The sequence below is a fragment of the Salvelinus fontinalis genome, chromosome 5 (genome assembly GCF_029448725.1).
Source record: "Salvelinus fontinalis isolate EN_2023a chromosome 5, ASM2944872v1, whole genome shotgun sequence".
Classification (NCBI taxonomy): domain Eukaryota; kingdom Metazoa; phylum Chordata; class Actinopteri; order Salmoniformes; family Salmonidae; genus Salvelinus; species Salvelinus fontinalis.
In genome coordinates, this window is record NC_074669.1 from 9,897,803 (window position 1) to 10,008,952 (window position 111,150).

The 111,150-nt window shown below is 42.9% G+C and overlaps 5 protein-coding genes across 9 annotated transcripts; 3 read left to right on the top strand and 2 right to left on the bottom strand.

Moving 5' to 3' along the window:
* Positions 1 to 8,130: 8,130 nt before the first annotated feature.
* On the top strand, positions 8,131 to 37,747 carry LOC129855066 (D(4) dopamine receptor-like). 2 transcript variants are annotated; one of them, XM_055922351.1, is made up of 4 exons: positions 8,131 to 8,403; positions 11,807 to 11,919; positions 12,566 to 13,248; positions 37,039 to 37,747. In XM_055922351.1, exons 1-4 carry the CDS (start codon positions 8,131 to 8,133, stop codon positions 37,248 to 37,250), a joined length of 1,281 nt encoding a protein of 426 aa, XP_055778326.1. In that variant the 3' UTR covers positions 37,251 to 37,747. The 2 variants fall into 2 exon arrangements, with proteins under 2 accessions (XP_055778326.1, XP_055778327.1); XM_055922352.1 differs by lacking the exon at positions 37,039 to 37,747 and adding an exon at positions 16,218 to 16,346.
* Positions 37,748 to 44,630: 6,883 nt separating this feature from the next.
* deaf1 (DEAF1 transcription factor) lies at positions 44,631 to 74,313 on the bottom strand. 2 transcript variants are annotated; one of them, XM_055922367.1, is made up of 13 exons: positions 73,873 to 74,313; positions 72,860 to 72,948; positions 68,517 to 68,643; positions 67,698 to 67,844; positions 67,161 to 67,300; positions 65,405 to 65,470; positions 65,116 to 65,160; positions 63,645 to 63,768; positions 61,613 to 61,750; positions 46,742 to 47,016; positions 46,472 to 46,570; positions 45,748 to 45,837; positions 44,631 to 45,396 (listed from the first exon to the last, which is right to left on the bottom strand). In XM_055922367.1, exons 1-13 carry the CDS (start codon positions 74,078 to 74,080, stop codon positions 45,292 to 45,294), a joined length of 1,653 nt encoding a protein of 550 aa, XP_055778342.1. In that variant the 5' UTR covers positions 74,081 to 74,313; the 3' UTR covers positions 44,631 to 45,291. The 2 variants fall into 2 exon arrangements, with proteins under 2 accessions (XP_055778342.1, XP_055778343.1); XM_055922368.1 differs by having other exon boundaries at positions 61,622 to 61,750; positions 73,873 to 74,312.
* On the top strand, positions 73,189 to 89,133 carry ticam1 (TIR domain containing adaptor molecule 1). Of its 3 annotated transcripts, none has more exons than XM_055922365.1 (2): positions 73,189 to 73,375; positions 86,534 to 89,133. In XM_055922365.1, the coding sequence occupies exon 2, from the start codon at positions 86,680 to 86,682 to the stop codon at positions 88,657 to 88,659; it is 1,980 nt and encodes a 659-aa protein (XP_055778340.1). In that variant the 5' UTR covers positions 73,189 to 73,375; positions 86,534 to 86,679; the 3' UTR covers positions 88,660 to 89,133. The 3 variants fall into 3 exon arrangements, with proteins under 3 accessions (XP_055778340.1, XP_055778341.1, XP_055778339.1); XM_055922366.1 differs by lacking the exon at positions 73,189 to 73,375 and adding an exon at positions 84,643 to 84,665; XM_055922364.1 differs by lacking the exon at positions 73,189 to 73,375 and adding an exon at positions 85,597 to 86,051.
* Positions 82,094 to 84,609, bottom strand: bet1l (Bet1 golgi vesicular membrane trafficking protein-like). Its single transcript, XM_055922369.1, has 4 exons — positions 84,507 to 84,609; positions 84,145 to 84,230; positions 83,925 to 83,981; positions 82,094 to 83,790 (listed from the first exon to the last, which is right to left on the bottom strand). Exons 1-4 carry the CDS (start codon positions 84,523 to 84,525, stop codon positions 83,623 to 83,625), a joined length of 330 nt encoding a protein of 109 aa, XP_055778344.1. The 5' UTR covers positions 84,526 to 84,609; the 3' UTR covers positions 82,094 to 83,622.
* A 1,466-nt stretch (positions 89,134 to 90,599) lies between the features above and the next one.
* LOC129855073 (uncharacterized) lies at positions 90,600 to 101,068 on the top strand. The gene is made up of 4 exons (XM_055922363.1): positions 90,600 to 93,245; positions 93,570 to 93,622; positions 93,753 to 93,841; positions 96,317 to 101,068. Exons 1-4 carry the CDS (start codon positions 92,206 to 92,208, stop codon positions 99,212 to 99,214), a joined length of 4,080 nt encoding a protein of 1,359 aa, XP_055778338.1. The 5' UTR covers positions 90,600 to 92,205; the 3' UTR covers positions 99,215 to 101,068.
* The last annotated feature ends 10,082 nt before the right edge of the window (positions 101,069 to 111,150 follow it).

Consider the following 111,150-nt stretch of genomic DNA (forward strand, 5'->3'; position numbering starts at 1 on the left):
CAGCTGATAGGCCATTAGACACTTTCTATTCCTCAACAGCTTGAAAGGCACCAATCTGTCAGTGGTGTGGGGCAACAGTGGGTGATAAGGAGGGACTCTGCCTGCCCTTAGGAATTTACATAATGCAAGTAAGAGGAGACATTTTAATCTCAGTGCCAACTGTACGTTGCTTGTGTATGAGTGCAGTGGCAGATATAAACGTAATGAGTGCAGTGATAGATAAAAACCTAAACAGTATGAAGTAGAAACTGACACGGGTGCATTTTTACTAGCCATGTGGAATACAAATTCCAAAAACACAAACCACTTGATACAGAAATTTGGCTCAGTATATGGACACTTTCAAAGTATTCTTGGCAGAAGGAAAATGGAAACTGACATGAGCAAAATATAACTCCTAAATCCCACGATGATCAAAATTGGAATCAATATCAAATTTGAGGCTAAAAGCACTGATCTGCAGAGCAAGGTTGACCTCTGTCATTTTTAAAGACCAAAGAGTAAGCTCAGGTGTTACACTGTAGAACTGTGAGGTGGTCAAACAGTATCCATCAAGATCATCTGTTAATAAATGAAAGATTACTATATGACTGAAGTAATAACCGCCTTCAATCTGATTCAGAACCTTTTTTACCCGGAATATTTATGAATATAGTATATAATTTCATAAAAAATAAATGAACTACAATATTGTTGCTTTTCAAAGAATCTATCCATAATGTCTGTGTGAATATCATATTATGATATCATAATATGATACAGTGTATGAACTGAACTCTAAGGGAACACACATGTAATATAGACTCTGTTACTGTCCTGTATGTTAGGTTATTGCACATTGTAAGATGCACCCCAATGGGCACCACAGAATGCTGATTAGATAATGTTAAAAACATTCAGCATTATTGAGGTCATTAGTAAGGTACACCTACAAGTTTCCACAGGCTACGAGGGCAGAGGGTATAACCCCTGAGGAGTCTAACAACATAATCATCAAATCATCATGTCTCACATGTGAACGAGCATCAGGTGCATCCAAAGTGCACCTGATGCTCATTCAGTCATTTGGGCCCGTATCCGATGCACCCATATGTTTTTATACTTTTAAAGACATTCGCCCATCTAGATTAAGCTTGAAATTGAGGATTATTGGATGACAGCAAAGTGAAAATAATAAAACAAGGCGCATGACTGAGCATTCATTGTTAAAGAAGTGTGTTTTGGGTGTGAAACTAAAGAAAAAAGGAAGGTTAATAGCACTCACACCATTTATGCCAAATATCATACTATTATTTTCACACCAGTTCTGAGCATGGAGAAAATTGGTTTTGATTTAAGAGAGCAAAACAATGTCAAATATTTCCTCTGGGTGAGGGATAATGAAATTGATACCATTTAAAGGGAATTTTGTCACGCCCTGACCATAGAGAGACTTTTTATTCTCTATTTTGGTTAGGTCGGGGTGTGACTAGGGTGGGTGATCTAGTGCATTTATTTCTATGTTGGCCTGGTATGGTTCCCAATCAGAGGCAGCTGTTTTTCATTGTCTGATTGGGGATCATATTTATGCAGCCATTTCCCCACTGGTTTTTGTGGGATCTTGTTTTCGTGTTGATGCCTGTGAGCTCTACAGAACGTCACGTTTCGTTGCTCTTTATTGTTTTTGTGAGTTTCAACTAATAAACATGTGGAACTCTACGTACGCTGCGTCTTGGTCCGAGTATGATTACCACGACGATCGTGAGAAATGTAATGAGATTGAAACTAGTATTGATGTCATTCCTAATGTCAAAACAACTTTCTTGTGGAAATTGAAATCTATTTGATCAGTAGACTATAGATCATGAATATCATAGTGCACTTGCTATTGATTTTAATCAATAATGTTGCATATTAGGCTATGGTCTAGTCAATATAATTAATCAAGGTTCTTGAAAAAGATCATTTGAGGTCATAAGGTATTCACATTAATGTGATGGTTGCATGATCCCTTTCAGATCTATGTTTTAGGTTCCGTAAAACTTTGAATTCCTTGACAGTATTCTGCATGCTAATTCACCAGGAGAGCAGGGTGTGATTATGGAACTGTATTGAAACATGTCAGCAACATCAGTCAGTTGCTATAATACATCTAATCCCATATTCATATTATTTATTTGATCATTTTTGTCACTTCAATCCCTCATAATCCAGGAGCTTGGCACCTGAATTGTAATAGGTAAGTGGTACCCCACTGTAATGTCTAAGATGCCAGCGTGTCATGCTCTTTGTCAATATGACCAGCAGGCCATTGGGCTCATGGACCAGACGGTCTCTGTGGTTATACTAACTAACCAAGTGAAAGCATGTAGCAGGGACTGGATCATCATGCACATTGGTCGGCTATTATCCAGACAGATTTCTATATTTGACATTTTGCAGGATGAAATCTCTGGAGATGCACAATCTCGTTTTCAACAGTGTCCAAATAAGACAAACGAAACAAACCAACAATACTTAATAACAATCATATTATGGCAACTACTGCATAATAATAATAATAATAATAATAACAACAATGAAATAATAATAACAATACAAAACAAGAAACATACAGCATGAAAAGTTTTGTACAATTAACAAAAACTACTACTACAACTACTAAAACGACTAATAATCGAAGTACCTATAATATATACATACTTACATATAGTATTTACAAATATATTCACATGGTGATGTTTCTAAAAACACAAACAGTTTGTTCTTAACATTTTAAAAAGTGCTTTCTTAAATTCACTGTGTGATGTTAATGCCCTGATTTCTATAGGTAAATGATTCCAGTCAGGTCTTTGTATCTTAAAGATCTTACTCCAACCTCATGATGTACCCTTTGAATGTACACTGCTCAAAAAAATAAAGGGAACATGAACTTGCTCATTAAAGTTTTTTAGCAAGCGTCTATGACAAATCAGGACAGGTCGTTTCATTGATCAGCCATTATGAACACAGGCTGTAAAACAGTGATCACTAAGGTCATTACAGAAAACACCAGACTGATATCTGTCAGGATTATTTGTGAGAATAACATCAAGAAGAGTAGAATTTTCTGGGTGTTTGGAGTCATACCTTGTGGGATTTGTAATAATCTGAGAAAGATTTAGGGACTCCCATTGCTTTAGGACTTGGTCAGGTGGTTTAAGCATGTCCCAGTTTAGGTCACCAAGCAGGACAAATTCATACTTAGTGTAAGGGGCCAGGAGAGAGCTACGGTCATTTAGGGTACAGGCCGGTGCTGATGGTGGACGATAACACCCAGCAACAGTCAACAAAGAGCTTTTTGAAAGTTTAATGCTTAAAACCTGCACATCAAATTGTTTGGGGACAGACTTGGTGGAGACAATCGAGCACTGAAGGTGATCCTTGGTAAAGATTGCCAGTCCACCACCTTTGGAAGATCTGTCTTGCCAAACAAGGTTATAACCAGAAAGGTTAACAGCAGTGTTCAAAACATTCTTCCTTAATCACGTCTCAGTAATGACCAACACATCTGGATTGGAGCTGTGAACCTACACTTTCAATTTATCCATTTTAGGTAATAAGCTTCTAGTGTTAATGTGCAGAAAACCCAGGCTTTTACGAGAGCAGAAATCAGTGAAGCAGATATCAGAGCACAAGTCTGAATTGGGGCTATCAACAGTAGATGGGCCAGGGTGTTGTCGTGGAATTATTCTAATCAAAGGAGAGACTTTTAGATTTCTTCAAAACAATTGAACTTGATAAATTACTGCAGTAATGTTAAACTTTCATTGAGTCTCCAATATGGGATATATATCTTATGGAATATGAGATGAAACTATCCCAGTCATTTTGTATTGTCCATCCAATCATAGGATTAGGATCAGAGAATGAACCTAGTGTGTTGTATTGGGGTTGTGCCGAAGATCATTATGGGGGGGTTCTATGTGTTGAGAAGCTTGGTGAGTTGGTGGCATTATTAAATAGAGATTGAAAAGGTGATATTTGAACATTTTTGGGATATTATTCAATTCAAATTAATTTCTTCAAATTACAGGAGACGAAGGAGGTAGATTATAAATAGTTTTCTTGGTTTTAGAACATCATTTTTGTGTCCAGTTAGTACAATTTATTTAAATTTGTCTTGCTAACTTCAGTAGCAAGTACCAGTAGCTAGCTCGAGTGTGCAGTTTTCGCCGCCAACACTACCGCAAATTTTGTTGACTTTTTGTTGAAGAATCCCTTTCATTCTCCAGGGTACGCAAAAAATGTGCGAATTAAAAGCGAGGGTCGACCTCTGACCTCTGCCTGAGATCAGTTTCATGAAGAAGGATGAGAAGGTGAGGATGTTCATTACCAACTGGTATCAAAAGTATAGCTGGTTTGTCACAATGATGCCGCAGGAGAGACGAAGCAGGTACGGGGAGTAACATTTAATAAATAACGGACATGGAACGAGACATAAACAGCTTAGCAAACAGAAAAACAATCAATGCAGAAGCGGGGAACAGAGCTGGGGAACTGACACATATAGGGGAGAAAATGAACAGGTGATAAGAGAGTCCAGGTGAGTCCAATAACGCTGATGCGCGTGACGAGGAAAGGCAGGTGTACGTGATGGATGGCAGGAGTGAGTGATGCAAGGCATTCTGGCGCCCTCAAGCGCCAGGGGGGGGGAAGAGCGGGAGCAGACGTGACAGTACCCCCCCTCTAGGGGCGCAACCCGGCGTCCCACCTGGGCGAACCGCAGAGACATGGGCGCTGGGCAAGCCGGTTGAGGCGTGGAAGCCCGATGAACCGGCAGGAGCGTGAGAGCCTGGCGAGCTGGCTGAGGCATGGGAGCCTGACGATCCGGCTGAGTCAAGACGCCTGTCGATCCCGCTGAGGAAACCCGATGATCCGGTGAAGTGTGACGTGGGATGGGCACCATCCGAGCCAACCGGGGCAAGGAAACCTCTCGAGCCTGCTAGGGCGTGGAAGCCCGACGAGCAGGCTAGGCACCCCCGGTTCCATCGGTGGTGACCCAGAGCCGATGCCACTAAACCAACCAGAACGCCAGTACTCCCTGATGCCACGTGTGATGGCTTCTGCATTCTGTCACAATGATGACGCTGGAGAGACGAAGCAGTTACGGGGAGTAACATTTAATAAATAACGGACATGGAACGAGACATAAACAGCGTTACCAAACAGAAAACAATCAATGCAGAAGCGGGGAACAGAGCTGGGGAACAGACACATATAGGGGAGAAAATGAACAGGTGATAAGAGAGTCCAGGTGAGTCCAATAACGCTGATGCGCGTGACGAGGAAAGGCAGGTGTACGTGATGGATGGCAGGAGTGAGTGATGCAAGGCATTCTGGCGCCCTCAAGCGCCAGGGGGGGGGGGGTTGGGGGGGGGGGGGGCTGGCACAGACGTGACATGGTTAACTGGGAGCCTTTCATCAATATCAACTGGTATCAAAAGTATAGCTGGTTAACAGGGAGTCTTTCATCAATACCAACTGGTATCAAAAGTATAGCTGGTTAACAGGGAGCCTTTCATCAATACCACCTGGTATCAAAGGTATAGCTGGTTAACAGGGAGTCTTTCATCAATACCAACTGGTATCAAAAGTATAGCTGGTTAACAGGGAGTCTTTCATCAATACCAACTGGTATCAAAAGTATAGCTGGTTAACAGGGAGTCTTTCATCAATACCAACTGGTATCAAAAGTATAGCTGGTTAACAGGGAGTCTTTCATCAAGCTGCCTGTATTGCTGGCCTTCCCTGCTTTTTAGAAAGTCTGAGCCTTTGGTGAAAGAGAGGTACAGTGACCTGAAGAACATTGATCGTACAGCTAAACGGCAAAACAAAAGCAGGGAGCATATAAATGCCCACATCAGATTCAAGCTTCTGGGAAGAAGCTGCATCGATCATGACGAAGGTCTGCCTATTCAAACTGCGCAACACAATGAGAAGTAAGAAGGCATAAGTATCAAATACTTATGTCATGCAATAAAATGCAAATGAATTACTTAAAAATCATACAATGTGATTTTCTGGATTTTTGTTTTAGATTCCGTCTCTCACAGTTGAAGTGTACCTATGATAAAAAATTACAGACCTCTATATGCTTTGTAAGTAGGAAAACCTGCAAAATCGGCAGTGTATCAAATACTTGTTCTCCCCACTGTATTTGAAACAGTATGTTAAACTTTCATTGAGTCTCCAATATGGGATATATATCTTATGGAATTTGAGATGAAACTATCCCAGTAATTACCTGTATTGGCAATCTATTTGAATTAACTCATCAATTAAAATCATGACCATTCAAACACATTATCATAATTGACAATAGGTAATGATCATTAAAAAAATCCAATCATGGCTTTATTAATCAGAATATGATTTGAATCAGAGCTGTGCCTTTATGAAGTGCTGAGATGTTTCTTTGCTGCAAGACTGTATTTCTGACGTTTTCCAAACGCAATCATGGTTGCATGGACTCATAGTTGCAATCATAGTTGTATGGACTTGTGTGTCAACATTTTGATTGTATGATTTAAATTGCCCTTTTTTTCTTTTAAAAAGTGACTGCCGAAGTGAATGTGTTTTAATTAAAAGTAAACTCTTCATGACCACATATAGAGAAGGGGTAGCTGCATCTCAATATGGCGAAGGGAGTGTGGGCAAGGGGTTGTGTTGAAAGTAAAGTAGTGGGCGTGTGGAAAGGAGTGGGTGTGTCGAAAGCCCTCTGCTATAGGTTTCTTACCACGCAACTACCATACATTGAGCTACCATACTGCAACTGCCATACATTGAGCTACCATACTGCAACTACCATACATTGAGCTACCATACTGCAACTGCCATACATTGAGCTACCATACTGCAACTGCCATACATTGAGCTACCATACTGCAACTGCCATACATTGAGCTACCATACTGCAACTGCCATACATTGAGCTACCATACTGCAACTGCCATACATTGAGCTACCATACTGCAACTGCCATACATTGAGCTACCATACTGCAACTGCCATACATTGAGCTACCATACTGCAACTGCCATACATTGAGCTACCATACTGCAACTGCCATACATTGAGCTACCATACTGCAACTGCCATACATTGAGCTACCATACTGCAACTGCCATACATTGAGCTACCATACTGCAACTGCCATACATTGAGCTACCATACTGCAACTGCCATACATTGAGCTACCATACTGCAACTGCCACACATTGAGCTACCATACTGCAACTGCCATACATTGAGCTACCATACTGCAACTGCCATACATTGAGCTACCATACTGCAACTACCTAGCTAGTAATGGCTGGAATGGAGCGAATGGAATGTATTTGATACCATTACATTTATTCCGCTCCAGTCATTACCAATTAAGAAGCCACAACCTAATGTGGCCCAAACATAGATGTTCAGATGGGTATGATGCCTCTGCAAAAAAACACTCACTGTGACTGACAAGTAGTCGAACAAATGCATGCACATAACTCTTAAATTGTGTCTTGGACTTGGGTTCAAGGACAGAGCATGAAAACAGCCAGAACAGGTATAAGCGGCTTTAAGCACCTGGATTTGGAATGACGGACTTGATAAGCCTCATCAGTTTAACTGAAAATAACTAGGCTGCGGAGAGACAGAGCAGAGTGCATAGCTTTTGATAGTGCGGTGCCAAAGTGACTCGATTTTAAATAATAAACAACGGGATTAAATCTAACGCTTCAGGGTGGACTGGCAGTTTGATTAATTTCGGTGATATCTACCTGTTATTGTCAACTGGAACCCCGCATAAAGAGAGCGCGCGAAAGCTTCTTGTTGGAAAGCATAGGCTAATGCCGCTCTGTGGCTCTGTCCAGCGCGCACAGGACTGAAAAGACAGACGCGCATGATTCAGGACAACAAGGCGTCTCAACAGTTTTCGGGAATGAAAACTTCAACATGGAAAAATAAACCCATCCTGCATACCTGTTTGAAACGATGCCTACATGAAAATCCCTTTCACGACTGCCGCTTCCGCTCGGACCGGCCGTCACAGAGCGGCTTCTTCTTTTTCTATTGGAAGAGGGGGAGAGAGGATCCTTTTCCGTGCGAGAGCGGCTGTCCGCAGAAATGCCAGGCAACCTCACTGTCTCAAACAACACCGTGCTAGTTCTGGGTGCTGAGATTAACACCGCACAAACCCGGGACACTGACTATAACTTCCCTGCTCTGATACTCGGAATATTGCTAATTGTGGTCATCATTTGTGGAAATCTGCTTGTGTGCCTTAGCGTGTACAGGGAAAAAGCTTTGAAAACTACAACCAACTACTTCATAGTCAGTCTGGCTGTGGCTGACTTGATGTTGGCAGTTTTGGTTTTGCCACTGTTTATATATGTGGAGGTGAGTAAAATATATTTTACTATATTTTACTATCTTTATGATACCTTGATGAGGATGATGATTGTTAATATTGATAGTATTAATTAATCATGAATTAAAACATAATTATCAAAATATGATATTCATAAGGGTCAATTAATTAGGCTTAGAAGCCATTTCAAATAAGAGCACATAATGTAACATTGTAATATTGTAATATGCCATTTGTCACTCCAAACCATAGACTATGACAGAACAGACCACATGTTTAATCAATAAAAAAATTGTCATTTCACATTGATATTATGCATAGTTAATAGTATGAAATATTTACACAATTGGTTATTGTCTAGTGGGGAAAGGTTTATTACATGTGTTGTAGCTGATGCAAGGATGCACACTGCACAGAATAGATGACGTGCTTACTGTATTAACACAGTTAACTCATTAATACAATGGTTTGCAAAGGAATGTGAACCTAGATTGCTGTTGTCCAACCTTCTCTATATGGTTCGTTGACTACATTAAGTATTTGAGCCAGCTAAATTATCATTACACAACATGGCTTCACTAGATCTATTTATGCTGCATGGTTTGTAATAGTGAATGTTCAACTTTACCAATAATGATAAAAGAATACTGTAACTACACTGAAAAAATATATAAACGCAACATGTAAAGCGTTGGTTCCATGTTTCATGAACTGAAATACGTGAAATATACCAGAAATGTTCCATATGCACACAAAGTTTATTTCTCTCAAATGTTCTCACACATTTTTTTACATCACTGTTAGTGAGCATTTCTCATTTGCCAAGATAATTCATCCAAATGACAGGTGTGGCATAGCAAGAAGATGATTAAACAGCATGATCATTACATAGGTGCACTTTGCATTGGGGACAATAAAAGGCCACTAAAATGTGAAGTTTGGTCAAAACAACACAAAGCCACAGATGTCTCATGTTTTGAGTGTGCAACAGGAATGTCCACCAGAGCTTTTGCCAGAGAATTGAATGATCATTTCTCTACCATAAGCTGCCTCTACTTCAACCGGCCTCACAACCACAGACCACGTGGAACCACGCCAGCCCAGGACCTCCATATCTGGCTTCTTCGCCTGCGGGATTGCCTGAGACCAGTCACCTGGACAGCTGATGAAAAAGTGGGTTTGCACAACCAAAGAATTTCTGGACAAACTGTCAGAAACCATCTCAGGGAAGTTCATCTGTGTGCTTGTTGTCCTCACCATGGTCTTGACCTGACTGCAGTTCGGCGTCGTAACCAACTTCAGTGTGCAAATGCTCACCTTCGATGGCCACTGGCACGCTGGAGAAGTGTGCTCTTCACAGATGAATCCCGGTTTCAACTGTACCCGGGCAGATGGCAGACAGCGTAGCGTATATGGCTTCGTGTGGGCGAGCAGTTTGCTGATGTCAACATTGTAAACAGTGTACCCCATGTTGGCGGTGGGGTTATGGTATGGGGAGGCATAAGCTAGGGACAATGAACACACTTGCATTTTATCAATGGCAATTTGAATGCACAGAGATACCGTGACGAGGTCCTGAGGCCCATTGCCGTGCCATTCATCCGCTACCATCATCTCATGTTTCAGCATGATAATGCACGGCCCCATGTCGCAAGGATCTGTACACAATTCCTGGCATGCATACTCACCAGACATGTCACCTATTGAGCATGTTTGGGATACTCTGAATCAACGTGTACCAGTTCCCGCCAATATCCTACAACTTCGCACAGCAATTGAAGAGGACTGGAACAACATTCCACAGGCCACAATTAACAGCCTGATCAACTCTATGCAAAGGAGATGTGTCGCGCTGCATGAGGGAAATGGTGGTCACACCAGATAGTGACTGGTTTTCTGATCCATGCCCCTACTTTTTTTTAAAGATGTCTGTGACCATCTGATGAATATCTGTATTCCCAGTCATGTGAAATCCATAGATTAGGGCCTAATGAATTTATTTCAATTGACTGATTTCCTTATATGAACTGTAACTGTTACGTTTATATTTTTGATCGGTGTAAGTATTTCAGAAATAATCAGATAACACTGACATCCACTGTCTCTAAAAAAATCATACACTGTATGAGGATTGGAATCTAACTTCAACCATGTAGCTATAGGCATAAACTCTATTTGACCCCTCGGGCAGACGCGTGGGTTGCCTCGCCCCTGATAGTGCCAGAACCCCCTGAAATGAGTCACTGCACAGATGCATCCCCATTCCTTTTGCCACAGCACATGCCTCACTCGGAGCACTACACACACATTTTCCCAGCGGCAGTCATCACTGGGCCGGGAAACTGAAGCTGACTAGCACCTCCCCTATGCCCCTCTCCTCCTCCCCTAAGCCAGACAGCCACTAGTAGCCCAGAGACCCAGCAGAGGAACAATGGTTTGTCACTGACAGAACATTCCATTCCCAAGGCCACTGTCCCAAGCGCCACACTGGACACCGTTATGGCGCCTTCAGAGGGGACAGGACAGCTTGATTTAGCATCCGACTGGCCAATCTGATGAAATGATTTAGTGGCCCATCTCCCTCCCGTCCTTGGGGTGATCGCTGATCTGACATGACTCAGTGGAAGTGGTGGAATCCAACCAAGTTGGAACAGTGATTAGGCTACTTCAAGGCTGGGGAGAAGGAAGGAAGAAGGAAAGTGTTTAGCCTATAGTGTTGAAACCGAGACTCATGTATCACATCAAATGGCAGACTGTGGCAGTGAACACATTCCGTCAACCTGGCAGCCATATATGGGTCATTTTGATCAGAGAGAGAGAAGACATTAAGAAAAAGCCAATTAAAAGGTCATTTATTGCTCAGGTGATAGAAGGCCATTAAAATCCTTTCAATTTTGATGAGGACAAAACGTGCCATAACCCGGCACTGCGTACCACACCTGCATTTCCCAATCAGCCAGAGGGCCCGGGCTGGAGAGTGGTGTGTTTTACTCTGCTCGGCTGTATGACAGAGCTGCAGCAATGCTAATGAGGAAATTAAGATTTCTCACACAGCCATTCTGGTGGGTGCAGAACACTAGCCTGGCGGAATACCTTGTGGAAGTGATCAGAGGCCAGGGAGGGGCAAGGAGTTGTCAGAAGACCGTGGCTCTCTAAATTAATTTAATTATCAGCTGTATTGAAGGAGACTGTACCGGTGCCTCCCCTCTGACCTTTTTCAATGCGTTTTGAGAAGGAGGCAAGAACAGAGGATGTGGGGAATCGGGGAAAGATGAATGGAGAAAGAGACTGATGTTGACTCCTCAGCCAAACTGAGGAGCAGCATCCAGGCCTGTAGGAAGTTCCAGGCTGCTGCCTCCTTGCCTCCGTTGGCTCCCGCTGGCTGATGCTGCTCTCTGACCATGTGGGTTTTGTTGCTCTGATCTGTTTCAGTTCCAGGATGGTCTATGGTCACTGAACATGCACATCTGCGATGGCCTGATGACCATGGACGTGATGTTGTGTACAGCCTCCATATTCAACCTCTGTGCCATCAGCATCGACAGGTGATCAGCCTTTAACTCTCTGTTAACATTCTGTCCGATTTCTCAGGTGGTGGTCGAAGCTCTGACGTCAAGTATCACTTTATGACAGAAACAGCATTGCATTACAAGCATGAGTCAATTCATCTTATTAGGAAGAATGACCATACCTACAGCAATGACCTGTCGTCTCTCTTCCCCCTTCTCCCTAAAAGCACTCACTCTTAACAGAAAGCACAAATGAGGCAGACAGAAAAAAAAAACGAAAACAGAAGCCTCAGGATAAAATATGTTTCCATGTTGATCAACTGCCAGAATTGGCATGGAATCATTAGCTAGTTGACCTGATATGATTATCCTTATCTTTGCTCACTGTTGCAAAGTCTCTCACTGACATGAAGATGTATAGGGCCTGTTGAAGTATTTGTTGCCTCCATGTTGCCTATAGCCAAGCAAACATCATTAGCTTTCCGACAAATGGAAATCTGAAATAAATGAGAATCCAACGCGTACACCAACACACATTTACTGCATTTCTGTCAAATGTGATGTACTAGAATGACAGATCTAAGTTAATCATTCATTTATTTATTTGTAAAAATTGATCTTCTACACAGAGTATAGATACAGCTCCTCTCAATCTCTTCTCTGGTTGATGTGATTCATTCAGGTTCATCGCTGTCTCCATCCCATTCAACTACAACCGTAAGCACGTGGACCAGAGACAGATCTTCCTGCTCTCCGCCACGTGGATCCTGGCCTTGGCGGTGGCCTCGCCCGTCATGTTCGGCATCCAAAACGTCCCCCAGCGGGACCCAACAGAGTGTAAGCTAGAAGATGACAACTACGTGGTGTATTCCTCTGTCTGCTCCTTCTTCATCCCCTGCCCCATCATGCTCCTCCTCTACTGCGGGATGTTCCGGGGCTTGAGGAGGTGGGAGGAGGCGCGCAAGGCCAAGCTGAGGAGCAGCATCCAGGCCTGTAGGAAGTTCCAGGAGGCTGCTGCCTCCTTGCCCCCACTGGCCTCCCTGCCTCCTCCTCTGCCCCCTGTTATCAAGCGGGATGAGCTGACAGACATGAAGCGGGAGCTAAAGGATATTAACCTGGAGGAGCTGGACCCTTACCCCCTAGAGTCTCCAGACGGCCCCTATAACAACTCTTCACCAGACACTCCAGACTTTCCCTATAACTCCTCAACAACTCCAGAGTACAAGGATGGTCCTGTGCCCACTGTGATGGCCTACTGTAACATTAAGCATAACCTCCACCTCACACCAGACTCTCACAAGAAGAAGAGGGCCAAGATTAATTGCCGGGAGAGGAAGGCCATGAAAGTGCTTCCTGTCGTTGTGGGTAAGTGGTATTCTTTTTGTTCTCTTATCTGTTTGGTTGCACTTTGCGGAGCCTCTATTGTGGTAACAGTATTGGCCAGGGCACTGATGCAACTGTTCATGTAACTGTGTAACTGTTGCAGTGTCAATGCTACAGAAAGAAAGTGCCTGTCTTTGTTAAAAAGCCAGCACTCACAGAAAACACTCCCTCGACCCAAACCCAAGTTCAGAGTCAGGCAGTTCTCTTGAATTTCCATTAACGCTGCGTATTAAAAAAGCTAAATAGACATTTCTGATTTGAATGCAAAATGTAGGTCTCTATTTTAATAAACCTAATGCAATGTAAAATCTTGGCACTGACGGTAGCGTTATAGGTTCCGGGGGTGTGTCAGAAATATTTTTGCTATTTTCACAACTGTAATTATTGTCGCAGTAGCTGGTGGTGGTGTGAAAGGGCTGGGTTTTGATGAATAAACAAGTAGATGTGTCGTGACTTGGCCCCTCACTGGCCAATCAGAACGTACTCCATGGCTAGATGTGGTTGCTTCAAGTTGTGTATTTGAGGTCTTTTATGTATTGCATTGTCATCAACTCCAATTTGAATGTTAGTCCGTTATACCCTAATTCGTTAAATAGCCTGTCCCATATTTGCTAAATATGTTGAACATGTTTTCAGTCCACATTGTTCAAATTGCATTGCTTTAATATGGAACTACATTGTTAAACATAGGCTATAGCAGTCTGGACATGAAAATGCCAAACATAGTCAATAAGGAAGATTAAATTCACTAGGCTATTGATAAGGCCTTAAAAAACAGTGTATAATTCTAATCAAATTCTACTAAAAACAAAACAACAGCTTGTTTTAAATAGTCTATGTCTAAATACAGGTCCAGCCACAATAATTGCTCACCGTGGGCGTATAATACAGACAAGGCAACTTAAGACTATGGAGAGTTTTCCACACATACCATACACTGTACACATTTTTCATAGGAGCTGGATAAAGATCCAATATAAAGAGAAGGGGAGAATTTTCACTCACCATTATACTCGCAAATGTAATGTTTTATAAACATCATGGTACCATCTTACAAATCATATTTGCACTTCTCCAGAAATAGCGGACGGAATTGCATTGCATTTAAACAAAGTACGTTCTCACCATAAACCCATGGCCGGGGAATCTTTCTACATAATCATTTTGGCTGTTAATCAACTTAAACGAAAAACAAATCACTGTTTTATGAGATTCTCTGGTACAAAAGGCACATCTCTCCTTCCATGGGCACTGTACATCATGGATGGATAGGCTGCGCTTCCACTCTCAAAATCCATGCCATCATCAACTGCGTTGCTCAAATGCATGTAAAGCCTGACAATATTCCAGAAATGCATGGCTATGACATCTAGTCTACAGGGTAGCCAAAGTGGTTCCTAATTCAGCTTATTAAATTACTCTTTACGTAGTGATCAATGGAGATATTTTTTGGTGCCACCAAGCCAAAACATTAGCAGCGATATAATTATAATTATAAACTGTGTTGTTCGAGATGCGGAGTGCCTGGACACAGTTTTGAGGAGTGTGCAATTGGCAAGCTGGCTGCAGGAATGTCCACCAGAGCTGTTGGCAGAGAATTGAATGTTCATTTCTCTACCATAAGCCACCTCCGTTGTTTTAGAGAATTTGGCAGTACGTCCAACCAGCCTTACAACCACGTGTAACCACGCCAGCCCAGGACCTCCACATCCGGCTTCTTCACCTGCGAGATCTTCTGAGACCAGCCACCCGGACAGCTGATGAAACTGAGGAAGATTTCTGTCTGTAATAAAGCCCTTTTGTAGGGAAAACTCATTCTGATTGGCTGGGCTTGGATCCCCAGTGGGTGCACCCATGGCTGCACTCCTTCCCAGTCATGTGAAATCCATAGATAAGGGCTTAATTTATTTATTTCAATTGACTGATCTCCTTATATGAACTGTAACTCAGTAAAATCGTTGATCCAGATATGCTTTTTGAAAATAAGGACGATTTGATGCATTTCTGAATTTTGGATTTCCTACGGATATTGACTCATTAGATATCCTGAGATAGAAAATAAAATGTCCACATAGGCCTGATGACAAATACTGACAGTAGGGATACATAGTATAGTTTCTCAGCACATACCGTACAAGCCATATGCTCTTGACTGAGGTCCATATCAGGATCTTGATATGCTAAATAAGGACAATTTCTGATGCTTATTTGAGTACATGCTCAATAATTTGACAAATATTAAATCCATATCATTCTTTCAGACACTATACTTTTTCTATTCCCTCTAGATAAAGGCACAAGCAAACCGCAAGCTAAAGCACTGTAACTGGTAGCCTAGCAACAAGAATCATGTATTTTCTGCTGTGGAGTTCCAAGTATAATTTTTTTATTTGGGCGGCACAAATGACTGTGTAAATGGTGTGTGGTCGAACTGACAACTGGAGAAACAAAGAAGTGAGAAGTTGTTCAGAAAATACCTCCAAGAAGTTATTATCTAATTTGAGATGTTTTATTTATCTTAGCAACTGTAGTTCTATCCTTGAGCTGTTCTTGTCTATTAATGTTCTGTATTATGTCATGTTTCATATTTTGTGTGGACACCAGGAAGAGTAGTTGCTGCTTTTGCAACAGCTAATTGGGATCCTAATAAAATACCAAATACCAAACTAGAATTTGGCTTGATATGGGGGTACAAGCTAACTGGTAGCCTAGTTAGCTAACAAATAATAAAAACCTTTTCACCCCCTATCAAGCCTCAAGGTGAAAGCTAATGTTTTAAAACATTTAGGCGTATTTTGTATTACCGGTTAATATAAGATAGCTAGCTTGTTCCATTTAGTTTTGTCATCATGAATGAAGGAGGTAGAGTAGCTACCTTGTGGTATGGTTATGTGAAACACATTTTTTTGCAATATTGACTCAATTTTGATGAATGATTTATGCATTTACAGTTTGGAGTGGATCATAGACCAGCACGACCACCATGTTGGGTATAGACTGCAAGGGACCGCCACTGATGACGCAATTTGCACCCATCACATCCATCGTCCATAAGAAACAGGGCAGGCAGGAGTATTGAGAGTGTGCAACTTTTATTTTCTATTAAATAAAATAAATGTTTGGTAAAGATTGGCTTACGTTTGCATTTTCACAGAAAACCTGTTGTGATTGGAGCTCTAGATTTGCTATGCTGCATTTTTTTTAAACAGAAATAGCAGAGATATTCTTTGGAAATAGCAGCTTAAATATGATAATGTTTCCTTTCCGTGCCTTGTATAGCTTACTACTGAATATGGTGTAAATGTATCCTCAGATATATCACCTTCAAGTGAAGAAGCATGATGATTTTCAGTGCCTGAACAGGTAAAATAATTTGGCCACTGGACCACTGGAGTCGGATTTAGCCCATTTTCGATCAAACATACGAGGATGAATATTACATATCATGTAACGAAATCTACTGAAATAGTTTTTTCGTTTTTTAAATACGGATACATTAATTATCAGGTAATGACAACAGATATGTTAAAAAAATAAATATATGTGGATTCGTTTATGCCTAACTATAAAGGCTTAGATACAGTGCAGTGCATTCGATACAGTGCATTCGGAAACTCCTTGACTTTTTCCACATTGTTACGTTACAGCCTTATGAAATTGTTTTTTTCCTCATCAATCTAAACACATTACCCCATTATAACAAAGCAAAAACTGTTTTTTAATTTTTTTTCCAAAGTTATTACAAATAAAAAAAACTGAAATATAACATTTACATAAATATTCAGACCCTTTACTCAGTACTTTGTTGAAGCAACTTTGTCAGCGATTACAGCCTCGAGTCTTCTTGGGTATGACGCTACAAGCTTGGCACACCTGTATTTGGGGAGTTTCTCCCAATCTTCTCTGAAGATACTTCTCTGTCAGGTTTTCAGATCTCTCCAGAGATGTTCGATCGGGTTCAAGTCCGGCCTCTGGCTGGGTCACTCAAGGACATTGAGACTTGTCTCGAAGCCACTCCTGCATTGTCTTGGCTGTGTGCTTAGGGTTGTTGTCGTGTCTGGAGCAGGTTTTTGTCAAGGATCTCATTGTACTTTGTTCCGTTCATCGTTCCCTCGACCCAGACCCTGCCGCTGAAAAACCTCCCCACAGCATGATGCTGCCACCACCATGGTTCACCATAGGGATGGTCCCAGGTTTCTTCCAGACGTGACACTTGGCATTCAGGCCAAAGAGTTCAATCTTGTTTTCATCAGACTAGAGAATCTTGTTTCTAATGGTCTGAAAGTCCTTTAGGTGCCTTTTGGCAAACTCCAAGTGGGTGGTCGTGCCTTTTACTGACGAGTGCTTCCATCTGGCAACTTTACTATAAAAACCTGATTGGTGGAGTGCTGCAGAGATGGTCATTCAGGAAGGTTCTCCCATCTCCACAGAGAAACTCTGGAGCTCTGTCAGAGTGACCATCGGGTTCTTGGCCACCTCCTACCCCAATTGCTCAGTTTGGCTGGGCGGCCAGCTCTAGGAAGAGAGTTGGGTGTTCCAAACTTCTTCCATTTAAGAATGATGGAGACCACTGTGTTCAAGGGGACCTTCAATGTTGCATAAATGTCTTTGGTACCCTTCCCCAGATCTGTGCCTCGACACAATCCTGTCTCAGAGCTCTAAAGACAATTACTTCGACCACATGCTTTGGTTTTTGCTCTGACATGCACTGTTAACGGTGGGACCTTATATAGACAGGTGTGTGCCTTTCAAAATCATGTCCAATCAATTGAATTTACCACAGGTGGACTCAAAATCAAGTTGTAGAAACATCTCAGCGATGATCAATGGAAACAAGATGCACCTGAGCTCTATTTTGAGTCTCATAGCAAAGGGTCTGAATACTTATGTAAATAAGGTATTTCTGATTTAGAAAGGTTATACATTTCCAAAAATGTCTAAATCACTATTTTCGAATTGTCATTATGGGGTACTATGTGAAAAATGTATGAGGAATCATTTTTATTTAATCCATTTTAGAATACGGCTGTAACGTAACAAAATGTGGGAAAAGTTAAGGGGTCAGAATACTTTCCGAACGTACTGTATGTCAGCAAGTTGATACATACCCTTTCAGGAGTTAGAATATTCTACAACAGTGGTTACCAACCAGTTGATCCTGATCGACTGGTCGATCTTCAAGGCATTCCTAGTCAATCACCAAACATTTATGTAAAAAAACAACGATATAGCCTTGCGATCCTTTTTTGTTGTTGTTGGCGGTAGGTGCATTTCATTCAGCAGCCCTAGCGCCGGGAAGGCAGTGTTCCCATTTTTAACCCTTTCATGTGTCTGAAGGTAGAACTCCGCCTACCCAGCAGGCCCAAAGTGCAAATCAAGTGCACCTATAGGCCTACCGCTGGCCAATCAGATAGCTCAGATCACCATGTCGGCACAGTTTCCTCGAGCCATAGACTCTAAAAATAAACCTTGAATACACAGTAAAGTTGATACTGTGAGATTTAAAAACATTTAAAACCATGACTAGAGAGAGACTCAACAAATATAGCCAAGAGCTGCTGTTTTTATGAGTAACTTCACGTTTAAGTTGTTATTCAGCACGGTCAACACTTTGTTCAACACTCACACTACAACCAGCACTGCAGCTGTATTGAATGAGTATAGCAAAGTTGTCCGATAAGCTTGCGTTATTGAATATTTCACTTTCTTTGGTCATAGGAGTAACAACATGAATAGGTGCTTGAGGCATACATAATGCAGTGTGTCTTGAGTTCCTGGCCCCTTTTCTCAGTGGAGGGAGAGCGGAGGGATGGTGAGTCAGGTGAGAGGCAGCCTCACAGCTGCTGCCTCCCCTCAGACTGATGCAGGCCATCAGTCCAATAAAAATAAAATCAAAATAACATTATTATGCTCACTTAGCTGTCCCTCACAAGTAATAACAAATTATATATTACCAGTGTAATAATATACCTACATTCTTTAAATATAATTTCAAAATTATTTCAGAAGAACAACATTGGCAGGGCAATTCAAGCATAGCCAATATGCATGGTAATAACATGGCATTGTTGAATACTATTTTCTGATTGGTTTGAACAGCATTCTTGAGTGTGCATTATTTCAGTTTAATGCATGGTATATTTTCACAGTATAATTCAATGGCTATGGTTAATTCTTACATGTTTTATGTTTGAGCTGCTTTTGAAAGCAAAAATCAAATTGAAAACATTATTGGCATGGTTGAATTTGATATTCATAATAGCAAGCTAGGTTTTGTTTGCTAAACTAGCAAGTCAGTTTGTATGGTTACCAAGGCAACTACTGTCGCAATCTAGTAAACCTGCTAGCTGCTTCAGTGGATGTTGAACACATTTCTAGCGGCAAATGTGTTAAATTATAGCCATGGTATAAAAGGGATAATCAACTTGTGGCTCTATGCGTTCTCTGGAAAATAATGCAACCCCGTGGAAGGTTAGTTCACTATACATCACGTGTCAAGGCATATGAACTAATTATAGAGCAAACGCAATTATCACAACACATAGGTTGTAATATGGCGTTTTGTTTCCTGTATTGGCTTGCCCTGTGATTTTACCCACGCACCGCTACTGATCTTGACTCAGAAAAGGTTTGTGGCCACTGTTCTACAAATATGTAAGCGGGTGCACGCTCAGATCCCAGATATCTCCCTGGACTCATACAATAGCAGGGAGATTTCTGAGGTCCGGATTGGATGCATGTAGAAACTGTCCATTTATGGAGAATATTCTAGTTCCGTATATGAAATTCATGACATGCGTTTCTGGAGCATGTCTACTACTTATATCTAATCAAATGTCAGATATCCGGAAATATATACAGTGGATAAAGATATCCCCTGATATTGACCCTTTTCGCCTAGTATTCACCATATTAAAACGAGAGTTCAGTTCACGTAACAGTTGACTTTAAGACTTTAATAACTACGGCTGAGTATGGTTCTGCACAGTCAGATTGGATAGTTTGATTAATATAATAATTTGGTTAAAACGTTTACATGCTTTGCATTAAGAACGAATCCCATAATAATCCTGTTTACATGGACACATCTGAAATCAGGCTACCTGATGGCACTCTGATAAATGCAGAAAATCACCAATGTAAATAAACGTTCTACCACAGCGAACATGTTATTTTTGGGAAGCATATTTGATTCTGAGTTTGGACATATAAAGTTTGTATGTGAAAACTACTTCTACGATGCAGACATTGTTGTTCCCAACTCACTTTACTCGCGCTAAAGCAGGAGGCTCGCTCGGCTGGTGCTAGCACATGCAGATAAAATACACCGCTGGAACTCCGATTAAGGTGTTTACATATCGTAATAATTTGAAAGATTGCTCAGAAAATCAAGTGTTTTAATCGGTGTATGTTTACTTCGATTTTGACCTTACGCCGATTAAGATAAACAGAGTAAGGTGTTAACATGACTATTGCATAATCTGCCCACTGCCATAATCCGTTTAATATCGAATTATTAGCGTGCATGTAAATGTACTGAATGACTGATTATTTTGGGAGGTTATTGGGTTAAAATCTTCCAAGAAGTCACAGAGACTGCACGGAGGGACATGTCAAAATGCAGAATTTAGGCACTTTAGCAAGTCTTTATTCATATAGAACATTCAGATTTATTGATTTCTCAATGTGGTCTGTATTAAAAGGGCACTTCAGTTCATATTAACAGGCTTTTACAATTCAATATTGGTGCATAATTACAGTACTACTTAACATACAGTATTAAAGGGTCGCAAAATGCACTCATTTTTGTGGAACGACACAGTGCACGATAACTTCTGCTTGTTGTACGTTGGTTGCAGTGCTCTCGTCAAATTAATTTGTTTGTTTGTCATATGCACATGAAAAACATGGAGTCACTACAATTGTTTTAGTAATTTAGATGCATGTTAGTGTTTTTGGTATCCTCTGGTATGTGTCAAGTACACTAAAAATGCATCTTGACAAATTATATTGTAGCGCTGGCAGCCTATTAGAAGACTTGGGGGCGTTGCTTGTTAGGGGTGTGGCTTTCTTGTAGAGCTTTTTGGCCTCCCATAAACCGGATTGTCATGCCAGTTAATATGTTATGTTGTGCTCTTGAGATTTAAGGTTAAGCTTCTACGTGTGAAAATATTATAAAATATATGACATACATTTAACATACACAGAGTGTACAACACATTAAGAACGTATGCCCTTTCGTTTCTGATCTATTAATAATTTCACTGTGTAAAGAATGATTTTTAATCCTTGAGACATGAATGTGTGCCAATCAGAGGGTGAATAGGTAAGAAAAAGTATCTAAGTGCCATTGAACAGGGTATGGTAGTACGTGCCAGATTTGTTTCAAGAACTGTAGCACTGCTGGGTTTTTCATGCTCAACAGTGTATCAACAATGGTCCACCACCAAAAGGTCATCCAGCCAACTTGAAAAACTATTGGAAACATTGGAGTCAACATGGGCCAGCATCTCTGGGGAATGCTTTCGACACCGTGTAGAATCCATGCCCCGATGATTTGAGGCTCAATATTAGGAAGGTGTTCCTAATGTTTGGTAAACTCAATGCATATACCTTTAAAGTACATTTCGTAATATGTTTGAATGTATTTAAAAAATAGTTTTATTAAATACCTTGTTTTGCCAATTTTAAGTATTTCACATTTATCCTAAAAAATGTATCATAATATATATTTTAAATGTAATTATTTTTGTATAGGAAACGATGTGTCATACAAAGAATACAAGCACAAGTTGAATGCTGGCTTCAAGCATGAAATAGCAAAAACAAGTTTCATCAACAACAGTGACAGATCTTACAGCATTGAACTGGAGTTCCACATGGTATTTCTCTCAACAACCCAGCCACACAACAACCGCAAGAGATTCGTCGTAAATATTTTTGATGGTCCATCTTCTGTGTACTGAGCGGTCTGAGTCATCAACACGAGAACTAACATATCACTCTAGCTATACAAAGCTTTCTAAAACCTCACCTCTGGACTAAAGTCTTGTGTGGTCCTTTGGATGTTTTTACTCTCTAAACAGTTACGTCTTTCTTACGTGTAAACACCTCATTAAGGAAAAAGGATAAACAGGGTCATTATTGGGCCTAATGAGTCATTATGATACCCTAGCCAACATTGGCTAATTACCTTAACCCTCAATCCAATCATTATGTAAGGTTTGCCTGAGGCCTTAAGACCTAGAGGGAGTTATCCCTACAGCATCAGCATATTGTTGTGTAGAGGGCTCAGCCTTCTGACTGGCTGCATGGTCCTGGAAACACAGCTGAGTAAACACAGATGAATGATCATCGACAGTGGACTGTATGGAGTCTTGGAAGATTTGCCCCATTGTGGAAAACTCTGATCTTTTTTCCACTAATTGGTCTTTTGTCCCAATCACCTCAGATCTTTTCATATCAGATCCTTTTTAGAGCTGATCTAATTGGTCAAAATACCAATTAGTGGTGAAAAAAAGATCAGAATTGGGCTTCCTGTGTAAAAGCTGCCAACGAGAATCCAAGATAACTGTAGGCCATGTGTTGGAATTGTCATGACGTTGCCCTCTTTGGGTACAGCAAGCCCCTTCCCCCTCTCTCTGTCTCCTACACTCAGGCTGCTGCGACCTCAGGTCGTAAATTGCTGGAAGAGATTATCTCCTCATGGCCACAGTATAGAGACAGAGGGAGTTTTCAGAAAGAACAAAGGAATTTCTTCCACCTCACAGAACTTGAGGTCCGAACAACATTTATGTTCTGTGGAAGGTATAAAAGATAGGTATAAAAGAAGAATCCAGCTACGATCTGGTTCATTTGGTACAATTTTGTGAAACTCATGAGAGACAATACGGCCACATTACCATAACGCTGTTTATACAATAGCCTCAGATATGAGGCTTACATCTAATTCTTGTATAAGATGAATGAGTGTGAGGGCCTCCCGGGTGGCGCAGTGGTCTAGGGCACTGCATCGCAGTGCTAACTGCGCCACCAGAGTCTCTGGGTTCGCGCCCAGGCTCTGTCGCAGCCGGCCGCGACCGGGAAGTCCGTGGGGCGATGCACAATTGGCATAGCGTCGTCCGGGGTAGGGAGGGTTTGGCCGGTAGGGATATCCTTGTCTCATCGCGCTCCAGCGACTCCTGTGGCGGGCCGGGCGCAGTACACGCCAACCAAGGGGGCCAGGTACACGGTGTTTCCTCCGACACATTGGTGCGGCTGGCTTCCGGGTTGGAGGCGCGCTGTGTTAAGAAGCAGTACGGCTGGTTGGGTTGTGCTTCGGAGGACGCATGGCTTTCGACCTTCGTCTCTCCCGAGCCCGTACGGGAGTTGTAGCGATGAGACAAGGTAGTAATTACTAGCGATTGGATACCACGAAAATTGGGGAGAAAATGGGATAAAAAAATAAATAAAAATAATTTAAAAAAAAAGATGAATGAGTGTGGATGATACTGTTTGTGAAATTGTGTAATGTGATTTTGGACTGTTTAATGAAGGAAACTCCAATTCCCTTTGGAGTTTAACTAAATCAGAGGACCGCCCATGAGCAGTTATGGTCGGGCATCCTGGGACAGGCCCTTTTCTGCTCTTCCGAATAAAACCCCCACCCGGGTTTTCTATCACCAGACCATGTTTTTCTCAATTACGAGAGGACAAAGGTTGCAGACCAGCTTACCTCGATAACAAGAAGGCCAAGGTTTGAGTAGATGGCTGAATCTTTTAACCATACCACGTGGTTAAACTCTTAGACTATCGATACCTACAGAATAAGAACAAGTCTTTGAGATTAATTACTAGTCTGCAAGCTAGGAATTCGGTATCATTAAACGCGAAGACCGACAACCGCCGAAACATCTATTCTATAACAACATGAATGAATGTCACTCTGAACTATCCATTCTAACCACGGCAGAGAGAGAGAGAGGGCGGACAGACTCTCCAACAGAAACAAACTTTTCAACAGAGATCCCGACGACACACTGAGCGTAAATATATATATTGATTGCAATTGTTCCCGAATGAGTGAGCGTTCATGTGCAAAGGATTAGCATTTCAATTGTTATAATTATCAACTCTGTAGTGACTTCTCAGCTGACCCCCACTCCCCTTGTCTAACAAGCCGCCATGCCGGTTTAGCCCACTAGGGCACATTCCCGTATCATTTCTTGTAACCATATTTACTGTTTGTTTGTTTGTTTGTGTGTGCACTTCTGTGATTGTTTAGTTAGTTAATAAATAAATGATTTAAGACAATTGATGTATGGATGACTCATAGTGAAGACTGGGTTCGTGCAGATTTACAACTTTCAGATGAGCAATTTACAACTTTCCAACAATTTACAACTTTCAGATGAGACTGAAATAAGGTGACGATTAATATTGACTGCTATTGATGTAAAATATTACTAGGTCTTTAAGAGTTTATTCGGAAGATAACAGCTCTATAAATATTATTTCGTGGTGCCCTGACTTTCTAGTTAATTACATTTACATGATTAGCTCGATCAGGTAATATTAATTACAGAGAAAGGATTTTGTAGAATAGCATGTCATCACTTAATCTGGCATAGCCAAAGACATGACAGAATGTTCATGTATTCTACAACTATCAGTGGATGCTGCTGAGGGGAGGATGGCTCATAATAATGCCTGAAAGAGAGCGAATGGAATTTACATTTTATTTTCTAACCTTATTTAACTAGGCAAGTGAGTTATTTACAATGACGGCGTACCACAAGGCAAAAGGCCTCCTGCGGGGACAGGGGCTGGGATTCAAAATAAAAATGTATTAAATAAAAATATAGGACTAAACACACATCAAGACAAGAGAGACAACACTACATAAGAGACCTAAGACAACAACATTGCATGGCAGCGACACATGACAACACATCATGATAGCAACAACATGACAACAATGTGGTAGCAACACAACATGGTAGCAGCACAAAACAGGGTACAAACATTATTAGACACAGACAACAGCACAAAGGGCAATGCAACGCAGCCACAACTGTCAGTAAGAGTGTGCATTGAGACTTTGAATGAAGAGATTGAGATAAAACTGTCGAGTTGTGTTTGTTGCAGCTTGTTCCATTCGCTAGCTGCAGCGAACTGAAAAGACGAGCGACCCAGGGATGTGTGTGCTTTGGGGACCTTTAACAGAATGTGACTGGCAGAACGGGTGTTGTATGTGGAGGATGAGAGTTGCAGTAGATATCTCAGATAGGGGGGAGTGAGGCCTAAGAGGGTTTTATAAGGTGCTTCTACACCTGCATTGCTTGCTGTTAGGGGTTTTAGGCTGGGTTTCTGTACAGCACTTTGAGATATCAGCTGATGTACGAAAGGCTATATAAATACATTTGATTTGATTTGATATAAATAAGCATCAACCAGTGGGTCTTGCGACAGATATACAGAGTACAGAAGAGTATAGAGTGCAGTGATGTGTCCTATAAGGAGCATTGGTGGCAAATCTGATGGCTGAATGGTAAAGAACATCTAGCCGCTCAAGAGCACCATTACCTGCCAATCTATAAAGTCTCCTTAATCTAGCATGGGTAGGATGGTCATCTGAATCAGGGTTAGTTTGGCAGCTGGGTTGAAAGAGGATCGATTACGATAGAGGACACCAAGTCTAGATTTAACTTTAGCCTGCAGCTTTGATATCTTCTGAGAGAAGGACAGTGTACCGTCTACCCATACTCCCAAGTACTTGTATGAGGTGACTACCTCAAGCTCTAAACCCTCAGAGGTAGTAATTAGGGATGCACAATCTATCGGTGAAGATATCGTCATCGGACGATATTAGCTAAAAATGCCAACATCAAGATCGGCCGATGTCTAGTTTAACCTGTTTGGGCTGCAGGGGGAGTATTGAGTAGCCAGATAAAAGGTGCCCATTTCAAACGGCCTCGTACTCAATTCTTGCTCGTACAATATGCATATTATTATTACTATTGGATTGAAAACACTATCTAGTTTCTAAAACCGTTTGAATTATTTCTCTGAGTGAAACAGAACTCATTCTGCAGCACATTTCCTGACCAGGAAGTGGAAAGTCTGAAATCGATGCTCTGTTCTACTTCCTGCCTATACATGGGCATTATACGTAAGAGTCTACGTGCACTTCATACACCTTCCCCTGGATGTCAAGAGGCGGTGAGAGAAGAAATTTCGTGTTTATCTTGGTCTGAGGTGGAATAAAAGCTCTTTGTATGACGTGACCGTCCATTTTCTGTTTTCTGGAGCGCGCGAAAGGGGACATGGATTTGCCTTCTGTTTAGCTGTCGTTATGGACGACTAATATCTCCGGCTATGATTTTATTTGATACATGTGACCATATCATCGTAAAGTATGTTTTTTCAATATAGTTTCATCAGATTATTGAACATTTTTCGGGAGTTTTGCCGTGTTCCGTTCTCTTCCGTTTGTTGACTTGGAGAGCTTTGTGCCACTTGGCAAGTGCGCGTGCTAAATCGAGAGGGAAAATGAACGTTCTAAATCCAAACAACGACTGTTCTTGACAAAGGACACCTTCTACAACATTCTGATGGAAGATCACCAAAAGTAAGAAACATTTTATGATGCTAATTCATATATCTGTCGTGCATGTGAATTAGTCGTGGGCGCCCAACTTTGGGGTACTCAGCTATACCGAAGCTGGATGTCGTAATGAAGTTATGTTTTAGAATTCTAACACTGTGATTTCATTAAGAACTAATGGATCTATCATTTCCTATACAACATGTATTTTTTACTTATGTTTATGAATAGCTATTTGGTCAGAATATGTGTGTCAGAAAACGTGTAAGAAAAATATCGTTGCTGTTTAGACGTTGTGGAAAAAGTAGCTAAGTTAGCACAATGTGTAACCACTGATTTCAGCTCTAAATATGCACATTTTTGAACAAAACATAAGTGTATGTATAACCTGATGTTATAGGACTGTCATCTGATGAAGAAAATCAAGGTTAGTCAAAAATTATATATCTTTTGCTTGTTTGTTACGATCGCTAACTTTTGCTACTGGAAAATTGCTTGTGTTTTTGGCTATTGTGGTAAGCTAATATAATGCTCTATTGTGTTTTCGCTGTAAAACACTTGATAAATCGGAACTATTGTCTGGAATCACAAGATGCCTGTCTTTCAATTGCTGCACACTATGTATTTTTCAGAAATGTTTTTGATGGGTATTTAGTTATTTGGCGTTGGTGTCTGCTTTCGGTGCAATTTCTGATTGTAGCTGCAATGTAAACTATGATTTATACCTGAAATATGCACATTTTTCTAACAAAACATATGCTATACAATAAATATGTTATCAGACTGTTATCTGATGAAGTTGTTTCTTGGTTAGTGGCTATTTATATCTTTATTTGGACGAATTTGTGATTGCTACTGATGGAGTAAAAAACTGGTGAAGTAAAAAAAGTGGTGTCTTTTGCTAACGTGGTTAGCTAATAGATTTACATATTGTGTCTTCCCTGTAAAACATTTTAAAAATCGGACATGTTGGCTGGATTCACAAGATGTGTACCTTTCATATGCTGTATTGGACTTGTTATAAGAAGTTAACGCCGATATGCAAAACCGATGTCAAAGCTGTGCATACCTATATAACGTAGGTACATGACGTAATGACGCCACAAAATTTGGCACTACGTGTGCAACACAGCATTCCTAAACTAGCACACAATGTCCGCTGTGTGGATCGAGCAGTCAACAAGTCAAGCAGTCATTTGAAAGAGTAAGAACATTTCAGCGAGACAACTCAAAGGCGAAATCCATTAACGCCAAGATAATGGAATTCATTGCCCTTGACAATCAGCCATTCTCTGTCGTGGGTGATGTTGGCTTTCGCCGACTGGTCGAGCACCGGTACACACTAACGTTACCAAGTGGGCTATTTTTCAGATGTTGCCCTACTGGAGTTACACAGTAATAGTATCACTGCTATTAGCTTCACGACTGACATTTGGACCAGCAATATCAGCCCCATGATCATGCTGAGTCTGACAGCACAGTGGGTCGTCAAGGATTTTGTACTGAGGAAAGTCGTATTTCATGCACATGAATGTACTGGTTGTCATACCGCTGCTGCCATTTCAATACCATTTGAGAACATGTTTGAAACATGGAAACATGAACAAACTAGGTAGCTCCATTCGAACAACTGACTCAAGAAATAAGCTCATCAACTGCGGCTGCAGCAGACGTGATACCCTCTGTCATGGCATTGAAACGCCTGCTCAACAAAACTGGCAACATAGGCTGTGAACAAGCAATTAGGTGGCATTTTCTCTTTGCTGTGTCGCCACCATGCTTGATGCTATGTACAAGGACCGCTACTTCGATGCAGACAAGAAACAGGGTTTATGTGAAATGTTACATACACAGCTGAACAAGATGGAAACAGACACAGTAACAGTGCGCACCGAGGAAGAGGGGCCACGGACAGACAGAGCTGAAACTTCACTGCTTGACATGTATGATGAAATCCTGGTTGAGAATGAAACGACTGAACAAATGAACAACGAAACAGCACAGCAAGTAAGTGAAAGAAATAGATTTTGATTATGTTTTACTGGTAATGGGGACATGGGTAAATGCCAACAAAATAACTTTTCGGTCAGTGTGGTGTGTGTGTGTGTATATGTGTGTAACCTTTACTTAACTAGGCAAGTCAGTTAAGGGCAGAGAAAGCTTGTTGGACGCTAAGAATGCTTTGTTGTAGAGTGTTTAACACAAAATCCGGGGAGGGGCTTACAAGAATGAAATGGTCTACCGTAAAACTTGAAAATAGCAGTGCAACATTGCTTAGAATCAAGGGCAATGGTGACATTTCCCTTGAGCGGAAACCAGATTACTTACCAAAGAATACTATAGACATCAAGAAAGTTTTTCCAACACTTTTGATAAACAGGACAAAATAGAAATAGGCCTATTAACAGTTAGGATCAGCTTGATCTCCGCTTTAAATAAAGGACGAACCGTGGCTGCAGGTGGAGTAACTCTGCAAGATCATGGTTGAACCAGGGGCTTAACCTGTTCTTAATTCTCATTTTCTTTATGGGGGCGTGTTTGTCAACAATATCACTGAAAATATTAAAAAAAGAAGGTCCAAGCGTCTTCGATAGAGGGGATCAAGTTGATTCCAGACCAATTTACAGAGGCCAGGTCATGAAGAAAGGCTTGCTCATTAAAGTTCTTTTAGCAAGCGTCTATGACAAATCAGGACAGGTCGTTTCATTGAGCCATTACAAACACAGGCTGTAAAACAGTGACCACTACGATCATTACAGAAAACACCCGACTGATACCAATCAGGATTATTTGTGAGGATAACATCAAGGAGAGTAGCCTTTTCTGGGTGTTTGGAGTCATACCTTGTGGATTGGTAATAATCTGAGAAAGATTTAGGGAGTCCCATTGCTTTAGGACTTGGTCAGGTGGTTTAAGCATGTCCCAGTTTAGGTCATCAAGCAGGACAAATTCAGACTTAGTGTAACGGGCCAGGAGAGCGTTTAGGGCAGGTAGGTTACAGGCCGGTGCTGATGGAGGACGATAGCACCCAGCAACAGTCAACAAAGAGCTTTTTGAAAGTTTAATGCTTAAAACCAGCAAATCAAATTGTTTGGGGACAGACTTGGTGGAGACAATCGAGCACTGAAGGTGATCCTTGGTAAAGATTGCCGCTCCCCCACCTTCGAAAGATCTGTCTTGCCGAAAAAGGTTATAACCAGAAAGGTTAACAGCAGTGTTCAAAGCACTCTTTCTTAATCACGTCTCAGTAATGACCAACACATCTGGATTTGCTGCTGTGAACCCACACTTTCAATTGATCCATTTTAGGTAATAAGCTTCTAGTGTTAACGTGGAGAAAACCCAGGCTTTTACGAGAGCAGAAATCAGTGAAACAGATATCAGAGCACAAGTCTGAATTGGGGCTAGCAACAGTATGGGCCAGGGTGTACATGCACATTTCTAGATATCATCAACAGTAATACAATCAAGACACGGCAGAGGACAGGGAGCTCTGCAGTGTTGATTTATGACATTTGAATGTGCATTAGATGGCAACAAGATCATATTATACAGCAATTTCATCAGTTAACATGAATACAAAGCCGGCGAGAGGTGGTTAGAAAAGTCTGTGTAACCAATAGAGAGCCAGAGTCCCAAGTGTGGGAACAAACATGGTCTGTCCCACGGTTGGGTAAACAAGAAGGTTCATAGTCAACAAAGCATACAGAAGTCATGTGGCAAATAGCAAAATGCACAAGAAAAAAATTATAACTAGCCATTTGTAAGTTCAGAGTCACTCGCCCCAACAGTGCCTATGTGCTGGAGTTGAGCGAAAGCTCGGGAGAGAGGGGAGAGTGTGGTGGGGGTGCCTATACCAGACGGGGAGACATGCCACGGCAGACGGTGAACAGATTGCCAGGTGGAATCCATGCAGCAGTGCAGCAGATAACGGGAGTAGGTGTCACACCCACTTGGGAGAAGCTTTTATTTCTGGAGGCAGATTTCTTGTAGAAAATGCCAGTGAATTGGTCTCTGAACAGCGGGAGTGGGCTTCAAGGCCTCTGGATTTGGGTGGTGGAGCCTTCCATTTGTTGGGCTCAAAGGCTTTGACACCTCACACTTTTTGAAAAGCTTAGTGCTAATTGAAGTTGTATTTGGTCTGTCTCAGTTCCAGGAGTTTGGAGTTTTGATCTAGCGTGAAGGTTATGCTGTGGATTGGCATCAAACACATAGAAACCATGTGTTTGATACTTATCCACTTATTCCTCTCTAGCCATTACCACAAGCCACCACCCCCCCCCCCCCCCCCCCATTAAGATGCCACCAACCTCCTGTGAGATTAGAACAATCATTCACGCTGTAGGGGTTAAAACGGCTAAATATGCTCACTAAAATACACAGTGCCTTCAGAAAGTATTCTTGTATGCTTGTAATCGTTAAGGACTGGGGAATTTTTCAGGATAAGACATAAACAGAATGGAGTTAAGCACAGGCAAATTCCTAGAGGAAAACCTGGTTCAATCTGTTTTCCACCAGACTGGGAGATGAATTCACCTTTCAGCAGGACAATAACCTAAAACACAAGGCCAAATCTACACTGGAGTTGCTGACCAAGAAGACAGTGAATGTTCCTGAGTGGCCGAGTTACAGTTTTGACTTAAATCTACTTGAAAATCAATGGCAAGACCTGAAAATGGTTGTCTAGCAATGAACAACAACCAATTTGGCAGTTCTTGAAGAATTTAGAAAACAATAAAATGCACATATGTTGCACCATCCAGGTGAGGAAAGTTCTTAGAGACTGACTCAGAAAGACTTACAGATGTAATCGCTGCCAAAGGTGCTTCTACAAAGTATTTACTCAGGGGTGTGAATATTTAGGATATTTCTGTATTTCCTTTTCAATAAATTTCAGTTAATGGATGTGTCAACATTCAATGCTAAAGCTCAGAAAACATTAAGATTCTGCGCTACAAAAAGACACGGTAATGTATTACCAAATGTAAATGACAATTATTCGGAGTAACGGCGCTTCTAGCATTTCACACATTCTTTAATGCAGTTTTCCCCCTTGAGAAGTTGTGTGCCTGCTTTAAGCCAGAGACAATCCTGTAGTCTTTCACAGTAGATGCACACACACACACACATTCTGGTTGTCTACCTATTGGAGGGTATGGGCAGAGGGCATGGCAGGAAATTGTTCTGGATGATCCTTTCAAGACCCAGGCCACAATCATTCCACACGGCAAAGTCACACACCTAAAGGAGCAGCACACGCACACACACACGCGCACCCAAAAACAGAGCTAAATGAGTCTATGAGAACAGAGAGAAAAATGGGGATAAAGATAAGGAGAGAGGGGAAGGAGCGGGGAGAAAGAGAGAAACTCTGTCACCGTCAATCAGCCTTGTGTCCTTGTGCTATCTGTGAGTCCATCTAGCCAGGGATGATGTAGATTAATGGAGTTGGTGAATTCATTGAAAATGCATATCAGAACTGAAGCGTGGCCTATAGTATGGAATTTGAGGGAGCTATCAGGGAGTATTTCAAACCCTGTGTTCAAGGGTCAATGTGAAGAGGGCACAACAAAACCTATTCCCCCTCAGGAGACTGAAAAGATTTGGCATGGGTCCTCAGATCCTCAAAAGGTTCTACAGCTGCACCATTGAGAGCATCCTGACTGGTTGCATCACTGCCTGGTATGGCAACTGCTCGGTCTCCAACCGCAAGGCACTACAGAGAGTAATGGGAATGGCCCAGGACATCACTGGGGCCAAGCTTTCTGCCATCCAGGACCTCTATACCAGGTGGTGTCAGAGGAAGGCCTTAAAAATTGTCAAAGACTCCAGCCACCCTAGTCATACTGTTCTCTCTGCTACCGCACAGCAAGCAGTACCGGAGTGCCAAGTCTAGGTCCAAGAGGCTTCTAAACAGCTTCTACCCCCAAGCCATAAGACTCATGAACATCTAGTCAAATGGCCACCCAGACTACTTGCAGTGCCCCCCCCCCCCCCCCCACTGCTATGCTCTGTTATCTATGCATAGTCACTTTAATAACTCTACCTACATGTATATACTACCTCGACTAACCGGTGCCCCCACACATTGACTCTGTATTGGTACCCCCCTGTATTTCACTGTAAGGTCTACACCGGTTGTATTCAGCGCATGTGACTAATAAAATGTGATTTGAAGTCAATGAAATAGATTTGAAATAACGGTGGATCTTATCTGAATCAGGATACTAACACAAATAGTAACTTACACTGCAGTAGTAGCCTACATTGTAAATAAATAGTTATGTGGGGAAAAGACTAATACACGCCTCAAAGTCAGGTGGTGTCTGAAAATAGTGGCCTCTTGGAGAGAAGACACCATTGCAACCAGCCTCACTCAAGCCTTAAATCCTTTTCTTGATTTAATAGTAGGAGGTGAGAATGGATCTACAACAACTCCAAATAGCAGGAGTGATGGAGCTGTCTGGTCAGAACTGATTCAGAAACCCAGAATTCCATTAGATAAGGCTTTCCTAATCCTGGCCCTGGGGGGGTTATAATAAGACGCCCTATGACAGGTTTCTCAACTGGTAGCCCGGGACGGATTTCGCAGGTGGTTTTATTTGGCCCCCCCAAGTTTTCTGAGCAAAAAAACTAATAAATTACAATATATACAGACACACACACACACACACACAGTACCAGTCAAAAGTTTGGATACACCTACTCATTCAAAAGGTTACCCTTTATTTTTACTATTTTCTACATTGTGTAGAAAATACATCTTAGCATTCTCTCAAACAGCTTCACCTAAGAAAGAAAAACCCTTGAATGAGTAGGTGTGTCCAAACTTTTAACTGGTACTGTATATACAGTTGAAGTCGGAAGTTAACATACACCTTTGACAAATACAGGAGTTTTTCACAATTCCTGACATTTAATCTTCGTAAAAATTCCCTGTCTTAGGTCAGTTAGGATCACCACTTTATTTTAAGAATGAAATGTCAGAATAATAGTAGAGAAAAGGATTTATTTCAGCTTTTATTTCTTTCATCATGTTCCAAGTGGGTCAGAAGTTTACATACACTCAATTAGTATTTGGTAGCATTGCCTTTAAATTGTTTAACTTGGGTCAAACATTTCGGGTAGCGTTCCACAAGCTTCCCACAATAAGTTGGATGAATTTTGACCCATTCCTCCTGACAGCTGGTGTAACTGAGTCAGGTTTGTAGGCCTCCTTGCTCGCACATGCTTTTTCAGTTCTGCCCACACATTTTCTATAGGATTGAGGTCAGGGCTTTGTGATGGCCACTCCAATACCTTGACTTTGTTGTCCTTAAGCCATTTTGCCACAACTTTGGAAGTATGCTTGGGGTCATTGTCCATTTGGAAGACACATTTGCGACCAAGCTTTAACTTCCTGACTGATGTCTTGAGATGTTACTTCAATATATTCACATAATTTTCCTGCCTCATGATGCCATCTGTTTTGTGAAGCACACCAGTCCCTCCTGCAGCAAAGCACCCCCACAAGATGATGGTGCCACCCACATGCTTCAGAGTTGGGATGATGTTCTTCGGCTTGCAAGCCTCCCCATTTTTCCTCCAAACATAACGATGGTCATTATGGCCAAACAGTTCTGTTTTTGTTTCATCAGACCAGAGGACATTTCTCCAAAAAGTATGATCTTTGTCCCCATGTGCAGTTGCAAACTGTAGTCTGGCTTTCTTATGGAAGTTTTGGAGCAGTGGCTTCTTCCTTGCTGAGCAGATTTTCAGGTTATGTCGATATAGGACTCGTTTTACTGTGGATATAGATACTTTTGTACCTGTTTCCTCCAGGATATTCACAAGGTCCTTTGCTGTTGTTCTGGGATTGATTTGCACTTTTCGCACCAAAGTACATTCATCTCTAGATGACAGAACGCGTCTCCTTCCTGAGCGGTATGACAGCTGCGTGGTCCCATGGTGTTTATACTTGCGTACTATTGTTTGTACAGATGAACGTGGTACCTTCAGGCGTTTGGAAATTGCTCCCAAGGATGAACCAGACTTGTGGAGGTCTACAATTTTTTTTCTGAGGTCTTGATTTATTTTGATTTTCCCATGATGTCAAGCAAAGAGGCACTGAGTTTGAAGGTATGCCTTGAAATACATCCACAGGTACACCTCCAATTGACTCAAATGATGTCAATTAGCCTATCAGAAGCGTCTAAAGCCATGACATCATTTTCTGAAATTTTCCAAGCTGTTTAAAGGCACAGTCAACTTAGTGTATGTAAACTTCTGACCCACTGGAATTGTGATACAGTGAATTATAAATGAAATAATCTGTCAGTAAACAATTGTTGGAAAAATTACTTGTGTCATGCACAAAGTAGATGTCCTAACCAATTTGCCAACACTATAGTTTGTTAACAAGAAATATGTGGAGTGATTGAAAAACGACTTTTAATGAATCCAACATAAGTGTATGTAAACTTTTGCATGTTCATTACATTTGCAAAAATGTCTAGAAACCTGTTTTCACTTTGTCATTATGGGGTATTGTGTGTGAAAAAAAAACAAAGGGTCTCTCCTTGGCCCAGCCAAAGGGGAATGGCAGGAGCGATGGATATCTCTAATATTATTCAATAGTTCAAACACAAACCAAGGTAGATGTCTGGTGGGAAGGAACTCTACATTACATAAGACTATCTTATTCATGCTCCTGAGGGACCTACCTTAGATGACTAGGAGACTTTATTCGCAGCTTGAGCTTCTCCGAGGAATGCTGAACCGCTGGAAAAAATCAAATGCTATTCCTGCCTCACATTCAGTTGTTCAACCAAAGCCCTCCCTCCACAGTAAGTGAATGAGTCAGAGAAAGGAAAGCCCAGCTTCCAGAGAGAGTTGGTGCTCAGAGCAGGGATATGTCCCAAATGACACCCTATTCCATATAAAGTGCACTACATTTGAACATGACCCATATGGCTATGATCAGAAGTAGTGCACTATGTAGGGAATAGGGTGCCATTTGGGATGGAACAGTTTGTTTCTGATCCATCACTCATCCTAACCTCCATTCTAGATTATTAATAGAAATCTCATCAGCATTTCTGAATTATTCAGCCGAGCGGGGGCTAGGCAGGGAGGCTGACTGGTGTAGTTCGAACGGTGGTGGAGGAGCATTTGTAGCACAGTTTATCTTATATATACCCTACACCTGTATACACACTTCTCATTTTTCTGCAGGTATACTTCTTTACGTACAAACATCATTTGATCTGGCAAGGTTCTGCTTATATCTGAAGTATTCACCCAATACACTTTGCTCCTGTATGAGCAATTGGTTTATGTATGGGCAAGTGTTTGATTGAAAATGTAATTTTCCTACTTAAAATACAGATCGGTTCCGTTTTATTACCCTAGTCACATCACGCTGATAGGAAATGACACATTAGCATTATTTTTTTTAAATCACATCTATATTACACCATGGGGATTTGACCACACTTCATGATGTATATGTAATTGAGCTCTCAGTGATGTGTAGAATCTATTCAGCAGTGCCTCTTCAGGCTACTTCAATCTGAAATACATTCATCTGGATGGGGCTTTAAGAGGGGGGCGGCTTACAGTAATTCTGGGCTCAGTCTTTGATTTTGATTGTGTTTGACTTGATCATTATTGCTAGCTATATCTTTTCCCATTGGCCGCTCATTCATGTCCTCAAAGTAAGACTCATGATCTATTGAGCAATTCCAGTTTTATTAAATGTAGGATACGTTCCAAATGGCACCCTGTTCCCTATAAAGTGCACTACTTTTGACCAAAGCTCTTTGGGCCCTGATCAAAAAGTAGAGCACTATAAAGGGGAAAGGGTGCCATTTGGAACCCAATCGTAGCAATACAGTTTCAAGCCTGTGTTAGCCTGACATACAATCCTTTCATAAATGAGAGAAGTCTTAGAGGTGTAATTTTACTGCGATCCCTGTGGTTTACGAAATCTAAACCTCTTTGCCTGTGTGTTTTGTGTGTGCCTGTGTCTGCCCATTCGTGCCGTTCGGCCTGTGCGTACCTGTGTGCATGTTTTCCTATGCTTGTTCCCATGTGCCTTCCTGCGTTTGTGCGCTTGTGTATGTGCCTGACTGCCTCTGTGTGTGTGTGTGTGTGTGTGTGTGTGTGTGTGTGTGTGTGTGTGTGTGTGTGTGTCTATTCCATCCCAGGTGTCTTCCTGTTCTGCTGGACCCCGTTCTTCGTGGTCCACACCATGCGGGCCCTGTGTGCCACCTGCTTCATCCCCCCCGCCCTGATGAGCATTGTCACCTGGCTAGGCTACGTCAACAGCGCCCTCAACCCCATCATCTACACGGTCTTCAACACAGAGTTCAGGAACTACTTCAAGAAATTCATCCACAGCTGCTGTACATACCGGTAGACAAGACGGCACAGCTAGCCTGGTTCAGATCTGTTTGTGCCGTCTCGCAATCTCTTATGGTCAACTCCTATGGCAACGTCAGTTGGCAACACAGCACAAACATATCTGGGGCCAGGGTAAGCTACCGCCGCCAATAAATGGACAAGAAAGCACAAATGATACCATTGTATAGATGTGACAATATCAAATCTGAGGTTTGCTGTAGAGCATAACTTGCCATTGCATATTTTTCTCCCAATTGGGATTTTATTTTTGTACATAATGTTTTCTGTTGATTTACGCTTGTGATTTATCTTATTGTGACAGCAATGTTTGTTTGTCAGCTGGCCATATGCCGTTTCAATGTTTATTGTGGAAATCTTTGTGGTGAGGAATAGCATTGAATCCATTCAACTGAAAAAGATATTCAGAAATAGAAGCCATTTCTGAGGTTATTAGAGGTAACTGAATGTGTACAAAATGAATCTTTAAGATTAAATGTTTTTTTTCACTTAAAATGAGGACTTCTGTCTTCTGAACATTGAGGACCAGGGTTAAAAACATACTCCACGCCACCACACCTACCTCTCATCAACAAAAAATTATAATTCTCCAAACAACCACGACTATACTGCAAATCCTGAGATGACTCCTGACTTAGTCTGATAAAGATCGTCACAACAAAAGGAAACCTCTTTAAAAAATATCCCTCACGCCTGTACGGAAATTGAGGCTTTGACAAACTGAGAAGTGGTCAACTGAAAAGGGCAAAAGAACAAAGAAAGTTTCCTCTGTGTTGCCTAGCAGCTCAAATCATGTATCTAAGACAGGAAAATAACAAAAAAAGAGAGTGATGGTTCAAACCCAAGGAGAAAGCTTTGGGAGGGAGGATTAAATATGATGGAGCAATTTCAGACACCATCTGCTTGCAGTGTGACAGATATTGAGAGAGTCATTTAAATCCACATGCTCCCCCCCCAGGATGATTGGTCCATTAGCCACAGGTGGAGGACAGAGGTTAGCCTAGCAACAACATCAGGTGAAGACAGAGGCCAAAAACATTAGTCCCATTTCAAAATCAGGGTAGGGTAAACTAGCATTGATGTGCTAACATAAAAGTAAACTCCAATTGAGGGCATTTAGAAGAGTGACCAGAAATTGTAATCACTGTATATCTATGAACACAAAACGACTGTGTGAGTTGAAAGGTTTAATGTCAGTCCTTCCATAAACTTTGTTTTTCACACGCCTCTTCATGAAAAGGTCTCGCTTACACTATGACATTCTTCTTCACTCTCCTCCAAGACAGCTGATGCGTATTTTATTCAAAGATATTCAAGTCTATCTCAACTAGGAGAATGGAGAGAAAGCAGAGAATAAAAATCTTTGGATAGGACTGCTGTAAAATGTGATTATGGAGGTGAAATTGTGGAGGTGGGTGGACAGAGAAGGAAGTGGTGTCTGACTCCCAAGCTTTTAAGTAGACCTGAGTGTGTCATCTCTCATTACAATCACAAAGCTACAAAAGCATCAGACTGTCTGCCAACAGATGGCCCAGGACAACTCTTCTAACTCCCTCTCGACCTCCCCATGATCCAAAGTAACTACTGGAGTGGGGTGAGTGTTTATGTCAGCAATAACGAGAAATGTGGAGGCGAAGCTACTCTTAAAATAAAGGATAACATCAAATGACATCTGGGATACTCCACCCTGCTTAGCAAGCACATACAAGTTGATGTCCAAGTCCAAAGCTCATCTTCACAACCCTGGGCTCTCAAAGACCAAACTTCACAGGGAAGTTTGAAAAATGAATAAAGAGAGACAATGTCATTGTGTGGCTTGTATGAGAGACTGAGGTGTCAGATGTTTTTTCATATTGGCCTTTCCAGCTGGGTTTATCCAGACTACAGGCACTAATAACTGGGATAAATGCTCAAAGTCACTCTATATGGTGACAAATTCTTTTTTTAAATTCTGAGGCACTTTTCCTGAAAGGGTTACAGATTCACACAGGGTCCAAACCCAAACAAACAAGTCTAGAGACAAAGGAGTTAGAAGTGAGCCATCTAACCATAATGAGATAAATTAATAGTGCATCCTCCTACACACAGACTCCCTCCACTGAAACCTCTTTTCATGGAACTCGATGACAGAATGAGAAAGGAAACTGTAGCATCAGCAGCAGCACAGTTAGGAACGCCTCACCCTGGTACAAGTGTCCCTGTTCTCCTGGCCTTAAATCTTTCCGCAGGTGCCTCTGGCCTGGGTCACAAATAGACCACAAATCTCACAACAGGTGCTAGCCTACAGGGTGCACACTGATTTGAAAGCAGTCAGTACCACAGGGATTCATAGCATACACACACAGTAATATGAAATGTCATGTCTCAACAGGTTCTATCAGTCAAAAGCAGTGCTTTTGGGGAATAGGGTACCATTTGGGACACAAGCCTTGTGTGAGATAGCAAGGTGCCTACTTCCCACTGACACTTCCCCAGCTCCCCTACTGGCAACCCAAATAGAAAAGCTCAAATTGCAGCAGTAAAGATGAACACATTGGGAGAATACGTGAGTGACTCACTGCAATGTTGCTTATAACCTGGGGTACAGGATAGGTGTTCATCATATGGGGCTTGGCTCCAATTTCATTAATATGATTAAAATACTATATGCCAATCCCTCAGCCATAGTAATAAAAGGCACTACCTGCTCTGTTCTGTTCAGAATAACTACAAATAGCAGGCTAGGTGATCCCATATTTCTCCCTCCTATTTTTATTGTCTATGGAGCTCCTGGCCCAGGCAATTTGAAAATCGATAGAATTTACACCAATATCTCTCAATTCTACGGATTACATCATCTTACTATACACTGACGATATCTTACATTGTCTAGATAAAGTATCTCAATTCCTCCCAAAAGCTTTGAAGATCATAGACAAATTCAGCGCCATCTCAAGTTATGAAATATATCTAACCAAATATGCCCTACTGCCTCTCAAGCACCCGATGGAGGACTCTCTTCTTATGGTATCCCAATCGTTTCCCATTTTAAATATTTGGGAATAGATCTATTTCCGTATTTAGATAAAACCATTGCCAAAAACTTTAACAGAACGCTCAACTCAATTCCATCCGACCTCAGCAGAGCCGGAAGAATATCTATTGTCAAAATGAATATATTACCACGTCTGAACTTCTGTAGTTCAACACTTCCCTTGTCTCCCCCTTCTGGCTATTGGGATAAAATCCATAGCATGGTTTCAAAATGTACACCAAGTGTTCAAAACATTAGGAACACCTTCCTATTATTGAGTTACACCCTCTTTTGCCCTCAGAACAGTCTCAATTTGTCTTTGCATGGACTCCACAAGGTGTCGAAAGCGTTCCACAGGAATGCTGGCCCATGTTGACTCCAATGCTTCCCATAGTTATGTCAAGTTGGCTGGATGTCCTTTGGGTGGTGGACCATTCTTGATACACACATAAACTGTTGAGCGTGAAAAACACAGCAAAGTTGCAGTTCTTGACACATTCGAACCGGTACGTCTGGCACCTACTACCAAAGGCACTTAAATATTTTGTCTCCTCCCCTTCATCTACACTGATTGAAGTTGATTTAACAGGTGACATCAATAAGGGATCATGGCTTTCACCTGGTCAGTCTTTGTCATGTAAAGAGTAGGTGTTCCTACTGTTTCATATACTCAGTGTATTTGGCAAGGTAAGCGAGCCCGGATAAAATGAACAAACTTGCAAAGAGGGAAAGATGTAGGAGCACCAAACTTTATATTGTATTTCTGGAAATCAAAATGGCATGCCCATACTCCAATATTTCACAATAATGCCTTGCGCTACATATGTAGAGTGGACTTTTGTCATGGACAGTCATTGTTTGAGAACATTCCAAGATCTGAAAGACACAACCAGGCAACTCCTTTTTTATTTACCTAGGTCAGCTATACTGGCTTACGGAGTCCCCTGGAAAACCCAACTACTGAACCATCCAATGATGGGATTTAGAACTCAATTATCTGGGCCCCCAACAGGACTGATCTCTATAATATGTAAACAACTTTTGGAAAGCTCATATTCTGAGCTAGCCATTAAAAAAGTACGGTCCACAGATCTGAACAACCCTTTAACTGGAACAGAATGTGGAAAAATATGACTTTGGCATCCCGTAATAGTTGGTGGCCGAAGGGGGAGTTCTTATAGAGCGCCGGCCTATATTTACATACTGCTTATGAGTGCATTTCACAGTACTTTTAGATTATAATTGGATTAAGGCTCATATGAATGCCCTGTTTAATATAAATGTTTGTGTCATCATCATCATCATCATCACAGATCAACTGCATTATACAAAAAACAACAAAAAAAACACTTCAACTAGTAAAATGTCTCTTTGGCTAGCTTTTGCTACAGCCTATATCAACGAGCGTTTAGCATTCTAGCTAACAACTGCTGCATCCAAAATAGTTATTTTGCAAAGATCACAACCAAATATAAATCTTAGCAACTGTTCAAGCAAGAATCAGAATATCATTGTAAGCGTATGAGAACCCCACAAAAGTGATTTTGTTTAGAATTAATAAAAATGTAAATCTAGGCTGTTGAATGGGTGCAGATGGCGATGACTTTCTTACTGCCGCCAAGAGTCGGGCGCATCTGTAAAAATCGTTGAGTGTGGACGTTGCAACATTAGCACAAGAACTGTTTGTTGGGAGCATCAGGAAATGGGTTTCCATGGACGAGCAGCCACATACAAGCCTAAGATCACCATGAACAATGACAAGCATCGACAGGAGTGGTGTTAATCTTGCTGCCATTGTCCTCTAGGGCAGTGGAAACTTGTTCTCTGGAGTGATTAATCACACTTCACCACCAGCCAGTCCAATAGACAAATCTGGGTTTGGCAGGAGAACGCTACCTGCCCCAATGCATTGCGCCAACTGTAAAGTTAGGTGGAGGAGGAATAATGGTCTTGGGCTTTTTCCCATGGTTCGGGCTAGACCCCTTAATTCTAGTGAAGGGAAATCTTATCACTACAGCATACAATTACATTCTAGACGATTCTATGCTTTTAACTTTGTGGCAACAGTTTGGGGAAGGCCCTTTCCTGTTTCAGCATGACAATGCTCCCGTGCACAAACCATTTCTGTATGGACCTCGCTCGAGGTCCATACAGAAATGGTTTGTCAAGATCGATGTGGAAGAACTTGACTGGCCTGTACAGAGCCCTGACCTCAACTCCATCGAATACCTTTGGGATGAATTGGAACGCTGACTGCGTTCCAACCCTAAACGTCCAACATCAGAGTCCGACCTCACTAATGCTCGTGGCTGAATGGAAGCAAGTCCCCGCAGCAATGTTCCAACATCTAGTGGAAAGCCTCCCCAGAAGAGTGGAGGCTGTTATAGCAGCAAAGGGGGACCAACTCCATATTAATGCCCATGATTTTGGAATGAGATGTTCGACGAGCAGTTGTTCACATACTTTGGGTGATGAAGTGTATAAACAGTGTAAATTGAGATTAATATTTTACCTGTAACCCCCCCCCCCCCCCCCCTATCCACCCAACCCAAAGAAATTGACAAAGCAAATCAACTATTTGATTTTTTTCTTCTTTTAAGGATAGGTGTTGATCAGAGGCATACAAGAGAATCATTACATGACAGAGGGAATTCATAGGAGCTCCCAGACCTAGAAAATTGACAAATAACCCCCAACCGGGCTCATCTGCAATTTCCTCCCCCTTTCTCCTCCACCTCTCCCTTCACCCTCTCCCCTTCCTAACATTCCACGAAAAAAAAAAAAAATTCTAAAATCTACCTTGAGAAAAGCATTAGGGGTTAGAGGGGAGGGACAGGTGAAGGGAAAACATTGTAGAGGGCTTACACATCCTCCATGGAGGTGGAAAGTGGAGAGGGGTAGAGGTGGGGTAGAGGGTATTTGTCTCACCACATCCATATGGGCCCATCTGCAATTTCCTCCCCCTTTCTCCTCCACCTCTCCCTTCACCCTCTCCCCTTCCTTGCAGCTGAAGTCCTTGTCAAATATACCAAATGGGACAAACGCAACAGAGTGGCTCTCAGTCCAGGGCATCAGATTAGAACCACTGTTAATTTCCTTCCACTCTCCCTCCCTGTGCCCTGGACACAGGCTCAGCCCAGCGGTGGTTGGGCAGCCACGGTGCGGTACAGCAGCAGTAATTTCATGCCTGATACGGAGAGTGACACGTGAGTTTGACAGATGCAGGGGATTACAACGCCAGACAAGACAAGGCTGTCTGCTCAGTGTTGGAGAGCTGAGGCTGAGGTCATTGTGCAGTGCTCCATTGCATAAGGAACATTTTTCTTCCATGAGTCTATTTGGTTAGTTCTCTAATCTAACTAAACGAGGAACAGAAGGGGAGAGTGAGAGAATTCATTGATGACAACAGCATGTATCGAGGTGACCTCACAAGAGAACATGACTGACCTCTGTATCTGAAACATTGAAACGGATGTACCTGTCAAAGTAATATACTGGATAACGTTAACCTTTCATTCCCAAAAACCTGGTTGTTGGGCTTACTGTGATTACTGACTCCAGAGGCCACAGGAAGTCTGGAGGACTCCCCCAGAAAGTTGGGTAGGTCATTGTGGGTCTCAAAACTCTTCCAATCCCTGAACAGCAGTCTCAATTTATCAATGTAATGGACCCTCTTTTGGACAGGTAGCTGTTGCTCAAATTGACCCTCATTTTTCATACTAGTTCTCCGGTGAGTAGTGATGTTGTTGGTCTTCACAGAAAGATAGCGGGTCGTACTGCATGCAGCACACACATCCTCCCCTCCTCCAGTCACCTGACAGCTTTAATCCACTGGATTAATCCACAGCAGTGCAGCTGTGTGGCAGTTGACAGCTATCACTGAGAAAAGCTCAGATAATCTCACTAATGTCCACCATCCATTAAATAATAACCATGGCAGTAACACACTTAACGATGATGTCCACAGAGACAGTGGGTGGGTGGATGGCAGTTGCCTATGTGTCAGACAACTCTTGCCCTGCATGACCTCCTGACTCAAGGCAAAGTCTCAAGCCAATATCCTTGTGGAAATGTACAAATGAAAAATGTGTTGAAAATGCATTGACTGTATTGCTGTGTTGCAATGTAATCAAAACATATTTTCACCCAGTCAAACCCAAAGCAAGCTGGTTTGAAATGCATTTTCAGTTTGCAGGTTTGTTGCAAGTTACATAAAAATCAGTTAAAATGACAAGCCGTGTGAAATTCTCAGTAGAGTCACGACATATCAATGTGACTTTGCAGAATTATTTAGGTCATTACATCCCGTAATCTCTCACAGCAGGCAGTCACTGGGAACAAGCAAGAGGACAATCGACAAGGTCATTGATTTGTCATTGTGTGTTTTATATAGAACCTACTGTTGTTTACCAGCCTGTCCTGCTCCATTCAAGGTAGGACAGAGCCAATGTAATACATCAAACATATTCAATAAAATACATGTATTGTTAGAGCAAGTCTTTTTTCGGCAACAGGCATTCTGTGTTTTTAAACCCTGGTAGTGGACTACATTTGAAATGTACAGTCATTCAGTAATCGTCTGGTTTCCAGGATACATCTACAAATCGAACTAGACACCAGTGTCTGTTGAGGGAAGCAAACACAACTCTTCAAATACTTGATCATCTGAAGCACACAGGCCTCGGAGCTGCATTTGTTAGAGGAAACACAATGACAGAATTCCCGGGGTGTAATGTAGTGTTTTCAGGAGTCAAAATCTTCACATCTATTTCTTCAGACAGGAGACAATGTAATAGCATACTGCAAAACCTCTGTTTGGTGTAAAAGAAATCCCAGCTATCATCAAATGCATGTTCTGGGGACATGACAAAGTCTAGCAACTATCTTTGATGTATTCAAAAGAGCAGCACCAGCACTTAAGTTCCAGCTGGCTGAGTTCTGAATGAGAGGCCATGCTCAAGTCTCCAAGGTATTGAAAGGAGAACTTTGCTGTTTTTACAGAATCTGTTTTCAGTGTCTATACCTGCTAGACCTTGACTTTGTCCATGTCTATGGTTGACATGGGCACCTCGTCCTGGACAGCCACAGCCCCACTGGTCTGGCAGCAGTTGTGCTGGTGCTCCTTCCAGTCCTGCAACAAGAATAAGGCAGACTAAAGGAGTGAGACAAGTGGTCAGTGGTGGGTGAGTTGAGGGGGCGATTCAATCTCGACACAATTTCAGGAAGTAATGTTTTGCCCTCATTGTGCCTGTTTTTGGTTCCTAAGAGTAGGCTGTTTGATTGAATCACACCCCCACCACTGACAAGGGATCAGTAGTGGGGAAGGTGGTGGGCTGTGATCCAATCAACAGACTTGACGACATGTTCATGGGTCCTAAGAGACCTTCTATGCCCTGCAGAACGCTTAGCGAAATTTAGCCGAGCTGACACGACCCCTGACAACTTAGTTCAGTGCCACGGTCTGTAGAGGGTTAAGTCTTACCTTTCTCTGACAGAAGGTGGAACAGTAGTTGACCTTGTGGCATCCCGTGCATTGGCTCATGGCCTCCCGTCCACAGTTCACGCACATTTGCTGTGGGAGAGAAAGTCACAGAATGGAATGGAATTACAATCTAAAAAAGGGATAGAATTGATTTGAAAATGAACTGGAAATCAGATAGCGCAGGTCATACTTAGCATGATAGAAGAGGTTTGATTTGTTGTTACTCAGCCCCATAGTGCGCTACCACACCACGCACATACACAAGTTCCCCTGAGACATTCCCTCTGACATATAACCGGCATAGCCCACTTGTGATTCCTTACAACCAAACACAGACAAACACCACAACAACCCACAAATTGCTTCTCCAGGGGAACCAAGAGGCACAAAATGTCACCGCTGGCTTTTTTGTTGATATGATACCAGGGTTACATTTCCCTTTCCCCCATTCTATCTAACAAATGCTCTCAGGTGGGAGAAGTCATGTGGCTTCAAGGTTGTTTGTTTCTCTCGTAACTATATTGTTTATGTGTGTGAAGTAGCAGGTGTGATATTTCAACCAGCTCTGACAGTTTTATCCTCCAGGGGGAGACCTGGATAAAAAGAGGATTTTTCTCTTTAATGGACTGAATGGAACACAGCCAAGAGAGTGAGAGAGAGAGAGAGAGAGAGAGAAAGAGAGGGAAAATGAGAGAGAAAGAGAGCGAGAGGTCTCTCCATGTACCTTGATGATGATTTCAGTGATTTCTGAGCCTCTCTTCCCCTCTGGGTCGTCTGGGTGCTGGAATGATATCTGACTCTGGAAGGGCTGGGTGAGTGTACACTGCAGGAGGGAAGACCGCAAATAGAAGTCAAACTAAAATTCATTATAAAAGAACAACAACACCTCAAGACACCCAGAAGAAAATGCTACAGTGCGAAAACTTTTCACTACATTGTGCCCTAATGACCATGACCCTGGACTAACCACCAGGGTCTCCTCCAGTCCCCTCACCTCCTTCCTGCTGCCGTGGATCTTGTCCTGGCTGAAGGCATCCTGGCCTGCCTGGCAGTGGCAGGCCTGCTTGGCCTGGTCGATCAGTGCCTTGAGCTGCTGCACCGTGCTCAGCAGGCTGTTGGCCGTCTCCTCCAGGTAAAGCCATGTCCTCTGGCCCTCCCTGACCCCAGACACCTCCAGCCCCCCGTTCACCAGCCCCGGGGAGGGGGATGAGGATGGAGACTCCACCTTGGCCTGGGGGGCCATGGCCAGTGCCGGGAGCGCTGTCAACACTGTAGGGAGGGAGGGAGGGGTTAGATTGTACGTTTGGAATGGAAAGGTTTAATGAGAGTATTCATTAATAATTTCTAAATTATTTGAGGCAAGGAATGTAGAATATGGATTATGAACCAATATACTTTCAATAAGGGCATTGGTATGCATAGAATGTTTGATGGAAAAACAAATCAATACATTGTTTGACAGAAAACAAATTTATGCATTTAAATGTGTATTTATTGATAATAGCGATTGATAAAAATTTTAGGCCCGTCCAATTAATATGTAAGCCAGATATAAATCAGGGGAAAAACTACTTTCTGAAATCATGTCAACCCCAACAATAGCTGCCCTTCCTCAAACCTTGATCGCCCCACACCTAGTAACTCCTGACCTAACAGCGACAGGTTGACTACTTCATGATACTCAAATTTTCCCTATACTCATCATGAGGTTGCTACAACCTAGCATATGAATGAACATTTACAACATAGGTGCAGACAGGTCGAGAGACAAGTACAACAGTTGCAAAGTTTCTATTGGATAAATTCAGGTATGTTTATCCCCGTTTTGTTCCCTTTGCTTCCGTTTAAGAAAAGTATTAACAGAATTGGCAGAATGAATACACCCCTGTTCACACTTAAACACAGTTCACTTTCATAGCAGCCACGTTGTATTCCTTCTCGCGTTTATGCACTTTCCTCCTCTCACCTCTTCCCTTCGCTTTTGGACTTAAGTGCACAACACATCAGCTGTATGTGACCAGGCGGGAAAAAACTTTCCAAGAAAACCGCTAACAACAACCTACATCGTTCTCACCATATTAGATAAAGTAACATCATAGTTAGCATAGCTTATAAAACTAACGCTGTGCCACTCGGGGCTCCCAAGTGCTTGAGGCATCACTACAGACACCCTGGTTTGAATCCAGGCTGTATCACATCCGGCCGTGATTGGGAGTCCCATAGGGCGGCGCACAATTGGCCCAGCGTCATCCGGGTTTGGCCGGGGTAGGCCGTCAATGTAAATAAGAATTTGTTCTTAACCGACTTACCTAGTTAAATAAAAGGTTCACTTTAAAAAATATGTTAGTAAACCCAATAGAATCAAGCAGTAACGTTACAGTGTACAGTCAGTGAGAGTTACACCGGCAGGCCCCGGTGGCAATACATTTGTAAAACCAAAAGCTTACCTTGACTGTTCCAGTGTTGTGTTGGGAAAATATAGCCAGCTAGCTAACATAGCATCCCTCTCTTTGAGCAGGGTGTTTCAGTAGGCTAAACTAACTAGCTGCATTTACTAGCTAAGTAAGTGACCCTGAAAAAAAAGACACTCTCTCTCTCTTGCGTCCCTTTCATTTTGGAATAAATTAATCTGTTAAAAACTTAAACTATTGTCTCTCTCTCTTGGAGTCAACTACTGACCACATTTTATGCACTGCAGTGCTATCTAGCTGTAGCTTATGCTTGTAGTACTAGATTAATTCTCTGATCCTTTGATTGGGTGGACAACATGTCAGTTCATGCTGCAAGAGCTCTGATAGGTTGGAGGACATCCTCCAGAAGTTGTCATAATTACTGTGTAAGTCTACGGAAGGTGGTGAGAACCATGAGCCTCCTAGATTTTGAATTGAAGTCAATGAACCCATAGGAGAATGGAAGCTAGATGTTCTCCGGCTACACCATGGTGCTACCCTACAGAGTGCTTTTGAGGCTACTGTAGACCTTCTTTGCAAAATAACATGTTTTAATCAAGTATTTGGTGGCACGCGATTATATTTAGTTTAGTTTTATCTAAAAAGGATAACTAATGTTTTACAATTTTTATTTTTATAAAATTCACTGAGGAGGATAGTCCTCCCCTTCCTCCTCTGAGGAGCCTCCACTGGTCTGTGGCTGTGGCTGAGGGAAAGGTTTAATAATCATAGGGTTCCACCCCACCAAGCAGCACACCGTTGGAGAGATAAATCACTAGTGGGCTTTCATCTTCCTCCAACTGTACCAGAGAGCACAGCAGAACAGACAAAGAGCAACAGCAGTCTAAACAAAGAAGCCCCATCTACTCCGGAGGGAGAGAGAGGGAGATGGAAGGAGAGAGAGCAACAAGCGTCATCACATACATCACATGAGCCCTAACACACACACACACACACACACACACACACACACACACACACACAGCATGAGGCTCAAGACACAGACAAACACACACCATGCATGCAGTCATACACTCCCCATCCAACCTGAAAGAGCGAGAGAATCTGTAGAGAGGAATGAGAGAAACTCCCTAAATACAGGTGTGCCAAGCTTGTAGTGTCATACCCAAGAAGACTCAAGGTTGTAATCCCTGTCAAAGGTGCTTCAACAAAGTACTGAGTAAAGGGTCTGAATACTTATGTAAATGTGATATTTCATTATATATATATATATATATATATATATATATATATATATATATATATATATATATATATATACACATATATATACATACATACACACACACACACACACACACACACTTGCAAAATTTCTAAAACCCTGTTGTAGCTTTGTCATTTTGGAGTATTGTGTGTAGATTTATGAGGGGGGAAAAAACTATTTAATCAATTTTACAATAAGGCTGTAATGTAACAAAATGTGGAAAAAGTCAAGGGGTCTGAATTCTTTCCGAATGCACTTTGTGTGTCACTATGCAGTGTAGTCTCCCAGGCCCTGCCGCTGAAAAACATACCCACAGCATGATGCTGCCACAACCATGCTTCCCCGTAGGAATAGTGCCTTCTGGAAGGTTCTCCCATCTCCACAGAGGAACTCTGGAGCTCTGTCAGAGTGACCATCAGGTTCTAGGTCACCTCCCTGACCAAGGCCCTTCTCCTCCGATTGCTCAGTTTGGCCGGGCGGCCAGCTCTAGGAAGACTCTTGGTGGTTCCAAACTTCTTCCATTTAAGAACAACTGTGTTCTTGGAGATCTTCAATGCTGCAGACATTTCTTGGTACCCATCCCCAGATCTGTACCTCAACACAATCCTGTCTCTGAGATCTACAGACAATTCCTTCAACCTCATGGCTTGGTGTTTGCTCTGACATGCACTGTCAACTGTTGGACCTTATATAGACAGGTGTGTGGCTTTCCAAATCATGTCCAATCATTTTAATTTACCACAGGTGGACTCCAATTTGTAGAAAAATCTCAAGGATGATCAATGGAAACAGGATGCACCGGAGCTCAATTTCAGGTCTCATAGCAAAGGGTCTCAATACTTCTGTAAATGAGTTATCCGTTTTATAAACGTGCAAACATTTCTAAAAAACTGTTTTCGCTTTGTCATTATGAGGTATTGTGTGTTGATTGATGAGGAAGACATTTCATTTAAATTCCAGAATAAGGCTGTAATGTAACAAAATGTGGATTAAGTCAAGGGGTCTGAATACTTGCCGAATGCACTCTATATACAATGCATGGGGTGGAAAAGAGGACATTCATTTGAGCAAGGAAATATAATCAACAATGACCAGACCCATCATGTCACATCACCAGGTGTGATGCAAGCTTGTGATTGTTCATTCAAAACAAGGTTTTCCCCCTTCAGACAGCTAACATCTTCCACCTATCAAACAAGGTGTGTGTGTGTGTCAGTGGAGGCTCCTCAGAGGTGGAAGGGGAGGACCATCCTCCTCAGTGAATTATTTATTTTTCAAAGCGAAACTTTTAAAAAGTTATAATTTTTAGATAAAACTATACTAAATATATTCACATCAACAAATAATTAAAACAAATTGTTTAGCCATGAAGGTCTACAGTAGACTCAGCAGCACTCTGTAGAGTAGCACCATGGTGTTGCTGGAGGACAGCTAGCTTCCGTTCTCCTCCGAGTACATTGACTTCAATACAAAACCTAGGAGTCTCAGTTTTCAAACCTTTCCATAGACCTACACAGTAATTATGACTACTTCCAGAGGACATCCTCCAATATATCAGAGCTCTTGCAGCATGAACTAACATGTACCTAGTACTGAAAGCATATGCTACTGCTAACAAATTAATTTCTTCAAAAATGAAGGTGGAGAAAGAGAGAGCAAGATATTTCCTAATTTTCTCTCTTCTCACTTAAATGCAGGTAGCTAGTTTAGCCTACTCAAACACCCGGCTCAAACAGAGGGATGCTATGTTAGCTAGCTGGCTATAAATATCAAAACACTGGAACTCTTTCAAGTCAAGGTAAGCTTTTGGTTTTACTAAATTATTGCCACCGGGGCCGCAGGTGTAACCGTTAAACTGCTTACACTGTACTGCATGATTGTAGCAGGTTTACTAACGTGTTAGTTCTATTAGCTATATTGACTATGACGTTACTTTAGCTAATATGGTGACAACGATGTAGGCAGTGTGTAGCAGTTATGATATGAAGGCCTGGTCACAAAAAGCTGATGTGTAGTGCAGTAAAAGGTGAGAGGAGGAGAGCGCGTAGATGCGAGAAGGAATACAACGAGCTGTTTGTATGTTTCTATGAAAGTGAACTGCTTGCATATGATTAGGGGTGTATTCATTCCGCTGACTCTGTTGAAAAACTTTTCTTAAGCGGAAGCAAACGGAACAAAACGGGTATAAACATACCTGAATTTGTTCAATAGAAACTCTTGCAACTGTTGGACTAATGATTACACCCTAGATCAGCTAGATTCAGGCGAGAGTGTGCAAGGTGATATTGAATGTGTCACTGTCACCTCAAATTTTTATCTTGACCTGTGTGCACCTACTGTGTAAACTTTAATTTATAGGCTAGGTTGTAGCAACCTCATGATGAGTATTGGGAAACTTCAAGTAGCCTTAACCTGTCACTGTTACATTGAACTGGGTGAATGGAAAATGAATGACAGTAATCCAATATGTTGTAATAGAAATAAGACCATGCTCATATTATTTATTTATTTATAAATAAATAAATAAATAAAATCGACCTCATCTTAAAAGGCACCAACCACACTGGTGTGGGTGTACGCTTGAGTAAAAGAGATCTGCAGGGAGTACATCAATGCACTCGCACACAGCACGGCTACAGACAAAAGGCTATATTTGCAAACAGACTGATTGTATGCAGTTTCCAGAGCACTGAGACAATGACTCCGGCTGTGTTGATGGACGGCCTGTTTGTGTTGTGGCATCGTAATACAGAATTATATAAGGATGCTGAGAGAAAAAGAGCGCAAACAAGAGAGCGAGAGCTTGAGAGCAAGCGAGATAACTATAGGAAAGTGAGCTATAAAAAGATGGGGATGAGACGAGATAAATAAATATGTGGAAGAGAAAGAAAGTGAAGGAAACTGTGAGAAATATGTGGAAGTCAAAGAAAAAGATACAGAATGAGAGCAAAGAGAAAGCGAGACAGACCGAGAGAGTGAGAGGAAGAGAAAGAGAGAGAAAGTGTGAGAGGAAGAGAAAGAGAGACAGACCGAGAGAGTGAGAGGAAGAGAAAGAAAGTGTGAGAGGAAGAGGAGAGAGAAAGTGTGAGAGAGTGAGTGTGCGAGAATTCAAGAGCTAAAGAGAGAAAGAGAGGGACTGCTAGAGAGAGACTCCTGAGAAGAGTGACACCTGTGATCTCCACCTGTAAAGCCTTGATTAGAGGATCAATGTCCTGGAGGTGCACAACACCCCATAGCCTCCACTGCCGAGGGAATAAAAGTCCGAAGCACTCTCCTAGGAGAGGAGAGAAATAACTCCCTCAACAAACTTAGTTCCTCATTGTTCACTTGAAAAGACAGTGAGATGCATCAGGGGTTGAGAAGAGGACTCTAGAACAGACAGTACAGTGCCATCCTAACTAGGTGGCCAGAGAGAACAAAGAAAACAAAAATACAGCATGCCAGACAGACAGAGAGTGCATCAGTCTATACCAGGGTTCTCCAACCCTGTTCCTGGAGAGCTACCTGTAGGTTTTCATTCCAACCCTAAACTAGTGCACCTGATTCTAATAATTAGCTGGTTGAAAAACTGAATCAGGTTAATTACAGCTGGGGTTGGATTGAAAACCTACTGGAGGGTATCTCTCCAGGAACAGAGTTGGAGAGCCCTGGTATATCCACTAAACAAAGACAGCAGGCAGGCAGACAGAGTGCTTCGGTCTATACACTTTTGCCTTCTCACAGTACTAAATGAAGGTGTACTATTGCTGAGCTTTTTGAGGTCGGTTCGGTTTCGCTTATTAAAAAATACGTTTTCAATTTCACTTTTTTAATTTTTTTATTAAATGCATAATGAATTTTTTTTGAGCTTTTTAATTGAACTTGCAAAGCCAAAAAAAAAGCCAAAATTCAATTGCCAAAACAAAATATTCCTTCATCTCCGTCAGGTCCACATTGGGTAGACAAAGGAAAAATAGTAAATTACGATGAAATAATAATATTTCCGTCCTGTACTTAAATATTATTTGAGGACATTATTATTTTTCATTCGTTAAACTCAAAAAAGTTCTGGGACACTGTAAAGATCATGGAGAATAAGAACACCTCCTCCCAGCTGCCCACTGCACTGAGGACAGGAAACACTGTCACCACCGATAAATCCACTATAATTGAGAATTTCAATAAGCATTTTTCTACGGCTGGCCATGCTTTCCACCTGGCTACCCCTACCCCGGTCAACAGCACTGCGCCCCCCACAGCAACTCGCCCAAGCCTTCCCCATTCGTTTCATTCGTCATCTTCTCAACCAGGCAGTAACAGTCAGCCAGACCACGTTATCTGTTATCTAACGTTATCTGTCTTTAGTCATCCTATTCAGCGAGGCTAGCCTGCTGCAGAGCTGCCTGACGTGTTGTGTACATTCCTCTCTCATGCGATCTGTGTAAAAGTGTATCAAAAACAGATGCAATGGATTATGGTCATTTAGTTAAATACCATGTTTCTGTGCTGAACTAGGATGAAAATTTGCTTAATGGAAACTACAACTTCCTTCAGCCCAGTGTCCCGACTTGATTTCTGTCTTGAATTATTTAAAATTCTTTCTAGAGAAACAGTGCGTTGGGAAAAATGGAATTCAAGTAATTGAAGCGACGGGCAATTAGTTCAAATCAAACCTTATTAGTCACATGCGACGAATACAACAGGTCTACGGAGACCTTACAGTGAAATGCTTACTTACGAGCCCTTAACCAACAATGCAGTTAATAAATATGGATAAGAATAAGAGATAAAACAAGTAATTAAAGAGCAGCAGTAATATTACAATAGCGAGACTATATACAGGGGATACCGAGTCAATGTGCGGGGGCACTGATTAGTTGAGGTAGTATGTACATGTAGGTAGAGTTATTAAAGTGACTAGGCATAGATGACAACAGAGAGTAGCAGTGGTGTAAAGAAAGGGGGGGGGGGGGGGAATAGTCTGGGTAGCCATTTGACTAGATGTTCAGGAGTCTTATGGCTGGGGTGGTAAAAGCTGTTTAGAAGCCTCTTGGACCTAGACTTGGTGCTCTGGTACCACTTGCCGTGCGGTAGCAGAGAGAACAGTCTATGACTAGGGTGGCTGGAGTCTTTGACAATTTAAGGCCTTCCTCTGACACCGCCTGGTATAGAGGTTCTGGATGGCAGAAAGCTTGGCCACAGTGATGTACTGGACCGTTCGCACTACACTCTGTAGTGCCTTGCGGTCGGGAGCCGAGCAGTTGCCATACCAGGCAGTGATGCAACCAGTCAGGATGCTCTCGATGGTGCAGCTGTAGAACCTTCTGAGGATCTGAGGATCCATGCCAAATCTTTTCAGTCTGCAGAGGGGGAATAGGTTTTGTCGTACCCTCTTCACGACTGCCTTGGTGTGCTTGGACCATGTTAGTTTATTGGTGATGTGGACACCAAGGGACTAGAAGCTCTCAACCTGATGGTGTTGATTTGAGCCATAACCAGCCTTTTAAAGCACTTCATGGCTACAGACGTGAGTTCTATGGGTCGGTAGTCATTTAGGCAGGTTACCTTAGAATTCTTGGGCACAGGCACTATGGTAGTCTGCTTGAAACATAGTTGGTATTACAGACTCGGACAGGGAAAGGTTGAAAATGTCAGTGAAGACACTTGCCAGTTGGTCAGCGCATGCTCGCAGTACACGTCCTGGTAATCCGTCTGGCCCTGCGGCCTTGTGAATGTTTACCTGTTTTTAAGGTCTTACTCACATCGACTGCGGAGAGCGTGATCACACAGTCTTCCGGAACAGCTTGTGCTCTCATGCATGTTTCAGTGTTATTTGCTTCGAAGCGAGCATAGAAGTAGTTTAGCTCGTCTGGTAGGCTCGTGTCACTAGGCAGCTCTCGGCTGTTCTTCCCTTTCTAGTCTGTAATGGTTTTCAAGCCCTGCCACATTCGACGAGCCGGTGTAGTAATGTTCGATCTTAGACCTGTATTGACGGTTTGCATGTTTGATGGTTCGTCGGAGAGCATAGCGGGTTTTCTTATAAGCTTCCAGGTTAAAGTCGTGCTCCTTGAAAGCGGCAGCTCTAGCCTTTAGCTCAGTGCGGATGTTGCCTGCAATCCATGGCTTCTGGTTGTACGGTCACTGTAGGAACGATGTCATTGATGCACTTTTTGATGAAGCCAATGACTGATATGGTGTACTACTCAATGCCGTTGGAGGAATCTGTGCTAGCAAAACAGTCCTGTAGCTTAGCATCTGACCACTTTTTTATTTTTGCTTGTAAGCAGGAATCAGGATGATAGAATTATGGTCAGATTTGCCAAATGGAGGATAAGGGAGAGCTTTGTATGCGTCTCTGTGTGTTCTCTGGTCCAGAGTTTTTTCCCTCTGGTTGCACATTTAACATGCTGATAGAAATTTGGTCAATCGGATGTAAGTTTCCCTGCATTAAAGTCCCTGGCTACTAGGAGCGCCGCCTCTGGGTGAGTGTTTTCTTGTTTGCTTATGGCGGAATACAGCTCATTCACTGCTGTCTTAGTGCCAGCCTCCGTCTGTGGTGGTATGTAAACGGCTACGAAAAATACAGATGAAAACTCTCTAGGTAGATAGTGTGGTCAACAGCTTATCATGAGATACTCTTCCTCAGGCGAGCAATAGCTCGAGACTTCCTTAGATATCGTGCACCAGCTGTTATTTACAAAAATATGTAGTCCGCCACAACTTGTTTAACCAGACGCCGCTGTTCTATCCTGCCGGTGCAGCGTATAACCAGCCAGCTGTATGTTGATAGTGTCATCGTTCAACCATGACTCCATGAAGCATAAGATATTACAGTTTTGAATGTCCTGTTGGTAGTTTAATCTTCCGTGTAGATATTCTATTCTCCAAAGACTGCACGGTTTCTAGCAGAATGTAAGGAAGTGGTAGGAGCGGTAGAGATACTCTTAATGATCGTCTATGAAAAGCCAACTGACATTTACTCCTGAGGTGCTGACTTGCTGCACCCTCGACAACTACTGTGATTATTATTATTTGACCCTGCTCGTCATCTATGAACATTTGAACATCTTGGCCATGTTCTGCTATAATCTCCACCCGGCACAGCCAGAAGAGGACTGGCCACCCCTCATAGCCTGGTTCCTCTCTAGGTTTCTTTCTAGGTTTTGGCATTTCTAGGGAGTTTTTCCTAGCCACCGTTCTTCTACACCTGCATTGCTTGCTGTTTGGGGTTTTAGGCTGGGTTTCTGTACAGCACTTTGAGATATCAGCTGATGTAAGAAGGGCTATATAAATACATTTGAAGTGGACGTTTATTCAATCGCCTATGAATTCTCAGAAGGCAGCCCGCCCTCTGGCCCCTTTTGCTCTGTCTCCTCTTCACGCAAATCCCAGGAATCTGGGCCTGATCCCGAGAAAGCAGAAAATCATTCGCGTCGGGCTCATCAGACATGTTAAAGGGAAAAAAGGATTCTGCCAGTCCGTGGGGAGTAGTTGTTTAATAACCGGGGGGAAAACACAAACACTAAATCCCAGAAACAGCCTGGTACATGAGGTGGACTATCTCTCTTAGCCTCCACGCCACTCCACCAACCATGGTGAGGGGCTACCTTTCTCTTCACTAGGCAGCTCCTAAAATAACCAGGCATCCATCTTTGCCGAGGGCTTAATTGTGTGAATGTTTCCAGGTGAGCCAGGGAGAGAGAGCGATGGGAACAGAGCGAGAGAGAGAGCGATGGGAACAGAGCGAGAGAGAGAGCGATGGGAACAGAGAGAGAGAGAGAGCGATGGGAACAGAGCGAGAGAGAGAGCGATGGGAACAGAGCGAGAGAGAGAGCGATGGGAACAGAGCGAGAGAGAGAGCGATGGGAACAGAGCGAGAGAGAGAGCGATGGGAACAGAGCGAGAGAGAGAGCGATGGGAACAGAGCGAGAGAGAGAGCGATGGGAACAGAGCGAGAGAGAGAGCGATGGGAACAGAGCGAGAGAGAGAGCGATGGGAACAGAGCGAGAGAGAGAGCGATGGGAACAGAGCGAGAGAGAGAGCGATGGGAACAGAGCGAGAGAGAGAGCGATGGGGACAGAGCGAGAGAGAGAGCGATGGGGACAGAGCGAGAGAGAGAGCGATGGGGACAGAGCGAGAGAGAGAGCGATGGGGACAGAGAGAGAGAGAGAGCGATGGGGACAGAGAGAGAGAGAGAGCGATGGGGACAGAGAGAGAGAGAGACGATGGACAGAGAGAGAGAGAGACGATGACAGAGAGAGAGAGAGAGACACGATGACAGAGAGAGAGAGCAGGGAGAAAGAGGACACGATGACAGAGAGAGAGAGACAGGGAGAACGAGGACACGATGACAGAGAAGAGGACAGGGAGAAAGAGGACACGATGACAGAGAGAGAGACAGGGAGAAAGAGGACACGATGACAGAGAGAGAGAGACAGGGAGAAAGAGGACACGATGACAGAGAGAGAGACAGGGAGAAAGAGGACACGATGACAGAGAGAGAGAGACAGGGAGAAAGAGGACACGATGACAGAGAGACAGGGAGAAAGAGGACACGATGACAGAGAGAGAGACAGGGAGAAAGAGGACACGATGACAGAGAGAGAGAGCAGGGAGAAAGAGGACACGATGACAGAGAGAGAGACAGGGAGAAAGAGGACACGATGACAGAGAGAGAGAGACAGGGAGAAAGAGGACACGAGAGAGAGAGAGAGCGATGACAGAGAGAGAGAGGACACGATGACAGAGAGAGAGAGGACAGGGGAAAGAGACACGATGACAGAGAGAGAGACAGGGAGAAAGAGGACACGATGACAGAGAGAGAGAGACAGGGAGAAAGAGGACACGATGACAGAGAGAGAGAGACAGGGAGAAAGAGGACACGATGACCGAGAGACAGGGAGAAAGAGGACACGATGACAGAGAGAGAGAGAGACAGGGAGAAAGAGGACAGCGATGGACAGAGAGAGAGAGAGCGATGGGAACAGAGAGAGCGATGGGAACAGAGAGAGAGATGGGAACAGAGAGAGAGATGGGAACAGAGAGAGAGAGAGCGATGGGAACAGAGAGAGAGATGGGAACAGAGAGAGAGAGAGCGATGGGAAGAGAGAGAGAGAGAGCGATGGGAAGAGAGCGATGAGAAGAGAGGTGTGTGTGTGTGTGTGTGAGAGCCTATGTAGAGAGAAAGGGGATCATGACAGTACGTCAGAGCAGCACTCTAAATTAGGATGGGGCGTCGGTCGGAGGCAGCTTCTGCTGACAACCGTCATCCTCGGGCGACCAGGATCTGCACGATGCAGGGAGGAAGAAAGGCTTCTGGAGGACATGTGAGCAGGTAGGAGATGGAGGAGTGTTAAGAAACTGGGACTACAACTAAAGGTTACACCAAAGTACTTTTAAATATCTTTCCATACAAGTCTCCTCCACTTCTGGCCAATGATCTCATTCTGAAAGTACCGCATAGGGGGTAGCGATATGACCTATTTAGGACATTTCCCTACTCAATAAGTACCCTACCAAGGAAGGAACAAAGTACAGGAGGGATGTTTGAGAGACTTGGGAAATGGACTCAACACAGCACAGCAGGATCAGCATCAAAAATTTATTCAATAATATCAAAACAGAGAAATGTCATCCACCTCCATCTTTTGAGACCTCTGCTTTCACAACCACATCTTCCACCATCCTCATAGAGCAGCATGTTGTTTAGTGGTTGCCAGGCAGCTATCAAGGACGTAACAGCATTACCATTCAAGGCTTCGCACTAGTCGCTTTACAAGAGGGTCTACTCTCTCTCTGCCATCCTGAAGAACCACCACTGACACAGAGTTCATTACTAAATAACTAGAGAAGTTCATTACTGGCCAGGAAAGTGAATTACTGGCTAGCCAACCAACCCACGCTAGTCAGGTCCGTGCTTTGCTCTGCCCGCCAACCAGATGGCTAATTAAGCCCAGAAATCGTCATTAACCTTAACATTAGCAGCAGTCACACAGAGGATGCGGCTCACACCATTACGGCTGGCTGAGTATTCTGCTGGATACCTGTCTGGCTCACAGGGAGGGTGGATGAGTGCGTGGGTCAATCCCTCTTCTTAATGTAGAGCGACTGAGCAGCAAACGCCAGTCATTCTGGACAAAATTGGTTAAAATCCTGTATAGACCATGGGGAGCAAACTGCAATTCTTTAAGAGAGGAAAAAACAGTGCAAGCTAGAAAGAAACGAAGGGATGCAAATAAATAGGAGAATATCAAATGGGGGACAGGAAATAAGGGGGGAGCGAAATAGTTAAACGTTAAAATGGTAATTGTGGCCATTTTTCACACGGGGAGCGGAGCGCGTCGGTCGGACGGGTATCCTTGACAGAGACGCTTAGTTAATAAGGAGGCGTCCCCCGGGAGCTCGTTAGCTAGACAGAGGAACGGAACGCACGTCACACACACTCAAACCAATCAGGACACAGACACGGCCCGGGCATCCCTGGGTTATGATAGGATGATTAATAGGGGGTGCATACAGACTGGTGTCTGCCGTCTGGGTTGGCGCCCCCCCCTTGGGTTGTGCCGTGGCGGAGATCTTTGTGGGCTATACTCGGCCTCGTCTCAGGATGGTAAGTTGGTGGTTGAAGATATCCCTCTAGTGGTGTGAGGGCTGTGCCTTGGCAAAGTGGGTGGGGTTATATCCTTCCTGTTTGGCCCTGTCCGGGGGTATCATCGGATGGGGCCACAGTGTCTCCTGACCCCTCCCGTCTCAGCCTCCAGTATTTATGCTGCATTAGTTTGTGTCGGGGGGCTAGGGTCAGTTTGTTATATCTGGAGTTCTTCTGTCTTATCCGGTGTCCTGTGTGAATTTAAGTATGCTCTCTCTAATTCTCTCTTTCTTTATCTCTCTCGGAGGACCTGTGCCCTAGGACCATGCCTCAGGACGACCTGACATGATGACTCCTTGCTGTCCCCAGTCCACCTGGCCGTGCTGCTGCTCCAGTTTCAACTGTTCTGCCTGCGGCTATGGAACCCGGACCTGTTCACCGGACGTGCTACCTGTCCCAGACCTGCTGTTTTCAACTCTCTAGAGACCGCAGGAGTGGTAGAGATACTCTTAATGATCGGCTATGAAAAGCCAACTGACGTTTACTCCTGTGGTTGCTGCACCGTCGACAACTACTGTGATTATTATTATTTGACCATGCTGGTCATTTATGAACATTTGAACATCTTGGCCATATTCTGTTATAATCTCCACCCGGCACAGCCAGAAGAGGACTGACCACCCCTCATAGCCTGGTTCCTCTCTAGGTTTCTTCCTAGGTTTTGGCCTTTCTAGGGAGTTTTTCCTAGCCACCGTGCTTCTACACCTGCATTGCTTGCTGTTTGGGGTTTTAGGCTGGGTTTCTGTACAGCACTTTGAGATATCAGCTGATGTACGAAGGGCTATATAAATACATTTGATTTGATTTGCCGGGCACAGACAGGCAGCAGGTAATTGGGGCAGCCAGAGCCCTGTCTAGTAGGGATTCCACCACTCACTACCAACCACAGGTCATATGACCCTGTCCCCCCTCACTGTCTGTCAGACACACAGAGCAGAAGACTCAAGGACAATTGTCCAGCTTTCGGCAATATGTTAAATGTGCACGCTGGAAACCAGGTAAATACATCTATAGAGTCCACTTTGCTTGTGGAAATAGCTAGCTATGCATTTTGGATCCAGCTGTTAAATCAAAACCACTTTGTTTAATCCAGAGTGACTCTGTAATATATCCTCTCAACTGAAGACCTTCGAGAATTGGATGCCTGACTATGGTTGAGGGCTAACCTCCTGTAGGTACCTTCTGTGTGATGGTGGTGTGGTAACCTCCTGTAGGTACCTTCTGTGTGATGGTGGTGTGGTAACCTACTGTAGGTACCTTCTGTGTGATGGTGGTGTGGTAACCTACTGTAGGTACCTTCTGTGTGATGGTGGTGTGGTAACCTACTGTAGGTACCTTCTGTGTGATGGTGGTGTGGTAACCTCCTGTAGGTACCTTCTGTGTGATGGTGGTGTGGTAACCTACTGTTGGTACCTTCTGTGTGATGGTGGTGTGGTAACCTCCTGTTGGTACCTTCTGTGTGATGGTGGTGTGGCAACCTCCTGTAGGTACCTTCTGTGTGATGGTGGTGTGGTAACCTCCTGTAGGTACCTTCTGTGTGATGGTGGTGTGGTAACCTACTGTAGGTACCTTCTGTGCTGGTGAAGACCTCGCCATGTGCCGTGCCCTCGGAGAGAAGGGCTGTGGCGTCCCCGGGAGACGTCCGGTCGAAGGTCAGGGTCCCTGATGTGGTGATCTGGCCTGACGGAGACACTGTGACTGGAGTGCAAAAAGAAGACAAAGACAACGCATTGATTGATTTCAGAATAAAAACATTTGAGTGCTTTATATTGTCCCCAACTACAGGGTCAGTGGGACTTGGAAACAACTTTTTACAAGACAAGATACTTTGTGTCATGTCATATATATATATATATCCTTTTTATTTTTACCATTATTTAACTAGGCAGGTCAGTTAAGAACAAATTCTTATTTATAATTACGGACAGGGAACAGTGGGTTAACTGCCTTGTTTAGACGCAGAACGACAGTTTTTTTACCTTGTAAGCTCGGGGATTCGATCTAGCAACCTTTCGGTTACTGGCCCAACGCTTTAACCACTAGGCTATACGGCCAATAGAGCTGTGAATCATCTAAAATAAAAACTGGTCTCAGAACATTGACAGCCAAAAACAATGCAATGTCATAAAGATATGGTCCAATATGCAGTAGATCTAAAACAAATGTGGAAACTATTATATTGGTAATAAAACAATTCAAAAGACGAGTCTGTTTTGGTAGAGAGCAGGATAGAAATCAATTGCCTCAACACAGCAATTGAAGATAAACAAAAGGAAACAGACTCACTATTACCATTGTAAGTGATAAGAAAATATAGAGCTGGATTGAGGCACAGACAAGCTTAATTTCCCCATGGGATAATGTTGCACTCAATGGGCTAGCTCAGTAGTACTCCAACTTGTTCAGCGGGGACCCCATTTTTTCACGAGACCTCATTTTTGGGCCAGAAATTCTGGAAACCCCACCCCAAATCTAATGCCAGCCTAAAAGTCTGTAAATTTAGATTTTCATATCAACAAATAACATTCCATTCATTGCATTTCAACCAATAAATGCATATACTCAATAGAAATCTATTTTCCAAATGATGTTTCTCAAAAACATTTGTGTATTATCTTATAAAATAATCTGCACTCTCAATTCCCCCACCACCCGACTTTGAATACTACTGTGCTAGCTACTAGCAGAGAACCTCTATGGGGGGGTTTACAAAATGGTGCCAACAGCTACCCTGTGGTCCCATTTTGACAACGTAATCACAGATGATGACTGAGCAGGATTTACTTTGTCTTCTGTCCTGTGCTTTGACTTGTCTGTAACACATATTTAAAGACTTCCCTCTGAATGACGGGACCCATGTATGTCATTCAAGAGGTTAAGGGGAGGACGTCGGAACGTCTGTCTGTGGTATATGAAGAGTATGTGCGTTTAAAGTTGTATTAGTCATATGTACAGGTTAAACATGGTATACACCAATGAAATGCTTACTTATTCCTTCTCAACAACGCAACAACAGTAAGAAATAATAAAATGCAAGAAAAAAAACTAAGTAAATGGCTCAGTGGAATATAATTGACATTTTAACATAAGTATAATACAGAATATTTACACGTGTTTTGGGGAAGGGCGGAAGCGAGTAAGTGTTTAAATTGTGCAGTATTTCCCCTCATCTTTCTCCCTCTGACCTAGTAGACTCATTTAGCTGTGAGTGAGTGAGTGAGTGAGTGAGTGAGTGAGTGAGTGAGTGAGTGAGAGAGAGAGAGAGAGAGAGAGAGAGAGAGAGAGAGAGAGAGAGAGAGAGAGAGAGAGAGAGAGAGAGAGAGAGAGAGAGAGAGAGAGAGAGAGAGAGAGAGAGAGAGAGAGAGAGAGAGAGAGAGAGAGAGAAGAGAGAGAGAGAGAGAGAGAGAGAGAGAGAGAGAGAGAGAGAGAGAGAGAGAGAGAGAGAGAGAGAGAGAGAGAGAGAGAGAGAGAGAGAGAGAGAGAGAGAGAGAGAGAGAGAGAGAGAGAGAGAGAGAGAGAGAGAGAGAGAGAGAGAGAGAGAGAGTGTGTTTGAGTGAGTGTGTGTGAGTGTGTGTGAGTGAGACTGACTCACATGTTGCCCCCGGTGCCAGTGTGATGTTCTTGGGCGGTGGGAGGTCCTTCTTCTCTGGAGTGGTCGGCTGCTCGTTCTCCTTCTTGCGTCTCTTGTAAGGAACAAACAGTCTGACCGGGCCAGTCTGGACCAGAAGGAAAGGGGAAAGTATAATCACAGACAACAGGGAAAACCTGAAGCATCCGTTTACAACTTCCACTCACCACCAAGTATGGTGATGAGAGGAAGTCTAGTGGCGGAAAGTAGGAGAAGATGGAGCCAGATGAAACCTTGCCAACATTCTGCTCATTTTCTCATCGATTAAACATTCAATCTCAATACAGTTTTCTGTTACCAAAATTAGAATCTGTTACAAACAGAGTGCACTAACTTTTATAGACTTCACCCTTTGCCAAAGTTTCAAGAAATTGCGTAGTTTAAGAGTGCAAGGTCGAATTGAGTTATAGAGTACCACAGTATGTGTCATAATATCCATAAAACCTAGCGGTCAAACAAGGAAATGGTTCCAATCGTTTTTCAACAATTACATTTATCCCATAGGGGATTTTAGATACACTTAAAATAAGGTCTGTGTTTCATGTATGCTTACCCTGGAGTTTCGTTTTGATAATCGTGTAAATCTCTCTGAACAAGGTGAATTAATTCAATATATTCACCTGTATTTACCCCCCCAAAATCAAACGCTAATTAGCTGCTAATGTGGCTATCATAAAGAACTACAAATGCCATGATGAGCGGGATGAGACTGCCGAATCGAGGCAAAGGTAAGAATCTCTGGATTAACCATCTAATGTCAGCTAAATGTAGTAATGAATACATTTAAATAAATGTACAATTCTGTGAACTGTCTTGTGCAACTTTTAAATTGACACAATACCTGTTAGCAAAGGTGTCAGCTAGAGATGATGTGCAGGAGCTTGCAGGGATTTGTAGTCTTACATGACGTCTACTTTGATGCTAATTAGCATTTTCGGATCTGAGCGTCAATAGAGATGAATATATTGATAAAAGTCAACTTGTCCGAGAGAGATTTATTAAATGGTTATCAAAACACAGCCCATATTTTCAGTGTTTCTAAAATTCCCTATGGGAAACATTAATAGTGGACAAACGATTTGAACTATTTCCCTGTTTCACTGCTAGGTTTTATGGGTATTATGACACTTCCACTGTAGGGCTCTAATACACACGCGCACTTCAGAGTGGGCATTCCCTAACAGAAATATGCAAATACATGCAAAAACACGCCAATAGAATCTCGCTAGCTCGTGCTTGGCTCTGCCCTTTCTCCCCTTATCTTGCAAACAATAAACCAGTCCCCCAGAGTCTATCCTTTATGTCTGCCAGCCCAGGAACCCGCTATAGTCAGGATCAGAGGAAGAACTATCAAACACTTAGCAGAGACACAAGATTGGCTCATTGTTGTTTACATTATGGCTGGCAATACATGTCATAAATAAATGGTACATACCATATTAATGTTCTCCCCTGCGTAAGATGGACTATCCTTGGTACACTAGGGGAAAATATAAGACAAAGAGAATGTGATTGGACAAAATGTAAAATGAGAATTTCACAACCAGGCCTTTAGAAGTGATGACCAATATCTACATGTCATGCAAACCGCACACAGAGCCTGTACTGAGCAGTTCTGTTTGTTACACCTATACCCTTGTGGCATCCTATCCCTTGAGCTACCGGCATGTTCAAAAGATATTGATTCACCGACATCTTTGTCTCTGTAAAGTCAATTAACTCACCAACGAGAGGTCGTCACAGCAGGCCGCACAAGTACAGGACGCGGCATGGGGGTTGAGGATACGCTCCTGAGAAACCAATCATATGGCTGGTTACTAAACAATTATATATATATATAACAATTGTATATACAGTGGGGTGAACAAGTATTTGATACTAGTATTTGAAGTATTTGATACTTCAATCGTGAGAGATGGAATCTAAAACAAAAATCCAGAAAATCACATTGTATGATTTTTAAGTAATTAAGTTGCATTTTATTGCATGACATAAGTATTTGATCACCTACCAACCAGTAAGAATTCCTGCTCACAGACCTGTTAGTTTTTCTTTAAGAAGCCCTCCTGTTCTCCACTCATTACCTGTATTAACTGCACCTGTTTGAACTCGTTACCTGTATAAAAGACACTCAATCAAAACAGACTCCAACCTCTCCACAATGGCCAAGACCAGAGAGCTGTGTAAGGACATCAGGGATAAAATTGTAGACCTGCACAAGGCTGGAATGGGCTACAGGACAATAGGCAAGCAGCTTGGTGAGAAGGCAACAACTGTTGCCGCAATTATTAGAAAATGGAAGAAGTTGAAGATGACAGTCAATCACCCTCGGTCTGGGGCTCCATGCAAGATCTCACCTCGTGGGGCATCAATGATCATGAGGGAGGTGAGGGATCAGCCCAGAACTACACGGCAGGACCTGGTCAATGACCTGAAGAGAGCTGGGACCACAGTCTCAAAGAAAACCATTAGTAACACACTACGCCGTCATGGATTAAAATCCTGCAGCGCACGCAAGGTCCCCTTGCTCAAGCCAGCGCATGTCCAGGACCGTCTGAAGTTTGCCAATGACCACCTGGATGATCCAGAGGAGGAATGGGAGAAGGTCATGTGGTCTGATGAGACAAAAATAGGACTTTTTGGTCCAAACTCCACTCGCCATGTTTGGAGGAAGAAGAAGGATGAGTACAACCACAAGAACACAATCCCAACAGTGAAGCATGGAGGTGGAAGCATCATTCTTTGGGGATGCTTTTCTGCAAAAGGGGACAGGACGACTGCACCGTATTGAGGGGAGGATGGATGGGGCCATGTATAGCGAGATCTTGGCCAACAACCTCCTTCCCTCAGTAAGAGCATTGAAGATGGGTCGTGGCTGGGTCTTCCAGCATGACAACGACCTGAAACACACAGCCAGGGCAACTAAGGAGTGGCTCCGTAAGAAGCATCTCAAGGTCCTAGAGTGGCCTAGCCAGTCTCCAGACCTGAACCCAATAGAAAATCTTTGGAGGGAGCTGAAAGTCCGTATTGCCCAGCGACAGCCCCGAAACCTAAATGATCTGGAGAAAGTCTGTATGGAGGAGTGGGCCAAAATCCCTTTTGCAGTGTGTGCAAACCTGGTCAAGAACTACAGGAAACGTATGATCTCTGTAATTGCAAACAAAGGTTTCTGTACCAAATATTAAGTTCTGCTTTTCTGATGTATCAAATACTTATGTCATGCAATAAAATGCAAATTAATTACTTAAAAATCATACAATGTGATTTTCTGGATTTTTGCTTACATGCTTTGTAAGTAGGAAAACCTGCAAAATCGGCAGTGTATCAAATACTTGTTCTCCCCACTGTAAATGGGTACATATATATATACCCTTAATTGTTTATATACACCCTTAATAGTCTTCCAGCCGCAGGTGGCACAGTACCATCAGAGCCTGTCACGGCTGACAGACTGTGGGCTGAGTGGACTGGCTTGCTCACCTGGATTAGGCACTGCAGGGGACGGCCTGCATAGCGGATGCTTCTCTTCCAGTCCTTGCTGCTCGCCCGGCCAGACATGCCCTCAAACTCAGTGGGCGTGTACCAGTGGTTGCTGTGCTTGATGCAGCGTCCCTTTCCGCCTGGTTGTCAGTCGATTGGACAGGCAACAGAGACAAGACAACACGGCCGCAATTGTTTACATGGAGATGGACATGTATAGTTAATTATTAAGACTATCCTCACCCCTTCATTCACCATGACCCATGTATTCTCAAGTTGAGGGAAGAAAATCTGTCATCTGTAAAAATGGCTTCTTTCAGACAACTTTTAGCAGCTGGATTTGTTAAAACAATCAACTCCAGAGAACCACCCCTATTCCCTATACCGCCACTCCTCAACAAGTTCACACATTTATTTCTCCAGTCTTGATACTTCAATTACAGGTCATCAGGGTGGCTGCAGTTTCCAGCCAGGGCTGAGGAACGCTGTCCTCATCTTCAAACAAAGAGCTCCACCTTGTGGCCCAACTAGCCCTACCTGAGCCCAGTCTGTTCTTGTACAACATGCCGCTGGTGTTCCTGCAGCGCACTGGCAGCTCGTTGTTGTACACAGATGGATCCCAGTTGTACTTGGAGCCATCTTTCTCCTGCCCTGGATTCATTGGGGTGGAGGGAGTCTGGGGGGCTGGGGACAACACACAACACTGAAGTTACAGAGACACCTGAAATGTATTTCAGATAGCCTGACAACTCACTAAATTCTTCCGCTGCTCTGTCGTTCACTACATACTTTAGTCTGAGACTGCCGTCATTGAAGTCGTTTGTAGTGACGGGGGGCATGAGGGGCGTTGTACAAAACAAAGTCAACAGCGATTGGATCGTCTCTAACCAATCAGAGTATTAAAGCCAATGACACATTTTCAACCTGCTGTTTTACCAACGTGTTTTCTGACTCTGGCCCAACCCATTCGTTTCTGGACCAATCAGACAGCCCCGAATGTGTTCACATTCAGTAAAGGGTTGGGAAGGTACTCAGACTCATTGGGGAGAAGAAAGTAACGTCCTTGGGCGTGGCGTAGCATTTGGCCAGAACAAGGAGTCTGCGTGGCCAGGCAATATTTCAGAGGCCATATACAGATTTAGACATAATTTAATTGATCCTGTCTTGGTTAGGCATCTCTGAAATAAAAGCACACAGGTCAAAGCAGATGCTGCTATCTATTGGCTACAAGCCCATTACAACAACTTTCCCAGCACAGTAATGATTGGTGATGGTAGGAATTTTATACAATACTTTCTATGAAAAGTATTGTACAAAATACAGGTCAAGAGCGCATTGAGATTCCCTGGTGCATACCAGAGGACATGGCGGCTGCAGCGTTCTTCAGTCCTGTTGCGTCCACTATTCCTTCAGTGTGGACCACTATCAGAGTGGCCTTCTGAGGATTGAGACCGTCTCCAATCTGTAGGGTGGTCCTGCCAGTCTGTCATGTGATGGAGGATCAGAGAGAAACATTACATTGCACAGTCTGTGCTGCTGGGTAGGTGATGTCACATATGGGTCTAGTTTTCCACGGTCTGTTTCTATTCAGATTAGTTGTTGGAAAATCTAATACAAATGTGGTCCTAGAGTCCAGACTATGTACGCCTAGTGAGTGGTCCTAGAGTCTAGACTATGTACGCCTAGTGAGTGGTCCTAGAGTCTAGACGATATACGCCTAGTGAGTGGTCCTAGAGTCTAGACTATGTACGCCTAGTGAGTGGTCCTAGAGTCTAGACTATGTACGCCTAGTGAGTGGTCCTAGAGTCTAGACTATGTACGCCTAGTGAGTGGTCCTAGAGTCTAGAGTCTAGACTCTAGGACCACTCACTAGGCGTACATAGTCTAGACTCTAGACTATGTACGCCTAGTGAGTGGTCCTAGAGTCCAGACGATATACGCCTAGTGAGTGGTCCTAGAGTCTAGACTATGTACGCCTAGTGAGTGGTCCTAGAGTCTAGACTATGTACGCCTGGTGAGTGGTCCTAGAGTCCAGACTATGTACGCCTAGTGAGTGGTCCTAGAGTCCAGACGATATACGCCTAGTGAGTGGTCCTAGAGTCTAGACTATGTACGCCTAGTGAGTGGTCCTAGAGTCTAGACGATATACGCCTAGTGAGTGGTCCTAGAGTCTAGACTATGTACGCCTAGTGAGTGGTCCTAGAGTCTAGACGATATACGCCTAGTGAGTGGTCCTAGAGTCTAGACTATGTACGCCTAGTGAGTGGTCCTAGAATCTAGACTATGTACGCCTAGTGAGTGGTCCTAGAGTCTAGACGATATACGCCTAGTGAGTGGTCCTAGAGTCTAGACCATGTACGCCTAGTGAGTGGTCCTAGAGTCTAGATGATATACGCCTAGTGAGTGGTCCTAGAGTCTAGACTATGTACGCCTAGTGAGTGGTCCTAGAGTCTAGACGATATACGCCTAGTGAGTGGTCCTAGAGTCCAGACGATATACGCCTAGTGAGTGGTCCTAGAGTCTAGACTATGTACGCCTAGTGAGTGGTCCTAGAGTCTAGACGATATACGCCTAGTGAGTGGTCCTAGAGTCCAGACGATATACGCCTAGTGAGTGGTCCTAGAGTCTAGACTATGTACGCCTAGTGAGTGGTCCTAGAGTCTAGACGATATACACCTAGTGAGTGGTCCTAGAGTCCAGACGATATACGCCTAGTGAGTGGTCCTAGAGACTAGAGTATGTACGCCTAGTGAGTGGTCCTAGAGTCTAGACGATATACGCCTAGTGAGTGGTCCTAGAGTCTAGACGATATACGCCTAGTGAGTGGTCCTAGAGTCCAGACGATATACGCCTGGTGAGTGGTCCTAGAGTCCAGACGATATACGCCTAGTGAGTGGTCCTAGAGTCTAGACGATATACGCCTAGTGAGTGGTCCTAGAGTCTAGACTATGTACACCTAGTGAGTGGTCCTAGAGTCTAGACGATATACACCTAGTGAGTGGTCCTAGAGTCTAGACTATGTACACCTAGTGAGTGGTCCTAGAGTCTAGACTATGTACACCTAGTGAGTGGTCCTAGAGTCTAGACTATGTACACCTAGTGAGTGTTCCTAGAGTCTAGACGATATACACCTAGTGAGTGGTCCTAGAGTCTAGACGATATACGCCTAGTGAGTGGTCCTAGAGTCTAGACTATGTACGCCTAGTGAGTGGTCCTAGAGTCTAGACGATATACACCTAGTGAGTGGTCCTAGAGTCTAGACGATATACGCCTAGTGAGTGGTCCTAGAGTCTAGACGATATACGCCTAGTGAGTGGTCCTAGAGTCCAGACGATATACGCCTAGTGAGTGGTCCTAGAGTCTAGACGATATACGCCTAGTGAGTGGTCCTAGAGTCTGGACGATATAGGCCTAGTGAGTGGTCCTAGAGTCTAGACTATGTACACCTAGTGAGTGGTCCTAGAGTCTAGACGATATACGCCTAGTGAGTGGTCCTAGAGTCTAGACTATGTACACCTAGTGAGTGGTCCTAGAGTCTAGACGATATACACCTAGTGAGTGGTCCTAGAGTCTAGACGATATACACCTAGTGAGTGGTCCTAGAGTCTAGACGATATACGCCTAGTGAGTGGTCCTAGAGTCTAGACGATATACGCCTAGTGAGTGGTCCTAGAGTCTAGACGATATACACCTAGTGAGTGGTCCTAGAGTCTAGACGATATACACCTAGTGAGTGGTCCTAGAGTCTAGACGATATACGCCTAGTGAGTGGTCCTAGAGTCTAGACGATATACACCTAGTGAGTGGTCCTAGAGTCTAGACGATATACGCCTAGTGAGTGGTCCTAGAGTCTAGACGATATACACCTAGTGAGTGGTCCTAGAGTCTAGACGATATACGCCTAGTGAGTGGTCCTAGAGTCCAGACGATATACGCCTAGTGAGTGGTCCTAGAGTCTAGACGATATACGCCTAGTGAGTGGTCCTAGAGTCCAGACGATATACGCCTAGTGAGTGGTCCTAGAGTCCAGACGATCTACGCCTAGCGAGTGGTCCTAGAGTCTAGACGATATACGCCTAGCGAGTGGTCCTAGAGTCTAGACGATATACACCTAGTGAGTGGTCCTAGAGTCTAGACGATATACACCTAGTGAGTGGTCCTAGAGTCCAGACAATATACGCCTAGTGAGTGGTCCTAGAGTCTAGACAATATACGCCTAGTGAGTGGTCCTAGAGTCCAGACGATATACGCCTAGTGAGTGGTCCTAGAGTCTAGACGATATACGCCTAGTGAGTGGTCCTAGAGTCTAGACGATATACGCCTAGTGAGTGGTCCTAGAGTCTAGACGATATACGCCTAGTGAGTGGTCCTAGAGTCTAGACGATATACGCCTAGTGAGTGGTCCTAGAGTCCAGACGATATACGCCTGGTGAGTGGTCCTAGAGTCCAGACAATATACGCCTAGCGAGTGGTCCTAGAGTCTAGACAATATACGCCTAGCGAGTGGTCCTAGAGTCCAGACGATGTACGCCTAGTGAGTGGTCCTAGAGTCTAGACGATATACGCCTAGTGAGTGGTCCTAGAGTCTAGACGATATACGCCTAGTGAGTGGTCCTAGAGTCTAGACTATGTACGCCTAGTGAGTGGTCCTAGAGTCTAGACGATATACACCTAGTGAGTGGTCCTAGAGTCTAGACGATATACGCCTAGTGAGTGGTCCTAGAGTCTAGACGATATACGCCTAGTGAGTGGTCCTAGAGTCTAGACGATATACGCCTAGTGAGTGGTCCTAGAGTCTAGACGATATACGCCTAGTGAGTGGTCCTAGAGTCTAGACGATATACGCCTAGTGAGTGGTCCTAGAGTCTAGACGATATACGCCTAGTGAGTGGTCCTAGAGTTGAGACGATATACGCCTAGTGAGTGGTCCTAGAGTTGAGACGATATACGCATAGTGAGTGGTCCTAGAGTTGAGACGATATACGCATAGTGAGTGGTCCTAGAGTCCAGACGATATACGCCTAGTGAGTGGTCCTAGAGTCTAGACGATATACGCCTAGTGAGTGGTCCTAGAGTCTAGACGATATACGCCTAGTGAGTGGTCCTAGAGTCTAGACGATATACGCCTAGTGAGTGGTCCTAGAGTCTAGACGATATACGCCTAGTGAGTGGTCCTAGAGTTGAGACGATATACGCCTAGTGAGTGGTCCTAGAGTTGAGACGATATACGCATAGTGAGTGGTCCTAGAGTTGAGACGATATACGCATAGTGAGTGGTCCTAGAGTCCAGACGATATACGCCTAGTGAGTGGTCCTAGAGTCTAGACGATATACGCCTAGTGAGTGGTCCTAGAGTCTAGACGATATACGCCTAGTGAGTGGTCCTAGAGTCTAGACGATATAAGCCTAGTGAGTGGTGAGGACAAATTAATGGAACTGTTAAATACTCATGTTGGGCTCTAGTGTGGCAGCTGTCAACATTACAATTTTAGTCATTTAGAAAACGCTCTTATCCAGAGTGACTTACAGTAGTGAGTGCACACATTTTCGTACTGGTCCCCGTGGGAATCGAACCCAAAAACATTGCGTTGCAAGTGTCATGCTCTACCAACTGAGCTACGCAGAAACAATACAAATCCACTAGTAGGCCTAGACCACAAGATATTCAGATCCAAAATGACCACCATGTGAGGACTTACAAGAACATGCTCTGGTATGGAGGCTGAGGTGGCAGTAAACACATTGTCCTCGGCTGCTTGGACATCCCCCACAGTGACTGTTGTGACTTCTGTTGTGAGAGATCACAGGTTGAAATAGTCAAATGCACTCTACTTACATGACTGGCCTGTCTCTCTTTGTAGTAGATCTCACTATGTGAATCACGTTAGTTTTGATGAATTTTTTATTTTTTATTTAAGGTGGCCATGATGGTATGAGGGCCAGATTGGGAATTTAGCCAGGACCCCAGGGTTAACACCCCTATTCTCACGATAAGTGCCATGGGATCTTTAGTGACCACAAAGTCAGGAAACCCATTTAACATCCCATCCGAAAGACTGCACCCTGTAAAGGGCATCAACTGCCCTGGAGCATTGGGATTTTTCTTTTTAGGGACCAAAGGAAAGAGTGTCTCCTACAGGCCCTCCAACACCATTTCCAGCAGTATCTGGGCTCCCAACCAGGGCTACCAGGACCAACCCTACTTAGCTTCAGAGGTAAGCGACCATTGGGATGCAGGGTGGTATGCTGATAGTTGATTTGATAGGGAAACAAAAACAAGGACTGCGCCCAAATATTTGAATACCAAATATTATGTAGAAAACTGTCAACATGGGCGTCTTGCAATATTACCTGTATTATTCCTAACGTTAAATACAAATATCTACGGAAAATAAGATGTTTGGAGGTACATGTAAGGGGCTATGATGATAATCCAATGTATACATTAGATAGTTCATGCATTTCAAAATGGGTAACGGTACTATAGCTAATGCAGCTGAATTAGGTTAGACTGGTTGATTTAGCTAGCTAGCTAACCTGTTTGTGTTTCCCTATGCGTCTAGTATTGTAACTAACAGTACTAGCACAGATGAAAGGAAGTTAGTTAGTAAACATAATGTGGTACTTGCTAACGAGCTAAAAGATGTGTAGCTGGCATTTAGTTAGCTTGACGAGTATCAGTAACGTTAGCTGGCTGCATTCTCAAACTTGCCTGCAAAAGCTGTCTCGGCATCGTCAGAGTTCGGCAAGGACTCGGTTCCAATCTCGATGTTCCCCGGTTCTCCCATTACTGTCATCGTGGTGACTTCGGCCTCCGACTCAGTATCCGAATCCACCCCCTCCTCCACCGGCTCTCCGGCAGCGTCTATGGACTCCTCGTCCAACGCTAGTCCCTTCGTTGCCGAGTCCGTCTCGTCCATTTTCCTATGTCTAACGATTTACGCCGAATTTGACCGAGAAATAATCGGAGAATATGGCACCGACCCGATTATATTGTGCTGTGCATAAACCGCTCATGCACTGGAATAAAAAATTATAATTTGTGCCGTCGATTAAATTATTATTTCAAACCAAATGTATTAAAACGGGGAGAAATGGCGTCTTACGTTCGTTCTCTTTACGCTTTTCGGTCAAGTCTCACAGGAAGGAGATGCAGCGGAAATTACCGAAACAAAACGACGTCACACGAATCGACGCTCAAGTCTCGTTTCATTTTTACACCACTAGGTGGCAATGATACATGATAATATATATTTTTTTATTAACCTTTATTTAACCAGGTAGGCTAGTTGAGAACAAGTTCTCATTTGCAACTGCGACCTGGCCAAGATGAAGCATAGCAGTACGACACATACAACAACACAGAGTTACACATGGAATAAACAAACATACAGTCAATAATACAGTAGAAAAAAAAAGACAAAAAAAGTCTATACAGTGAGTGCAAATGAGATAAGATAAGGGGGTTAAGGCAAAAGTAATTACAATATAGCAATTAAACACTGGAATGGCAGAGAACTGTAGGGAGGGCCTTTCTAAGGAGTTTTTCCTAGCCACCGTGCTTCTACACCTGCATTCTAGCTGTTTGGGGTTTTAGGCTGGGTCTCTGTACAGCACTTCGAGATATTAGCTGATGTACGAAGGGCTATATAAAATAAACTTGATTGATTGATTGAACTGTAAGGAAAGGCAGCCAAAGGAGGAATTGGCTTTGGGGGTGACCAGTAAGATATACCTTCTGGAGCGCGTGCTACGAGTGGGGGATGCTATAGTGACCAGTGAGCTGAGATAAGGTGGGGCTTTACCTAGCAGAGACTTGTTGATGACCTGGAGCCAGTGGGTTTGGTGACGAGAGTGAAGCGAGGGCCAGCCAACGAGAGCGTACAGGTCGCAGTGGTGGGTAGTATATGGGCTTTGGTGACAAAACGGATGGCACTGTGATAGATTGCATCCAATTTGTTGATTGGCACAGCATCGTCTGGGTTAGGGGAGGGTTTTGCCAGGGTAGGCCGTCATTGTAAAATCAGAATCTGTTCTTAACTGGCTTGCCTAATTAAATAAAGGTGAAATAAATAAAATACAAATTTTAAAAATTGTGCGCAGCCCTATGTTATGTCTAATAATGAACAATTGTTCATCATTAGACCAACAGTAGATTAAGTCCATAAGCCAGGCGCAGGGTTTCCCAAACTAAGTGCATGTTTTGTTTTTTGCCCTAGCACTACACAGCTGATTCAAATAACCAACTCATCATCAAGCTTAGATTATTTTAATCAACTGTTTAGTGCTAGGGCAAAAACCAAAACATGCACTCAGGGTGGGGCCCCAGGACCGAGTTTGGGAAACCCTGAGCCAGGGGTTGGTCGGTCGGCTTCACTTGGGCCAACGATGTCTCATAGTGACTTTTTTCAAGGTCTATGACGTCCTTAGAGTTGGAAAATGTGTGATAGCAGTGCATCAATAGTAGCTTTCTGTGTTTTATCACTCACTCTTTCATCCCTCCATCCCATTCATTTATACTGAACAAAAAATATAAATGCAACAATTTCAACAAAAAAATGTATTCTTTTTTTTAACCCTTTTTCGTGGTATCCAATTGGTAGTTACAGTCCTGTCCCATTCCTGCAACTCCCGTACGGACTCGGGAGAGGCGAAGGTCGAGAGCCGTGCGTCCTCCGAAACGCAACACAGCCAAGCCGCACTGCTTCTTGACAATGCCCGCTTAACCCGGAACCCAGCCCCACCAATGTGTCAGAGGAAGCACCATACACCTGGCGACTGTGTCAGCATGCACTCTGCAAAGGGCCCAGCCATAGGAGTCGCTAGTGCACGATGGGACAGGAACATCCCTGCTGACCAAACCCTCCCCTAACCTGGACGATGCTGGGCCAATTGTGTGCCGCCCCATGGGCCTCCCGTTCACGACAGAGCCTGGACTCGAACTAGGTTCTCTAGTGGCACGGCCTTAGACCACTGTGCCACAATTTCAAAGTTACAGTTCATATAGGAAAATCAGTCAATTGGATAAAATAAATTAGGCCCTAATCTATGGATTTCACATGACAGGGAATACAGATATGCCTCTGTTGGTCACAGGTAACTTAAAAAGAAAGTATGGGCGTGGATCAGAAAACCAGTCAGTATCTGGTGTGCCCACCATTTTCCTCATCTGGCAGCGCAACATCTCCTTCGCATAGAGTTGATCAGGCTGTTGATTGTGACCTCTGAAATGTTGTCCCACTCCTCTTCAATGGTTGTGCGAAGTTGCTGGATATTGGCGGAACTGGAACACGGTGTCATACAGGTCAATCCAGAGCATCCCAAACGTGCTCAAAGGGTGACATATCTGGTGAGTTTGCAGGCCATGGAAGAACTGGGACATTTTCAGCTTCCAGGAATTGTGTACAGATCCTTGTGACATGGGGCAGTGCATTATCATGCTGAAACATGATGAATGGCACAACAATGGGCCTCAGGATCTCGTTATGGTATCTCTGTGCATCAATAAAGCGCAATTGTGTTCGTTGTCCGTAGCTTATGCCTGCCCATATCATAACCCCACAACCACCATGGGGCACTCTGTTAACATCAGCAAACCGCTCGCCCACATGATGCCACACACGTAGTCTGCGGTTGCGAGGCCGGTTGGACAAAGTGAAAAATCACGAAAACGACGTTGGAAGCGGCTTATGGTAGAGAAATGAACATAAAATACTCTGGCAACGGCTCTGGTGGAGAACTCCGCAGTCAGCATTCCAATTGCACGCTCCCTAAAAACGTGTGTTGTGTGACAAAACTGCCCATTTTAGAGTGGACTTTTATTGTCCCCAGCGCAAGGTGCACCTGTGTAATGATTATGCTGTTTAATCAACTTCTTAATATGCCACACCTGTCAGGTGTATGAATTATCTTGGCAAAGGATAAATGCTCACTAACAGGGATGTAAACAAATTTGTGCACCAATTTTGAGAGAAATAAGCTTTCTGTGCATATGGAACATTTCTGGGATCTTTTATTTCAGCTCATGAAAAAATGGGCCCAACATTGTACACTTACACCCTTTAATCATATTTGAAAGCTTAGATTCACAAGGTGGTGAGGGTAGGTAGCAACACATCTACCACGTTGATCCTCAACACTGGAGCTCCCCAGGGGTGCGTGCTCAGTCCCCTCCTGCACTCCCTGTTCACCCACGACTGCATGGCCAGGCACGACTCCAACACCATCATTAAGTTTGCAGACGACACAACAGTGGTAGGCCTGATCAACGACGAGACAGCCTATAGGGAGGAGGTCAGAGATCTGGCCGGGTGGTGCCAGAATAACAACCTATCCCTCAACGTAAGCAAGACTAAGGAGATAATTGTGGACTACAGGAAAAGGAGGACCGAGCACGCCCCCATTCTCATCGACGGGGCTGTAGTGGAGCAGGTTGAGAGCTTCAAGTTCCTTGGTGTCAACATCAACAATAAACTAGAATGGTCCAAACACACCAAGACAGTCATGAAGAGGGCACGACAAAGCCTATTTCCCCTCAGGAAACTAAAAATATTTGGTATGGGTCCTGAGATCCTTAAAAGGTTTTACAGCTGCAACATCGAGAGTATCCTGACTGGTTGCATCACTGCCTGGTACGGCAATTGCTCAGCCTCTGACCGCAAGGCACTACAGAGGGTAGTGCGTACGGCCCTGTACATCACTGCCATCCAGGCTGCCTGCCATCTAGGACCTCTACACCAGGCGGTGTCAGAGGAAGGCCCTAAAAATTGTCAGACCCCAGCCATATACTGTTCTATCTACTACCGCATGGCAAGAGTACCTGAGTGCCAAGTCTAGGACATAAAGGCTTCTCAACAGTTTTTACCCCCAAGCCATAAGACTCCTGAACAGGTAATCAAATGGCTACCCAGACTATTTGCATTGTGTGCCACCCCCCCAACCCCTCTTTTACGCTGCTGTTACTCTCTGTTTATCTTATATGCATAGTCACTTTAACTATACATTCATGTACATACTACCTCAATTGGGCCGACCAGCCAGTGCTCTCGCACATTGGCTAACCGGGCTATCTGCATTGTGTTCCACCACCCACCACCCGCCAACCCCTCTTTTACGCTACTGCTACTCTCTGTTTATCATATATGCATAGTCACTTTAACCATATCTACATGTACATACTACCTCAATCAGCCTGACTAACCGGTGTATGTATGTAGCCTCGCTACTTTTATAGCCTCGCTACTGCATATAACCTGTCTTTTTACTGTTTTATTTCTTTACTTACCTATTGTTCACCTAATACCTTTTTTGCACTATTGGTTAAAGCCTGTAAGTAAGCATTTCACTGTAAGGTCTACCTACACTTGTTGTATTCGGCGCACGTGACAAATAAACTTGGATTTGAATTATCCATCAGACACATTTTGGAATTTTCAGATCAGCAGAACCTCTGTTACATATCAGAATTACCTGTAGGCCTATAAATGGCTTTAAAAAGGAAATCATGGCACATTTTAAACTTTGTTAGACAAGTGGTTCTGAAAGGCAATGAAATTACTTTTCAAATGGTTTAAAAATAGCCCATAAGTGCCAATGAATGTTGGAAGCTTAGCCCATAGAAATCCATGTAATGGGACAGCTATGTTTTGGAATTCTAACTTTAATAAGTGGCAACAAATTGCACACACACAGCTAAGCATGGGTATTAAAAAAGATTTGCAGATACAGGGCAATCAGAGAATCCCCGCATTAACCCCACAAAGGCTTTTTCCAATATTTTGCCGCCAAACAACTCAATGGGCTCTTATTGGACAATTTCGCATGGCCATACCTGTATAAAATATAATTGTAGTATGCCCGAAAATATCTTTCAAATGTTCATAGTGATGTAGAATATACAACCACATGAGCCATTGGTAATCCCGTTGGTAACCTGTTTATAATAGCAATAAGGCATCTCAGGGGTTTGTGGTATATGGCCAATATACCACGACTAAGGGCTTTGCTGGTGACACTGTCAGTGATTTATTTAGAATTCAAGGCACACTTAACCAGCATGACTACTACAGCATTCTGCAGCGATACGCCATCCAATCTGGTTTGCGCTTAGTGGGACTATCATTTGTTTTTCAACAGGACAATCACCCAACACACCTCCAGGCTGTGTAAGAGCTATTTGACCAAGAAGGAGAGTGCTGTAGCAGATGACATGGCCTCCACAATCACCCAACCTCAACCCAATTGAGATGGTTTGGGATGAGTTGGACAGCAGAGTAAGAAAAAGCAGCCAACAAGTGCTCAGCATATGTGGGAACTCCTTCAAGACTGTTAGAGAAGCATTCCACGTGAAGCTGGTTGAGAGAATGCCAAGAATGTGCAAAGCTGTCAAAGGGTGGCAACTTTGAAGAATATAACATATATTTTGATTTGTTTAACAGTTTTTTGGTTACTACATGATTCCATATGTGTTATTTCATAGTTTTGATGACTTATAGTAAAAAAATAAAGAAAAACCCTTGAATGAGTAGGTGTGTCCAAACTTTTGACTGGTACTGTATAGTATGTAAAATTATTGATATAAATGTGGTAAGAATCTTCCAAAAAAGCTGATTTCTGAAGATGTTATGATCGATAATTGCAGTATTTTTAATATTCAATCATGTTAAATGGATATGTACAGTACATGTGAATAGTCACGGATGTGAGCTGATTAAAATGAAATACGACGTTATCCTAGTAGCTGTTTTCATTGTGAGGTCTTTAGGCTGTACCATACATTCCATTACAGTAGGTTTCCATCCAATTTGCGACAGATTTTCATGCAAATATTAAAAAATCTGCATAAAACAATATGCTAATTTTCCCACCAGAGATGTTTGGTGCAGCGGTCTAAGGCACTACATCGCAGAGCAAGAGGCGTCACTACAGTCCCTGGATCGAATCCAGGCTGAATCACTTCCGTGATTGGGAGTCCCATAAGGCGGCGCAGAATTGGCCCAGCGTTGGCCGGGGTAGGCCGTTATTAACTGACTTGCCTAGTTAAATAAAAATAAATGTTTCTATCAAACTGACTTTTTGGGGGGGGGAAAGGTGAACATAAAAATAAATGTCACCGTGAAATTCCCATGTACCGAATGAAAAATACAAGTTAAATGGGGTTCCATCTCATTTTCAACTCTTCTGATGGTTTTGTCACAAAAACTGTTGCATTATATACCAAATGTGCCCACTCTGGTCTTGGCACATGCACTCCAGCCAACAGCTCCCAGATTAGGGAGGCTAACTACATTATGGCTAACTACATTATGAGACTACTATAGATAAAAGTACAATTATTTGTATTTGTCAAACGGCAGCCAAGCATCTGTCACCAGAATAAGACCCTCGATATTTATTGGAAAGGAGCATCAAGCTCATCACCTTACACAACATTCACCACCCTTTGACGTTCATCATTACTTCATCTGTAGCCTAATAAACTGCATGCTTTCCCTAGTCGTAGCCGGAGGACCACACAACATATCGTCGTGTGACTCCCAAGTTTACTTCGATATGATGGTTATATCAATATTTGCGCATAAAGGTGTTTCCACCGACATTTTTCGCATAATTAATTTCACCGACACAATCAAATCCCACCAACAAATTGTTGGCATTTATAGAATTGTACTGGCAATTCAATTCATATCAGCACTTTCGTGACTTTTTTCATGCATCAGGTAATTCATTCGCATGAAATAGTTGGATGGAAACGTGGTTAGTGTAGTAAAATCCGATGTTGGGCCTGTTCAGGCCAATTACATTCATATTCTAGTAACAGACCAATGCATCTTCATTTAGATTAACTGCGTGTAATGATTTTTTGCTCTCACCATTAGGTTAAAACGTATGGGCATGCCTATGGAATTTACATTGTAATGTATGCGGCAAATGTCTAGTCCTCTGCTTTCTGAAAAAATAAAAGGATAACATTGTAATATTTTAATCAGCTCATATCCATGACTATTCACATGTACATATCCATGTTACATGTTTGAAGATGAAATGTTGCAACTAGTGACCGTAGTTTCTTCTGAAAACTGCAATTCAGACAGCTTTTTGAACACATTTTTCACACAATTCAACATCTTTATATCTGGCACACCTGGCTGATGTGGTTTTGTATTCTACATCACTATGAACATTTTAATATAATGAATTTGTCAGCATACTACAATAATACTGTATTTCAAACAGGTATGGTATAAGACCCAATTGAGATGTATGGTGGTCATATTGGAAAAAGGCTTCTGTGGGGTTAATGTGTAAATTATGTGCTGGTCCTGTATCTACAAATCTTTTTAAAACTGTGTTCTAGCTGTGTGTGCGCAATTTGGTGCCTATCAAAGTTAGAATCTATAAATATAGATTCCCTATTACATGGACTTCTATGGCTAAGCTTTCAACATGGGCAATTTTTAAACAATAGTTGGAGCTGGTGCTTTCAAAGTTATATATAATTATTTGAAAGGTACTTTTATGACCTTTCTGAACCACTTGTCAAACAAATGTTATCAGTGTTTCCTTTTTAAAGCCATTAACACAGGTAATTCTGATATGTACCCTAGAGGTCAAAGTTTGTCTCTCCTGATCATTTCCAAAAATGTGTGTCCGATGGATAGTTGTGAATCTAAGCGTTCCAATGATACATAATTAAAACCAATAACTCTGTATATTTAACCAGTGTGAAATGGCAAGCTATTTAGCAATGTGTGCTAGTAGCGTTTCAATCGGTGACGTTACTCGCTCTGAAACCTAGTTATTTACCTTGCTCTGCAACGGTTGCGGCTTTTGTGGAACGATAGGTAACGATGATTCGAGGGTGACTTGTGGATGTGTGCAAAGGGTCCCTTGTTCAAGCACAGGTTGAGAGCGAGGGGGGACGGAAGCAAAACTGTTACATATACTGACATTGTTTATTGTAGGGTAAAATCCCTAAGGGAAAAATGAATGGGCAGAGGGATGAAAGAGTGATACACAGAAACCTACCATTGCTGCACTGGTATCACACATTTCCCACCTCTAGGGACATAAATCACTAAAGATGTCGACAACCCATATTTGGTGGTCTGGCTCATGGACTAATTGGACCACTCAGATCTGGATAGTGGTAGATTGAGAAAAGTATTACTTACAACAGATTTTTGCAAAATCTCATTTAATATCCTTAAAATCTAAATTAAAATAAATGTCTTGCCATCTCTGTAAAATCAACCATCTACCATCTGTAAACTAGTCAACTCCTGATAAGTGAAATGGTTCCATTGGTTCAGGACTGTATTAACTACACGAACCAATGGAGCAGATATTCAGAGCAAGAAAAATTTAATCGGGACCTGTGGAGTTTTCACTTATCTGGAGTCGACTGTAGTATCAAAATGTTTATTACACATACATTACAAGGATTTATACAACTCACTGGAAAAAATGATGTTATGTAGTTGTTTTGGAAATGCAAGAACGATTAATTACATGCCAGGTGCTGAAAATATGTATATTATTACTCACACGGTTGTAGAAATTAGCCCAATGCTAAAGCACTAAATCTGAAACCCAGACACAGTTACTTGGTTTGTAAATTAGATAAGTCTGTTCTTGTTTTTCTGAAGCATAATTGAAAGTCATTGGGTATTGACAACTTAGTATCACAGAAGAGATTGTTAAAGTTTAGGCAATGTCTTAGAGATTCTACAGTACTTTTGTATACTTTTTAGCCCGTAGTTCTGAAAGTAGCGCTCACGGAAAATTGCGTACGACGTCAGTTTCCAGAAAAAAAAGTTGCTTTCAAACTAGGGATTTCATGGCTAATTGAGGTAAAACAGAAATTCTGCTCATAGATTATGCATGTGTGAACTACACAATGACACATCCTGCCCAAAGCAGGAGGTCTTAAAAAAGACTTTCTAAATCGCCAAAGTACCGGAGCATGTCTTCAAACTACTATTACAAAACACAAGAATAAGCCAAAACCGAGTACAATCTCTTATTGTACACCTATGGTCAGTACTGCATGTTTTGGCTCAGTAATGTGAAAAGGGCACTGGGGCATTCTTTGCCAATAATCTATAGGGCTATTTATCAATGTAAATAAAGGACTACCCTGCTTTCAACTGCATCCTGGTAAAGATGGGTTGTTTTTTTTTTTTTGGGGGGGGGGGGGCAACATTCAGTTTTACATGACTGGGGTCTTAAATAATGTATATACAATGACAGTTCTCATATAACTGAGACAAATTATATACACATCTGCACATACTGTATTTCTCATTTCGAGCAGAAGACATTATTATATAGAGAATTGGAGAGGGGGAGATGATTTCCTATCCAAAACCTTCACAATAAAAGTTTCTATTTTGTCTTTCTTGGTATAACTGAGAGGAAAGTAGCCAGCCACACTATAAAGTTCCATTCTTGTTAAAGCTCTTCAGTTCTGGACGCTGTAGATGAGATAGTAGAGCAGGAAGAAGACGAAGACCAGTCCTACTGAGACATAGCAGAGGATTTTGCGATTGTCTCTTCCAGATCGCACCATGCCAGAGAACCTCTTCACACTGCCAGTCAACAGTCCTGTAGCACTCAGAAAATTGGAATCCTAAAAAAAGAAAAGGAAGAGAGTGGATTGATGAACTTGCTACATACATCAGGAAACTCATTTGATGCAGAACTAGACAGCCACTTGCTACACACAGCTACATTCATATTACCCTGCCCCCACTCAAGACTTACCATGCCATCCAAATAGGAATTTTGGTCTTCAGCTTCTTTGTCAATGTCGTAGGCAAGCTTTAAAAATAACAAGATAATTACAAAAGTAAATAAAATAATTTAAGTTAATATTAGCAGCTAACTTTTACAATAATACTATCTATGCCTGCTACTTTGTTTGCAAGCTGTTGGTAGCATACCGCCGGTAAATTAGATGCAACTTGTCAGTGGTCATACATACCGATTTCAATCTGGAAACTTTGGACGCCAAATTGTCAGCCAGAAGCTTGTTTTCCGTGTCCAACATATCGTCAACAGCACCTTGTCCTACCATGACAAGAACAGGGAGTGAATAATATGATATTTACATACGAGCAAGATAGATATCACGTTAAAAAAAATAACGTAACGCTTACAAACTTATTAGATAACTACGACCAGTGACAGCTAACGTTAGCGCGACAATCTACACTTCACACTGGGTTAGACACATAAAAAGCAATCTACATACAATTCTTTCAAAATGACTAGTCCGTAAAAATGTTAGATTAAGAACATAGGTCAACAATGTTCATTATGAAGACGTGTCACTTATCAAATTACCTCGATTCCAGTCCGCCATCTTGGCTGTTGACGTATGAGCAAATTTACGGAAGCCGGTTGAAGCCACTGCGCTGTTTGGATGCAATGACTGTGGGGGAAAGATTATGGATATACAGACAAGGTCTCTTCGCTCTAACAATGGGGATCTTTGTCCACAAGGTAGCCCAGCTGGCTATCTAGTTCCCGCCTTTCTTTGGATTGGTGGATACATTTCATTCATGTAATCTTTTTTTAAATATTTGATTAGGGTTTTGGACGTCAACCGCATGCATTCAATGAAGAGCGATGCTATGCTACTAGCCTCATGGCATGAATATGCATAGCCATCTCCGATATTAAGTGTTTTTTCTCGAAGTTGCTGGGATGTCACGTGTCCTATATTTTTAGTTAGGAACTAATTATTATTTACAATGACAGCCTACCCCGGCCAACCCCTAATGACACTGGGCCAATTGTGCGCTGCCCAATGGGACTCCCAATCACGGCCGGTTGTGATACAGCCTGGAATCGAACCAGGGTCTGTAGAGACGCCTCTAGCACGGAGATACAGTGCCTTAGACCGCTGAGCCCCAAAATATCAATATTATATCAGTACACTCGTAACAACTTAACCATTACGAAACGTATATTTGATCAAATAAACCATTCATTATTTTGTTGACCAAATTTGACAATCTCATTGTCCCCCATGTGCTCCCGAATGGCGCAGTGGTCTAAGGCACTGCATCTCACGGCCGTCATTATAATTCAAATCAAATGTATTTATATAGCCCTTCATCAGCTGATATCTCAAATTGCTGTACAGAAACGCAGCCTAAAACACCAAACAGCAAGCAATGCAGGTGTAGAAGCAAATGAATTAATAATTTGTTCTTAACTGACTTGCCTAGTTAAATAAAGGTTAAAATAAAAGTACAAAAACTTCTTGCTTGGTGGGCGAAAAAACGCAATTTGCTGGAGGGAGCCAGATTTTCTGCAGTTGGCCTCTTTTCCTCTTCCTGCTGTAGGTTGGTTGAGACCAGGGGTGTATTCATTGCGGAAACCGTTTACCGTTCAAGAACCAAACGGAAGCAAACAAAGACAACTGAACAAAACGGGGAGGGACCTATCTGCATTTGTCCAATATAAGTTGTCCGTTTGCGTTTTCCGCTTGGAGTAAACCGTTTCTGTCGCAAAAATTGCAACAGACGAAACATTTTGCAAAAGAATCAGCATAACGAATAGCTACACCCCAGAAATAAAAATCGTTTCTTTGGTTCGCAGCGTGTAGACAGAATGTGATCTCGATACTCGAACGAGGCTAAATTCTGAATGTTGTCGTGCCGAGATGGGATGCAACTTTTGTCAAATTGACGTCTAAAGTAATTTTTGGTTTTGCATTTTAGTTCACCCTAACCATAACCTAATTTTATAAGTCAATTTTGACAAAAGCTGTATATTTTCTAGACAAAACCACAGAACGTAATACAATTCCGGGAATGTAAACGCGATTTATATCACATAATATGTGGACTGGTGGATTTGTTGTTACTCTTTTCCTTATCGGTAAGTGATGTTTATACACTTTACCGTCAGTTTTACCCGTTTTAATGAATGACTGTAGTCGCAGGGTTTACTACTACTTCAGCATGGATTATATGATGGTGGTGTAGGCCTATAATTAGGCCACTTTTGTGATTTATATCGAACGCTGACATTGCAATTTCTTACAGGACTACATTGATGTACCCAGGTATGCGGCCTAGTAGTAGTAGGCCTACATTTACAGCACCACCTAGGATTAGGCAAAATTCAAATAATAAGCATTGTTGCTGCTTTTTCGTATTTAGTGTGAGTAGAATGGATATTGATGCTCTTGGGGACTTTCATAATATATACATTCTAAATAAACCTATTGCATTAAAAAAGCTTTGCAGAAGTATCTAGTTACAAAGCACAATGTTTTTGTCATTTGATTTATCAGTATTTGCATGATGTATTTTGAAATGATTCCAGTTTACTCACATGTTTGTCTCTCTACATTTCAGTTTACCTGTCAGTGCTTATGTGAAATAAAGTTGATGAATCAAAGATATGATGCCATCTACACACCATAAGGGATGAAGTAACTGGCAAAACAATGTTGATCTGATTTCAAATACATTAGTTAAGGATATCATATCATCAGAAAGGGATGTTAGAGATGGACAGGGAAGCTCATGCAGAAGATGAGCCCAGAGGAGGGACTGGGTTAGTGGATGCCTTTAAGATCCTCTCTAAGGTCCCATACGAGAGACAGCTAAGCCTGACTTTCAAGTTGGGTGATAGCCTGGCCGAGGAGCTGGTACATGCCATGTCTCTCATCTGCCTCGGGAAAAGGTCAGAGGCACTGAAAAAGCTCCAGGCTTTGGAGGACAACAACATCATTGCTAACCATCTGGCTGAAAAGGTGAGAATGTGTGGAGTCAAGTTGGAGGACTTAACAGTGAGCATTGTTCCTTTCCAAGAGTGTATTGTGGGCACCTTAGCAGACCTAGCGAGGATTTTCAAGGTGTTGGCTGAGGAGAGGTTGTGCGACTCCTCTCTGAGGGATTTGGCTTACCAGACAGCTCTAGCCACATACAAGAACAGTGGTGAAGAGAGTTCCGAATTAGAATACATACAGATGCAGCTGAGAGAAGAAGCCAACAGGGTCTGCGGGCCTCAGATTGAGGACACAGTTGGGGGGATGTGTTTCCCTAAGGACTCCTCATCAGGCCTTTGCTCCATCCCGCCGCTGGACCAAGGGGGCACAGCTTTTAAAAAATCAGGCTTTCCCAATCAGACAGGAAGTGGACACAGTCCGCCGTCCTCCCTACGGGATGACACCTCCATTTGTTCCTACCCTTCTCACTTGGAGATCAGTGTATCCGAAACATTTGGCTTTAAAACAAGCAACATCCCATCGCAGCCTCCTCCAATGAATTTGAAGCCTGTACAATCACCTGTTCCACATTATGGTACAAATACAGGAGATGAAGGTGCATTTAAATACTTTTCCAGGGTTACGTCTCGGGATATACCACCCACACAAAATGTGCCTAAGCCTGTTAAAGGAGAAATGGACAGAGTTACTAGTGTTGCAGTGTCTTGTGAACACAGAACGGGGTCAGAGGAGGTGAGAGTTTCACCCTTTTCGCCTGTCAATTTCACTCCAGCTCAGACTAAGTTCGATAACCCTGAGAGTCCAAACGCACATTCCAAACCACGCCCCAAAAATAACCTTGTGCCTCCCTCAAACACCAATAGGCCAACTTCTCATCCAACTACCACTGAACCAGTGTCAGCAAGTGTTCCGTTGAAAACCCCAAATCAGAAGATGGAGGAGGATGAGGAGGAAGTGTTTTTCTCCTTTGTCATCCTGCATGCAGCAGAGGATGTGGATATGGCTGAGAAGTTTAAAGAGGAACTAAAGTCTATAGTTGGTGGTGAAGGAGCAACCTTCTCTCAGGACTTTGCCATCCCAGGCAGGAACACCCTCATGTGTGTGGAGGATGCCATCAACAATTCAGCCTTCACTATCCTGATGCTTACTCGCAACTTCAACACCCGTCTGCTGGAGGTAGAAACCAGTTCTGTGCTCATGAATGCCATTGAGAACCTGCACAAGTACAACACTGTCATCCCTTTTCTACCACAGGAGAACCGTATGCCCCGAGAGAACATGCCCAAAGTTCTGAGGATCTTTATTCCATTAGAGGAAGGTAATGCCTTTGAGAGAAAGGCAAAAAGGGCCATGGCTCCAGCAAGGATTGCTAAACAGAGGAGGTTGTGGTTGAGCGAGCAGGCAGTGAGGGCGCAGGTTAGGAGACAGGAGAGACTACGACTAGAGGAGAGGCTTCAAATGGATTTAATTCGTGGTCAGGAGACGGAAAGAATGCAGAGATATTTGTTACAACAACAACTTTCCAATCAACCCTCGACTCCCGCAATGCCTCACTTTACTGCTCCATTTTTAGGAAGTACACCTATAAATGTGTCCAATACGTCAGTGACACCACCGCAACATGGGTGGAGTCACCCACCAGGAAACATCCACATCCAGAATGCTCGCTATATCATGATTGGGAATGACTCTAAAATGACTGTCGGACAAGGAGGGGACAACAGTGGGGATGAAGAGGACAGGTTCTAAATTGAATATGATGTAATAAAGAAGAGATGGTTAAATGTGGTCTTGTGAAAGCTAGTTATTCTGGAGTAATCATTTAGGAGTATATTACACTTGGAACAGAAATCCTGTTTATTTTCTTCTTGGTGGCCATTTTGTGTATTGATGGTGTTTTTGCTTTGAGTATGATCATAGTTCAATGTTACATTAGTTGATTGCTTAAACAAATCATTTCTGATGCTCTGTACCATTGAAGTGAAAGTTCTCATTTTGAATCAACTGTCATCGCTTGCAAAAGCTGTCATTTTAAATCTGGAGACAATGGTGCAGTCTCATGTACACCGAGAATGAGGGGATTGGTGCAAACTGGTGAATATGTATTAAGATAAGTTTGTTGTGGTTTAATATAATTGTTTCTCTTTTAAAATTCTATCAGTGTTTTGTTTTTTTCCATTGTGTTCAATTACTTCTGATATGCAATAAATACATAAGGCTCCAGTTCTTCTTTTTACCTGAACCTATTTGTTGATACTGTGTTTAACTTAACAAGGCCAACTATCTTTGGATCACCAATAGAGCAGCATAAAGGAATTTAAGCATGATTACATTTCATTCAATCAATAGTCTAGAGGTGCATAACATTTTATATAAAATACAAACAAAGATTTGGATAAATGCAGAGTTTGTAGACGTGTCAGTGAATGTGCATGGGTAAAACATGTAGTGTATGGGATAGCAAAAGAAACAAGAAGTTCAATGTAGTCAGTCATGATACATTGTAGTCAGACATGTATCTGTATTTTCCCCCATATCTGGTTTTCTGATTGTAATATCCTTTACAACAGGTTGGTAAATACATTTATTTTAAAATACTGGCTAAGGGAATATAATGTTCTTGAAGACTGGACCTCCATTGGCAGCCCGGCAGGGAGTAGAGCGGGTTCAGGCTCACTAACACACTGTTACATGACTCCTTTTCCCCGGTCATGCACACATGATTTGGGCCATGTATGTCCCAGCTATGCAGTCTCCATGTGGGTTTCATGGGCCAATCATAGCACCATGTCTCCGGTCGCATAGGTCTGTCATAAGAGTCCGGGAACCTCTCGATTGGGTAATAAGTTCCCAGAGATCCCACTCCACCTCCATGGAGCCTCTGTGAGTGATAGAAAGGCAAAGTCCAGTCCACAAACCCAGTAGTGTCATAATAACCTCTAGGTTCCTGTGGATGGTACTGTGGCTTCATCCAGCCCCAGGATCCATGCAGCCCACTTCTACCCCCACAGTGCCTCTCCCGATGGCTACAGCCTAGCTCTGTCCAGGACCAGCCCAGAGAGCCACCTGTACTGTACCCGTCCTCCAGCTCCCTCTGGTGCTTGCTCCTGGCCTTCCTGTGCTGCCTGAAGTCCCCCAGCAGGAAGTTACCCAGGTGGGCTGGGTGGATGCCCCAATGGTGGCCCTTCCCGTCCTCGCAGCGGCCCACCTTGATTTATAGTTTGATACAATTTTGACTATAATTTGTTTTTAAATACATAGGCTATACAGCCAATACATTGTTTTTTTTATACAGAACAAAAATACAAATGCAACATGTAAAGTTTTGGTCCCATGTTTCATGAGCTGAAATAAAAGATCCCAGAAAAGTTTTGTTCGCAGAAATATTATTTTTGTCAAATTTTGTGCACAAATTTGTTTACATCCGTTAGTGAGCATTTTTTCTTCGCCAAGATAATCCATCCACCCGACAGATGTGGCATATCAAGATGCTGATTAAACAGCATGATCAATACACAGGTCCCCTTGTGCTGGGGACAATAAAAGGTCACTCTAAAATGTGCAGTTTTGTCACACAACCCAATGCCAGAGATGTCTCAAGTTTTGTGGGAGCATGCAATTGTCATGCTGACTGCAGGAACGTCTACCAGAGCTGTTTCCAGATAATTTAATGTTAATTTCTCTACCATAAGCCACCTCCAACGTCATTTTAGAGAAATTTGCAGTACGTCCAACCGGCCTCACAACCACAGAACATGTGTAACCAGGCCAGCCCAGGACCTAGACATCTGCCTTCTTCACCTGCGGGATCGTCTGAGACCAGCCACACGGACAGCTGATGAAACAGGAGTATTTCTATCTGTAATAATGCCTGTTTGTTGGGAAAAACTCATTCTGATTGGCTGAGCCTGGCTCCCCAATGGGTTGACCTATGCCCTCCCATGGCTGCCCCCCTGCCCAGTCATTAACTCCATAGATTAGGACCTAATGAATGTATTTCAATTGACTGATTTCCTTATATGAACTGAAAATGTTGCATGTTGCATTTATATTTTTGTTCAGTATACTTTACCTTCACAAAGCACTCGTTTAAGGACAGGTTGTGCCTCACGCTGTTCCTCCAGCCCTGGCCCTGACCCCCCGACCCCCGGGCCTTGAAGTAGGGGAACCGCTCCTCCATGGCACTGTAGATAGAGGCTAGGTTGAGCTTCAGAGAGGAGGAGAGGATGACTTTGGCGATCAGGGCGACGTAGGAGAGCGAGGGCTTTGTAGAGGGATCTGGATCTCCATGTATTGTGTCCTCTCCCTCACGAGTTTTGTTTCTGTCTGAGGGCTCGGACTGAATGTCACCCGGCAGACTGGATGTTTCTGTGGGGATGTCCTCGCAAACAGTGCTGAGGTCTGTCTTGAGGACCTCACTCTTTACTGGAACAGTGTCAGGGTCTCTGACTGACCCTGACCACAGGTCTTCCATCTCTGTCTCCTTGGAAATTACTCCACCTACCTTTACCTCTCTGAACATCCCTTCTACTGGCTGGACTTCTAACTTCTCTTTCTCTGTGTCCATATCTGTTTGTTTGTCGTGAATTTCAGTTGTCAGCTTTGCAGTACAAGAGTGTCTTTAGAGAACATTCCTACATGCTGTCTGGTATTAGTAGAAAGGCATTTCTGCTTTTGGCTACCTGTGTTTCTTGTGATGGTTTGATCGGTTTGAGTCTTTTATAGCTACTTTCTTCTTAACCACATTCAGTCCCTGCATGATTTGGGTTGGGCATGCCACATTCTCACAGATAAAAGGTACACTCTGATGAAACATTCATCATCAAAAAGGAAACTGTACATAGTGAATTCTGATAAGATGCTAGGTGGTCATTGTTTGCCATTTTGAGTTGCACAATGGGGTTAACCCTTAAAGAATGTTATTTCTGATAAGGCTAAGTATGTTATGTTCTGCAGAGTGCAGAATTTTGGACATTATGATAGAAAAAAAAAGGCTTTTCATATTTGAAACATTTTGGGGCGTGTTGGCAGTTAACCTGAAGTGTCTATAAGGAGTATCATCTTCAAATCAAACATGTTTTATCCAGTATTTAATACACGATTAACCCTTCAACCCTTATTAGGAGAAGTTGAAGAACATTACTTTCCACATAGGAAACAACAAACTATCATAGAAAACGTTGTTTTGGTTTGAATATAGTCTTTTGTGACAGCGCACACATGAGATCTGGTTCTCGGTCTCGAGATTAGTTGGAATCAAATAGGGAAGTTAGTTGAAATCAGCCTATAATTCCAATGTATTACTATGTATATCATTGTTGCAAAGTAGTGTCTCAAAGAAGAGGCATTGAGATGATATGTTCTCAGTATCTCCTGAGCCCACACTGCATAGTTGAAGTCCCTTCTGACCTATTTATAGTGCTGGCACTTGCTACAATGTCATCTGTAACTCGAATCCATCTGTTTAGTCACAGCATGTTGAATGTCAGTTGCCAGAGAAAAGCAGAGAACTCGGCTCTGCGATTCCCCTTCACTCTGTCACTAGACAGCCCAATGGCTGTGGTCGAACCAATACCCACCGCGGTCAGCAGCCTCCTGGGTGTCCCAGGTCTTATCACCTGGGTTGGGGATGAGGCGAACAACGCGGAGGTGATCGGTGGCATCAGGCCCAAGTCCTCTCCTCTTCCACGGAGAAGGAGCGCCAATGACTTAAAGGACTGTGAGCTCGAGCTCACCCCATTCAGCTCTCGGAGAGTGTCCTTTGCGGACGCCCTCGGCCTAAACCTGGTAAAAGTGAAAGAGTTTGACTCGTGGGACATAACAATCCCGCTGAACTTCAATGCCATGGAGGGAGAGAAAGAGGTAGAGGAATACTACTTGTCCTCATTATACACTCCTTCACCATCCCAAGAAGCCATGGTCCTGAGAGTTCAGGAGCAGAAGCTAGAGCTGGAGAGTATTGAGTTACTCCACCAGACTACAATACTAAGGGGGGTGGTCCGCGTTCTCAATCTCTCCCTTGATAAGATGGTGTACATCCGCACCTCTCTGGATGCCTGGGCCACGCACTTTGACCTGCTGGCAGAGTACATACCAGGGTCCAGCGATGGAGACACTGACTGCTTCTCATTCAAGCTCACCCTGGTGCCCCCCTTTGGGGAAAAGGGGGCCAGAGTGGACTTCTGTCTCCGGTATGAGACCCCTGTTGGGACTTTCTGGGCCAACAATAGTGACCAGAACTATGTGATGTTTTGTCACCAGAAAATCAAGGAGTCGAAAGAGAAACCACCAAAAGACAAAAGCGGGCGCAGGAAAAGCATCCTGAAAGCCATCAGGTGAGGATGGTCAGATTAATCAAAACAGGTTTGTTTTGAGTGTCGATTGATGGAATGATTGAATGCTAGTACTTTTTTAATCAAATGAATAGAGGGGTTATGTGTGGTCCAGTCTAGTGGTCCAGTAAAGTGACAGCTACACACTGCTTTCATATTGATATTGCCTCACCTTAACATACACCCCTTTCTCATTCCAAAAATCTATATATTTTTACTTCCTAAAGATAAAAAACTGACAGTTTATTAAAACATGATATTACAGTAAATGTTGGACAATTGTTGTTGGGGTCTTTTTGCCCGAGCTTTCATTTAATTTATTTACAGTTATGAGTTTCCCTGTGATGAAAACTGGTCGTCGACCAATGCTGAATCTTCAGGTAATCATTCCTTGTACTAAATCATTCAAAAGTCAAACGACTCAGACGTACTGCGGATAAAATCAATTAGATGAATTAACTAAAACCAACTGGAATAAATCCTAAACTAATGTCAATTATTCCTCTCTAGACCTACACAACCGTGGAGGAAAGATGGCTAGTGTGAACACTTCTGAGTCTCAGTCAGGAGCACTCCAAGATGATCGTCAGAAATTAATGGTGAGTAGTACCTGTGGCATTTGGATTTCGGAACATCTAATGATGTGTCATTTATCTAGTGTTTTCTTACAACATAAGCCTTTGTGATACATAGATTTACGTAACTTTTTCAAATGGGCGTTTGCAGGGCTTAAAAAGGACACTGGGTCTCGATGAGACTCCTTATTAAAATAAAGGTCTAATTAAAACATATATATATATATATACACACAGTACCAGTCAAACATTTGGACACACCTACTCATTCAAGGGTTTTTCTTTATTTATACTATTTTCTACATTGTAGAATAATAGTGAAGACATCAATACTATGAAATAACACATATGGAATCATGTAGTAACCAAAAAAGTGTTAAACAAATCAAAATATATTTTATATTTGAGATTCTACAAAGTTGCCAACCTTTGCCTTGATGACAGCTTTGCACACTCTTGGTATTCTCTCAAGCAGCTTCATGAGGTAGTCACCTGAAATGCAATTAAATTAACAGGTGTGCCTTGTTAAAAGTTAATTTGTGGAATTTATTTCCTTCTTAATGCGTTTGAGCTAATCAGTTATGTTGTGACAAGGTATGGGTGTTATACAGAAGATAGCCCTATTTGGTAAGTCTATATTATGGCAAAACAGCTCAAATAAGCAAATAGAAACGACAGTCCATAACTTTAAGACATGAAGGTCAGTCAATTTGGAAAATTTCACGAACTTTTAAAGTTTATTCAAGTGCAGTCACAAAAACCATCAAGCGCTATGATCAAACTGTCTCTCATGAGGACCGCCACAGGAAAGGAAGACCCAGAGGACTTCTGCAGAGGATACGTTCATTAGAGTTACCAGCCTCAAACATTGCAGCCCAAATAAATGCTTCGCAGAGTTCAAGTTACAGACACATCTCAACATCAACTGTTCAGAGGAGACTGCGTGAATCAGGCCTTCATGGTCGGACTGCTGCAAAGAAACCACGACTAAAGGACACCAATAATAAGAAGAGACTTGCTCGAGCCAAGAAACACAAGCAATGGACATTAGACGGGTGGATATCTGTCCTTTTGTTTGATAAATCCAAATTTGAGATTTTTGGTTCCAAATGCTGTGTCTTTGTGAGACGCAGAGTAGGTGAACGGATGATCTCCGCATGTGTGGTTCCCACCGTGAAGCATGGAGGAGGTGGTGTGGGGGTGCTTTGCTGGTGACAGTGTCGGTAATTTATCTAGAATTCAAGGCACACTTAACCAGCATGACTACTACAGATTCTGCAGTGATACGTCATCCAATCTGGTTTGCGCTTAGCGGGACTATCATTTGTTTTCAACAGGACAATGACCCAACACACCGACAGCCTGTGTAAGGGCTATTTGACCAAGATGGAGAGTGCTCAGCATATGTGGGGAACCCCTTCAAGACGGTTGGAAAAGCATTCCAGGTGAAGCTGGTTGAGAGAATGCCAAGAGTGTGCAAAGTTTTCATGAAGGTAAAGGGTGGAAATGCTACAAATTAACTTTTAATAAGGCACACCTGTTAATTGAAATGAATTTCAGGTGACTACCTCGTGAAGCTGGTTGAGAGAATGCCAAGAGTGTGCAAAGCTGTGATCAAGGCAAAGGGTAGCTACTTTGAAGAATCTCAAATATTAAATCTATTTTGATTTGTTTGACACTTTTTTGGTTACTACATGATTCCACATGGGTTATTTCATAGTTTTGATGTCTTCACTATTATTCTACAATGTAGAAAATAGTACAAATAAAGAAAAACCCTTGAATGAGTAGGTGTGTCCAAATGTTTGACTGGTACTGTATGGATATTTTTTTTAAAGAATAGTGATTTTCTTGTTATTGTGGCCTTCAAGGAGGGTTTAATTTAGTTTAATTAAGGGTTTAAACAGGGTTTAATTTAGTTACTTTTTAAATTTACAATAAATAGCATGGTAAAATGCTATGGTTAGGCTTAAACATTTTGGGGTGACCTCTGAAACAAGATAGTGTGAACCCTGTTGCTCTTTCTCAATATGTCATGTGATCGCTGCTGTCTGAGCACTTAGGGTCATTACTTTAACATTCTGTCCTAGTTGCATCTTTATGACACTTGAGGACATACAGTTTGTGTCCCCCTGAAAGAGTTAAATGCCAAGTATTTATACATTTTGCTTTACAGGAGCTAAGAGGGGTCTTACATGGTCACATGAGTGACTGAACTATACATTGCATTGGTAACACGCTCTCTTTTAAATGTATATTAGTCTCTCGTGAGTCGTGACAAACAAACACATTATAATGTTACTGGCCAGAGGCCAGTGCTCGTGAGATTTTGTTCGGGGACCAAGATTAAATGTATATAAATATGTTTTTGCTTAATCATGAACAATATTTAATCTGAACGTGCCTCTCTAGATATCATCCTCACCAAACAAGCCTAACCATTGAGGAGGCATTGTGTGGGAAAGAGGAACTGAATCTATCCTTCTTGCTGTTTGACAGGTTGAGAGCAGCCGGAACTCCAGCAGAAGAAACCGACGAAAGGCAGCACGATTGGCGAAGGTGCGGGACTACCTCACCCAGAGAGAGGATGAGACCCAAGAGAAAGAGAAGGGAGCAGTGGAATCATCACAGATCCCACAGGAAAGCACATTCCCACAGGAAAAGCTTTCAAATAGGCCTGAGGTACAACCACTGCCACCACAGGGCAGGAAAGGGTTTGGGCTGCAGGCAACAGATTCTCTGTCTACGTGCAAACTGTCTCCTGGTATCCCAGACAGCACGTCTTGGCAGGAGTCAGTGAAACCTGAGAAAATAGACCCAACGTTCCGATCAGCCCCATCAGAGCTGAGAGGGAAACAGGCCTCACTGATCCCCAGCAGCAAGCCAGATTCAACTGATCAACCTGCTGCTGTGAGCCAAAATGGTGATACGTCTGTTTCCAGTGTGGAGGGAAGTACTCTGATGCAGATGGAAACGGAGAAGGGGGGATCTGCCATCAGCACAGACATAATACATTCAGATGACATTGTCAGGTTGGAGAACAGCACAGCAGGCTCAGTCCCAGGCAGCCAGTACAATAGCTTTATGTTTGGTAATGTTGTGGCCCCACCATACTGTCAGGGGTTTTGTAGAGTGGAGAGTGGGAGTCCGAGCTTCACCCATAGAGGGAATCGAACAAGTGGTCAATTGCATGAATGGGATTCAACAGCCTGCACAGCCCAGAGTTACCCATCCACAGAGGAAGTAGAAACTCACTCCTGTGTTTCAGCTGATACTCGTGGAACACCTGAAGAGAAGCCTGTATATCAACACGGGTCACTTAAATCAAACCCAGAACACTTCAGCTCTGGATTAAGTACAGAAAGAGAGTCTAAACCTAAACTTCTGTCAGAAGAGGCAGGAGGTCTTCTCAGGACTCACACTGCCCTGAACACTGCTGCTGCTCTCAGGGCACAAATCCTCAATGTGAGCTCAGGCCTCCAGGGGTCTGAGGAGAACATTCTGCCTCCTCAGACCCAGATGCACCAGGACAGTAAGCTTTCACAAACACAAATCCCATTACCAAACACAACACCTTCACAAACTCCAGTAGACACAGCACTTTCACAAACACAAACTCTGATAGACGCAACACAAGGCAGTTTCCTACAGTCACAAACTGAAATGGGGTCAAAGCATGTCTCTGCTGAGATGACTCTGCAGGGGGCCAGTTGTGGATATGAGAGACCTGATGAGTCAGATGAAATGGAGAACCCTCTCTCAGCCAACACAGATGAATGGTCAACAAGCCCATTCACAGAAATAGTAGACACACGTATAGCCATGCTAGAGCCTGTGGATGCTGACCTAAAAGTTTTCACTTCAACGACAGAGACAGAGGAAAAGATCACCACTGAGCACCAAAACTTTGCTGTGCCCTGTACGGACACACTGGAGGAAGAAACCAGTGGGACAGCATTGAAAGATGATTCCATTGTCATTAATGAATGGACATCATTGGAGAAATTAATGATGAGAAAACAAACAGATCAAGTGAAGGATGAACTATCATTTGAAGTGTCAAACACTTTATGCAATGAAGACAACCGGCATTCTATTGACAACGAGGATTATTTTGATGTAGATGGAGAGATGTCAAACTATGTGAGGTATGATTATGAGAAAGACACTGACAAGGGCTCAAAGTTCAAAGAAGAAGATATTCATAAGGAAGTTGAACTGGTAATGATGAACAATAATAAGTATTTAGTTCCTACAAAGAAGGAGATAGACGCAAGTAATGGACAACCATTTCTAAAGAAAAATCGAATAGTAAAAGACTGGGAGGGGACTGTGGAAGAGGAAAAGGAGGACATGATGGGGGAATATGTGGAGGAGGACGAAGGGAAAATAGAAGAAGAGGAGATGGTGGTTGGGACAAAGGAGTTGGAGGAGACAGGGGAGGAAGTGATGAAGGAGAAAGAAGAAATTATGAAACGGGAAAAGATAGAAGGAATGGTGAAGGAAGGAGAGGTGGTGGTGAAGGGAGAGGGGGAAATGGAGAAAGAAATGGAGGAGGTGGTAGTTGAAGAAGAGATGGAGGATTTAAAGGAGGAGGATGTTAAGTGGATAGAGTGGGAGGAGGAGGAGATTGTAGAGGAAGAGGAGGAGGAGGAGGAGGAGGAGGAGGAGGAGATTGTAGAGGAAGAAACTGCAGATGTAGAAGTAAAGGAAATTGTAGTAGATGATCAAAATGAGTTGGTAGATGAGTTTAGCATGAACATGGACAAGATGAATGAGGGTCAGGGTGGTAAGAGCACAAATGTAAAGGTCACAGAAAAATCAAGCTCAGAAGATAATACATTAATGACAAATGAAGTGTCAAATCTTTGCCAAAAAGAAGCTCTCAATGACGTAAGGCACACCAAGCATCCTGGAGTTGAAGAAATGGAATCAATCAATGGAGAAGAAGAGTCCTGCATTCAATCGGATAAATCTGCCAGTGGGAACGAGGATGAAGAGGAGGGCGAGGAGGACCATGCTTCCACAGAGTCTCTGTCAGAGGATGAGATGGAGCTGTACATGCGCAGTCTAAGGGCAGTGCAGAAGATACGAAACAAGGACTTAGCCTTGAGTCTTGGGAAACGGCCCTCCATAAGCAGAAGAGGCAGCAAACCGTCCATGACGTCCATCAGTGAGTCTATGGATGAGGAGCACCCGAGCAACCAGGAAGATCAGCCAGACACAGAGACAGTGGAGCATCAGCCTACAAGTACACTGCCCCTAGTGGAGGGAGGGCAGGATAGCACCAGGAGCAATATAATGTGGTGGAGAGAATCATTTTCTTGGCATAAACCCTCAAAAACACTGTTAAACACCATCCTGTTTGTAGTGTTCTATTTTGCTGCATACCATTAGGACTTTCTGGTCTGTTTTAGTCTGGCTGGTTTGTCAGGGGGAGAAACAGCCAATGATAATAAATACAATAGGTTGAGACCTGTGAAAATATATTTCAGTGTCTATAAAGTGCACGACAATTAAGTTTCATTATTTGTCATTATGCCTCATCTCTAAATATAGCCTCTAAATAAATGTTAAACAATATATTTTAAGAAGCACATGCAGTGGCTGATAAAGAAAACAGATCTGGCAGTAAGAATAGGCTATAGATATAGATAGTCTTGACCATTTGGGACCCCTTGGCAATTTCGCTCAGGACAGGTTACAGCCAAGACTTAATCAATATTTCGTTTTGTCTCATTTATTGATATGGATATAGCCTCTGCGTGATGGGATTGTGCAATGTAAATGGTTTTAACAAGCCTACATACAGAGTGGAATTCATTAATACAACAGTCAAAATGCCTAATATAAAGGCCTACAGTCTGTGTTCCCAAATACTGAAAAAAGTGTGATTCATTAGTTTACATGATCACTACAGTAGCCCCACGCGGCTATACAAATGTATTATGCAATAATATTGCCATTAAATAACACACAACAGCATGGCATATTCAGATAGTGGAATAAGCCTAAATCATATTTACTTTCTATTTTGCAGCTCGGGCGGTTTTTCTAGACAAGGCTCTTCTGTGTCTTCATAGTATCATTCTCAAACAAGTCATTTGCTGAAGGCCCAAGCCTATAGTATGCCATCTACCAATATAACGTCATTATCGAATTGCGTTCTAAAACAAGCTCTAGACTTTTATTTTGGAAATGAAACCGGAAGCTGCAAAGCATCTCTAACGTCTGGGCTAGAGTTGCGTGATTGACTAGTTAACTTCGACTAGCTACGTTCGGTTCGGTTCATGTCCTTTGCAGATGCCACATTCCTGACAAAGGTTTGTATACATACAAAAGATCTGTAACCGAGTAAAGGGAGACGTAATGTAAGAATTGATAGAATTCATTGTCGTTACATAGGGTTTGTGCATTTACAGATCTAATTTAACAGTTACGTTCCATGTGAAAATATATTCCAGTGTCTAAAGTGCTCGACAATTAAATTTCATAATTTATCATTATGCCTCATCTGAGACTACATGTAGATGACACAAATGACAAAAGGTAACCATTTTTGGTAAAATGATTTGTGGGTAAAAAGTAGAATATAAATGTTGACACAAAATAAAGACTTTGAATTCAGTATATTCCTCGTTCTATTCAGATTTGATCAAAATAAATGTATATATTTTTTTACATTCTTATTAAAATTATGTTAACAGGTGAGTATGTTTTATAATTAGCCTATGAGGGTCAGTTAGTTTAAGGCAGACCCTTCAATAGAGCACACAATATACACAATATTATTTATCCAATATGTTTTGTGACGTTTCTACATATTGGCCATACTACGGTTGCATCTTGTACAGTACGCTGTTTGAGCACAAACTAGTTCAAAGCCCTGTGTTCAAATAACTCTTCTTGGCTATTAAAGTTCTGTATTATGTCATGTTTCATGTTTCACGTGGACCCCAGGAAGAGTAATGGGTTATCCTAATAAAATACAGAATACCCAGTTACAAGGCTGTGGACCATTGCTTGGTGTGATTACTGTTAACAACTTTTATTGCTTTATTTTATTTGGTGTAAATGAAGCTGATTTTAGATGTATTTTGTACCAATGCCTCCAGATTCATAATAGCCATGTACAGTATGTTAAATATGGTTAACAAAAATTGTCTATGAATCTCTTTTTCTGATAATATACTACAGTCAAACTGTAATTTCCTACAATCTTTCAACAAATAAAGCAAAAATAAAACCTAACAGACTATAATTGACCCCCATGCATACGTACAGTACACTCGACACACATTTAAAACACATCTGAACATTTCCCACAGTGTGACTCAAACCGAATGCAGAACTGTTGTGATGAAGCAGGGGCAGACTGGGACCATAAATCGGCCCAAGTATTTCTGACACACTGTCCCACCAGGGTCACATGGGCTGGTCCACTAAACTATTTAAAGCCGGAGCACGGAACCCCGCCGATCCTCTACGACTGGAATACCGACATAATCTGCCCGAGGACTCCAACAGGCCCCTCAGGTGTGACGCCCGCTGAAGGCCCATCCTGCTAACCTACTAGGCCTGTTAGCTACCTAGAGCTACCTGGAACCCTGCTAATTCCACGACTTGTCTATCGACGTCACCGCACGAAGAGGCAAAAACAGACTTCCCCCCCCATCGCGACGTCCCCCAAAGGCTAACTTGCCTGCCCCGGTCTGCTAACTGCTAGCTTATCTTGCAGCTAGCGCAGCCAGGAAGCTAGCACCAGTTAGCAAACACAATTCTACAATTCACAACCTCTCTTTCGCCATCCGGCTTGGATTCTCTGTCGACACGACCACGTCTGGTCTGCAGACGTGCCCTCAACCGGTGCCCTCAACCGGCCTCCGTCTGAGCAGACCCCCTCCGTCTGAGCAGACCACCCGCCGGGCTACTAACTTTAAACGCGTGCTAGCTTAGTGGAGGCCTCACTGCTCCATCTACGACTGCCCCCTGGACACTATGATCACTTGGCTACATAGCTGATGCCTGCTTGACTGTTCATTAATTCATGGTACTCCATTCTGTTTATTTGTGTTTTATCTGTCGGCTCTGTGCCTTAACTCAGGATCTGTGTGTAGTTAATCCGACCCTCTCTGCCCAGTCGTCGCCATTTTTACCTTCTGTTGCTGTGTTAGCTGACTAGCTGCTGTTATCTCACCTGTTGTTTTAGCTAGCTCTCCCAATCATGACCTGCAATCACTTTATGCCTTATTGTATGTCTCTCTCAAATATCAATATGCCTTGCATACTGTTGTTCAGGCTAGTTATCATTGTTTTGGTTTGCAATGGACCCCGTAGTTCCACTCTCCGTACCTCTGATACCTCCTTTGTCCCACCCCCCACACATGCGGTGACCTCACCCATTAAAACCAGCATGTCCAGAGATACAACCTCTCTTATCATCACCCAGTGCCTGGGCTTGCCTCCGCTGTACCCGTGCCCCACCATACCCTGGTCTGCACATTATGCCCAGAATCTATTCTACCACGCCCATAAATCTGCTCCTTTTATTCCTTGTCCCCAACGCTCTAGGCGACCAGTTTTGATAGCCTTTAGCCGCACCCTCATCCTACTACTCCTCTGTTCCTCGGGTGATGTGGAGGTAAACCCAGGCCCTGCATGTCCCCAGTCACCCTCATTTGTTGACTTCTGTGATCGAAAAAGCCTTGGCCTCATGCATGTCAACATCAGAAGCCTCCTCCCTAAGTTTGCCTTACTCACCGCTTTAGCACACTCTGCCAACCCTGATGTCCTTGCCGTGTCTGAATCCTGGCTTAGGAAGGCCACCAAAAACTCTGAGATTTCCATACCCAACTATAACACTTTCCATCAAGATAGAACTGCCAAAGGGGGAGGAGTTGCAATCTACTGCAGAGATAGCCTGCAAAGTTCTGTCATACTTTCCAAGTCTATGCCCAAACAGTTCGAACTTCTAATTTTAAAAATTAATCTCTCCAGAAATAAGTCTCTCACTGTTGCCGCCTGCTACCGACCCCCCTCAGCTCCCAGCTGTGCCCTGGACACCATCTGTGAATTGATCGCTCCCCATCTAGCTTCAGAGTTTGTTCTGTTAGGTGACCTAAACTGGGATATGCTTAACACCCCGGCAGTCCTACAATCTAAGCTTGATGCCCTCAATCTCACACAAATCATCAAGGAACCCACCAGGTACAACCCTAAATCCGTAAACATGGGCACCCTAATAGACATTATCCTGACCAACTTGCCCTCCAAATACACCTCTGCTGTCTTCAATCAAGATCTCAGCGATCACTGCCTCATTGCCTGTATCCGCCACGGGTCCACGGTCAAACGACCACCCCTCATCACTGTCAAACGCTCCCTAAAACACTTCTGCGAGCAGGCCTTTCTAATCGACCTGGCCCGGGTACCCTGGAAGGATATTGACCTCATCCCGTCAGTTGAGGATGCCTGGTCATTCTTTAAAAGTTACTTCCTCACCATATTAGACAAGCATGCTCTGTTCAAAAAATGCAGAACCAAGAACAGATATAGCCCTTGGTTCACTCCAGACCTGACTGCCCTCGACCAGCACAAAAACATCCTGTGGCGAACTGCAATAGCATCGAAGAGCCCCCGCGATATGCAACTGTTCAGGGAAGTCAGGAACCAATACACGCAGTCAGTCAGGAAAGCAAAGGCCAGCTTTTTCAAGCAGAAATTTGCATCCTGTAGCTCTAACTCCAAAAAGTTCTGGGATACTGTAAAGTCCATGGAAAACAAGAGCACCTCCTCCCAGCTGCCCACTGCACTGAGGCTAGATAACACGGTCACCACTGATAAGTCCATGATAATCGAAAACTTCAACAAACATTTCTCAATGGCTGGCCATGCCTTCCACCTGGTGACTCCAACCTTGGCCAACAGCCCCGCCCCCCCCGCTGCTACTCGCCCAAGCCTCCCCAGCTTCTCCTTTACCCATATCCAGATAGCAGATGTTCTGAAAGAGCTGGAAAACCTGGACCCATACAAATCAGCTGGGCTTGACAATCTGGACCCCCTATTTCTGAAACTGTTCGCCGCCATTGTCGCACCCCCTTTTACCAGCCTGTTCAACCTCTCCTTCGTATCATCTGAGATCCCCAAGGATTGGAAAGCTGCCGCTGTCATCCCCCTCTTCAAAGGGGGAGACACCCTGGACCCAAACTGTTACAGACCTATATCCATCCTGCCCTGCCTAGCTAAGGTCTTCGAAAGCCAAGTCAACAAACAGATCACTGACCATCTCGAATCCCACCGTACCTTCTCCGCTGTGCAATCCGGTTTCCGAGCCGGTCACGGGTGCACCTCAGCCACGCTCAAGGTACTAAACGATATCATAACCGCCATCGATAAAAGACATTACTGTGCAGCCGTCTTCATCGACCTGGCCAAGGCTTTCGACTCTGTCAATCACCATATTCTTATCGGCAGACTCAATAGCCTCGGTTTTTCTAATGACTGCCTTGCCTGGTTCACCAACTACTTTGCAGACAGAGTTCAGTGTGTCAAATCGGAGGGCATGTTGTCCGGTCCTCTGGCAGTCTCTATGGGGGTACCACAGGGTTCAATTCTCGGGCCGACTCTTTTCTCTGTATACATCAATGATGTTGCTCTTGCTGCGGGCGATTCCCTGATCCACCTCTACGCAGACGACACCATTCTGTATACTTCCGGCCCTTCCCTGGACACTGTGCTATCTAACCTCCAAACGAGCTTCAATGCCATACAACACTCCTTCCGTGGCCTCCAACTGCTCTTAAACGCTAGTAAAACCAAATGCATGCTTTTCAACCGTTCGCTGCCTGCACCCGCACGCCCGACTAGCATCACCACCCTGGACGGTTCCGACCTAGAATATGTGGACATCTATAAGTACCTAGGTGTCTGGCTAGACTGCAAACTCTCCTTCCAGATTCATATCAAACATCTCCAATCCAAAATCAAATCTAGAGTCGGCTTTCTATTCCGGAACAAAGCCTCCTTCACTCACGCCGCCAAACTTACCCTAGTAAAACTGACTATCCTACCGATCCTCGACTTCGGCGATGTCATCTACAAAATAGCTTCCAATACTCTACTCAGCAAACTGGATGCAGTTTATCACAGTGCCATCCGTTTTGTTACTAAAGCACCTTATACGACCCACCACTGCGACCTGTATGCCCTAGTCGGCTGGCCCTCGCTACATGTTCGTCGTCAGACCCACTGGCTCCAGGTCATCTACAAGGCTATGCTAGGTAAAGTGCCGCCTTATCTCAGTTCACGATGGCTACACCCACCCGTAGCACGCGCTCCAGCAGGTGTATCTCACTGATCATCCCTAAAGCCAAAACCTCATTTGGACGCCTTTCCTTCCAGTTCTCTGCTGCCTGCGACTGGAACGAATTGCAAAAATCTCTGAAGTTGGAGACTTTTATCTCCCTCAACAACTTTAAAAATCTGCTATCCGAGCAGCTAACCGATCGCTGCAGCTGTACATAGTCCATCTGTAAACTACCCACCCAATTTACCTACCTCACCCCCATACTGCTTTTATTTATTTACTTTTCTGCTCTTTTGCACACCAGTATCTCTTCTTGCACATGATCATCTGATGATTTATCACTCCAGTGTTAATCTGCTAAATTGTAATTATTCGATTTATTGCCTACCTCATGCCTTTTGCACACATTGTATATAGATTCTCTTTTTTCTACCATGTTATTGACTTGTTTATTGTTTACTCCATGTGTAACTCTGTGTTGTTGTCTGTTCACACTGCTATGCTTTATCTTGGCCAGGTCGCAGTTGCAAATGAGAACTTGTTCTCAACTAGCCTACCTGGTTAAATAAAGGTGAAATAAAAATAAAAATAAATAAAAAATGTGAAATGGAACAGCAGCCCCTTAGCCAAATAATGATAATTCTGCACCAGTGGAGGCTGTCAAGGACTACCTACTGGGCACAAACTGGTTGAATCAATGTTGTTTCCACGTAATTTCAATGAAATTACATTGGACCATTGTGGAATATACTTTGAATTGACATCTGTGCCCAGTGGGTAGTGAGTGGCGTTGTATTTAAGCAGAAGTTTAAGTCTCTAATATCCCAGTGGTGATTTGCTCTCATCCAGGCTTCTTAAAGCTTTGTAATGACACATATCTTTCCTGTATTCTGGTACCTTCTTCAAATACTGTACTGGGCCTACTAAAATCTGTCAATCTGCCATTGAGCAAGGCAGGCAAACCCTAATTGCTCCAGGGTCACCGTCAATAACGGCTGATTCCTGGCCGTGGCCCCACTCTTCAAGGGTGTCTCCGGGGGAGTGGGATATGCAAAAATCACATTTCCATTTCACACCACACACTTGTACAGGTTACAAACTTGTACGTGTGTGAAAAATGACAAATATAAGCACCCTTATTTGACCTTTGACCTGTAGAGGCCCCCCAACTCCCCTGTGTGAGGTTTACTCTTGGTAAATATACAGATTGGTATGTTTAAACATTTGAGAAGTTATGAAAGAGGTGTATACAGATTACAACGCTATCATGTGTCAATGTTGATGAATGGTTGATAGGGAAAACAGAAAGTCTTAAAACCATAGTCCACTCCTTACTCCCATCAGCTTTAGACAGTTTGAATCTCAAGACAATGCTGTGTATATTTGTTTTTCTGGTGTGTCAATATGTCTGTCTTGGTTGTGGTCGGATAAGATTTAGACTCAGGTGCCTGGTTTTTATTTCTGTTGAAATGTTTGTCCTTCCTTTTAACAATATGAATAAATTGACAGCAAAATGTTTTATCTAATTTCACACTGTTCACCCCTTTGTGCGTTCTGATTGCATTCACATAATCAATATTTTGTCACTGAACTAACAGTAACATACACTGACTGTACAAAACATGCTCTTTCCATGACAGACTGACCAGATGAATCCAGGTGAAAGCTATTCCTTATTGATTTCACTTGTTAAATCCACTTCAATCAGTGTAGATGAAGGGGAGTAGACAGGTTAAAGAAGAGGGTTTAAGCCTTGAGACATGGATTGTGTATGTGTGCCATTCAGAGAGCGAATGGGCAAGACAAAATATTTAAGTGCCTTTGAACGGGGTATGGTAGTAGGTGCCAGGCACATCGGTTTGAGTGTGTCAAGAACTGCAACGCTGCTGGGTTTTTCCACTCTAAACAGTTTCCGTTGTTTATCAAGAATGGTCCACTAGCCAAAGGACATCCAGCCAACTTAACACAACTGTGGAGGTGTTTTCACATATAGTCCTGTTTAAAATAATCAATCTCAGTCCTCTTTAAAGTGAACTCTGGGATAAAAATAAAGCTAAAGAACTAGGTTGTCTTTGTATTCACACTAACCTTGCCTTGGAATGAGGACTCAACTCTTTTGGCAGTTCACTTTACCGTTTTTGAAATCTGAGTCCTCCTTGGGTTCACATTGCTATGTTTATAAAGGAACCAAGAATTGTTCTAACATTCACTCAATGCACTCTGGGTAAAAGTACAGGACAAGCCCTTCCATCAGAATGTGTTATCGGAAAGTTAGATATATCTATGTACATTTTGGAAGCTAATAGATTGCATTTAGGTAAAAGATTAGACATAATAATTGTAATCAGAAGATAATAATAACATGTAAATATTATTGGTAACAGATTAAATACCAGTAGAATAAATGCAGGTTAAATAATGCTGTAGGCCAATTGAAAATGTTGCACCCAATGTAGGCTACTGCCCCTTTAAGAGCTAGAATTGATTTTGTACCCTATGTTGTGATTATCATCAAATATGTTGTCTTCTCACACTATTCACCCACACAATCGAATAAACAGTTTATGACGCTCTCAACATATAGATTAACATATTGCAAACAAATAATCTGAACATCGAGTCAGTATAAAACTCTACACATATTTTGGAATACCTGTACATTCTGACAATCGCTAATCAATATCCAAAAAGAGCACAAGTTTTTTCTGCGAACCTGCACATCATCATCTTCTCTCCAATGTGAAGGGTATTTAGGACAGGGGAAACAGCATCGCAGTAGTCTAGTGTGTGGTGAGGGGGAAATAACAAGCGAACCTGGGGAGCTTTGTGTTCACATTGCCCTTAAAAAGGGAACCGGACCACAGAATTCAAGCAAACCGAACACAGACCACCTCTAGAGAAGCGAAACGCACTGCGAACCGCACTGAATTTACAAAATTTGGCTGAAAGGGACCAAGTGTGAAAACTATGGAGCCAGATAGCTACCAAAAGGTTGAACGTATCTATCGTTTTGTATTTTCTTACGATCCTTAGATAAATTGTTAGGATCGTAAGAAAAGCCATGTGTTAAACATGGAACATAACTGTTCAATTAGATCTGTAAATGTACAAACCCTATGTAACGACAATGAATTCTATCAATTCTTACATTACGTCTCCGTTTACTCGGTTACAGATATTTTTTATGTATACAAACCTTTGTCAGGAATGTGGCATCTGCAAAGGACATGAACCGAACCGAACGTAGCTAGTCGAAGTTAACTAGTCAATCACGCAACTCTAGCCCAGACGTTAGAGATGCTTTGCAGCTTCCGGTTTCATTTCCAAAATAAAAGTCTAGAGCTTGTTTTAGAACGCAATTCGATAATGACGTTATATTAGTAGATGGCATACTATAGGCTTGGGCCTTCAGCAAATGACTTGTTTGAGAATGATACTATGAAGACACAGAAGAGCCTTGTCTAGAAAAACCGCCTGAGCTGCAAAATAGAAAGTAAATATGATTTAGGCTTATTCCACTATCTGAATATGCCATGCTGTTGTGTGTTATTTAATGGCAATATTATTGCATAATACATTTGTATAGCCGCGTGGGGCTACTGTAGTGATCATGTAAACTAATGAATCACACTTTTTCCAGTATTTGGGAACACAGACTAGGCCTTATATTAGGCATTTTGACTGTTGTATTAATGAATTCCACTCTGTATGTAGGCTTGTTAAAACCATTTACGTTGCATAATCCCATCACGCAGAGGCTATATCCATATCAATAAATGAGACAAAACAACATATTGATTAAGTCTTGGCTGTAACCTGTCCTGAGCGAAATTGCCAAGGGGTCCCAAATGATCTGTTTTCTTTATCAGCCGCTGCATGTGCTTCTTAAACTATATTGTTTAACATTTATTTAGAGGCTATATTTATTTAAAATTATTCCGCAAGATTTGACACACTGAACTCTGTCAGAGAATAGTTGGTGAACCAGGTGAGGAAATCATTTGAGAAACCAAGGCTGTTGAGTCTGCCGATAAGAATATGGTGATAGACAGAGTCGAAAGCCTTGGCCAGGTCGATGAATACGTCTGCACAGTATTGTCTCTTCTCGATGGCGGTTATCATATCGTTTAGGACCTTGAGCGTGGCTGAGGTGCACCCATGACCAGCTCGGAAACCAGATTGCATAGCGCAGAAGGTACGGTGGGATTCGAAATGGTCGGTGATCTGTTTGTTAACTTGGCTTTCGAAGACCTTAGAAATGCAGGGTAGGATAGATATAGGTCTGTAGCAGTTTGGGTCTAGAGTGTCTCCCCCTATGAAGAGGGGGATGACCACGGCAGCTTTCCAATCTATGGGAATCTCAGACGATACGAAAGAGAGGTTGAACAGGCTAGCAATAGGGGTTGCAACAATTTTGGCAGATCATTTTAGAAAGAGAGGGTCCAGATTGTCTAGCCCAGCTGATTTGTAGGGGTCCAGATTTTGCAGCTCTTTCAGAACATCAGCTATCTGGATTTGGGTGAAGGAGAAATGGGGAGGCTTGGGGGAATTGCTGTGGGGGGTGGAGGGCTGTTGACCAGGGTAGGGGTAGCCAGGTGGAAAGCATGGCCAGCTGTAGAAAAATGCTTATTGAAATTCTCAATTGTAGTGGATTTATCGGTGGTGACAGTGTTTCCTAGCCTCAGCGCAATGGGCAGCTGGAAGGAGGGGCTCTTGTTCTCCATGGACTTTACAGTGTCCCAGAACTTTTTGGAGTTTGTGCTACAGAATGCAAATTTCTGCTTGAAAAAGCTAGCCTTAGCTTTCCTAACTGCCTGTGTATATTTGTTCCTAACTTCCCTGAAAAGTTGAATATCACGGGGGCTATTCGATGCTAATGCAAAAAAAAAGTGTTTTAGGGAGCGTTTGACAGTGATGGGGGTGGTCGTTTGACCGCAGACCCATTATGGATGCAGGCAATGAGTCAGTGATCACGGAGATCTTGGTTGAAAACAGCAGAGGTGTATTTGGAGGGCAAGTTGGTTAGGATGATATCTATGAGGGTGCCCGTGTTTATGGATTTGGCGTTGTACCTGGTGGGTTCATTGATAATTTGTGTGAGATTGAGGGCATCAAGCTTAGATTGTAGGATGGCCGGAGTGTTAAGCATGTCCCAGTTTAGGTCGAGAATATGCTTTGGCAAGATTTTGAGTGATGAAATACATTTCAAAATATTCTATAACAAAAATATTTTGGATGGCAAAGACTCCAGTGGTCATACATAATTAAAAGATTCACAAAACATCTATTATTATTCTTCTATGTTTCATTATTCTTGGGATATCCTACTGGTTATGATTACAGACAGAGCCCAGTGAATGGGATGGTGCAATATTAAATTAGTAACATTTTGATAAAGTGCATGCATAGGGATGTCCACGTCTCCCAGAGATATGCCCATACTGTAGAGCAGGGGTGTCAAACTCATTCCACGGAGGGCCTTGTGTCTGCAGGTTTTTGGTCTTTCCTTTCAATAAAGCCCTAGACAACCAGGTGTGGGGAGTTCCTAACTAATTAGTGATGTTAATTCATCAATCAAGTACAAGGGTGGAGCGAAAACCCGCAGACACTCGGCCCTCCGTGGAATGAGTTTGACACCTGTGCTGTAGAGAGATACACCTAGTGGACTGAAACTTTACTGTTGTAGGCATAACACAGCTAGTGCTATCTAGACTTGCGCTGGCAAAGACATCCATGACATTAGCTACCAAAATGTGAAGTAAATTCAACTGAGGAGTAATAGAGAATGGAGACTTTTAACTTGAAAACATGCAGGATACCTCTTTCTGGTTTCCCTGACTTTTTTAAATAATGTGCTATACTTGTTCGCATTGCACTCCTCACAGGCCGTTTTGTATACATTTTTTGTTGGTGAGATGAAACTGCCAAAACTCTGAAGGGTATTATTGTACGTCAGAATTGCAACATAAGATTTGTTCAAGCCTAAAATGTTAGACCATAATCGTAACATGGTGTTTGCTTGCTCACA

Coding starts and splice junctions, on each gene's coding strand:
- deaf1 (XM_055922367.1), bottom strand. CDS start 74,080: ATGGACGAGACGGACTCGGCAACGAAGGGACTAGCGTTGGACGAGGAG. Junction 68,644..72,859: donor CCATACCAGAGCATGTTCTT/GTAAGTCCTCAC, acceptor ATCACATGACAG/ACTGGCAGGACCACCCTACA. Junction 63,769..65,115: donor CAGGGGAGAACATTAATATG/GTATGTACCATT, acceptor CTTCTGGTCCAG/ACTGGCCCGGTCAGACTGTT.
- bet1l (XM_055922369.1), bottom strand. Junction 83,982..84,144: donor AAGTTTCCAGATTGAAATCG/GTATGTATGACC, acceptor TTATTTTTAAAG/CTTGCCTACGACATTGACAA. Junction 83,791..83,924: donor ATTCCTATTTGGATGGCATG/GTAAGTCTTGAG, acceptor TTCTTTTTTTAG/GATTCCAATTTTCTGAGTGC.
- LOC129855066 (XM_055922351.1), top strand. CDS start 8,131: ATGCCAGGCAACCTCACTGTCTCAAACAACACCGTGCTAGTTCTGGGT. Junction 8,404..11,806: donor CACTGTTTATATATGTGGAG/GTGAGTAAAATA, acceptor GATCTGTTTCAG/TTCCAGGATGGTCTATGGTC. Junction 11,920..12,565: donor TGTGCCATCAGCATCGACAG/GTGATCAGCCTT, acceptor TGATTCATTCAG/GTTCATCGCTGTCTCCATCC.
- LOC129855073 (XM_055922363.1), top strand. CDS start 92,206: ATGTATTACTATGTATATCATTGTTGCAAAGTAGTGTCTCAAAGAAGA. Junction 93,623..93,752: donor GACCAATGCTGAATCTTCAG/GTAATCATTCCT, acceptor ATTCCTCTCTAG/ACCTACACAACCGTGGAGGA. Junction 93,842..96,316: donor ATGATCGTCAGAAATTAATG/GTGAGTAGTACC, acceptor GCTGTTTGACAG/GTTGAGAGCAGCCGGAACTC.
- ticam1 (XM_055922365.1), top strand. CDS start 86,680: ATGTTAGAGATGGACAGGGAAGCTCATGCAGAAGATGAGCCCAGAGGA.